At 38.2% G+C, this 144,179-nt stretch overlaps 1 long non-coding RNA gene across 1 annotated transcript; it reads left to right on the forward strand.

Moving 5' to 3' along the window:
• The first annotated feature begins 31,192 nt into the window (after positions 1–31,192).
• On the forward strand, positions 31,193–103,894 carry LOC123385486. Its single transcript, XR_006598105.1, has 3 exons — positions 31,193–31,262; positions 31,804–31,848; positions 103,742–103,894. It is a non-coding gene; the product is annotated as an uncharacterized LOC123385486 (long non-coding RNA).
• Positions 103,895–144,179: the final 40,285 nt, after the last annotated feature.

Genomic DNA, 144,179 nt, shown 5'->3' on the forward strand with positions numbered 1-144,179 from the left:
ATGTCTGGAGAGATTTTTGATGGTCCTATCTGAGGGGGTGTTACTGGCATCTAGTAGGCAGAGGCCAAATTTGCTGCTAAATAATCTACAATCCACAGGAGAGCCCCCACAACAATTATCCAGTGCAAAATGTCAATAGTAGCAAGGTTGAGAAACTCTGACCTAGTTCAGCTACCTGTCTTTGAAGTAGCTCATCATTACTGTGAAACGATAAGTTTCAATATTTAGAAAATTAACAAATCATAGTTATAGAAAACACCAGTGGATGTTTATCTCATTCTTGTCCTTTCTTAATACAGAAATAAAGTATTATGTATTTGTAAAGTAAGTTGGAAACGATTCCATATAAATATTCTTTTCGAGGTGACCTCTTTAGGAAGCCAAACACTTGTTCTAATGATGAAAATATCTCAAAACATTTCTAAAATGCCTTAAAACAATTTTAGGAAACACACAAAAATCAAATATATCCTATGTAAATATTTAAAAATGGTATCTACTTGACAACCTTGGTTGTCAAATCTCTAAATCAGATTTTCTTTCAAAGACCGAGATCTGCCATTATTGAGGAGAGGAAAGAATGTTCTAAATTGTTGCCCCAAAATATTTTGTGTGATGGCAAATCATTGTAGTAAGTGTGTCTTTCACAGACAACTTTGTAATGATAACTGAATGTTGCTTAAGTTCTGAATATGATTTGTGTTAAAAAAGACTAATTCTGTCCTTTTTCGTATGGTCAAATGTTTTTTATACAAACACATAAGGCTAGGTATATTTATGCTTATATTCTATTTTATGCTAACAAATTTAGTGTTGTTTTAAACCTATAATTCATCAGTATGTTATTTAAAAAAATTACAAACTATGTATGAACCTAACATATGTATTGATTTTTGAAATAAAAGTTTAATTGTCAGGGTTTCAAAGAATCTCACAGTCTTATGATAGAACTTTTTTCACGGTGGTAATCTTACTTTTTTTTTAATAATCTTTTGAGTTGCATGTATTCTAGTCCTTAAATAGTATATTAAGAAATATATAAAAAAAACTAATTTCTTATGGGATACTTGAGAAATATAGATGAAAGTAACAAATATTGGTTCTTAAATGAATATGACTTATGTCCTTATTGGTAACATGAATAGTATGTTTCTTAAATATACAATTGTTTTAAAATTTTATTATTTTCTAAAATTATCAAGTAATGATTGTCTATGGTTGGTGTTTAAGTATCCAAGGAAGGAAATAAAAAATTCTGAATCTAATACCTTATAAACCAGGATATAAATTTTTGAGTTGGGAATGAGTATAAGGAGTATTCAAATTCTCACATAATGGTCAATGTCTTTTGCTATCTGAATGCGACCAAAATTTCCACTTCTCATTAGTAAGCTCTAGCCTTGAATGACAGCTACTGACAATGTCTTAGAAGAAAAAAATTTCTACTATGGTATTGGTTGGGAATTGAATCATTTCAAATAACATACGATCAGTGTCTGAATATATTGTATGCATGCATGTTGGTCCTAAATACTAATGTTAGCGTCTTATTATCATCCTCTTGGTTTTACACCTAAAATTGAAAATACAGTAAAATGATTTTAAGTTTGTTTAGTATGCAGTAATATGTGTCTAGGATTATCTAAATATATAGCGTTTAGATGGTAGCACATCTATTTATTATGAATTCTGAACAGAAATAATAAGTATGAAGAAGACATGAAATAAAAATTTATTTTTTTGTTTCCATAGAAATAAGTGCAATGAACATTTCATGAAGTTAGAATATGAATGTATATTTGCATTTATAACAACTTATAGAGATATGTAGAAATTATTGGAATTTCATAGCAGTTTGAAATAAAAATATGAGATATTATAATAAAAGTTTCATGAAAATTATCTTTGAGGTAAAAATATTGATGAATTGTTGAGTGGAAAATGAAGTCACTTATGATGTCAGAAAGCCAAACTAAGCAGATTTTTGATGCATTTTCTTAAAATTTCAGGTAGTTTTGACTCTTCCATGGAAATGTTAGATATAAAAAATGGCAATTTAGAATTAATTTAGCAGTTTTGACTTTGAGGAAAAAATTAAGAGGAAATTATTATAGAGAAAAAACTGACAACAGTTACAAATGAAATGTTAAAAACAAAATCCCCAAATCATTATGCACATGGAGAGAAAATTGCCGGAGCAGTTGCCTATATTCAAAGGCCAGGTAGAAACAGAATGAAATCTCTGGATGGTCAGTTGAATCATTGTCTTGTGGGCCAGTAACCTATCTGGGCTGAGTGGTTTATCCTTTCCCTGGCTGTAAACAATATGAAAGGTGAAAAACTCCATCATAATGATTTTCAAGCAACTGAGACCTTTGGGTGATCCAGGATAATCATACTTTTCACTTCATATCAGCATGCTTTTCTTCTAGTGTATGCAGATATATTCTTAATCTTGACTGTCCATCAAGACTTACTTTTTTTTTTTTTTTTTTGGTAAAACCTTGAATTTGGCAAATGTGAGAGGTATGTGTGGAATAAGGGAAACTGACATTATATGAACTATGCTGATGCTGGATAGTCAGAACAAAGCAATGTTTCCAAAATTCCTTCCAAATTTTAATTCCAAAATTAAAATGGTATATTGAAAGTTGACTTAAAGTGTTTGTAAGGAAACAATACGTTATCCAGGTCTCCCGTTCAAGCTCTATAGGTTCAATGATAGTCACTTCCCAAAACCAGTAGAGGAAGTAGCTTTCACTTACTCCTCGGCAATAGCAGACCATTTATCTCAGTCACTTATAAATCCATGTATGTCACTATCTGCAGGTCAGAGGTCTGCTCTCACAGTGTGTTAATGTATTTCTAACACCATTATAATATGCTATCATTGTGAAATAAGAAACTATCATATCTATTTTTCTCCAAATGGATACAATGAATATCAAATGCTTACCAGGGAAGACCATTTTAAGATTATCCCCTTTCCAGAAAAGAAATAAAAATTAGAAAATGGAGATAATTTTTGCATCTTCTAAAAATGAAAAATACCTAGGCTTTGAAAACCACAAAAATACACCACACCTCTTTATATCTTTAAACCTGTAAGAATCATAAGGCGACAGATTTACAGAGTTTTAAGGGACCTGATCCAACCCCCATCTGGTACTTACATGCCCACCACGACCCTACAATTAGGGGGTTGTCTGGTCTTTGCTTGAACATTGCTTATGAAAGGAAATCATAAATTCCTGGTTCAGATCATTTTATTTTGGGATGCTTCTCACCTTATGATTTTTCCAACTAAATCAAATATTATAGAAATGTTAAGTATGCACTCTGAAGACACTGACATCTCTAGACAAAGGAGGTCCTGAGTAAGGGAACGTGATGTATGTTCATATATGCAAATAGCAGGCAATCAGACTGCTAGCTAGATTTACATTTCTAGGAGTTTCGTGAAGGATTTCTATCTAGACTGAGTTTATTTTTTGAACAAAATTGGAGAAACTGCATAAAGTTTCTGTGTACTCCCCTTTTCAGCTCTTACATGTAAGAGTTATCTCTGATAATTTAATAAAAAGATATGAACATTAATTTATGGAAAATTACATCATCTTGTTTTTTAATAATTTATATCATAAACACTGTATGATACATTTGCTCACTCATTGTATATTTAGATGTTTTAAACAAAATTCAAATTCACTGCACATTAGCCTGGTAATTTATGTGAGTCTATTGTATAATTTTTATGTTTATACATTTCAAAGTGAATATAGAGAATTTTGGAATACTATCATAAAACATTACTCTTCTGACCTTTATATCCTTGCCCCCAAAGAGTATTTTATTCTAATGTATGTCTACTTCCTTAATTGAAATTCATTTTCTGTGGTAAAAAGAATTCAGAAACTTGATCCCTGAGTTTTTAGATAAACTGGAGTAACTTGAAACACTATGTTATAGGTAAAACTGTATAGACGAAGCAATTACATCTGCTCGTACTGTTTACCAGTAGCATTGATTACTGTGCAGAAAAGGAATACGTACCTGGAGGACTATTTGCATGCACTAATGAATCTTTATGCAATGACTCTTATAGTGCTATGTAGCTGGAACTGCATTGTGGCATAAAAACGGCCTACGATGTGGAATGTTACGCTCCAGGTCTCTTCTCTCTCCTGCACATTTGTTGTATAAACTCCCTGGTTTTATGGTTTCACTTAATCCTAATTTTTAGGCTCTTTGTTGAAGAACATCTATTTGTGGATAATGTTGGTTTCTCTTAGAAAGACTGATCTCTGTTGAACTAGTAGTATACTTTAGTGTAAATGATGGCTTCATAGCAAAATGAAAACCAAAATATCAATACAAAAATTATTCGCATGACACAGAGATAGATGGTTACATCAAACTTGGGATTTATTACCAAACTCTATCAATGAATGTATGCATAGCAGTGTAATACCAGTGCAGCACAGGGAAGATGAAGGGTACAACATTTTCAACTTCACAATTTTTTCACCAGGCGTATCTAGTAGTTATCTAGAAAGCATGCATCAAATGTTCATGAATCTCCTCTATTTATCATTTGAGCAGATTTCTTGTAATCCTTGCCATTCCGTTTGAGTTAAAATTAGATGTCATAAAGAATAGAATATTTTTACTTTCCCAACTTTTTAGTTTGAAAACTTTCAAATATAAGGAATAGTTGATAGAATAGTAGAATGAATACCTATATTCACCTAAATTCAACAATTGTTAACATTTTGCTGCATTTGAGGACTCTATCTCCCTATCTTTATCTCTCTGTGTATATATGCATTTATACGTATATACAATGTAAATATCTCTGTATATATGTAATTTTTTCCTGAGCCATTAAAATTAAGTTAGTTGCAGATGTTAGGACACTTACATTTTCTCAGGATAAAGAAATTCTCCTGAATAATTTGAAAACCATTATCATATTTAAGAAATGAACAGTAAGTCCATAAAATAACTATTCCATATTTTCATTTTTTCCAATTAACTCCAATTTCTCTTTTATCTATTTCAATTTTGTCCTGATCCAAGATGCAATCAAGGCTCATGCTTTGCAATGAGAGATTTTTTTTTCCCTCGGTGACTTTCATTGGGAGGACTAAAATAATTTTATGATAAACTCTAAGTGAGGTGATATTTTGTTCTCAGATTTTGAACCAATTATACATTTGTATCTTGATTTTTATAATACTTTCTGACCTTTGACAATATACCAAGATTTTGCTATTTTTCATAATGTCTTTGGACTAAGCACAAAATTACCCAGCAGAAGGGTGACGCATATGGAGCCGATCACAGAACAGTGGCTTAATAGAGTTAGTCGTGTGACCTGCCAGAAGTTGACCTCATTTCAGAATTCCATTGGAGCACGATGCATCCAATTCCACGTAGAATTTGAAAAACATGCTAACATTAATGGTAGCTCTCATTTTGACTTCGGTTCAAAGAATGAGGTATAATGATTTTATGTTTTTCCAAATAATATTTCTACTTCCACTAATACATGCAGAAAAGAAACTGTTAAGCATAAAGCTGAAATTGCATTTATTTTGTAATTAATTTTGCCACAGTGTCTGGGTCTCATGCTTCCAGAGATACTATGAAAGGACTTGTATCACCTTTCACTTTCCTGGTTTTCTTAGTGTCCTTTGCACCCTACTTCCACATGTCTGCCCTCTATCATGATGGTCTTGGGGACACATTAGTGTAAGACTTTGAATTCCCTTCAAGAGAAAGCCATTTTCATTTTTCAAGTCCATTTTCACCTTTCAATGCCTGTCTTGAATGTTGCTTCTTTCATAACCATGGGTGTGGTATAATTTTACCTTCCTGTGAACATATATAGTGCTTGGTTTTTATTTCTGTTAGGGGCCCCATCACATCCTCTTCCCATTATGTACATAGACTTTATCATGCTGTTTTCTGCTCTTATCTCCCACATGGCCTAGTGAAATAATGAGTTCACTGGCCAACCACCTGCTCTAAGCTAGAGCTGTACTGGGGGTCTGGATGCATCACCTCATTTATTTATTTATTTTTCAATATATGAAATTATTGTCAAATTGGTTTCCATACAACACCCAGTGCTCATCCCAAAAGGTGCATCACCTCATTTAATTCTGACAACAGTCCTGCTTGATAGGTACTATTATCTCCATTTTACAGCTGAAGACACAGAGAGATAGAGAGGTGAAGTGATCTGTTGAAGATTGTATAGCTGATCAAAATGGTGCAGATACTTTGAACTCAGATCTGTTTGATATGACCAAATTTCACATTCTTTCAGTCACAAAAATTTGCCTAGACCAAGGCCTTACCTATAACTGGTGCTCAGAAAAATTGATGAGATTAACTGATGGATGAATTTCCCCTTGACTTTTTTTCTTACTATGATTAAAATGACCTGTGGCTGGTGAAGCAACTCTGTCCCAAATCTCAAGAGATGCAGTGGTGGAGACAGGCCTGGCAGGCACTTCCTGTGCTCTTCACCAGAAACCAGGACTTATTTCTAGGGCACTGATAGCAAGAGATGCAATGGTTTTTCTGCCTGCTCTATGTGTCAGGCCTCTGGCAGCCAAGAGACTCGTTATTCAGCAAAGATGGTTGTGGACACAGGCTTCTAATTCTCTGAACTAATAATTTAACCACGTACAGCCTAAATAATACCTTCTATTTGTATTTCTTTTATAGCTGGAAATGTACTTTTGTACATATTTTCTCTTTTAACCCTTGTGACAGCCCAATAGAGAGTCAAAATTTGTGGTTAACTAAGATGCTTTGTGTTTGTCAATTGATTGTGCCTGAGCTCACCAGATTGTCTGTCATTGTGAGATCATGATTGCTTTAGCTTTCAATGTTCATCGGGGAAAATTGATAACTTGAAATCATGTAGGACAAAGCACTTAAAACAACTAAAACCCACTTTTTGATGTTTTCTTCTCCCTAATAACCAGAAACCTGCTTTAGCTAATTATTGTTTTTTGGTTTTTTTCTTTTCATCTGCCAAAGACCCACCTTTCCTACACATCCAGACTACCACTCAGGCTCTGATTGTCTTCCAGCTGGACCAGTGCCTTAATCCAACAGCCTAATATCTTAAGAGTACCTTTGCTTCCCATTTCATCACCTCTATTCCTTCTTCGGACTGAGTTAAAACTTCTGCCCCAGAACCCATCAGTTTTTTAATATCTCCCTAATTGCCAAATCTGATAGTGTTTGCTCATTCTCTAGCCTGTTTTTCCCACGGTATTTGACATTTTTGGTCACACCTTGATTCTTAAAACTTTCGTTGGTTTCTAGAACACAACCATTCATTGTTTGTTTGTTGTTTCTTTTTCTTTTTTACTATTCTGATATTTCCCTTCCCCCCCTCCTTCCAAGTTCCTTCATTAGTTCCTTTTCTTCTCTCTGCTCCTGGGAATAAATGTTGATATTTTCTAGAGCTTTATCCTGACATTTATTCTCAAGTTAGACTCTTAAGAACTCTGACTCATTATTTCAATTAGCACTTATATATGCTGATGACCTTTAACTATATGTGTATATCTTTCCATCTATCTATGCATCAGATCCATCCACCCATCATTAGATCCATATCTATTTAGTTCAACTCTTCACATTTGAAAATTTTATTTATTTTGAGAGAAAGAGTGCATGTGTACACACATTGGGGAGGGACAGAGAGAGAAGGAGAGAATTCCAAGCAGGCTCCACACTGTCAGTGTGGAGCTTGGTGTGGGGCTCAAACCCATGAACTGTGAGATCATGACCTGAGCCAAGATCATGACCTGAACTGAAATCAAGAGTCGGATGCTCAAACGACCAAGCCAGCCAGGCAGCCCCAACATTTCACATTTTAAATTGCCTACTTGTTCACCATGCATTTACTTAATCAAGAGAACTTTGGTCACTGATAAAGCTTCTAGGATACACATGATTTTGTCTTTTACAGATCTTAGTGGGATTTTGTCTTTTACAGACAGTGTGGGATAGAGTCATAAAAAATGCTACAAACAAACATATAGGAAATATTTGCCAGTAATAAGTACTATAAACAAAATATAGCAGAGTGATATGGTAGTTACTGGTGGTTATCTTACTCAGAGTTAGAAAGGGTCTCTTTGAGGAGATGATATTTCAGTTGATATTTGAATTGTAAGAAGGATTTAGATGGATAAAGTTTGGAGGGAAGCATGTCCCAGTTTAGGGGACAATTAGTGCAAAACCTTTGAGGCAGAAATGACTTGACATATTTAAAGAGCAGAACAGAAGGCCACAATTGCTGGAGCAAAGATATGAGCTGAAAGGAGTTAGGAAGAGTGATGTTGTAGAGGTAGGCAAGGGCTAGATCAAGCTAAGAAGATGCAGTATTGGGCAGTTTTATAGAAATTTAACGTTGCTGTGGCATTTTTTTTATATTTTACAAGAGTATCCATCTATAATTGTGAAATTGTGGAAAAAACCCTGGTCTTTCCTTACACATATTTTACTTGAAGCTTTCATCAAGGCAAAAGGTTTAAAAAGTGTAGAAGCATGATTCCACATCAGCCTGATATGCCCAAAACCAGTGTTTAAATGTAGAGAGAGAAAGACCTATGTTGAAAAGGAATGAGAGTGTGGTTTTTGGCACATGGAGTTCCCTGGAATCAAACACATAGAAAACCCACAAAATTTTTGAGGTATTTGTATTGACAAAATTGTATCAACACTCTCTGGACTAAGATTGTCAGAAATAAGCCCCCAACATTCTACAAACAGGATGTTCAGCTGCCCCAAAGGACATATTGCTTAGTGTCCTCCTCGAATTTGCCAAGGGAAATATAGAAGAGGATGAATTTTTCTAAGGTCAGAATTGAGAGCCATGGAAAACAATGAACAAAGAAGGGTCAGAGCAGAGCCTACTCAAAGAACATTCTCAATCTTCAAGATAAATGAACCTGACAACATTTGCTGAGTGGGATTTCAGGATTTCTATTGTCCAGTGGTTGCTATGTGCTTTGTACTCCTCCTGTTTAAATTTTTTTTTTCAACGTTTATTTATTTTGGGGACAGAGAGAGACAGAGCATGAACGGGGGAGGGGCAGAGAGAGAGGGAGACACAGAATCGGAAACAGGCTCCAGGCTCTGAGCCATCAGCCCAGAGCCCGACGCGGGGCTCGAACTCACAGACCACGAGATCGTGACCTGGCTGAAGTCGGACGCTTAACCGACTGCACCACCCAGGCGCCCCAGTACTCCTCCTGTTTAAAAAGGGAATATTTATGGGGCATCTGGGTGGCTCAGTCAATTAAGTGTCTGACTTCAGCTCAGGTCATGATCTCATGGTTCGTGGGTTCGAGCCTTGTATTGGGCTCTGTGCTGACAACTCAGAGCCTGGAGTCTGCTTCAGATTCTGTGTCTCCCTCTCTCTGCCCCTCCCCTGCTTGCTCTCTCTCCCTCTCAAAAATAAATGAAAATAAATAAAAAATTAAAAAAAAAATAAAAAAGGGAGTATTTATGTAGATATGTTGTTTCTCTATTGCATGTGGAATATGTGAAAAAGAAAACTTGTCATTATAATTCATAGGTCTCCAGAGCAAGAGGAGCTGCAACTGAACATGAGTCAATCATGCAAATCTTGATTCTTGAGTCTGATGTCATAATTTGGCTAAAACTTTGGGGGTGTTGGATGTGAGAGAATATATTTTGTATGTGGAAGGGCATAGATTTTATGAAAAAGAGGGGACTGCAGTAGATTACTAATACAAGCATTAAAAAATGTCCATTTCATTTTTACCACTGCCATGGGAGAAGTGTACTTCCCCATCTCTTAACTTTGGGCTCAGCATGATTTGCTTTGGTCAATGAGATGTTAGTAGATGTGACACAAAATGCAGGTTTAAAAAATTTTTTTATTTTTATTTATTTTGAGAGAGAGATAGAGAGCAAGCAGGGGAGGGGCAGAGAGAGAGAGAGCGAGAGAGAGAGAGGGAGACAGAAAACCAAGCAGCCTCTGCACCATCAGCACAGGATCTGATGTGGGGCTCAAACTCACAAACATGAGATCATGACCTGAGCTGAAGTCAAGAGTTGGGTGCTTAACCTACTGAGCCACCCAGGTACCCCACAAAAAAGGATTTAAAATGCTCTCTTGTGTATCTGCTGTTGTGATGAGAAGAGCTTCCTTTGGGTGGTTAACCACTGCACCTTTATCCTAAGTCCCTGAATGAGTACATGTGGTGCAGACCAGAGCCCAAGTGGGAGAAATGACATTTCTACTCATACTGGGAGCTCTTTGTCAGCTTTATTATGATGTAAAAATTTGAATAAACTCCATAAGATTTTTATGATACAATCCATAAGAAAACCATAAAAATGTCTGTTTGAAATATGGATTTATATTTGCTAAAAGATGGATCTTGATCGAAGTGCAGAGTGTTCCTTAAGATCTTGCTAAATATATGTTTAATAGCTTTATTTGAGGTATAATTGGCGTAAAATTAACTGCACATACTAACTGTGCAGTTATTAAATTGTGACATGTGTATCACCTGTGAAATATCACCACAACCAAGCTTGTTAATAACATATCCATCACCCTAAAAAGTTTCCTAAACATGCCTTTTTGTTATACCTCCTTCCCATCTTTCCCCATCTAATCCCCATGCCCAGGCAACCACTGATTTACTTTTTGTCACAATAGATTAGTTTACATTTTCTAGAACTTATATAAATGGAATCATTCAATACTTTTTTTCCCTGATGTCTTTCAGTCAGCATAATTATATTGAGATTCATCCACATTGTTGCATGCATCAAGAGGTCATTCATTTTATTGCTGAGTATTATGTAGATTATCATAATTTATGCACTTGTTGATGGACATTTGAGTTGTTTACAGTTTTTGCCTACTACAGGTAAAGCTTCTGTGCATATTCATGGACAGGTCTTTGTACATGCTCCTTTTCTCTTAGAGTGAAATTTCTGGATTGTATGGTAGGTTGGTTAGCTTTTTAAGAAACTATTAATCTGATTTCCAAAGTGGTTATGTCATTTTACTTTCTTGCCAGCAGTGTATGAGAGTTTCTGCATTCTTGCCAACATTTTGCATGGTCTTTTTTTATGCCCCCATGTGAAAACTTTCTAATTTATATGTCCTGTAATTTCTTGTTGAAATTTATACATTTTAAATAATATAATGTTACAACTTTGGAAATCAAAATTTCCTACTTCCTCCTCACCTTGCCCCAAGGTTTGTCATTATTGCTGCTTGTTTAATGGTTTTTATGAACAAATTCTATAAAGTCTTTATTCTTTGTTATGTGTGGCTACTGAAATTTCTACTCAGTTTAGTGGTCAGCTAGTATTGGAATGGTGATTTTCTTAAATGTCTGGAACCAATAAATCTCCTGTCTTTCTTGAGGAATCCTGTGTGCATGTTGAGGCATGCCTTCAACACTCAGGCAATTTTCAATTTACCTTAGCCTTTACTCCTTGTGCAGAGTCTCAAAGTCTGCTAGAGATGAGAGTTTATAGACTCCTCAGGTCTTTCCTGAGCATGTACATGGCTCTGTGCATGGGAACACTTAACACATGCATGGTCTTCTAGATATCCTGGTATGTCAGAACTTTTCAAAGCCCCCTGTATAAGTTTGCTAGGGCTGCAATAACAAAACACCACAAATTGAGTTGCTTAAACAACAGAAGTTTATTTTTCTTACTTTTGGAGGTGAGAAGTACAAGAGCAAGTTATTGGCAACTTTGATTTCTCCTGAGGCATCCCTCCTTGTCTTGCAGATGGCTGCCTTCTCATTATATCCTCATATGGTATTTTTCTCTGTGTATGCACACCCCTCGTGTCTCTTCCTCTTATTATAAGGACACCAGTCATATTGGATTATGGTCCTAACGTTATGACCTCATTTAACCTTAATTACCTCTTTAAAGGCCCTATTTCCAAATACAATCACAGTGTAAGGTACTGGGGTTAGGACTTCAATGTATGAATTTTGGGGAGATAAAATTCAGTCCATAAAATCCCCTATGGACATCATTCCCCAGCTTCCCTTTTAAGCTTTTTGATTAGCAGACTTTTTGCCCAACTGTAATCTACTGGATCAGGCGGCCATGATGTCAAACAATTGCTGCCGACTTTTCTTGACAAATGCCCTGAGAGAAAAGACTGCAGTAGGTAAGCTCAGAGTCAAGTCAAATAAAGATAAATCTTGTGACTGGGTTCTTCCGGGGAACCACAAGACAGGTAAAATAATGATAATGTTCTTGGAGGGGAGCTTTGGAGGAGCCCCAGACCTATTCTGTCCTCACTAGTGACTTTCAGATGTAATTGTGGTCTGTTAAATTTATAAGGCTACTGCAGAACTGTGGAAAGTGGGGGTGGGTGGGAAATAGAGCAAGTTAAAATGTGACAAAGCTCACTGTTCTTACTGATATCCAGCCTTTTCTCTTGAATAAATGTTCTGCAGATTATGACAAGCCTTTGGTTATTTCCATAGCACTGAAATGTTGAATTAAAAAAATGTTTATTTATTTATTTTGAGAGAGGGAGCAGGTGAGCAGGGGGAGCAGGCAGAGAGAGAGAGGAGAGAGGGAGAACCCCAAGTAGGCTCTGTGCTATCAACTTGGAGGCCGATGCAGGGCTTGATCTCACGAACCATGAGATCATCACCTGAGCTGAAATTAAGAGTTGGAAGCTTAACTGACTGAGCCACCCAGGTGCCCCTGACATTTTGATTTTTGCCAATATTCTTGTTGCTTTTTCAGAGGAGAGGATTTTTGGAGGTTCATACTCATTTATTCCCACTGAATGTCCTATTTATTTCTTTTCAGTGAGCTTTTGTAGTTTTTTAAAAATTAACTTTTAATTTTAATTCCAGTAAAGCTAACATACAGTATTATATTAGTTTCAGATGTACAATATAGTGATTCAACAATTCCTTACATCACACAATGGTCCTTATAAAAGCCCTCCTTAATCCCCAGCACCTATTTTACCCATTCCCTCACCCACCTCCCTCAGTTTGTTCTCTATAGATAAGAGTCTGTTTCTTGGTTTTTCTCTCTTCTTTCTATTTTCCTTTGCTCGTTTGTTTTGTTTCTTAATTCCACATATGAGTGAAATCATATGGTATTTGTCTTTCTCTTGACTTATTTTGCTTAGCATTATACTCTCTAGCTCCATCTATGTCGTTACAAATGGCAAAATTTCATTTTTTAATTGTTGAGTAATATTTCATTATATATGTATATATACATATATATACCACTTCTTCTTCATTAATCTATCAATGGGCACTTGGGCTGATTCCCTAATTTGGCTATTGTAAATAATGCTGCTATAAACATAGGATTGCATGTATCCTTTTGAATTAGTGTTTTTGTATTCGTTGGTTAAATACCCCGTAGTGTGATATCTGGATCATAGGGGATGATGAGGTATGTTCCCTGTAAACCTACTTTGTTCCATGTTTTTATCATGAATGAATGTAGTATTTTGTCAAAAATTTTCTGTATCTATTGAAATGATTATATAGTTTTTATCCTTTCTCTTGTTGATATGATGTATCACATTGATGAATTTTTGAATACTGAACCACTGCTGCATCCTAGGAATAAATTCCATTTAATCATGGTGAATCATTTTTTAAATGTATTGTTGAATTCTGTTTGCCAATATTTTGTTAAGGAATTTTGCATATATGTTCATCAGAGATATCGGATTGTAGATCTCTTTTTTGTGGCCTCTTTATCTAGTTTTGGTAATCCTGGCCTGGTAGAATGAACTTGGAAGATTCCTTCCTCTTTTATTTTTTGGAAAAGTTTGAGAAGAAAAGGTATTAACTGTTCTTTAAATGTTTGGTACAATTATCCCATGAAGCCATCTGGTCCTGGGCTTTTGTTTGTTGGGAGATTTTTTTTTTTTTTTTAATTACTGATTTAGTTTCATTGTCTATAATTGGTCTGTTCAAATTTTCTATTTTTTCCTGCTTCATTTTTGGTAGGTTATATGTCTCTAGGAATGTAACCATTTCTTCTAGGTTTTCCAATTTGTTGGCAAATAAGTTTTCATAATATTCCTAACAATTGTTTGTATTTCTGTGGTGTTGGTTGTTATTTGTCCTCACAACTCATTTGTGATTTTGTTATTTGAGTCCTTTCTCTTTTTTTCTTGATGAGTCTGGCTAAAGGTTTATCAATTTTGTGGATTTTTTCAAAGAACCAGTTTCAGATTTCATTGATCTGTTCTATTTTTTTTTTTAGGTTCTATATCATTTATCTGCTCTAATTTTTATAATTTTCTTCCTTCTGCTTTGTTTGTTGTTCTTTTTCTAGCTCCTCAAGATGTAAGGTTAGGTTGTTTTTATTTGAGATTTTTCTTATTAAGGTAAGCCTATATTGCTATAAACTTCCTTCTTAGAACAGCTTTTGCTTATCCCAAAGATTCTGGACTGTTGTGTTTTCATTTTCGTTTGTTTCCATGTAATTTTTTACTTCTTCTTTGACTTCTTGGTTGACCCATGCGTTGTTTAGTAACATGTTTAAAAAAATTTTTTTTTAACGTTTATTTATTTTTGGAGAGAAGGAGAGACAGAGCATGAGCAGGGAAGGGGCAGAGAGAGAGGGAGACACAGAATCCAAAGCAGGCTCCAGGTTTTTAGCTGTCAGCACAGACCTCCATGCGGGGCTGGAAGCCTCGAACTGTGAGATCATGACCTGAGCCAGAGATAGTTGCTTAATCAACTGAGCCACCCAGGCGCCCCTAGGAGCATTTTTTTAAGCTCCATGTGTTTTTTCTCTTTCCATATTTTTTTCTTGTGGTTGATTTCTAGTTTCATAGCATTGTGGTCAGAAAAGATGCATGGTTTAACTTCACTTTTTTTGAGTTTGTTGAGACTTGTTTTGTGGCCTAATTTGTGATCTATTCTAGAGAAATGTTCCATGTGCACTTGAAAACAATGTGTACTCCACTGTTTTAGGATAGAATGTTCTAAATGTATCTGTTAAATCCATCTGGTCCAGTGTGTCATTCAAAGCCATTGTTTCCTTGTTGATTTTCTGTTAGATGATCTGTACATTGATGTAAGTGGGGTGTTAAAGTCCTCTACTATTATTGTATTATTATCAATTAGTTCCTTTATGTTTTTTGTTATTAACTGTCTTATGTATTTGGGTGCTCTCATGTTGGGTTTATAAATGAGCTTTTGTAGTTTTTGTCTTACAAGGAATAATATTCCCTTATTATTGTTTTAATATCCATAGAATTGGTAATGATTTCATTTCTCTCATTACTGCCTATTCTCTTTTTGTTATTAGTCTGGCTCAAGGTTTGTCAATTAAAAAATATTCTTAAAAAGTAGCCTTTGGCTTCATTGATTTTCACTGTTATAATTTAGTTTTATGTTTCACTGATTTCTGTACTAATTTTTATTATTTTCTTTTCACTTAATTTAGGTGTAATTTGCTCTTCTTCTAATTTCTTAAGGTAGAATATGAGATCTTACTTCTTTCTAATCTAGGTGATTATTGCTTTAAAAGTATTCCCAAAGTACCGGGCTACCAGCATCCACAAATTTAGATATGTTGTGCTTTCATTTATATTTAGTTTAAAATACTTTGTTATTTTAATTTTTTAAAATGTTTACTTATTTTTGAGAGAGAGAGAGTCCATGGGCATGGGGGAGGAACAGGGAGAGAGGGGACATAGGATCTGAAGCGGGCTCTGTATCGACAGCAGACAGCCCGATGTGGGCCTCAAACTCACAAACTGTGAGATCACGACCTGAGCAGAAGTTGGATGCTTAACTGAGTGAGACACCCAGGTGCCCCTAAAATACTTTAATTTTTTAAAATTTTTGATTAATCTCTACACCCAAAGTAGGGCTTGAATTTACATCCCTGAGATCAAAGTTGCAGGCTTCACCAACTAAGCCAGCCAGGTGCCTCATAATTTAAAGTATTTTCTAATTTCCCTTTGATTTATTGTGCCCCTTGGGTTCTTTAGAAGTGTGTCATTAGTTTATAAATGTTGGGGAATTTTTAGACATTTTCTTGTTATTGATTAGTAATTTAATTCCATTGTTGTTAGAGAACATACTTTATTTGATTTGAATCCTTTTCTGTTTTATAATATTTGTAATATTGCCCTGAATATGGTTTATCTTGGTAAAAGTTCTTAGTGTACTTGAAATGAATATGTACTCTGCTATTGTTGGGTGGAGGGTATCTCATGAATGTCAGTTAGGTCAAGTTGTTTGATAGTGCCATTCAAATCTTCTATACTTTTACTGATTTTTTTTTTTGTCTGTTTGTTCTATTAGTTACTGAGAAAAGTTTTGAAATCTCTGACAGTAAATCTGTTTCTTCTTACAGTTTTATTAGTTTTGCTTCATATATTTTGAAACTGTGGTGAGATGCATTTATATCTTTTTGACCAATTGGCCACTTTATCATGATGAAATGACCTTTTTTTCTTAATCTCTGGCAATATTTTTTGTCGTAAAATTTACTTTGTCTAATATTAAAATAGCCGTACTGTCTTTATTTTAGCTAGGGTTAGTGTATATCATATTCCATACTTTTACTGTTAACCTATTTGTTTCTTTATATTTGAAATATTTTTCTTGTAGGCAGCATATTTAAGTTTTATGTTTTTATGTAATTTGACAACCTCTGCTTTTAACTGGGGTTTAGGCTATTTACTTTAATGTGATTATTAATATGGTTAGATTTAAACCTATCTTTTGGTGTTTGTTTTCTATTTGTCCCATGTGTTCTTTATTCCCTCCCCCCCCCCCTTTTTTTTTGACTGTCTTCTTTTGGTTTAAATAAATATTTTTTGTGATTCAATTTTATCTTTGTTGGTTTATTAGCTATTGTTTTTTGTTTTGTTATTTTAGTGGCTGCTTTAGAGTTTATAATATACATTTTCTTTCAGCCTACTTTCAAGTGATATTATACATATAGTATAAGAACCTTACCATAGTATACTTCCATTTCTTCCTTCCCGATATTTGTGCTATTGTTGTCATACATTTTACTTCCACAAATCTTTTATGCCCTACACTACATTGTTATTGTTTTGTTTAAATCAATGATCTTTTCTGAGAAACTTAACAGAAGACCATGGGGGAGGGGAAGAAAAAAAAATGGTTAGAGAGGGAGGGAGCCAAAACATAAGAGACTCCTAAAAACTGAGAACAAACTGAGGGTTTATAGGGGGTGGGAGGGAGAGGTGGGTGGGTGATGGGTATTGAGGAGGGCACCTGTTGGGATGAGCACTGGATGTTGTATGGAAACCAATTTGACAATAAGTTTTATATTAAAAAAATAAATCAATTATCTTTTAAGAAGATTTTAATAATATGAAAAAAACATATATTTATCCACGTAGGTGCTATTTCTGCTGTTTTTCATTACTTTGTATAAGCCCCCGTTTCCATCTGATATCATTTTCATTCTTCCTAAAGAACTTACTTAACATTCCTTGTAATGTGGGTTTATTGCTGGTGAATTAAGTTTTAGAATGTCTCAAAAAGTCTGTTGAGGTGCGTGGGTGGCTCAGTCGGTTAAGTGTCTGACTCAGTTTCAGCTTAGGTCATGATCTCACGGTTGGTGAGTTCAAGCCCCACATCTGGCTGTGTGCTGATAGCACAGAGCCTGCTTGGGATCCTTTCTCTCTCCTTCTCTCCCTGCCCCTCCCCTGTTACGCTCTTTCTCTCAAAATAAATAAATAAAAATTTTAAAAACGTCTTTTTTTTCCCACTTCTTTTTTGAAAGATATTTTCACTGGTTATAGAATTCCAGGTTAACAGCTTTTCTCTTTCAGTTTTTCAAGATGCTATTCCACTATATTCTTGCCTATATTGTTTCTGATGAGAAATCTACTGTCATTCTGGTCCTCATTTCTATCTTCATAATGTGTCCTTTATCTCTGATTGCTTTTTTCCCCCTGATTATCTCTTTACTGCTGGTTTTGAGCAATTTGATTATGATGGAGTTTTCCTTGTTTCTTGTACTTGGAGTTTTTGACATTCTTGGATCTGTGGCCTTATTGTTTTCATTAAATTTGGAAAATTTTCTGCCATTAGTTCTTCAAATATTTTTTATGCCTTCCACTTTTATGCCTTCAGAGACTTAAAATACACATATGTTAGTTTTATTGTGATTTTCCCACAGCTTACTAATGTTCTGTTCATTGAAAAATTCTCTTTTGTATCTGTTTCGTTTTTCTTTTTTTTTTTTTTATTTTAGGGAGAGAGAGAGCATGAGTGAGGGAGAGGATCAGAGGGAAAGGGAGCGAGCAAGCAAGAGAGAGAGAGAGAGAGAGAAGAGAGAGAGATTCTTAAGCAGGCTCCATGCTGAGTGTGGAGCCTGACAAAGGGCTCAATCCAATGACCCTGGGATCATGACCTGAGCTGATATCAACAGTTAGATGCTCCACCAACTGAGCCACCCAGGAGCCTCTTATTTTTAATTGTTTTTATTGCTATTTCTTTAATTTCTCTAATCTTTTCTTTCATAATGTCTCATCTACTATTATTCCCATCCAATGTATTTTTAATCTCACACATTGTAGTTTGCATTTCTAGAAGTTCAATTTGGACCTTTGAAAATATCTTCCATGTCTCAAAATCTTTTTGAATATACAGAATCAGCGTAGGCTACATAATTTGGGAGGCCCAGTGCAAAATGAAAATGTGAAGCCCCTTGTTCAAAAATTATACAGATTCAAGATGGTGACAGAAGAGCATTAAACCAAGGGGGTGAAATCCTTCTAAAGATTGGGTTCTGTGTAACTGCATAGGTCTCATGCTCATGAAGCTTGCCTTGTATGCAATAAAGTCATAACAACTGATTTAATGTCCTTGTCTGCTAATGTCAATATCTCTGCCAATTTTGGGTTAGTTTTAATTAATTGATTTTTCTCTTCATTTGTATATATGGCAATTTTTAATTGAGTGCCAGACACCATAGCTTTTACCTTGTTATGCTGGACATTTTTGTATTCCCACAAATATCCCTGAGTTTTTGATGCATTTAATTTACTCGGAAATGTTTGATTTCTTTGCACCTTGCCTTTAAAGTTTGTTTGCCTTTAAGAATTGTTTGTCAATGGAGGAGTGGCAGCCGGAGTCAGGTGCTGTGAGGATACAAACATGAAGAAGACTTAGCTGCTGTTCTAATTAGAAGTATCATTAAAATAAAAAGCGGAATTATCAAATGGTACAAACGAAATATGGATGTCAAATGGTGCAAACAGAACACTTTGGTGGTATTAATAAAGAGGAGGTATTTGAAAATAACTCTGAAAGATGATCAGGATTTAGTCAGATATTGAGAAGGGTAAAGTGTTTCAGATGGAGGAAACATTACAAGCAGACACACTTTTGGGAAATACTACATTTTGGGAAAATAGTACATTTTTGGGAAACAGTACATAGTTTAATATGACTAGAGTCTGTATATTCATAAGTATCAGGGAATAAAGATTCTAATCTTTATCAGCCTATCTTTCAATGAGAGCTGAGGCTAGATTTCAGTACTATCCCTGTCTAGATCTTTATTAAGGGCTAATCTCTGGTTAAAGAAAAAGATCAAGTTATTATGTCATTATAGCTGAGAGTGAGAGTTATGGAGCTGGATGTCCTTGGGTGAATTCAAATCTTAGCTCCACACTCTTAGGCTGAATTCTGGTTAATTTGCCCTATCTAAGCCTCACTTTCCTTGCTTGCAAAATGAGCATCATGCATTAACACTTAGGAGTTTTGGAAGATGAAGTAAAATAATGTAATTAAAGAGCCTGGTACACAGTACGTAACTATGCAAGTAGACTTTCCACAAGCTTGCACCATAAATTCTCTGGGACAGCTGCATGTGAGCACAAATGACAGTTCTGCCTCAGATGCATGGTGTCAGCTACATGGTGTTGAGATCATGCTTTTCAAAATACCTGTGATAAGACTGTTGGGTCTGTTCCTGAGGCCCAGGGAATATGATAATAACTCATAGCAAAGTTTAGTTGTTGCTCCTGTGCTCTGCTGAGGTATTGCTGGAGATCAGTGGAAAGGGTCATAGGAGCATCTGTCATGTTTCTTTCATTTTTTTTTTTATTACCAAGTATTCGCTAGTGTAGAGATTCATTAACTGAGCTTATTTTTAACATATTAAATCCTACAGTTTAGAAGAGGGGTATTTAAGCCAGGTATGTAGAAGCTAATGTATTTGCTAATTTTCTTCGGATTATTTTACTTTTTACTTAATTAATCCTTTCTTATATTTTATTGTCATTATATTTCAAAATGGTCTCTCATATCAAATACAGTTATTAACTTGTTTCAAAGCTCTTAAAGACACACTCAGCCTTGTCTCCATCTTGGCCTGTGGATGGCGATGGAAAGAGACATTTGATTCTCTTCTTCTGGACCAAGGAGACAGGCCATCCCACTGGGTGGAGAGTGCAGTGCGTATGCCATGGCTTGGGTAGGTCAGGGCTGCAGGAGTGCTCAGCTTCTCTCAGGAGACGGCTGGGCTTCAGAGGGGCCAATCTCATTGTTGAGATTTAGCATCGTCACTATGTATTGACACATAGTAAAAAAACCTGAATCCCATCACCCTCAAACTACCATTGGTATTTTGGGGATATTTCTTTCTAATTTTTTTCCTATTCATATTTTACAAGAATTTGTTATTTTTTGATTTCAAAATCTGAGTTCATTGTAGCGAAGTTGGAAAATAAAAGCTCAAGTAACACGTAATACACATATGAAATATAATATAAATGAAGATCACTGTACATGCTAATTTATAGCAATCATTTTACTTCATGTTATGTCATTTCTTTACTGTGTCATATATATTTTATGAATTTAATGGAAATGAATGCAAATATATACTTCTGTATTTTGCTTTTTTCCATCAAACATTCCTGGGTTACCAACTTTCTAGGTTACTTCCTGCTCTTTATAAAACGTTAATGCAACAGAATGGTTGTACTATTATATACATAAAAATACTCCTGCTGTTTAATAGTTAGGTTCTTTATACTTTATTTAGAATATAGTGGGAATCTAATTTTATGTAAACAGCCTTTCCATATTTTAAATTATTTTAAGGTACATTTTTAGAAGTGGAATCACTATATCAAAGATAATATATCCTTGAAGTGTTTTTAAATATTATTAATCAATTTCCAAAAAAGTTGTACCTGCAGCAGTAGTGTATGAGATGGCTGGATATACCATATCCTCAAAAAATTTAAATAAAATTAATATTTTAGAAATAATATCTTCTGGTTTTCATCTGGAACTGACTGGTATGTTTTTAAGCAAGCTGTATATTTGCCTGTGTTAATTATCTCTCTGTGTCCTTTGTTCATTTTTTTCTATTGGATTTTTAATATTTTTATTATTAAATTGTATTAAGGTAAATATCTCAATGTTGTATTTGTTTTAAGAGTTTTCCTCTCAATCCCTGTCCCTTACGTATTTTCTTTTTTTTTCATTTCTATTAAAAGGAAAATGTATTACAAATAATTTCAATTAAAATACATAACAAAAACTTGATTTCTTATTGAGAACTGACAGGATTTTTTGGGGGGGTGGTGAGAAATGAAGCATAAAAGTTTAGATTATACCACAGTGACATTTATGCTTTTTATCTCTAGTTCCTTTTTCATATGAAAAATATGAGAACTTCATAGTTGGTTGCTAATCTGCATTTTAATAGACAGTTTTTATTTTTAAACAGAAAGTATATATGTCAAATGTTATGTTGACAAATTAATTGACCATAATTGTCAAAATTGCTGGTTATTAATTTATTTTCAGTTTTTGTGTGTGAGAATGTAAACCTGCACAAGTGCCATGGTCAATTACGGCACATTTGATGTGACCTAATTAGTATTGTGAGGAACCAACACATGGAAAAACAAATGGGACACATGCTAGGGACAAAATTGAATGTGACATGAATACTAATTTTGGCTTTATATTGTTTTATTCATTAAAATCCCTCCTCTGTAGAAGAAGAGAAAATAGACCTAGACAGTATTGATCCTTATGTGGTAGGGGCTGTGTAAGGTGCATTGATGGACATTTATTTAATTCTTAAGAGTCTGTGAAGGAGGAATATTATCCCCATTTTACAGATAAGGAAAAAGACTCAGTGAAGTGAATAAAATTCCCCCAAACTATATCCCGTATGAAGCAACTAAGATTTCAATCCATCCCTTTGACTCCAAGGTAACCTCACTAAATATTTTTTTTTAAACTTTAGTCTTAATTCCATCCCAAAATTTAAAAAAAAAAGAAGAGATTTTTATAGAAAACACTTTTTTTTTTTAAAAGAACCAGGTATTAGTGAATGAGATATTATCCCTGATCCCTAGATGGGATAGTTATTTGTGAGAATAAATCACAGCTCTTTGAGAAAAGCTTCACATTCATCAGAAAGTCTCCACTTTTTCTAAGTGACAAGTCCTAGTTTGATACCAACAGTAGGACCTGGGCAAGTGGGGTCCCTACCCTGGACCCTGGATCTTAGGAAGCCTGCCTTTCTGAAATGTTTTCTGGGTGTCCTTGCCCAGACTGGTATGTGGACCTGTCCCATTTTTCTCTTCATGACAGTCTCTAACCCTCTACTCCCTCTCCTCCTACCATCCATGTATGAAGTTGGCTAGGTGTCCAGAGAAGCTCTAGGACTTGAGTCTACTGGCTGTATTTTTGGGCCTTTGTCCCAGCAGGAGGGCTAGTTAGCAGAAATTAATTTCCCTTTTCCCTGCTGGTTGGCCTGGTATTTCTTTCACAGAATAGTGCCATGTGGACACAGGAGGAGTTCAAGACTCTGGACTACTGATAGCCCACTGCCAACCTTTAGGCATGTATGGGTGCATGTGTCAGCCTCCATCTGTGTTCTGGTTGTGGGGGCCTTCTGGCTGCATCACCTGAAGGTGAGAGGCTGGGTCGTGGCAGTGCATCCTATATCCTATCTATTCCCTGAACTTGGCACCTAGGTTGTGACCCTATCTCCTCTGCAGGCTTTATGCTACATGTCAGGCAGTCCCTCCAGAGTGACCTCTCCCGTGTCTTTTCAAAATTGTAACTCGCAATTTTAACAGGTCCTTCAATCAACATCCTCTCTTGCTTATAAGATTGATTTCAAGGTGTGGCTCTCCCTAGTTTACTATAAGGCATGCCAAATGATGGACACATTTCTTTGAGCAAATGGAGCCATTCTTTATGCTTTTTCCAAGTGTCCTTTGCCTATCTTCTTGGCAGGTGGCATGTATGGAAGGCAGGAGTACAGTTTGAAAGGGATCATGCTCTAAGAATGCAGTGATCATGGCCTAAAGAGTTCTGAGAAGATTGGATTGGAAGATACTATTTTACATTTATCCTGTAAAATCCTGAAGAGCGAATTTTTCATGGCCAGAAGGTGAATTTTCTTGTGTGTTCTGAGTAGGACTTGCATTTGTCAATAAGGCGTAGTGACAAACTTTGAGAGTCTTTGGAAGCTGGCATTCACAGGTGTCAGGGTAAACGAAGCAGCGTCATGGGTAAAGGTGTAACCATCATTGGTTAATGGTATTAGGAAACTGCAGGGACAAGATCTGTATTGTTTCAGTGCAAATATGTTCTGAAGAGCCATGTCATTGTGAGTAATAACAACACTGCTAACTTTTTCTCATTGGGAGATATAAAATTGACCAGCAATGGTGCATTTGACAATAAAGAACGGAGAGATGGTTCCTGGACCTGAATAAGAAAAGATGTTGACTAGACATTATGAAGACTACATGTACTAAATCTATTCTAAATATGTATTCTAAGTCTTCATTCATAAATGACCATGCTTCACATGGCCCATGAATTTAGTTATACTTTTATTTTATTTTATTTTATTTTATTTTATTTTATTTTATTTTATTTTTAAAATTTATTTTGAGAGAGAGAGAGGGAGAGAGGGGGAGATAGAGAGAGAGAAAGAGTGTGTGCATAGACATGTGTGCACAAAAACAGGGGGAGGGGCAGAGAGAGAGAGAGGAGAGAGTCCCAAGCAGGCTCTGTACTGTAAGCTTGGAGCCTGATGCGGGGCTTGATCTCATAAACCATGAGATTATGATCTGAGACAAAGTCAAGAGTCAGACACTTAACCAATTGAGTCATCTGGGTGCCCTAGTTATACTTCTAAAAATCACAATGATTATATATATAGGGGATTGTAAAAAATATTTGGGTAGGTACAACCTAGAGGCAGTCCTGTAAGATATGGACATTTAGTTTGAACTATAAAAATTATTCTTCATGGAGGGGGGGTGCCTGGGTGGCTCAGTTTCTAAGACATTTACAAAGGTTTCAAAACATAAAAGATAACATGTATTATAATGAAAATCAGTCAGTATCTCCTAGTACTGTCCAGATTTTAGATGTGCTCTCTCAAAAATACTGAAAAGGTAAATAAAGTGAGCAGAGATTTGGTTTCAGCTCCAAGTTCCCATCTCCCTTCTCTCTCTCTCACCTAATTACCCTCAATGCCCTAACAATTCCTTACTGGAATCTGTATGACTCGAGCCACACCCAATCCTTACCTTTCCTCCTGCTTTCCCTGTGGCTTGGCAGGCAGTCACTATTAGGAGGCAGGGAGGGAAGACAGTAGGACAAAGGAAGCATATGGAGGAGGGACACAGGAGGAGGTACTATAACTCAGGTTATAGTAGAGAAGCTGTCCCCAGCTTGTCGCATGTATGGACTACTACTTAGTGCCAAAAGGTAAATGTCTTAGAAGATACAGAACAAAGCAATTAAAAGCATGGAATTAGTAGCCAGACTCCCAGGGTTCAAATACTGGCGGGGCCAGGGCACCTGGGTGGCTTAGTCAGTAAAGTGTCCAACTTCTGCTCAGGTCATGATCTCTCAGTTAATGAGTTTCAGCCCCACATTGGGCTCTGTGCTGACCGCTCAGAGCCTGGAGCCTGCTTCAGATTCTGTGTTTCCCTCTTTCTCTGCCTCACCCCTGCTTGTGCTCTGTCTTTCTCTCCCTCTCTCTCTGCTTCCCCTGCTCTCTCTCTCTTTCAAAAATAAACATTAAAAAAATATTCTTCATGAAACTCTTCCTTGAAGTGGAGATTTCTTCACAGCATGTCCATTGTTGAGAACAAAGAGGAAGTTGTCTTTATCTTCAGATTTTAAGTGTCCAGCACAGTTATTCACCATACATTTGTTGTACTGAACTGAACATGCTCTCTGTTGGCTCTTTCCCATCATGGAACTAAATGCTGCCCTTGTTGAAAGCAAATCTCAGCCATGTCCAGTGTTGTTCAGCTGGTATAAAAGTGTGTTTGTCAGTCTTCATGTTTTTGCATTTCACTGTATGATCCTGAGAATCCCAACTCAAGTGCTTCTTCATGGAGGGAAAACACCACCGAGAAGGCCCAAGCCTCCTGGTATGAACTTGACAGAGCCAGACAAATTTTTTTTTGGCAGATTTGATTGTTTCTGGTGGATTGCTGGGCCTCCTGGGTAAACTTGTCTGTCTAGATCCCACCCAGAATCACCTCATTAATACAAAAGATGCTACTAATGCTCTTATCACTTAGGAATTTACAAAGGTCTTAGGAGCCCTGTAGTAAGGAAGGGGTCAAAGACAAATCTTAAAAACAAGCTATAATTAATAGTCTCAGAGAGATGATACTTCATAACTGAAACAAGAATAAGAGGCAATTAAATACAATAGGAAGATTAGGGGAATAAGAGTTCCTGCCAGTTGAAAATATTATATAAAAATTAAAATTTCACTAGGCAGGGATGAAGTTGAATATGTCTCCCAGTTAGGGGAATAAAGATGAAAGGATGGAAAATAAGGAAAAACTAGTAATGGTTGGGAATGTGTATAGGCAGATGGTCCAGAGGACCTCAAATACAGTCCCTCAAATACCAGTGTGGGTGAAAAGCAGCTAAGTGTGTTAGCATTTCCCCCCGTAACCCCAAAGGGTGATGTGTGAGTCAATGCCCCCTAGTGGGCAGCCATGGGGTTGGAAAAAGTAGGATGAAGGCTATGTGGACTGATGGCTGAAGTTAATGTCAGGGTTGAGGACGTTAGCAAAGATACAACAACAAAGATACTGTGCCCCAAATCAAATTAGGACACTGAGTGGAGGCCAGATAAAACAGAGGCTGGCATACAACCAGATCCCCCTCTCCCAAGCCCTATATGGTGGTGCCAAGGAAGTCACTCCACAGCCCAGATGCCGACAAGGAGACAAGAAGGAGCAGAAGCCAGGGGCTGAGTGGGACTGGCAAGAACTTATGAGACCAAGTTTATTTTTTATTTTTATTTACTTATTTCAAGGTTATTTGTTTTGAAAGAGAGAGCGAGAGTATGTGTGTGCACAAGCTGGGGCCTGGGGCAGGGGCAGAGATAGAGGGAGAGAGGCTATCAGCCTCTCTGTCTGTCTGTCAGCATGGAGCCTGATGTGAGGCTCTATCCCATAAACTGAACCATGAGAACATGACCCGGGCCAAAATCAAGAGTCAGATGCTAAACCAACTGAGTCACCCAGGCACCCCGAGAGGCCTAGTTTAAATGGAAGAGATTGGGTTACTTTGGTCAGTGTATGTTTTTCTCTTATGAGGTAGAAATGGAGGCTTGAAAACTGTTAATTTAGTTATGGTGATATAAAGAAAATTACTTTTTCTCTACCCAACTTTGGTGCCTGAAAATCATACCAATGACATAGTTAATAAGGATAAACAAATGAATACACATGACTATCATACATATGTAATTAATAGAGGATTTTTTTCTAATAGCAAATAAACATTATTTTTTTCCTAATCAGTATTCTACTTGAATATTGACCAGTCCAGAAAATTATTGTACTTCTTAAAAAATGTATTTATTTATTTTTAATGTTTATTTATTTTTGAGAGACAGAAAGAGACAGAGCATGAGCAGAGGAGGGGCAGAGACAGAGGGAGATACAGAATCCGAGGCAGGCTCCCGGCTCTGAGCTGTCAGCACAGAGCCCGTTGTGGGACTCAAACCCATGAAACATGAGATCATGACCTGAGCTGAAGTTGGACACTTAACCAACTGAGCCACCCAGGCGCCCCATGTACTTTTTTTATTTTTTAAGTAGGCTCCACTCCCAGCGTGGACCCCATGTGGGGCCTGAACTCACGATTCTGAGATCAAGACCTGAGCTGAGATCAAGAGTTGGATGCTCAACTGACTGAGCCACCCAGGCACTCCAGACTATTATTTTAATATTCAAAGCACATAAATGTACATACATTGTGTATCACATATTGCTGGTGGTGCTGCTCTTATTGAGTAGTTATTATGATGTGCATGTTACCATGTAGTTACTGGACAATGAAATTAAATGATCCTTGGTTTCAAGAGGCTTATAACCAAGAAGATAGGCAGTAAATAAATGTTAAACATGAGCTGCACATGATAGAAACTTACAGGATGGATGGCACAAAAACAGACACATAGACCAATGGAATAGAATAGAAACCCCAGAACTAGACCTGCAAACGTATGGCCAACTAATCTTTGACAAAGCAGGAAAGAATATCCAATGGAAAAAAGACAGTCTCTTTAACAAATGGTGCTGGGAGAACTGGACAGCAACATGCAGAAGGATGAAACTAGACCACTTTCTCACACCATTCACAAAAATAAACTCAAAATGGATAAAGGACCTGAATGTGAGACAGGAAACCATCAAAACCCTAGAGGAGAAAGCAGGAAAAAACCTCTCTGACCTTAGCCATAGCAATTTCTTACTTGACACATCCCCAAAGGCAAGGGAATTAAAAGCAAAAATGAACTACTGGGACCTTATGAAGATAAAAAGCTTCTGCACAGCAAAGGAAACAACCAACAAAACTAAAAGGCAACCAACGGAATGGGAAAAGATATTTGCAAATGACATATCAGACAAAGGGCTAGTATCCAAAATCTATAAAGAGCTCACCAAACTCCACACTCGAAAAACAAGTAATCCAGTGAAGAAATGGGCAGAAAACATGAATAGACACTTCTCTGAAGAAGACATCCAGATGGCCAACAGGCACATGAAAAGATGCTCAACATTGCTCCTCATCAGGGAAATACAAATCAAAACCACACTCAGATATCACCTCACACCAGTCAGAGCGGCCAAAATGAACGAATCAGGAGACTATAGATGCTGGCGAGGATGTGGAGAAACGGGAACCCTCTTGCACTGTTGGTGGGAATGCAAATTGGTGCAGCCGCTCTGGAAAACAGTGTAGAGGTTCCTCAAAAAATTAAAAATAGACCTACCCTATGACCCAGCAAAGCACTGCTAGGAATTTACCCAAGGGATACAGGAGTACTGATGCATAGGGGCACTTGTACCTCAATGTTTATAGCAGCACTTTCAACAATAGCCAAAATATGGAAAGAACCTAAATGTCCATCAACTGATGAATGGATAAAGAAATTGTGGTTTATATACACAATGGAGTACTACTTGGCAATGAGAAAGAATGAAATATGGCCCTTTGTAGCAACATGGATGGAACTGGAGAGTGTTATGCTAAGTGAAATAAGTGATACAGAGAAAGACAGATACCATATGGTTTCACTCTTATGTGGATCCTGAGAAACTTAACAGAAACCCATGGGGGAGGAGAAGGAAAAAAAAAGAGGTTAGAGTTGAAGAGAGCCAAAGCATAAGAGAGTCTTAAAAAACTGAGAACAAACTGAGGGTTGATGGGGGGTGGGAGGGAGGGGAAAGTGGGTGATGGGTATTGAGGAGGGCACCTTTTGGGATGAGCACTGGGTGTTGTATGGAAACCAATTTGACAATAAGCTTCATATATTGAAAAAAAATAAAATAGAAAAAAAGAAACTTACAGGATGGAGAGAATTTCATGGGCTTGGGTATTCTGAGAACCTAATTAGAAGACAGCAGACTTGACCTAGATATGGAAGACTAGGGAAGATCCAACAAGGAAAGACAAATTGGCTTCAACCAGAATGGCAGCCTGGAATTCTTTGTTGAGACACATTTTGGGATGAGTCTAATTTCAGTGAGGGAAAGGCAGTGGATAACTAGTTGTTTCTTCTGTGGGTGGGAGAAGGAATAGGGACATATAGGGCATATTGTCCTATTAAGGGCATCTGTTCTTTTTTTTTTTAAATATTAAATTTATTGTCAAATTGGTTTCCATACAACACCCAGTGCTCATCCTAACAGGTGCCCTCCTCAATACCCATCACCCACCCTCCTCTCCCTCCCACCCCCCATCAACCCTCAGTTTGTTCTCAGTTTTTTAAGACTCTCTTATGTTTTGGCTTCCTCCCTCTCTAACCTTTTTTTTTTCCCCTTCCCCTCCCCCATGGGTTTCTAAGTTTCTCAGGATCCACATAAGAGTGAAACCATATGGTATCTGTCTTTCTCTGTATCACTTATTTCACTTAGCATAACACTCTCCAGTTCCATCCACATTGCTACAAAGGGCCATATTTCATTCTTTCTCATTGCCAAGTAGTATTCCATTGTGTATATAAACAACAATATCTTTATCCATTCATCAGTTGATGGACATTTAGGCTCTTTCCACAATTTGCCTATTGTTGAAAGTGCTGCTATAAACATTGAGGTACAAGTGCCCCTATGCATCAGTACTCCTGTATCCCTTGGGTAAATTCCTAGCAGTGCTTTGCTGGGTCATAGGGTAGGTCTATTTTTAATTTTTTGAGGAACCTCTACACTGTTTTCCAGAGCGGCTGCACCAATTTGCATTCCCACCAACAGTGCAAGAGGGTTCCCGTTTCTCCACATCCTCGCCAGCATCTATAGTCTCCTGATTCGTTCATTTTGGCCGCTCTGACTGGCGTGAGGTGATATCTGAGTGTGGTTTTGATTTGTATTTCCCTGATGAGGAGCAATGTTGAGCATCTTTTCATGTGCCTGTTGGCCATCTGGATGTCTTCTTCAGAGAAGTGTCTATTCATGTTTTCTGCCCATTTCTTCACTGGATTACTTGTTTTTCGAGTGTGGAGTTTGGTGAGCTCTTTATAGATTTTGGATACTAGCCCTTTGTCTGATATGTCATTTGCAAATATCTTTTCCCATTCCGTTGGTTGCCTTTTAGTTTTGTTGGTTGTTTCCTTTGCAGTGCAGAAGCTTTTTATCTTTATGAGGTCCCAGTAGTTCATTTTTGCTTTTAATTCCCTTGCCTTTGGGAATGTGTCAAATAAGAAATTGCTGCGTCTGAGGTCAGAGAGGTTTTTTCCTGCTTTCTCCTCTAGGGTTTTGATCGTTTCCTGTCTCACATTCAGGTCCTTTATCCATTGTGAGTTTGTTTTTGTGAATGGTGTAAGAAAGTGGTCTAGTTTCATCCTTCTGCATGTTGCTGTCCAGTTCTCCCAGCACCATTTGTTAAAGAGACTGTCTTTTTTCCATTGTATATTCTTTCCTCCTTTGTCAAAGATTAGTTGGCCATACTTTTGTGGGTCAAATTCTGGGGTTTCTATTCTATTCCATTGGTCTATGTGTCTGTTTTTGTGCCAATACCATGCTGTCTTGATGATGACAGCTTTGTAGTAGAGGCTAAAGTCTGGGATTGTGATGCCTCCCACTTTGGTCTTCTTCTTCAAAATTACTTTTGCTATTCGGGGTCTTTTGTGGTTCCATACAAATTTTAGGATTGCTTGTTCTAGCTTCGAGAAGAATGCTGGTGCCATTTTGATTGGGATTGCATTGAATGTGTAGATAGCTTTGGGTAGTATTTGGGTAGTTTTAACAATATTTATTCTTCCAACCCATGAGCATGGAATGTTTTTGCATTTCTTTATATCTTCTTCAATTTCCTTCATAAGCTTTCTATAGTTTTCAGCATATAGATCTTTTACATCTTTGGTTCGGTTTATTAGGCAGAGAGGCAGAGAGGTGAGAGGCAACATTCTATGTAGATGATATTCGAATAGCAAATGCTCAGACTAAATATGTATCCTGGATCCCACAGAGGATTTCACTGGGTGGAGTAGCTGATGATAATAATGGTGATAATCAGGACCAGATGGAAGGAATGTTTGAAAACAAAGTTAAGAACTTAATCTATTATCTATAGGTGATGCAGAGCTATTGAGATTTTTTTTTTTTTTACATAGAAAAATGACACGATCAAAATGGGAGCAAGCAAGATGAATGGAGTTTCAAGATCTGAAAAGACCTTGAGGTAATAAAAGCAGTTAACTTGGAGACCAAATAACTGATAAATTGGATTTTTTCTTGTATGTCTTTTGACTTGTTTAAAGTTCTTTAACAACAATTTTCTAAAAGTTCAACTTCTGCCTCTTAAGTATTTGGAAACAAAATTCTGCCCCTCACTAGTTGTGGGAACTTACAAAAATTGATTAATGTCTCTGGGGTTTAGGTTTCTCATCTGTATAATGAGCTGGTAAAATACATTATTTCTTTTTTTTAAGTTTATTTATTTATTTTGAGAGAGACAGAGCGAGCGAGCAGGAGAGGGGCGGGGGGGGGGGGGGAGGCAGAATCCCAAGCAGGCTCCCTCCTGTCAGCACAGAACCCGACGTAGGGCTTGAACTCATGAACTGTGAGATCAGGATCTGAGCCAAAAGCAAGAGTCAGACACTTAACCGACTGATCCACCCAGGCACCCCAAAATATATTATTTCTAAAGCTTCTCCCAGTGTTAATATTTTATACAGTAACACTGATAACTAGTGACTTCATTTTCTTCATCTCTTTTTCAGAATTAGTTCTCTTAAGAATAATGTACTCATTATGACCAAAAGGAGGTAAGTTGTTTACTTGTATGTGCTCATCTCAATTAGCATTTGTGATGTTTATTAATTGAATCCTTAGTGGGGATCCAAATCAAAAATGTTAGTAAGCATGTTTGGTCATAATGCTCTACACATGTGTATATTATTAATTTCATAATTTCCAAGCATATTTGAATCCATGTTCAATGATCAAACAGTTTCATTTCCTGGCACACTTAATGGAGACTACATTGTTTCCCCTGCCTTATGTACCTCCTTTTTATACCTCTATAACTACAAAAGCGGAACCATTTATTTTGCAAAAGGTTTATCAGAGAACTAATTATAACATCAAGTGGGGTGGTGTTCAGAACAGTCTGAATGAAAAGTAATGAGAAAAAAATCCAATAATTATTTAAAGTAGTGGGTGTTAGCTTCCACTGTGATCTGATGATGGTGGTAGCTGGGAAAAGCTTCAAAGTAACAATACACATCCAGCCATTGATGATATTTTGTTCTTCTATTCATAGTTTATTTCATGACAAAAGTCCGGTGGATTTGGTCTATTTTTCCATTACCCTGGCCACTTACTTGCGGGTATTGTGTGTGGTTGCTCCACGTGTGCTGTGGGCCCTCTACACTATTATCCTGGTCAACAAAAGGCAATTATTAAATTCTAAAAAAGCTTTAGATGAAACTGCCATGACAATAGGCATAGGTAATCAGAGGCATAATCATGTTCTGCTGGAAATCTGTGCCCATAGAATGAACAGGAACACAGTGTAGTCTTTGAAGTCCATTTTCACGTAAACAGCAAATGATGCTGTCGGGTTTTTCGACACAAGTTTGAAGCATAAATGTGCATCATCGTCTTAGGGTCAAGAAATGACTTATGGGCCTCAGTGTTCGTGTAAATGTATTTGCAAAATGCACGATTTTCCAGTTTAGGACCAAATCTATTAGGGATATTGGTGTTATGCCTTTTCGGGTTGTAGAATAGAAGCACATCATAATATCCCTTGAAAAACAGATGGGTTTAGTGTGAATTGAATCACGTGCTCAGGAAAATAACAACTCAGACAAATAGCCTGATAATAGGCTAGAGCAAGAGGCTGGTGTTGGTCCTGTGTTCAAACGAGTTGCTACAAAAGGGTTTGTATCAGTATGTTTCTGAGGAAAAGCATTTTTAGAAACAGCTGTACTGTGGTATTGTTAATGTCTGGATTGACTCCTGCATTCAGGTAGCCGGTGGGACCATGAGGTATGCTCAGGTAACTCAAAGGCTACCTTTTCATACTAAAAAAGCAACAATGGCAGATTCTGACCTGTGCCATTATTGAAAGGAGTTACACTAGTCCCAGTTAAGTGTTAATTGAAGAATTCCATGAACCTCAACAGCCTTAAAATATTTCCTTTTGCCTGCTTGACACAGTCATATCTCCACAGGGCGAGTTATTCCTTTAAGCCCTGGTTCCTCAGCCTTGTCACTATAGACAGCCTGGGCCAGGTCCTTTGTTGTGGGGGCTGTGCTGCACATCTTAGAGTGTTTGACAGCATTCTTGGCCTCTATTGATGTGCCAGTAACATCTTGCCATCTTCCAGTTGCTAACAACCAAATCTCCAGACATTGTTAAATGTTCCCTGTGAGCTAAGTCACCCTGGTTGAGAAACACAGCTTTAAGAGCCTCTCAGGCACTCTATCCCTGTTAAAATTCGGGCCCCCTGGGTGGCTCAGCCGGTTAAGCAGCCAGTCTTGATTTCAGCTCAGGTCATGATCTCAGAGCCTGCTTGGGATTCTCTCTCTCCCTCTCTCTCTACCCCTCCCCCACACGCATGTGCGCTCTCTCTCTCTCTCTTAAAATAAATAAACTTAAAAAAATGCAAGTGTTACCTGGTAGGAAAATCCACTACTCCAGCCAAGAACACCTTAGCATTCATTAGCTGCCTGATTTTCTAGCATGAGAGCAGGGCTCAGAATGGGAGATAAGTCAAGCTGACGAATGGAAGCAGGAGAGTCCTGGATGGAGAAATGGTGAAGGTGAGGAAAGTATGCTGGGGGAATACCGCTTCAGGGATCCCTGTGCAGCCTAGAAATTTCATGAGATGCCACAGTGAGAGAAGTGTGATGGCAAAAGTGGGGAGAATGGCTTGAAAAGAAGTAAGGCATTCCACGTGCCAAGGGGCACTCATGTGCTGTAAGACCTTTACAGAGGCAGGCATGTTGATCACTTTGTAAAATTATTTCTTGTTGTAATCCATCAGGCATGTTTACGATGCTATCGGTCAAAGACGGCTGAGTAGATGCAGCAGGCTGCAATTCTGAGTGGGGGCTAGGAGGCACTCTGAGTCCTACAGGTGCCAGAGAAAGAGCATGTGCTGTCAAGGACATTTTTTTACCTCTGGAGAATGTAGGAGCCTGGGGTCCAGGTGAGCTTGGGTAGCAGCCTTTCACACAAACACTTCCCTCCATCTGCTGTGAGTCAGCTGAGCCCTCAGTGAACACCCTGGGGGCAGATCCAGCCTTTTGAGTATGCCGATTCAAACCACGGTATTTGAAAGTTTTCCAGGGACGCACACAAACTCAGCAAAAGATGGGAACCACAGGAATAGGGCTCCAAAGCGAACGTTGACTATTTCAAAACATGGCCCCGTTAGATGTGCATGGGAAATAGACGGGCTTAGAATTTAAATGAAAACAGCTGAAAAATTCTGGATTCCCCCTTCATTTCTCTTCCTTCTAACCCCTATTCTAGTTTTTTTTCCTCTATTTTTAATGTTTCTCCTTTCACCAACTTCATGATTTGGATTATTTTAGAAAATGTAGAAACAAAAAATTAACAATCTGTATTGTGTTCTGACTTACTCTTCTCTTATTCTTATCTCTACTTCCTTTTTTTATTTGGTTTTCCTCTCTGCCCCCAGTTCCTCTATGTTGTTCAATTTTTCATATTTTTCTGCAGTCCTCGTTTTCTCTGCTATTCCAAAACTTGAAATCATCTCGCTCCATATGTATGGTAACCTGGTGGCTTTTGGAACAATATCGAGTTCAAACACCATATTATTCCCATGAGTGCCTTTGTACCTGTCACTCATGAGCCACAAATTTTGTTTCAAATGTATTGTCACCGTATCCATATGAAATGTGAAATATAGGGGAAGGGGGTTGACTGTACAGTGTCATAAGGAAACTCTTTAGCAATGATGGAAACGTTCTATAGCCTGACTGTGGTGTTGGTTATACAACTACACACAGCTGCTAAAACTCATCAAATGTACATTTAAAATAATGAATTTTATTTCATGTCAATTACACTTCAAAAGTAGTCACTATAAAAGTAAAACTAAGCACATGTTTTTGACCATGGCCATTTTCCCACTAAAGTTGCTGTGTGGCATGATTGTGCTTTACACTTTCTCATCCTTCCAGACTTTCCATTTCTTTTGAGAACCAGTGTGTGACCTGTGGTGTCTTCACTTCCCAGCCCCCACCTCCAACCCCATGAGAGGGGGGCCTTTAGAGAGCAGGCCCTAGCACATCTGCATGTTCCTGCTCTCAAAAGAAACCATAGCATATGCATCGAAGTGGCAAAGGATAAAACACAAATGCCACAAATGCAGTGGGCTTTCTAACTAAGGCCTGGTAAGTAATAACATGTCTTTTAAAAAAGTATCAACCAAAATGATAAAAATAGCCTCAGTAATCTTGATCTTTGCAATTCAGCAGCTGTCCAGAGTCAGGTTTTGCAGTCTGAAGGTGCTAGGGTCCCCTCTAGTGCCAACAATGGCCCTAGCAACTCAGGTCACGGAGCCTTCTTTCTTTCCACTTAGAAGAAAATGTTGAGCATCTTCTCCTGACACGTACAAATCCATTCATACATTGTGAGGGACAAGTGGACCACACTAAAGGGGAAAGGAAGGAGGGATTACTTAACATCTTTCCATTAGAGAACCTGGAGCTACAGCAAAGAATGCTTCTTTTCTTTCTTCTTAAAAATTATTTTTCCAGCTTCATAGAGATTGACACATAACATTGTGTAAGTTTAACATGCATAACATGATGGCTTGATATATGTGTATATTGCAATAAGGTTAGTGAACACATGGGTCACCTCACATAGTTATCATTTTGTGTGTGTGTGTGTGTGTGTGTGTGTGTGTGTGTGTGTGTTGAGAACTTTTATGATCTACCATCTTAACAGCTTTCAAGTATATAATACAGTATTGTTAACTAGAGTCGCATTGACTAGATCTCCAGAACTTATTTATCTTGTGTAACTGAAACTGAGGGGTGATGGGGAAATGTTGACGCTTGAATTTTTAGAGTGCCATGAAACAAACAGATCCCAGGGCAGGATTTTAAGGAAGAAGGTCATTGTCTATATCATTCATTCTTTTTATATTTATTTACTGTTAATGAGGTACAGTTCTAACAAGAATGCCAATTATATTCTAAATAAAATTTTTCCTTTGATTAGCAAAGCAAATCAGTCTTTTTGCAGAGAATTTGGACTTTAAAAAAGGTACAAATAAAATGATGAAAACCACCTGTAATCTCACCATGCAGACACAATCAATATCAACATGTTGATATATTTCCAGGTTTTTATTCTGTGTGTGAGTGCAATTTTTATAAAAATTAGGCAAGGGGCGCCTGGGTGGCGCAGTCGGTTAAGCGTCCGACTTCAGCCAGGTCACGGTCTCGCGGTCCGTGAGTTCGAGCCCTGCGTCAGGCTCTGGGCTGATGGCTCGGAGCCTGGAGCCTGTTTCCGATTCTGTGTCTCCCTCTCTCTCTGCCCCTCCCCCGTTCATGCTCTGTCTCTCTCTGTCCCAAAAATAAATAAAAAACGTTGAAAAAAAATTAAAAAAAATTAGGCAAAATTAATTTTATTGTATGTTTTTCCCTGAGCATTTCCCTGTGTCATTAAACAAATCTTCAAATATATAAATTTTAGTGGATTCATATTATTCTGTTGTATGAATGTATTGTAATTTATTTTACCAATTTTATATTTTTATGTTTAAATTGTTTCCTTTAAAATACATAATATATGAATAGTTTTTGGTGATTTGTTTTCTTTTTATTCATGTACCTTTGATAGGTATTTATTTTTCTAGATACTTTATTTTAATGTGTACTTGGATAGTTGACCTTCATAAATTATTTAAAAAGTCAACTTGATGTCAATTTTGATTTTAAATACATACAGTTTGTTCTTTTCAACATACAAATTGAGATTAGTACAAGGAACAAAAAGTGGTACCATTAAACAAAGATTGTATGATTTAATATTAGAGCGCCACCTGCTGGTGGATTTTAAAATGGCATTGAACAGACGATTAGAATCTTATTTATGAAATTACTGTATTTAAACTCTGACTGTTGCTTATATTCTTTTAGTGAACACTAAGGCAATTGATAACAAGAAAAATCTCATAATTTTAGCTTTTATTTTTAAATTCTTTATGTCAATAAAAATAATATTTTCAGTATTCGAACAGTCTAAAAAATGGTAAACCTCATTGTTTGATATAAATTAATTAAGTGAATAGATGAGTAGGCCAGGAATAAATTGAAAATAAATTGAAAAGTTGGTAAAACATATATGGTGAATGAAGCCAACAGGCCCAGATAATTTTATGAGTAAATTCTAACAACTTTGTAAGGAATACAGAATTCTATGCTATTTTAACTATTTTATAGCATAGACGCTGGAAATTACTATTTTGATTTTATGAGTCTAATAGACCATAATATCAAACTAAAGGAGAATATATGACAACAAGGAAACCCCTGGGCCAATCTCATTTAGGAACATAATCCCAAAATATTAAATAAAATATTGACATATAGAATGCAGTAGTATTTAAATACTACTAATAATAATTATATCATTAATCTAACATTTCACTTATACCATACCACACAAATTTTAGAGTCTTAAATCAATAATCACTTATAAGCTGGTGATTCTATGGGTTGGCAATTTGTGTCAGGATCAACTGGACAGTTCTCTTGCTAGTCTGGCTATAGACATTTCTGTGGCTGCCGGCTTCCGGTGGCTCACCTGAGACTAGGAGGCCTAGGATGTTCTCCCTCACATATTTGGCAGTTGATGCTGGCTCTTGTCGGGTTTCTCTCTCCATGTGGTTTCTCATCCTTAAGGGAAGAAAGAGAGTAAAAGCAAAAACTTCAAGACCTTTGGAGGTCTAGATTTGGAGTCACACGATGTCCTGCGGCATTTGGTCGGTCAAAGTAAGTCACAAGGTGACCTAGTTTCAAAGGATAGAGAAAGAGACTACCTCTTTTTCTTAAATTCTCTTTTAAAAAATTTTTAAATACAAGTCAGTTAACATATAGTGTAGTATTAGCTTCAAGAATAGAATTTAGTGATCCATCACTTACATATAACACCCAGTATTCATCCCCAAAAGTGCCACCTCCTTAATGCCCATCACTCATTTAGCCCATCCCCCACCCACCACCCCTCCAGCAACTCTGTTTGTTCTCTGTATTTAAGCGTCTCTTATGGTTTGCCTCCCTCTCTGTCTATTACTTTATTTTTCCTTTCCTTCCCCTATGTTCATCTGTTTTGTTGAAACAGACTATTCTTAGTAGAGAGGATGACAACATCACTTTATAAAGGGATATACATACAGGGATGGGAGGAATTGTTGCAGCCATCTTTGAAAGCAACCTACTGCAATCACTAGATGAGTGAATCTTTGTAAAACACTGGCACATAGTGTTATATAAGAATTTGTCAAACAAATAGATAACCAATCCAGTTAATTCCAAGAATGCACAGAGAGTTTACCATTAAAATGATCCACTGGGCGAAAACCCAAAACTACCTCTCAGAAAGGAGGCTAATACTGGTAATACAGATAGGCAGCTTTCATTAAGGAATTCCAAAGAGACAAGGAAATCAATTACTTTCCCAAGTTTTTGAGTTTGAAAAATTATGGAAGCTTCCAATTTTAGGATGGGATATTGCATAATCCCCTCCACTCTATTCCACAGACAGAAATACTTAAAAATGTACTTTAAAAAATTATGAAGTACATATACAAGCTTAAGAACAAGAGGAGGCTCAGGGGATGAAGAATGGACAGTGATGAGCGGGGGCAAACCGTGCAGCCCTCTGATGTTGGCACTGGACAAGGGCTGTGACACCCAGAGCTTCCAAGCCTGACCAAGAACACATCCAAACCCTCTCAGGCTAACATTGCTGGCAAGTTGGAGCTGAAATAATTATGCTATATAACCTGGCTTGCAGCTAGAAGTGGACTCCTGCCTGTAGCTCCAGTAGATAAGAGAGACATGTGAGTCCAAATAGGAAGGATGCCTGGGCTGCTTGTGGACGGAGCCCTTGAGATCGCTTTGTCTATAGTGGGCAGCAGCCCCAACCCTCTAATTTGATCTGTGCCCGGGCACAGTGGGCAGGCTGAGGCAACCTCATAATCCACGAGAAAGACGTGGATGAGCTAAAAAATCCCATGCAAAACAATAGCATGAAGCAAAATTTTGAAGCACATGAAAAAATTCATGGTTATGAGACATTATCGAAGCAGTATTTTTTTTCTTCGGGATAAATTTCTTTCAGATGATATCCTAAGATTATTAATTTACTTACTCAACACATAGTATTGAGTATCTACTATGTACCAAGTACTGGACTAGTGACTGGGAATAAACAGTGAACAAAACACACAACAATCCCTCTCTTCATGGAGTTTGTATTCCAGTAGGAGGTCGTAAGGAAAGGAATATTTCCGGAGTAATCTGGATAGGAAGGTAGAAAGTCATAGAGGGACAGACACATGGCTGAGAGAGATTCATGAGTCCCTAAATCCCTGAATCCTGTCCTGCTGCAGCTGCCCCTTCACTTGAAAGACTAAATATCAATCATTTAATTGTTTTTTTTTTTTTTTTTTTTTTTTTTTTTTTTTTTTACTGAACCACACAAATACAGTGAAAATGAAATTAAATGTAAGGAAAAAAATGTGTTTTTATCTTCATCTTTGTTAAAAAGAACAAACTGGCAGGACTAAAGCCAGGAAAAGATATGGTTCAATTTTATGTAAAGATGATTAGGGACTTCCAGTGTGGATCAGAGAAGGAAAAAAATTAACAATTATTCAAGCTGTTTAAAGGTTGGGTAGAATTGGGGGTCAGCTAGTGCCACATAGCTTCTTTTGTAGCATCTGGAAAGTTTTCTAGTTTAAAAAATTTTTAAAATATAATGTCAGGCTCTTTATTTTTAAAGGCAACCCAACCTGTGTTCGTGCGTTTTTCATTTTGTTCAAATTCAGGCCAGGTGTGTACTGGGCAATCACATTTTCCTTTTCTAATTATATCTGAACTCGAAGCAGAGTCAAAAGAAAGTGGTCACAATGGTAAGAAGCTTCTGTGCTTCTTTTCTTGTCCCTTGTTATCATCTTGCTCTAAAGTGTTTCTGTTGGAGGAGTCACAATTATCACAGTGGAGGAGTTTAATTATCTCCTAAAATTATTTTTTGAGGGAAAAAGTTGAACTTCATTGACCACTGTGACACTTACTACTCTCTCCTTATTCTCCTCCTATGACTCAATCTTCTTAAATAAACAGCTCTTGATTTTTTGTCAGGTCAGATATCCTATTTTGACAATTTGATTATATCTATGATTTCACAAACATATATATATATATATATATATATATGCATATATATATATATGCATGTAGTTTTATTGTAATTGCCTAATAAAATACATCTTTGGGAGCTAAGGGCATGAACCTCTGTCTTAGATAGTTTCTCTTCCTTGGTTTACATCTTTTTATGTTGAGGTTCTCAGGGAGTTGTCATTGACTATTTATTTTATTTTTTAAAATCTTATTTATTTTTGAGAGAGACATAGAGCATGAGAAGGGAAGGGGCAGAGAGAGAGGGAGACACAGAATCTGAAGAAGGCTCCAGGCTCTGAGCTATCAGCACAGAGCCTGACACGGGTCTTGAACCCACAAACTGTGAGATCATGACCTGAGCTGATGTTGGACACTCAACCTACTGAGCCACCCAGGCGCCCTGACTATTTATTTTTATTCTAGGCCCCTACTTTTGTGTCTTTACTTCCAATGCATTTGGCTCTCTCCCATAATGTGGACTTCCAGATTTACGTTTCCAGTCCTTCTGTCATCTACCCACTGCCAAATGAATATTCCCACCTGGTTATTCCGGTGTGAAGTCAAATGAAATATATGCTGGTTTTTCTCAACTTGTCAGGTGCTACCACCAACCGATCTGCAGCAACCCAAGCTGGAAACATGGACATTATCACTAGAACGTGGACATTATCACTGGAAATGTGCACATTATCATTGAATCTCTTCTCTAGCCCTCAATATCCAACCAATCACCAAATCATTTTGATTCTAACCCCTAAAGCTCTCTCCATCTACTCCCTCTCTTCTATCCTTGCTTTAGTTCAGGTCCTCACCTCTCTCCTGAATTGTTGCATTCAGCCTCCTGCTGCCCTTCTGACTCTAGTCTGGCCTTGCCTCCAGTTCTCTCTCCACAATGCTGCTGACAAACTGTCTCTAAAATGCAACTCCAGGGGCGCCTGGGTGGCGCAGTCGGTTAAGCGTCCGACTTCAGCCAGGTCACGATCTCGCGGTCCGTGAGTTCAAGCCCCGCGTCAGGCTACGGGCTGATGGCTCGGAGCCTGGAGCCTGTTTCCGATTCTGTGTCTCCCTCTCTCTCTGCCCCTCCCCCGTTCATGCTCTGTCTCTCTCTGTCCCAAAAATAAATAAAAAACGTTGGAAAAAAAATTAAAAAAAAATGCAACTCCAGTCATGTTACTCCTCTGCAGACAATTATTAATGGTGCCCTATGACTTTTTGAGGAAGGCAGTCAAGGCCTTTCATGATTTGGCTCCTCCTGCCCTCTTCAAGCCCACATATCCTTTTGTTCTTTTCTCACCCCTGTCTCTCCTGGCAGTCCCCCTTCTTAGTTTCATCAGTGTTGAATATATGTAGACTCCTGCCCAGCCTGAGCTCTTCCACACCCTTGGGCTCTTATATACCTGGACCCTGTGCCCTGAATTCCAGCAGCCTGCTACCAAACACACTTACCCATTTAATAATTCCCCCCCCCCCCCAATTTCAAGGCTCAACTTAATTTCCTCTGAGATGCATCCCCTCTCTCAGGTGGAGTCATATACCTCTCATCTCTGCTGACTTCAATCTTGCACACAATTTTCTAATTTTGTGTGTAGTGCATTATAATTATTTCCTTATTCAATATGTACATTACAAGACTGACAACCTCTTGAGGACAGTCACTGTGTCCACCCAAGCTTTCTATTCCCCAGGACCTGGCACAGGGCTTAGTATTAAGTAGGTATGGAGGAAATATGAAATTGAATTGCACATCCAGCCCTGTAAGATGAAAGTTGGATGTTGGGAGTTACGCTTACTCCCCCAGTCAACCTCCATAAGAGCAAAACCAGTTTCTCCAGCACCATCACTGTTGGAATAAGAACAAGTAGCGAAATAACAGACTAATCCATATACTCCAATCAACCACACTGTGTGTTGCAGACGGGACAACCTGCCCCTTCTTGTTTCATTTTATGGGTGTTGTCATAGCTAAATATTATGCAGCTGAGGAGAAATCATTTCAAATAGAGGGAGAGATGAGGCTTGATAATTGTAGTGAAGGATTTGTTACTTGAACTATACAAAACTACTGTGAAATGTTAGCAAATAACTAGGCCTCAGGGAGCAATAATTACTTTCATTCTGCAATTGCAGATGATGTAAAAGAAAAACAACAGAAACTGAAGTTTTAGATACTAATAGAACGTAAATAGGAAACAGGGCTAGAGAAAACCAGCCAAACAATTTTCTGTCCTCAAAAAGCTAACAGGGGGTGATCCAGTATTTTGAACTGTGAGCCAATGACTTTTGGCACAACTGCTTGATGAAATTCCCCAGTAGAGCGCACCACTGGAGTTTACTGACCTTTTAATCTATCCCTGTAATCCATTTCTGAAGAGGTTTTTTAAAAACATTTTATGACCAATTGGATATAAAATGTTACTGTCTCATTTGAATTGCCCCGTTTTACCACCCGCCTCACTTGTTATGTCTGTTTGTACTAAATATCCTGGAGGTGGAATGGAGTCCTTTTATAATAGTTCGAAGATACAATATCTTTTTGGATTTAATAATGAGTTTTTCCTCCCATGGCACACTAGTAGTAAATGAAAGCAGTACCAGGCTAAATGTGGGTGGAAAGGCCTCTTCATCAATGTCTGACAGAGGGCTGACACTATTTCCTTTGGAAGACATTTTTTTTTTTTTTTTAATGAAATGACAAAGGCAGGGAGGAAAGCTAAATATTTTATATTCTTAGGAGTTGGTCACAGAGGTGCTATGAGCTCTTGATAATTTCTACCCACACATAAAAGGATTCTATTCAGGGAGTCCATGAAGGCATTATTGAATTGTTGATATGCTGCAAGAGTCCTCTCTTCTGGAGTCTGGAAGTTTCTATATTCGTAAGAGGAAAATTGTAACGAGAATGGAGCATCTGTTCTGTCCTGACTCCTGCACAGGAGTATCATATTAACTCCTTTTTCGAAGGCTCTTCTTCTCAATTAGCTGCTGAAAGTCTCTGTCTGGAACAGGAGCCCTGAGCTCCCTCCCCTGGAGATTCTCAGTAAAACCAAGAGAAAGGGGGAGAACAAAGAAACAATTGTACACTGGCTGAGGGGACTGTGTAAACAACACTGGTAGAGACCATGCTCCTGATTTTAACTTCCTGTCACTCAGATAAGTCAGTTTTCCCAACAAGTTCACAGATATTTATTCTCTATTTCTTTTCCTTCTCTTCCAGTTCATTATCAATCAGTTAATTACTGAACTACCGCTGTCGTTTCCTAAATACCACCCAGGGAATTTCATGGTTCATCCTGAGAAGGTTGTTAGTCTTTCTCTTCTTCTTGGGCACAGCTGGATCTGTATCTATATCTATATCTATATCTATATCTATATCTATATCTATATCTATATCTATCTATATATATTCATATATATATGTTATATATATGTTATATATATATAACATATATATATATAATATATATATGATATATATATAACATATATATAACATATATATATATACATATATATATATTAATGTTTATTTTTGAGAGACAGAGAGAGACAGCATGAGTGGGAAAGGGCAGAGAGAGAGAGAAGGAGACCCAGAATCGGAGGCAGGCCAGGCTCTGAGCTGTCAGCACAGAGCCCGACTCGGGGCTTGAACCCACGAGCCGTGAGATCATGACCTGAGCCAAAGTCGCACGCTCAACCGACTGAGCCACCCAGGCACCCCTCACAGCTGGATCTTCTTATTCCCTCCTCTCCTGTTATGTCAGGTCACAACTCCCAAGAAAAAAGAGTTTGGTCCTGATGAGTTGCCTTTGCCTCAAATGTGATCTCTGATAATTTTGTGGGTAATTTGATAATTCTGGGTAATTTTCTGAATATTTTCTGCGTAATTTTCCTTCAGGACCTACTGTCATCCCTTCATCATCATTTTATTAGGTCTGAGTGATTTTGCTTACACGTTGGCAATTTTGATTGCCTGATTCACCTGGACATTGTGAAATTTTGTGTTTTTGGGTGCTTAAGATTTTGCATCATTTTAAATATTTTTGGGTTTTGTTCTTAGATGCAATTAAGTTACTCAGAAACAATCGGATCCTTTAGAAGCTGGCATTAAAGTTTGTTAGGCTGGTCTAGACCAGTCTTTAGTCAGGGCTAATTTGGCCTCATTACTGAGGAATACTTATTGAAGGACTCCACTTGATGCCTGTGTATTAGGGGGTCTTTCCACCCCAACACTCTGCAGCACATTGTCTATTTCTGGTCTTATGTGACCTTTAGGAATTGTTCTGCTTCCTCCCTAGAGTGATTGTTTCCTGGCTTCTGGGAGTTTCATCATGCACATGCTCTGATCAGTACTCAGCCAAAGAGGGGGATCCCCTGCAGATCTCTGAGCTCTCTCCTCTTTGCTACCTTACTGTGTGAATTCTAGCCATCGTCAAGTCCCTGAACTCTCAACTCTGTCTCCTCAGCGCAGGGAGACTGTTGGGCTCCTTTGGGTGTCTCATCCCTGAGCTGCAGTTTGGATGTTTTCCCCCAGGCTGTGAGCTGTGGTAATTGTTTGGCTTACCTCACATGTTTTCCTTCTTACTGGGATCACTGCTTTGTGCTGCCTATTGTCCAGTGCCTGAAAACCGTTGCTTCCCCTATGTTGTCTGTTTTCATAGTGGTTTAGGGTGTGAAGGTAAATCCAGTTCCAATTACTCACTAATCATGGCCTACAGTGGAACTTATCCAAGTGGAAAATTTTGGATTTAGGAGTTCTGGTTGGCAGAGCATAGGGTCGTGGTCAAGAATACCAGACCTGTCATCAGGCTGCCTGCATCCAAATCCTGATGCTTGTGAGTGACCTACGGCGATACATAATCTCTCTCTGTTTTCAGTTCCCTCATCTGAAAAGGGAGGTAATGAATGTGCCACAAGCCGTAAAAGTGATAGTAATGACAAGAAATTGAAAATATTTTCAGTCATGGCAGCTTTACTGGAATAAGATCTTTGAAAGCTGATGATTATTTAGCTACATAAATTCTGGAAAGCTTGTTAATAAATCATTTATATTATTTTGTAAGTCAAATCTCTTGTATTTGTTGAGAAAACAGGACTTTAGAGACAAGCTATTTTCTCACTTCTGGAAGGCCACAAAACCAGTCATTGTGAACTATAGTAATTGGATAAAGATCATTAATTCTTTGCTTAAAAAAATTTCAGTGAGATAATCCACCATTATGGAACCTGCCACATTGGATAGTGACTTATAGGAACATGAGAATTATAACAGTTTTTGCTATGTAACTATCAACTTTGATCTCAGCAGCTTACAACAATAAATCTTTGTTTCCATTGATCATGGGTCTGCAACTTGGTTATGGGTTGACTGATCGAGGCTGGGCCAACGTGGACTCTAGACTTTCAGTCGGGTTCAGGTCTGTTCCCTGTGTGTTGCTTCTGAGGAGGCCCTGCACACGGTCACCAGATTCGTCCTTGAAAACCAAGAGCTTGCTCCTGTCTCCCTCGGCCTGTTTTGTGCTCACCTTTGGAATAAATGCATCACTGGTGTGAGGGCTTCATCATGTCTTTATGTATTTGGAGTAACTGTTGCCGTCTAAATGTCTGTTCCAATTCTTAAGAACTGAAGCTGAGTCTTGGGGGAGGTGCTTAAGAGGCAGCTTTAGTCCCTCAGAGTTGAACACGTGTCCTGAATGGTGGGCTTATGGTGTCAGGGAGGTGAAGACATCCTGCTTGTTTTTTTTTTTTTTTTTCTTTTTTTTAGTCCTAGACCTTTGAGCCAAAAATAAACACAATAATTTCATATAGTGAATTCAAAAGTATAGTTAATATTATAAGTGAATAGCATCATTTAAATAAAAAAAATTCCCACTTACAATTGGTATCGTTCTCATCCATTTCCTGTTTTGTTCATGAGGCTTTCTCAATCTTTGTTTTCCTTCTACCCAGAGACTCTGATTCTTTCGTCTCATTGGCTGACTCAGAGATAGTCACCCGGACTTACCTATGGCTTTGTTATCCAACTGTGTGCACAAGGCTGCTGTATGACAAACGGGAATCTCCACTGTTCTGTCTGTTTCCGCAGCACCTCAGATTCCCTAATGCAAGTTCCCATCTCTCAGGGAGGACGTGCCAAGTTCCAAGTGCCACGGAAGTGCCACGGCTGTGGCTGTGACTGCATGGTTCCATTCTTTACCTCTGGTCATGTTCCACCCCCGCTGTCTCCCCACGCAGCCACACTGCAACATCCTGGCAATCCGACTTTCACTATTATGAAAATAATTCCAGATTAAGGATTTGGGTAATTAAGAACAACAATAGATTAGTTAAATTTCTCAGTGTAGTTCTTGTTCTAAGGTTCTAATCTGACCCATTTTTAGAATTCTCACTTAATCAACTTATCACTTTACCTTCTTGGCCATTCAGATTTTCTGCAGAAGCTCAAATTCCTTCCAGATCATAGTACTGCCTTTGCGTGACCTCTACTATTTACTAGCTGTCTGAGCTTTCTGAGACAGCTGCATTTAACCTCTTCAACAATTTATGCTGAATTCCTTCTTCACTGCAAGTGTAGCTTCTCTTCTTTCCCTTCATATTCTATTTTTTACATTACCACCTATCTGTTGATAGAGACTTTAAAAATATTGTTTTTAATTTTTAATTTTTCCAGCTTTACTGAGGTATAATTGATAAATGAAAATTGTATATATTTAAAGTATACATTGTGACATTTTGATATTTGTATACATGTGAAATGATTACCAAAATCAAGCTAATTAACATCTGTCACCTCATAGTTACATAGTTTGTATGTGGTGAGAACATTTAAGATCTATTCTCTTAGCAAATTCTAAGTATACAATGTGGTATTGTATGGTATACATTAGATGTCTAGTACTTGTTTATCCTGTATAACTGAAACTTTGTACCCTTTGTATTTCTGTGATGGCTCATTTGCAGTCAGGGTCCCTGGAAAACTGGGTGCAAAGAGATGGGCTTGGCCCTGAGTCTGTGGGGGCTGGGCTGGTGCCGAAGTACGCTGGGGTTAGCCTGGTGTCTAGGTCTACAGGGTCAGGATTGGTGCCTGGGCCCGTGAGGGCATGCCTAGAACCTATATATGGTGGGGTGAGGGGGGTGGTCATAGGTTTACTGGGCTGGGCCTGGAGCCTGGGTCCACTGGAACCCGAGGCCAGGAAGGCTGGCCTGCTGCTTTAGGGCAGCCGTGGAGTCTGGGTCCATGGGGGATAGCTTAGAGCTGGGGTGGGCCTGGATTCTGGGGCCCCAGAGATTGGCCTCAAGCCTGGGGCTCAGGCGCTGGCCTGGCACTGGGATTCACTGGGAAGGGCCTGGAGCTAGGGTCTGCAGCAAAGTCAGGTACTCACTTCACTCCCCTTTGCCACATAGAGGGTATCTCTCCCTGTGCTGCTCTGTGCAGGCTTGGAGGAGAGGTGATGTGGGTAATGTGAAACTGACCTTCCCACCATCTTGAGTGTGTCTTATTTTCACTGTAATCTCTCACCTGGATTCCTTCCTTCCTCTTGTGAAGGTATTTTGAGTGTGGGTAGTTGTTTAAATTGATGTTTTTGTGAGGGAAAGAGTACTGGAAACTCTTCTTCTGCCATCTTGCTCATGTCATTCTAAAGAAGCTGTCTCTGAAGGAGTCTTTATCCAGTGTGTAATCAATGATAAAATACTTGCCATCCCTGAAGGAACCTGGGATTGGCAAATTTCTACCTCTTTGCGTAATGACTTGCAAAGACAAAGAAATGCTTTTCTGGATCTTTATCTGCAATACAGTTTCTTTCTTGCTCAGTTACTCTAAGGTACGCCTTAGCAGGTGCTAGGAGCCAAGTGCACATATAAAAAAGGATAATATTTCTCCTGTGACTTTCCTCTTTGGGACTTACTTATTTCTCTGGCAGTAGTTACAGAGATTCACAATGTCCAATAGCTTGTTGTGAAAGTAATATTTGCTTGAAACCAAACAGAATGAACTTCTGGCATCCAAAAGATAATTCTGGAATTTTATAATAAATATACTTACTGTTAAAATTTTATTATTAAAATTTTTAGTAATGAAAATGAAAATCTTTGACATTAACAAGCAGTGGAAATTGCTCCTGCATATGTCTTTCTTTGTAATACTAAATAAGACTCTCACATCTGAGTAAGGCAGGTAGAAGAGAAGAATAGTTGTGTAATCTTATTTTTCTCTCTCTTTCCTTTCTTTCCTTTTTTTCCCTTCATGCCCTTTATATTCTTTATGATGTCTGGACCAAAGGTGATTTGTTATGGACATTGTCATATATGATTTTGCTAGTTTTCCTTTTCATGAAAATTTGAGGTAACAAAGTTGTGTTCATTCTTCGTTGTTGTCACAAGATATAAAGAATTCTAAAAAGCACTTTTTATTAAAAAACTCAGGACCTGAATGACATTTTTAGAAGTTTAAATCAAATATCTTTCTAACATTCATGTTTCATGTTATTCCTGCTTATATACCAAACAATTAGATTATATCTTATATCTACTCTTCAGTCATTCATTATTATTTAAGGTTTTGAACATTTGTTGGCTCAAAAAAAGATAATATTCTTACTAAATTATTTAGTTAACACTCTTCTAATATTTACATTAACTATAAATCAATTTCCTTATCAATTTTGATACTGGAATATCCTTTATTATTTTGATATGTAATATTATAGCCTATTCAATTATCAATAATTACTGTAGAATTTTATCTTTGCAATTACATACATTTTTGGGTCAACTAGATAGAATTTCAACATAAAAGCATATAAAGAGATTTTCACTTTAATTTATATCTAAAAGCTTTATGTATATTTGGAAGTAACAACTCAGATAATAATGATAAATCAGAATGACATGCCTTGTAGCTATTACTGATGTTGTCATGCTGGCTAGATATTTTAACCTATGTCATCTTGTGATAATTGCCCAGGCACAAATTCAGGGAAACTGAACTGATGCTCAAGTGGGCATTTGGCTCTTCAAACTTCCAAAGTCTGAGGCCAAAAAAACAGAGTTTTGGCCAAATATCAAAGATGATTGGTGCATCGCTACATAGATTATAAATCATATATCTGAATCAGGTAGTATGGCATGAGATACTCTGATAGTATTTGTTAAATAATCCAGAAATAATTTTCTCTTGCTTTAGAATAAAAAGATAAAACAATCTACTGCCCCAGAGGAAACCCTAGCAGTAGTTTTTGGGAGAGGAATTATATGAATTTAAATCTGGGGCATCTGGGTGACTTGGTTTTGGCTTAGGTTATGATCCCATGGTTCATGGGTTTGAGTTGTGCTTATAGCAGGAGGCTGCTTGGGATTCTCTCCCTCTCTCTCTGCCCCTCCTCTGCTCATGCTTGCTTGTGTGCTCTATCAAAAGAAATAAATTTCAACGTTTTTTTTTTTTTTTAATTTATTTTTGGGACAGAGAGAGACAGAGCATGAACGGGGGAGGGGCAGAGAGAGAGGGAGACACAGAATCAGAAACAGGCCCCAGGCTCTGAGCCATCCGCCCAGAGCCTGATGTGGGGCTCGAACTCACGGACCGCGAGATCGTGACCTGGCTGAAGTCGGACGCTTAACCGACTGTGCCACTCAGGCGCCCCTCAAAAGAAATAAATTAAAAAAAATCACTGTGTATTTAATTATGCATAATTGTCAAAAAATGAGGAAAGGGCACCTAATCTTCAAACTGTGTTTTTTTAAAGTTTATTTATTTTTGAGAGAGAGAGAGAGCGAGCGAGTGAGTGGGAGAGGGGCACAGAGAGGTGGGGGGGGGGAGAGAGAGAGACAGAGAGAGAGAGAGAGAGAGAGAGAGAGAGAGAATCCCAAGCAGGCTCTATGCTGTCAACGTGGAGCCAGAAGTGGTTCTCGATCTCACAAACCATGAGATTATGACTTGAGCAGAAAGCAAGAGACAGTTAACCAACTGAACTACCCAGGCACCACAAATACACAGTGATTTTTAAGAACTAATATTATATCTTCCACAATGTATAACTTAAAAACAACTTTTAGTCAGAAAACTTAATGTGACTTTAAAAGTAGACTTACCACAGTTAGATATATGGTCTCCTTGTTGTTCAGAAAATTGCCTTTAGGAATACGAATACTTTCCTTAACAAAAAGTACCACTATTACAGAGTCTTAAAATTATTTATGGGAGTGTGATATAATTAAGATTCTTCTACTGTCATTACAATCAGCATATGGGTATATATGACAGAAAGAACAATGATAAGTAAAAGTGACCTGATTTTTTTTTTCTTTTTAAGTGTGGTATTTAGACAGTGCTACAGCGGTATTATGTAATACATAATAAAAAGAAGTTAAAAGTAAACATGTATCTTGTGACAGGTCTCAGGTATCCAGGTCTTCTTTACCACATATCAAATTGATAAATCTGACTAGGATCAGTAGGTCAGATGGTCTTTGAAACTGCTGTTTCATTATCTAAAGGTCTACAAAATGGCAACTCCCTTTACCATTTACTAGTTGATAATAAAACGTTTACTTAAGGGCAACATCTGGATTATTAAGTGAGAATTAACCTCATGGAAAACAAATTATGATTGAAGTTATTAAGTCATGAAATAAAATAATTAAGGGAATTGTTCAAATTTGTAACAGTTGCCGTGATAAGATCATAAATGCATATGATAAGTATGCATTTGACCAGTTCTTGCCAATACAATATGATTGAAACTGATGTGTGTTACTTCTGGGCCAAGACTATGAAAGGGATATGACTTCACACTCTGTTTTTCTCCATCTGTTGGCTGGATGCAGAAGACTTTAAGACATCTGATCCAAGAGACAATCTATAGCTGGTCAACAACCTCTATTTTGACTTGGTGGAAAAGGTCTATCAGATTCTTACTCTTTGGAATCTAAAGGGAAAATACAGAATCAGTCATGGACATTCAAAGATGAAGTTTCTAGAAATAAGTGATTATTAGTACTCGGGGTTTGGTACTCTGTCAGTACTCTATTAGTACTCTGAGTCTCTGAGTCTAAGATTGGGGTCTATCTAAGTTAGCTGTGTAAGGTACCAGACCTACATGCAGCCTTGGAAAAAGAGCTGGCTAAAACTGGAGATAGGCGTGAGGGCTGTGTTCTAAAAGGACATGGTTCAAGGTCAGGGAGAACAATCCACCACAATAGAAGGTCATCCAAGACAAGTGGTCACACACAATGGAGTTTGTATGTGGAGCAGGTGCCATCCAATAAGCAAAAGGTATCCAGAGATGGTATAGTATAGCAATAAAGTAGACTTTAGAGCCTAACTGCCTGGCTCTACAACTTGCTAGCAGTGTGATCTCAGTTTATTCAATCTCTAAGTTTCCTTATCTGAGCAAGCAGTGGCCAGATCATACAGAACTTGGTGGGCATGGTGAAGAGTTTGTATTTTTTCTTAGAAGTAATGCAAAACCTGTGGAAGCTTAGGCAGGGACCAAAGGGATCTCATTTATGCTTCAGAAAAGTTGTTAGGGCTTCTGTGTAGTGAATGGAAAGTAAGGGGAAGCCTGCAGTTAGGAAGACCAGTTAGGACAGAGATCCAGATGGCAGAGAATGATGGTTTGGATTTATGTTGTGGCAAGGGAGTTGGTGGGATGTGGTTGGAGTTGGGCTTTTGGGGAGTTATAGCTGACAAGTGTAGGAAATGTATGAGAGGAAGAGAAATCAAGGATGCATCCTTGTTTTTGGGCTAATAAACTAGATGGATATTTACTAGATGGCCATTTACTAGAGTGTAAGCTTTCCTTATTTTGTACCTCAAGTACTTATAACATGTCTGGAAGATGATAGGTGTTTTATAAATATTTGTTTAATATATGAATGGGGAAGGGTTGGTGGTGGAAATGTGTAAATAGATATAGCTTTATCTATGTCTATTTCTCTACTTACATCTCTGTATCTTCATCTGTATTTGAATCTAGATCTAGTTTTATATTTTTATGTGGGAGAATCAACTTTTCAGTTTTATCCGTAGTAAGTTTTAGGTACCTATTAGTCATCCAAAGTGATATGATTAGTAGGTAGCTAAATATATGTCTGGAGGTCAAGAGAGATAGCTGGGGAGGGTGACATAAATTTGAGGATCATTAGCATATAAATGATATCTGAACCCATAAAACCAAATGGGGAAGTATATCTAGAGAAGCATCCTGAGATCTGAGCCTGGGGGCTTCCCATCATTTACAGGTCCAGGAGTAGAGAAAAGGAAATGAGAAAGAGTGGGTAATGAATGGGAAGAATATCAGATCAATGAGGTATCAGAGAAGCCTAGAGAGGGAGCATGTAATTCTGTTAACTCTTACTGAAAAGTCAGGTCAGTTGACTACTTGGAATTCAACATTGATTTTGACAAGATGAGATCATCAGGGTAGTTCTTAATTGAAACCATCTCATTGGGTTGATGATGTCAAAAACTATTTCCTGATGGGAGTGGATTGAGGAAACAATGGGAGGTTTAGAAGGTAGAGAAATTTTGTTTTGAATAGACTATGGAAATGAGATGGTAGCTGGAGGAGTACATGGGACCAAGTGAAATGTTTTTAAATTTATTTATATATTTATTTTTATTCTAAAAAGAGAGACATCACACCAATGTGAATGATCCAAAGAGAGAAACTGATGATACAGGAAAGAGAGGGAATAATTGAGGCAGCACTGTCTTAGAGAAAGCTGGAGGGGGTGGGATTGTGTGCTTATATGGGGGTTGGATTTAGGAGCAGGGACACTTCTACTGTAATAGAAGGGAGCATCAGTGCATGGGATCAGCTACAGAAAGACTGGTAGAATTGGTGAGAATGATTACAAGGTGTGGTTAAAGGAGTTTTGGCAATTTAAAAGAAGATGAGGATTGATATAAAGATCTTAGAAAGCAGGAGAGTAAATTACCAGGAAAACAAAGTAGAATTTTCTGACAATTGTAAGCCTGTTTGAGATTTGTGGTCAGAAATCTGAAGTGAGTCCATTCAGCATAATTGTGTGCATCACCAACAGAGATCTGGCCACTCAGGTTTAAGTAAATCACAGACTCACCAAACTCCGATCACCAGTCAGGAGGGAGCTCCCAGTGCACTGCTAGGCTGGTTACCATTGGCTTAGGATCTGGCTGGGGTTACCTTGATGTCTGATGATGGCTGGTCAGATAGGACCATTGCTAAGTTGATGACCACTTAACACGGAAGTCACCAAACCCCATAATGGAGCAATGATGTGATTGGATTAAGATAATAGGGAGTTTGGGTTAAGACAATAGGGAGTAGATGGTGTATTGCAAGCTAGAGAGTCCATGATCTCTCTAAGGACTAGCTGCTATTTAGCTGAGCCCATCATTGCCATGTGAGTTTGTGGGGCCAGCAGATAAGGTCTTATTAAGAGAAGCTGAAAATATGGATTTTTATTTAAATGTTCTTTTTTATTAATTTAATTTTTTAATTTTAATTTTATATATAGACACACACACGTGTGAGGGGGGAGAGGGGCACAGGTTGGGTTGGGGAGAGACAGACAGACAGACAGACAGAGAAGCTTAAGCAGGCTTTATGCTCAGTGAGGAGCCCAATGTGGGGCTTGATCCATGACCCTGGGATCATGACCTGAGCCGAAATCAAGAGTCAGATGCTCAACCAACTGAGCCACCTAGGCTCCCTGAAATGTTCTTATTTTGAAAACCATCTGCATGCCAAAAATAAAAAAGTCAGTGGGCCATCAATTTGCAAGCTCTGTCATGTGTAACTTTTAAGTCTTCCATAGATTAATTGTATATTTATATTACATCTTATAAAAGTGCTATAAAGTACTTTCATATATATTGCTTTCTTTAACACTTAAGAAAAGCTTAAGAAAATCGGGAAGTCTTATTTCTCTTTACAACACCCTATAGCATCCTTACAAGTTACTACACAAAATATATACTCAATAATATTTGTTGAATTAAATTGTCCACATATTCTCAATGACAGAATAGAAGTTGTATATTTATTGTGCAGTCCACAATGTGAATAATGCCTTATGTGTAGTAAACTTCCTGAGTCAGCATACTAGGGAGCACATTTCCATCCACAGAAGAGGGAAGGGCTCAGCCTGTGAGCTAGAGGACAGCTGGAGTGGATCCTCAGAACTAGTATAAATCAGCATGAGATGAGGGTTAGACCATATCTCATTCACCAAGAGCTGGCCAGCAATTACCACCAACAGACTTTGCTATGGCTTAGTTCCTTTCTTCAAAAGTAAATCAAGATTTCAAAGAGTTTATTTCACAATCTCTTAGAGTATACCTTATGTCACAAAGAGGCCCCAGCTGATGGAGCATTTTATTTAAGCTCTTGAGAAGGTAAAGAAAGAGGTACAATGCAGTTAGACATTTTCTTGCCACTAGTGAGTCAGAAAAAAGAAGCCACGGTCTCTCTAACAGTGAGATGAAAGCAGGTTCATCTATCATCTGGGGCTAAGTATGGTACAGTATTCATTTCCATCAACTCTGATTGAGAATGAGCACGGAGAATGTTCAGAGTTGCACTTCCTACTTGCTGCTTTCTTTTCGTTTCAAACTGCTTCTATTCATTTCTGTATGGCTGAATATGAAATGCTTTAGGCATGCTAATGTAATGCTTTTTTTCTCAGTCTATTTGATGTCTGCAAAGAACTAAAGATGTATTTTGCATTAATGTTATTAACTAGAACCAGTCAGGAATTAATGAAGAAAGCTGAAAAAAGGCAGTATTTTTGTTTTAAATAAATTCATGTTAATGTATGTGCTTCTGATTAGGTTAAAAGTCCTTAGTACATGTATGATTAAAATAAAAATTCATGAATCCAACAGAATTTAGACAGATGGATGAAGGGATGGGAGAGGTGGTGGGAAAGTTGCAGATGTGGATTATAATCAGTTTAATATCCTGGGCTGAGAAATAGTTTCTGAACAAGTCAATTATTATTAATTAGCTTGTCAAGATTTATCTTTTGATCCTTAGCTGTCTTCTGCTCAGCATCTCAGTGGGAACAAGGACATTCCTGGGAAAATAAAGGGCTCCCCAGCTCTCTGCTTAATTGGTAGCAATAGCTGGCTTTGGAATTAGCTTCCAATCATACACTTAAAAATTGAATATACTTAATGTAGCCAAACTTTTGGGAAAGTGATAAATTACAGGAGCCAGACATAAGAAAATCAGTAGGACATCTGATATTTATTTATTTATTTATTTATTTATTTATTTATTTATTTATTTAATGTTTATTTATTTTTGAGAGACACAGAGCGTGAGTGGGGGAGGGGCAAAGAAAGAGGGGGACACAGAAAAGCAGGCTCCAGGCTCCTGAGCTGTTAGCACAGAGCCGGATGTGGGGCTCAAACCCACAAACTGTGAGATCATGATCTAAGCCGAAGTCGGACGCCTAACTGACCGAGCCACCCAGGCGGCACAGACATCTAATAATTTCTTAAATACAATTTAAAAAATTCCGATACAGTTAATGTACAGTGTAATATTAGTTTCAGGTGTACAATGTAGTGATTCAACACTTCTATACAACACTTGGTGCTCATCACAATTGTGCTCCTTCATCTCCATTACCTATTTCGCCCATCCTTCCACCTACCTCCCTTGAGTAACCATCAGTTTATTCTCCATAGTTAAGAGTCTCTTTCTTGGTTGTCTTGTTCTCTCTTTTTTTCCTTTTGCTCCATTTCCAAGTACAGTCACAGTGTAAGGTACTAGGGTTACAACTTCAATGTATGAATTTTGGGCAGATACAATTAATTCAGTCCATAAAATCCCCTATGGACATTATTCCCCAGCTTTCATTTTCAGCTTTTTGATTAGCAGACTTTTTGCCCAACTATAATCTACTGGATCAGGCAGCCACGATGTCAAACAATTGCTGCTGACAAATGCCCTGGGAGAAAAAACTGCGGTAGGTAAGCTCTGAATCAGGTCAAATAAAGATAAACCTTGTGAGTGGGGTCTTCCAAGGAACCACAAGACAGGTAAAATAATGATAATGTTCTTGGGGGGGGGCTTTGGAGGAACTCCAGACTTATTCTGTCCTCGCTAGTGACTTTCAGATGTCATTGTGCTCTGTTAAGTTTATAAGGCTACTGCAGAACTGTGGAAAGTGGGGGTGGGTGGGAAATAGAGCAAGTTAAAATAGAGCAAGTTAAAAGTTCACTGTTCTTACTGATATTCAGCCTTTTATCTTGATTAAATGTTCTGCAGATTATGACAAGCCTTTGGTTATTTGCATACCACCATATTGTTGATTTTTGCCAATAGTCTTGTTGCTTTTTCAGAGGAAAGGATTTTTGGAGATTCATACTCATCCGTTCCCATTGATGTCCTATTTATTTCTTTTGAGTGAGCTTTTGTAGTTTTTTTAAATTAAGTTTTTATTTTAATTCCGGTAGAGTTACCATTCAGTGTAATATTAGTTTCAGGTATACAATATACTGATTCAACAATTTCATACATCACCCAGTGCTCATCACAAGTGCACTCCTTAATCTCCATCACCTATTTCACCCATCTCCCCAACCACCTCTGTCTGGTAACTATCAGTTTGTCCTCTATAGTTAAGAGTCTTTCTTGGTTTGGCTCTCTCTTGTTTCCTTTGCTCATTTGTTTTGTTTCTTAAATTCCACAAATGAGTGAAACCATACAGTATTTGTCTTTCTCTAATTTTGCTTAGCATTATACTCTTCAGCTCCATCCATGTTGTTGCAAATGGTAAGGTTTCATTCTTTTTTATGGCTGAGTAACATTTCCATATATAATAATTTATCCACTCATCTATTGATGAACACTTGGGCTGCTTCCATAATTTGGGTATTGTAAATAATGCTGCTATAAACCTAGGGGTGCATGCATCCTTTTGGATTAGTATTTTTTATTCTTTGATTAAATATCCAGTAATGCAATTACTGGATCATAGGATAGTTCTATTTTCAATTTTTTGAGGACGCTCCATATTGTTTTCCAGAGTGGCTGCACCAGTTTCCCACCAACAGTGCAAGAGGGTCCTCTCTCTCCACATCCTTGCCAACACCTATTGTTTCTTATGTTGTTGATTTTAGCCATTCTGACAGGTGTGGGGATATCTCATTGTAGTTTTGATTTGCATTTCCCTGATGATGAGTGATGTTGAGCATCTTTTCATGTGTCTATTGGCCATCTGGATGTCTTCTTTAGAAAAATGTCGGTTCATGTCTTCTGTCCATTTTTAAATTGGATTATTTGTTTTTTGGGTGTTGAGTTGTATCAGTTCTTTATGTACTTTGGATACTAAACCTTTATTGAATATGTCATTTGCAGATATCTTCTCTGTCATTTTAGTTTTTTTATTGTTTCCTTTGCTGTGCAGAATCTTTTTATTTTGATATAGTCCCTATAGTTTATTTTTGCTTTTGTTTTCCTTGCCTCAGGAGGCATATTTAGAAAAATGTTGCTGTGACTAATGTCAGAGACCTTACTGCCTATGCTCTCTTCTAGGATTTTTATGGTTTCAGGTCTTATTTAGGTCTTTAATAAATTTTGAACTTTTGTGTATGGTGTAAGAAAGTGGTCCAGTTTCATTCTTTTACATGTACCTGACCAGTTTCTCCAACAACATTTATTTGAAGAGACCGTATTTTTCCCATTATATATTCCTTCCTGCTTTGTCAAAGATTAGTTGATCATGTAATTGTGGGCTTACTTCTAAGTTTTCTATTCTGTTCTATTTATCTGTGTGTCTATTTTTGTGTCAGTACCATACTGTTTTGATTCCTACAGCTTTGTAATATAGCTTAAAGTCTGGAATTGTGATGCCTCCAGCTTTGGTTTTCTTTTCCAAAATTGCTTTAGCTATTCAGGGTCTTTTGTGGTTCCATAGAAATTTTAGGATATTTTGTTCTAGTTCTGTGAAAAATGTTGTTGGTATTTTGATAAAGAGTACATTAAATCTTTATTGCTTTGGGTAGTATGGGCATTTTGACAATTTTTGTTCTTCCAATCCATGAGCATGAAATGCCTTTCCATTTCTTTATGTTGTCTTCAATTTCTTTCATCAATGTTTCACAGTTTTTGGAGTACAGCTCTTTCATCTCTTTGGTTACAAGTTTATTCCTATGTATCTTATTATCGTTTGTGTAATTGTAAGGGGGATTGTTTCTTAATTTCTCTTTCTGCTACTTCATTATTAGTGTAAGGAAATGCACAAATTTCTTCTATACATTGATTTTGTATCCTGCAACTTTACTGAATTCATTTATCAGTTCTTGTAGTTTTTGGTAGAGTCTTTAGGTTTTATATATAGTATCATGTCATCTGCAAATAGTGAAACTTTTCGTTCTTTCTTACCAATTTGGATGTGTTTTATTTCCTTTTGTTGTCTGATTGCCATGGCTGGGACTTCCAGTACTATGTTGAATAAAAGTGGTGAGTGGGTTTTTCATATAAGGCCTTTATGATGTTGAGGTATGTTCCCTGTAAACCTACTTTGTTGAAGGCTTTTATCATAAGTGGATGTTTTACTTTGTCCAGTGTTTTTCTGCATCTATTGAAATAATCTTGTGGTTTTAATCCTTTCTCTTATTGATGTGATGTATCACATTGATTGGTTTGTGAATATTGAACCACACTTGCATACCGGGAATAAGTCCTACTTGATTATGGTGAATGAGTTTTTTAAATGTATTGTTGAATTCAATTTGCTAGTATTTTGTTGAGGAGTTTTGCATCTATGTTCATCAAAGATATTGGCCTGTAGTTTCTTTTCTTTTCCTTACTTTTCTTTTCTTTTTCTTTTTTCTTTCCTTTCCTTTCTTTTTTCCTTCCTCTTTCTCTTTCTTTCTTTCTTTCTTTCTTTCTTTCTTTCTTTCTTTCTTTCTTTCTTTCTTTCTTGTGCAATTGTAAATGGGATTGTTTTCTTAATTTCTCTTTCTGCTACTTCATTATTATGTATAGAAATGCACAGATTTCTGTGCATTGATTTTGTATCCTGCGATGAATCTGGATGAATTCATTTATCAGTTCTAGTAGTTTCTGGTGGAGTCTTTATCTGGTTTTTGTATCAGAGTATTGCTGGCCTCATAGAATGCATTTTGAAGTTTTCCTTCCTTTTCTTCTTTTGGAAAAGTTTGAGAATAGGTATTAACTCCTCTTTAAATGTTTGGTAGGGGCACCCGTGGCTCAGTCGGTTGAGCGTCTGACTTCAGTTCAGGTCATGATCTCACAGTTCGTGGGTTCGAGCCCCGCATCAGGCTCTATGCTGCTGCTTGCTCAGAGCCTGGAGCCTGTTTCAGATTCTGTGTCTCTCTCTCTCTCTGCCCCTCTCCTGCTCATGCTTTGTCTCACTGTGTTTCTCAAAAATAAATGTAATAAAAAAATTTAAAAAAAAGTGTTTGGTAAAATTTGCCTGTGAAGTCATCTGGTCCCAGGCTTTTGTTTGTTGGGAGTTTTATGATTAGCAATCCATCTCCTTGGTAATCAGTCTATTAAATTTTTCTATTTCTTCCTGCTTCAGCTTTGGTAGGTTGTATGTTTCTAGGAATTTATCCATTTCTTTTAGTTTGTCTGATTTGTTCACATACAATTTTTCATTTTCATAGTATTCTCTTATAATTGTATTTCTGTGGTATAGGTTGTTATTCCTCTTCTTTCAATTGTAGTTTTATTTATTTGAGTTCTTTCTCTTTGTTTTTTGATAAATATGGCTAGAGGTTTATGAATTTTGTTGATTTTTTTAAAGAACAAGCTCTTGGTTTCATTTTTCTGTTCTACTATATATTTTTTGTTTTTTTTTTTTTAGTTTCTATATCATTTATTTCTGCTCTAAGCTTTATTATTTCTTTCCTCTGTTGGTTTTGGGTTTTGTTTGTTGTTCTTTCTCTAGTTCCTCTTTATTTTTTATTTAAAAAAAAATTTTTTTTTCAACGTTTATTTATTTTTTTTGGGACAGAGAGAGACAGAGCATGAACGGGCGAGGGGCAGAGAGAGAGGGAGACACAGAATCGGAAACAGGCTCCAGGCTCTGAGCCATCAGCCCAGAGCCCGACGCGGGGCTCGAACTCACGGACCGCGAGATCGTGACCTGGCTGAAGTCGGACGCTTAACCGACTGCGCCACCCAGGCGCCCCTCTCTAGTTCCTCTTTAGATGTAAGGTTAGGTAGTTTATTTGAGATTTTTCTTGCTCCTTGATAGAACCACTTTTGCTCTATTCCAAAGGTTTTGGAATGTTGTGTTTGCATTTTGATTTGTTTGGGTTTCTTCTTTGATTTCTTGGTTAACCCATTCATTGTTTAGTAGCATGTTGTTTAACCTCCATGTATTTGTGGTCTTTCCAGATTTTTTTTTTTGTGTGTGTGTGTGTGGTTGTTTTCTGATTTCACTGCATTGTGATCTGAAAAGATGCATTGTATGACTTTGATTCTTTTGAATTTGTTGAGACTTTTTTGTGGCCTAATATGTGATCTATTTTGGAGAATCTTCCATGTGCAGCTGAAAAGAATGTGTATTCTGCTATTTTAGGATGGAATGCTCTAAATATATCTGTTAAATCCACTTGGTTCAATGTGTCATTCAAAGCCATTGTTTCCTTGTTGTTTTTCTGATTGGATGATCTGTCCACTGATGTAAGTGGTGTGTTAAAGTCCCCTACTACTATTTTTTTTTAAATCAATTAGTTCCTTTATATTTGTTATTAACTCTTTTATGTATTTGGGGGCTTTCATGTTGGGTACATAAATATTTAGCATTGTTATATATTCTTGTTGGATTGTCCCCTTTATTATTGTATAGTGTCCTTTTTCTCTTGTTAGAGTCTTTGTTTAAAATCTATTTTGTCTGATATAAATATTGCTACTCCAGCTTTCTTTTGATACCCATTTGCATGATAAATGACTCTCCATCCCCTCACTTTCAATCTGCAGGTGTCTTTAGGTCTGAAATGAATATCCTGTAGACAGCATATAGATGGGTCTTGTTTTTTTTTTTTTTTAATACATTCTGTCACCCTATGTCTTTTGATTGGAGTGTTGAGTCCATTTACATTCAACGTAATTATTTTTTTAATGTTTATGTACTTTTGAGAAAGAGAGACAGAGTACGAGTGGGTAAGGGGCAGAGAGAGGGAGATACAGAATCTGAAGCAGGCTCCAGGCTCTGGGCTATCAGTACAGAGCCTGATGTGCAGCCAGAACCCATAAAATGTGAGATCATGACTTGAGCTGAAGTCGGATGCTCAACCAACTGAGCCACCCAGGCGTCCCTCAAAGTAATTATTGGTAGGCATGTGCTTTTTGCCATTTTATTAATTATTTTATTTCTGATCCTTTTATCTCTTTCTCTCTTTCATGCTTTGCTGATTCTATTTAGTGATATATTTATATTCTCTTTATTCTTTGCATACTTGTTAGTGGTTTTTGATCTGTGTTTACCATTAGGTTTGTATATAACATCTGCATATAGCGGTCTATATTAAGTTGATGGTTGTTTAAGTTTGAACCCATTATTTACTCCTCTCCTCTCCACGTTTTAGGTATATGGTGTCATAATTTACATCCTTTTATGAGTTCTCTGACTGATTTTTTTAATAGAAATATTTATTTTTACTGCTTTTGTGTTTCCTCCTTTCATACTGTCACTTTTGGTCTTTTTTTTTCCACTCAAAGAGTCCTATTTACTATTTCTTGTAGGGCTGGTGTAGTGCTCATGATTTTTGTTTGTCTGGGAAACTATCTCTCCTTCTATTCTGAATGATAGCCTTGCTGGTTAGAGTATTCTTGGCTGCAGATTTTTTCCATTCAGCATTTTGAATATATCATGCCACTTCCTTCTGGCTTGCAGAGTTCCTGCTGAAAAATCTGCTGATAGTATATGGGGTTTCCCTTGTAAGTAACTGTTTTCTGTTGTCTTGATGCTTTAATTTTTTTTTCTTTATTGCTGTATCTTGCCAGTTTAATTATTGTATGATTTTTTGGTATGGATCTGCTTTTGTTGATTTTGTTGGAGGTCTTTGTGTCTCCTGGATGTGGATATCTGTTTCCACAGATTAGGAAGTTTTCAGCGATTATTTCTCCAAATAAATTTTTTGCCCCCTTTTCTTTCTCTTATTCTTTTGAGATTCCTATAATATGAATGTTATTATGTTTGATAGAGTCACTGACTTCCCTAAGTCTATTCTCATTTTTTAAACTTTTTACTTATTTATTTTGAGAAAGAGAGAGAAAGAGAGAGGGAACATGAATGGGAGAAGGGCAGAGAGAGGGAGGGAGGGAGAGAGAGAGAGAGATAGAGAGAGAGAGAATCCCAAGCAGGTCAGCATGGGGCCTAATACAGGGCTCAATCTCACGAACTGTGAGATCATGATCTGAGCCAAAATCAATTGGACACTTAACTGACTGAACTGCCCTGGCTCTCCAAGTCTATTCTCATTTTGCATAATTCTTTCTTCTCTCTTTTGTTTGGCTTTATTACTTTCCATAACCCTGTCTTCTAGGTCATTAAATCATTTCTCTGCTTATTCCAGCCTGCTGTTCCTTACATCAAGCGTGTTTCTCATTTCATTTATTGAACACTTTGTCTCTGCTATGTCATTTCTTATCTCTGTGTTAAGACTCCCTCTGATGCCTTCCCCTCTTTTCTCAAGTCCAGTGGGTGTCTTTATAATAATTACTTTAAATTCTCTATCAGACCTGTTACTTGTATCTGTTTCACTTAGAACTCTGGCCATGGCCTGGACATCTAATAAATTTGGATTGGTGGATATTCACTAAACAACTTAATAAAGAAAATGGTCTATTTCATTTAACTAAATGTTTGCATTTATTCACCACAATTATTTTACAAAAATTGCTCTTTCCCTCTTCTTCCAAAAGTAATGCATGTAATTACATGTGGGGACTTGTGAGGCTGATAGACTGGCATTGGGATCCCTCGCTGTCTTCACCAGCTAAAGAGTCAGGGCACATTGCTAGTCCAAGTTTTCATTTTTTCCCCAAGTAAAATGGTACTACTAAGACTTCAGAGGTCTCAGTAGTAGATGAGACCTGGTACACAGAAAAGATAGAAGAGTAAAAATTAACATAATCCCTTAATATTAGTATATTTTCTTCTGGTCTTTTTTCTATACCTATTTGCAAAAAAAAAAAAAAAAAAGATGAGATTGTGTTGTACCTGTTGCTTTCTTCTCTCACTTAATAATACTGGCAATATATTTGATAACATTATATATTAGAAGACATCTTTTAAAAAAGATTTTATTCATTATAAGTTTTTGTGAGGTGAGTTTGAGATGACATGCCAGGGTTTTAGAACTTCCATCCTCTTGGGTGACAAAAACTTTTACCTGTAGGACTAACCAGGTGGGAGCTACCACTACGGCTGCAGCCCTACCAACAGCATCCATTTCTTTCATCAACAAACATTTATAAAAAACCAGGGGAGGGGTGATTCTTGAGAACCAAGAACATTTTTTTTCAGTAGCCTGGAAGTCAATTCTTATAAATAACCAAATCCTAATGAAAATGTAAGTTATTGGGTTCTCCTTAACCCCAGACACAAGGTTAAATGGAAAAGTCTAAGGCAATGTTAAAAATGAAAACAGTGTTTCATAGAAATCCAATCCTAGGATAGCTCTTCTATTTATGATAAGACAGTATCTCCTCTTCCTTTGATTCCCTTCCTTGAGCTGTCTTTTTAAAATTGTTTTTTTAAGTTTATTTATTTATTTGAGAGCGAGAGAGAGAGAGAGAGAGAGAGAGAGAGAATGCAATAAGAAAGGAGCAGAGAGAGAGAGGGAGAGAGAGAGAATCTCAAGCAGGCCCCACACCACTAGCGCAGAGCCTGATGTGGGCTTGAACTCACGAACCATGAGATCACAACCTGAACCAAAAGCTCAACCTACTGAGCTACCCAGGCACCCCTTGAGCTGTTTTCATGTAGGTTGATGCACATGATTTGGTGCAATAATCCAACTGTATTGGAAACTTTCTCCCAGCAGGAAATATAAGGTTAAGCATACTGGAATCCTTTAAAAATATGGGACAAGGCTGGGGTGGTACACTGTCATTGGCCTTTAACCCCACTCTTCCTATACTTTGTGATGCTGGGGTTCAGTCCCTGCAAACTTCTCCTTTTCCAGCTGGATCTCTTTTACTGTCTGTCTAAAGGAGCCACTAAACGAGACTGGAAGTCGGGACTTGCTTCTTCCTGTTCCTGTCAGTGTTCCCACAGCAATGGTTCACCTTGGCAGTGACCATTGATTCCAGCATTAAGAATTCTTTCAGAACCAGCCTCAGTGCACCCTCTTGGAGAAGACAGTTCAGCCAGGCAGCACCCCCTCCTCAGAGATCTGGATGCCAGCTCTGTGGGGTCCCTCCTTCAAGCTTCTGGGTTTTAATACTTTTCTGAACTCTTCCTTTTGTTGCCCTTGCCCTAGTGGTGGAAGTTGTTCCTTGCAGTCACATCTCTGTGTTACCTCAGGGTGGACCCTGTTGCACTTCCAGTTCTCCGATACCTGGTTAGCTATTCCTTTCGTCAAATTCTCCTTGCTAAAATGTCTGCTGTATTTCTCTTTCATGACTAGACCCTGGCAAATACAGGACCAGGCTGACTTTATTCCATTCACACTTATGTTCCATGTGGCTGTTAGTTTCTCCAGTGCTTCTCAGCTGGTGGTGGGTGGCCACTGGTGGGCTGCTAGATTAGCATAACATTTGCTAAGAATTTAAAATATAATATACTCTCAACAATACTCCAGCAATTTGTATTTCTGTGGGCTTTTTCTATATATGTATACTTGTGTATTATATATAATAATCCAATCACCGTACAAGAGTGCCATAGGAATAGCAGGCTTTTGTTTCTTTTCCAGTATAACTCCATATAATACAGAAAGTCACTTTCTAAGAAACATGGTTTGATTCGTGTTTTATTTATTTTATGTCTACAAAAACAATGTAAAGAATTGCTTGCTGCATTTTCATATGGAAAACAATAAACTAGCCTAAAACAAAAAGTTATATTTTTTCATGTGATTTAAATAGAACATCTTGTCAAATTGGCTTCTTTGATCTAAACTTGTCTAAAAATGTTAAATTGGCTTCTTCAAAGTGATCAATTTATTTCACCTGGGAAACAGCTCTCCTTGAGTACAGAGAGGAGACAAAGTTCTACTCCTGAAAGAATCTCTGAAGAGCTAAGATCAACAAATTGGAAGAGAATGCTTCCTCTTCTTCTGTCTGCCATAGGAAAAATGAAAACAGTTTTCTCCTCTTTTCCCCAATATGCTCTCTGAGTCTTTCTCTGAGTCCTTCCCTCCCTCTCTCTCCTCACTGCCTGGTTCTAGAGCAGACATTTAAAAGGAAGCCATGAACAAAAAAGACTGGATTAAATCAGTCTAGGATTATTGAATATAAATAAGAGAAGAAACACTAGGACAATGAAGATGCACGTGTAATCTAGAGCACTAATTTAGATATTTTTTCCTTAGTAACAGTTAAGAGAAATAAACTTTTGAAGATCTTTCTAATTGGAGCTGATTATAGAATTTTCTAGTTTCTTTTTTTCCTTTTCTGTTTTTTTCTAGAAGTTTTGGACTAGGTCATTATTGCTTCTAAAGCAGAGTTCAAATCTCTAAATGTAGGCATCCCATTAACTGAGGCTGTTTCATGCAAAAAAATAAATAAATAAATAAAAAGAGTTCAGACGTAAAAAAAAAAAAAATAAAATAAAAAAAAAATAAAAGGAAGCCATGGACTGAGAACAAAGCAAGTTTGACTTTCATTCAGAACCAGTTCTGTTGGTAAATGTGGGCTAGGACTGCAATAGCTTGAAATGATTCCTGTGCCCCTTTCTCATCTTCTCCAGGGATTTCTGAAGTGTGCTATCTTTCAGTTGCCGTGTAAACTGGGTTGGTTTTTTCCTGACAGCTGGGTTGGGGCTGGAGGTATTATGGACTATCAGAGAGCACGAACAATTGTCCTGGGATGGACATTTCAGGGAGAGGAGGAGAGACCTATGCTAGGTATGAAGATAAGGCAGAGAAGTAAGGGACAAAAGTGAGAGTTTCCAATTTATCTTTTGGCTATTTTGAACCATTTCTTCTTCCAGCAAATATTGACAGGCTATGCCCAACTTGAGGGAAATATGTGTAATTCAGAGGCTGACCCTGGGACACTACTATTTGCAGAGAGGCAAGGCTTTCAGATGAGGTGACCCTTTATTTAAGGCTTTAAGACATCAGGTTAAAAAGAATTGTGCCTTTGAGCACTTTCCATAGCTTGAGCATATTAATATTGTCCTCTGTAAGGTGAAGTTGGTAGCACTGAATGTTGTCATCAGATTGGTGTCTTTATTTAGTGGAAGGACCCTACATCGTCTCTGCCATTTTGTTTCCATTTATTTGTTTCTGATAGTTTCCTTTTTATTCAGATTCAAAGTCGAGGCTATTTTTTAATAATGTTTCTTACAATTCCACATATAACATATATATTCACTAAGGCTCTTCTCTTTCCTGTCATCTCTCCCTTGTATAATTTTAAATGTTTATTTTGGATATAATGGGGGTGGTGAGGCAAGAGTTCACAGTTTGAATTGAATGGGATTCAGCTATGTCCATGTAAATCCAGCAGGGGTTGGGGGTGGATAAATCATACCAGATGTCTATTTACAGGAGAACTGAAGTTCTTCCTGGGTAAGAACTCATTCTAAGGAGACCTAATAAGAAAGCTTGGGTTGTCAAAAGCTTCGGCTTGATCACAGCTTGGGCATTATTTCAAGCCACTCTGTGGAGCAACGGGGTCTGGCAGGGATAGACACATTGCGAGCACATGTGAGCCACTACTTGGCAACTCTATGAATAACAAAGGGAAACTTTTTCCAGGGAGGAGATCTTATTTGAGCAGGTAGGGAAACCAGTGGAGATATTACTCTTTGTGTGATCTTGGTATGATCTATAGGCTGTAAAGCCTGAAAAACTCAGGCTGTGTTTTGTCTTTCCACCAACATGGTAAATTTCCTCAAAAACAGGGGACAGTATGTTCCCTCCTTTCTATCCCACTGATGGGGCTCTAATTCTGGCTTTCACCGTTTCTCATCTGGATTATCACAGGAGCCACTGTTTCTCACCTCCAGTCTTATATTCCAGCCACTCATTCTCACTGCTGCCAGAGTTCTCTCTCAATGAGAATCAGCTATGCCCAAATCAGCAGGTGAAATCTGCACTTAGCCCTTCTCCCCCAACAGTTAGCTTTGAAACAACAGAAGAAATATACAATTAAATTAACCACAGTGATGGTCACAGGAAGAGAAGAAATGTCAGAAGAGAAGAAAATACTGAGGAATTTCTGGGACATAAAAGACAATCCATTCATAACTGAGATATTCATGATACAACACAAGCAAAGGAAGGGATCCCTGGAAAACTGTAAGAATTTCCAGAAAAAGATTATTATTTTTTTTTAGAATAAGAATTAAAAGATAAACAGAATTTACTTGAAAAAATGAATTACAGATAATTTTGTGCTGGTCATCATAACCTGATCACATAAAATATTTTGATTCCTAGAATTATTTTAACTTTGCCTTCTTAAGGAAAATAAAGCAATTGAGCTAAAAATATTAATCAAGCCCCTGTTTTTTTGGAGTGTGTCTTAGGAGTCAAGGTACCAAAAAAAGTTAGCTTCCATTCTGACATGGAACTTGGAGAGATGAGCCTGTGGGGGGTGAGGGTGGGGGGTTGGCCCTGCTCTGGTGGGCTGTGGGGAAGGCATATGGAATCTTAGAAAAGGATTGAGTTCTCTTACTGGGTACTGCTTGGGGGTACTTGGGGGGGTACTTGTGGGGTACTGCTGTGGCTGCTGGTTCCTTGGGGTTCAGCCCAGCCCCTCATCCTTTTCCTAGCTGAGGAAAGAGATGTCTGGGATCTGAGGGTGTCCTATCCTGGGGACCAAAGATTGGAAGTGAGAGGGAAGAGGTGCCATTTAATTTCCAATCTTCCACACTTCATGAAGAGCCCCCTTTAACTTTTTTTTTACAATGATGAATATTTGGGAGATAAATGGAAACATTTAAAATTAAGTGAATCGATGGGGCACCTGGGTGGCTCAGTTGGTTAAGCGTCTGGCTCTTGATTTCTGCTCAGGTCATGATCTCATGGTTGTGAGATGGAGCCAGGCGATTCTGGGTCTGTGCTGGGAGTAGAGTCCGCTTAAGATTGTCTCTCTCCCTCTCCCTCTGGCCCTCCCCTGCTTGCACTTTTGCATGCACGTTCTCTCTCTCTTTCAAAAACAAAACAAACAAACAAAAACTTAAAATTTAGTGAATTGAGCCTAGTACAAAAAGTAGAATTTCAAGATATATAATCTTATGAGATAGCTGGGATTATGACTGTAAATACATTATTGGATTGTGCTTTCTTTAAAAAAATTTTTACTGTTTATTTTTGAGAAAGAGAGAGAGAGAGAGAGAGAGAGAGAGAGAGAGTGAGCATGAGTGGGGGAGGGGCAGAGAGAGGGAGACACAGAATCTGAAGCAGGCTGAAGGCTGTGAGCTGCCAGCACAGGGCCCGACATGGGACTGGAACCCACAAACTGTGAGATCATGACCTCAGCCAAAGTATGACGCCTAGCTGACAGCCACCCAGGTGCCCCTGGATTATGCTTTCTTTATCTAACATTTGCTTATATGCTTTGTACAAAAGTACAAAATACATATATAAGACCTTTGTCATATATCACTGCATTTCACAAATTTTCTAAAATAACATAAAGTACTTTCTATGGGTAAAAACTTTTTAAAAAACACTAATTTTTGATGTCTCACTCCTTTACTATAGAGTTCTTATTTCCACTTTTAGTTTTCATTTTTTAGCTTTTGGTAATAGTTGAAAATTTTTATTATGTATCTATGTTTTTTTTGAAAATAAAAAAACATTGCCCTTCACCTGAACCGATACAAGTGCATCACATGTAATTATATGTATATATGGAGGTATTAGCCAACTTTTAATTTTAGAAGAGTATTAAAGTAAGAGAAAAATTGCAAAGTTAGGACACAAAGTTCTCACATACCTCATTCGCAGTTTCCCTAAATTATTAACATGTTCTATTCATATATTTGTCACAATTAATGACAGTTTTCAACCTTGGCTGCACATTAAAATCACCCCAGCCACACTGAACACCAATTAGGTCAGTATCTCTGGAGGTAGGAACCAGGAATCAGTATTGTTTTTTACAGTTCTCCAGGTGATGCCAATGTATAAAGTTGATGACTGTTGTTCTGAGGGAAATAGGAGAAGCATTTTTACCTGACTTTAAAATGAGATTTTTGAAAGCTGAAAAGGGAGAAGCCTATGCCTCCCAGAGAAGCAAGGAATTTGTCTGTGCTTCTGGCCACACCCCAGAGAAGGATGGCTGTGTGCTGCCCCCTTTGGGGATAGAAGGCCAGATGGGCCTTGGAAGGTTTCCAGCCTCACAGATGATTCCTATATCCCACATTTGGTTTAGAAGGAACAGAGAAGGATCCAGTAAGGTACATCTTGGTAGGTTGGCCAAAGAAATTGGCCAGTGACCAGAGACACACCCTTCCCATCTATGCCTTCTCTTCTTTTGAAATTGGATAAGCCCTGGAGTCTTTATAGGATCCTGGATTTGAGGGTGGAGGAATCTCTACATATTACTGAATTTCCCCACAACCTGATTAGATGGGTCCCCAAAATGATATTAGGCTGATTTATAGAGAACAAACAGATGTTATATTTCTGAAAACACCTGCAGGTCTTAATATTTATAGAATGAACAAATTAAAACACCATTTTCACACACTTGAAGACAATACAAGGACAAAACATTAAATCTTGTCTCTGATACTAAGAAAGCGCATCTTTATTTTTCTGTCATTCAGTTGCAGAAATGTAGTTCCTGGATGCTTTCATACCAAAGACAGTAATGAGCTAATGCTAACAATGGTGGGAATTCAATGTGAGCCATAAAAATTGAGAACACAACTATTACAGAATGTAGCCAGACCCCGAATGATTGCTGAATTAGCAAAGGGCTCCTCCTGCGGCTGGTTTATGTGCACAAAAGCTGGGCAGGGGTTCACACTGGTTGTCTTTCAGGCAACATTCTTTAGGTATAGGTTTGCAGCTGTCCCTGTGCTGTCCTCAGGGAATATCATGGAGGGCTCAAGTGGTTCGCTGGAGAGTGGGGGCAGTCGGGTGACGGGAAGAGGTCTGTGAGTCAGGAGGAGTATTTCTGTCTTGCTCTGTGCAAAGTGTCCTAGGATTCCAACATGTAAAGCCTCTTTTCAGGAGGCTTATCATAAGGAAAATGGGATGCATCATCTGGCCTTTCAATGTCCAGTGAGAATCTCTTCTTCTGGGTGAGTCTAATTTGCTGAAAGAACAAGTTTTTTTCTTTCAAATATTTTTATACGTGTTCACTGATTCTTTTTCACTCCAGGTTAGGAAACTATCATACGATGATCATTTGTGATGTAATTAGCTCATTGGCCAATCTTAAAAAAATTTTCTCAGAAATGGTTTTCAATGAGAAAAACGGGGATATCTTGAGATAAGTAAAATGACCAGATTGAAATTAGCCTGTGTGATCTTATTGGAAATTGATATGTTATTGATGTTAGACCTTTTGAATATTGGAAATAGCCTGTGCATCCCTATATCTTCACTACTGCTTCTGTGAGATTTTGGGAAATGAAGATTGCAGCTTGCTTGGGGTGCATTAATAGATGTAGGAAAAAGGAACTGAGACCTAGTCACGTTTGTATGGTGCTGGGGCTGACACAAGTCACCCTGATTCTTCAGGGCCCAGGCAATATGGTGCCAGGATGAGATGGGGCCAGGGACTGCCTCTGTTCAGGTCGTTCTCTGCATTGAGCTACATTATACAATTTATTAGAGGATAGCAGAGAATAATCAAATCCCTCATTACACATGACCCTGGTCTCCTTCATTAGCACAGGTATATATAGATTAATATTTGAATTTGACATTTAAGGAGGATAATTACTATGGTATTTTGTTTTGCTGGAAGTCTTGCCACATTTTGGTCTCTTCTACTTTCTGCCTTTTGGTTAAGTCTCAGTCAGTGGTGTATTGATATCCTCCTGTCTCTCTGGGAACCAAACCCCCACAAATTCCCTGCTTTGCAGTGTTTGCCAATTTCCATTGTGCAAATACTTCCATCACAGCTGATTACAAGCTACCAACCTGACATCACTGAATAAGGAGTTGGGAGGAGATATAAAAGACTCGCTCTTGTGAGCCAGATAGGGCCAGCTCCAGCACACCACTGGACTATACCAGCCAATTGCATCCTCGAAGTGTGACAGGCATTGGGTCTGAGCAGGGTATTGCTTAGCCTATGGCTGGGATGAAGAGGCCTCCATGACCTCAGTGCATGTGTCTGCAGCCACGGAGAGGCAGAGCCCTAAAAAGCAGGTTTAGAAACAGTCTAGCCATAAGCAACTTACATTTGTTTTTGAAAAATGGTCTTTTCTTTTGCTTCTTTACCATACTTTCTACTCTATTCTGCCTTCTGGTTTTTTTTTTTTTTTTTTTTTTTTTCCTGGCAGGTAGTGTAGCATAAAGAAGGCATACTAGAGGTCAAGACACATGTAGTTCTAATTTTCAGGTCTGCCATGTGAAGCTGGGTGATCTTGGGCAGTCCACTTAATCTTTCTGAGCCCCAATTTTCTGACCTTTAAAATGGAGAAAAGATTTACACCAGAGTGTTGTTGGAAGTATTGATTAGGATACACACAAAATATTGAGCATGCAGGAGGGACTAAATAAATGGAGCTCTTTTTATCAATAATTCTAATTTGTCCCTGTTTACTCCTAGCCTGATCATCTTTCCATTATTCCCTTTACTTGGTGTGCCTCCTGGTTGGTTTCCATGATTTTTGTGTGAGCTTCTTTATTCTACCTTATGGAACAGGATTTAGAGCATCATTTGCTAAAGTGTTTCCATAGCACTTTAGCCCTAAGAGATGCCGCGTGACAGAAAGGTCACAATCTTAATAAACAAGGTTGATTATATTCTATTGTGGAGTTTCATAGGATACATTAGCATATTAAAATCCCTGAGAAGCCTGCAGGAAAATAATTCATTTAACTATTTGATCTGACATTTCTTGGAATTATTTGACTATACTCTTTTGTATGTATTTTTATGGGTGTATGTAAGATACCTGTTAATATCCTGAAGCACCAGAGTTCTGTGGAATGCACATCAAGGAACGCTCTTCTGCATGATTCAGATGGTAGGGTGAGTGTCTTCTCCACAGTTAGGAAGTACAGTGAGATACAATGTTTCTCATTGAGAAAACTTCTATTCCTGAGAGGGGCTGCAGAAGTATTAGAAGGATGCATGACTTGGGGAGAAACATCAGTATGCCTTTATTAGAACCAAGAGAAGCATTTTTATTACATTATCTAACTGAACCAATATATACTACAATATGTGTCATACCAAGGGAACTTATTTTTAATTTGTAGCTGTCTCATTGGAGTTCCAAACACCAGAGTCATGACTTGATTAAGGAATCTAAATGCCATTGAATAATTATCTTCCTAGAGAGCCTCCAAACACATCAGCTAAGACCTATAGATGCAAGAAGTCACTTAATACAGTTTCTTAAATTTGTGGGTAACTGCCTCAACTTTAGTTTTTCTCAATTGTGAGTTGTCCGTTTTGAATTTCATTGATCATAGTGCAGTCTGATGGTTCCTGTCCAAGTTCCTTTTTACTAGGCACAATTCCAGTGCACCTGTGAAGGAGTTTTATTTCCATAAATCAAAAAGTAATTAAAAATTGGAAAGCTATAAAATTGGAGTTTGAAGAAGTGGCCTATACTTGGAGTGCTGTTGCTAGGAAGTGAACATTCCACGAGAGGAACAATTTGGGAAGGAGTTGATTACCATATTCTTTAAGGTACGAAAAAATACTAAGCAGGTGATTTTTTTTTTCTTAGAAAAGGCATTGGATAATACCATTCTCATGTATGAAATTTGAAAATACTTGCTAATAAGCTTTTTGATTTCTGACTCAATGCACTTTGAAAAAAAATAATGTCTACATTCTCCTTCATGGTTCTGTGTTTCATTAATGTAAAATAATTAGTGTGACATTTCTTGCTTGGAGGATCCATCAGTGCTATTCAATGTAAGATCAAAGGTCAAAGTTCAGCTGGAAATTGGGCTAAGCAATTTGGAACAATTTTAAAGAAGTGAATAAGCCTTATTTTAATGTGTAATTAGTGGATTTATCACAGTCCAGATTCTAATCTAGTGTCGAAAGTAAATAAATTATTCATTATATGCAAATCGTTGTATTTTGCCACTTTTTTCCCCCTACTGTGTCCTGGTGAGGGAGAGGAGGCATTAATTTTTATTTCAGTTACTTATGAATATTTCCAAAATGTCAGCCTCTGAGTGATGCCTGCTGGCGGCATGCTTAGAATTAACACGAAGCTGTGACAGTCTCCACAGCCGACAGTTTCAATCTTGACTGAGAAACGTGCAGACATGGGCCATAGAAGAGGGCCTTCTGGCGGTAGATGACAAGGTGGAACCAGAGCTTGGAGCCATGTGAGTTCCTCAGAGCAAAGCAAGTCAAAAAGGGAGGGGATTATGGTTGGGACAGGGAGTCAGTAAGATATGATATCCGCAGCAAACAAAGGCAGTACAAGGCAGGGTGTCGGGATGTGGGTGGGGGGGTTGGCAGAAGGGGCACTTGGGTGGGGGCCTAGGAATCAAGAATCCTGGATTGGATGGGTCACTTACCTGTGTGCTGTTGAATCTGTCTCTGCTTTGCTCCAACTCTGCTCTGTGTCACAGGGCCTGCCCTCTCCTCACTGCATTTCTCAGACTTCCTTACTCGTGGGCTTCCAGTTAGGCTTGGCCAATGGGAGGTCGTGGTGGGAGGTTGGAGGAAGGGAGGAGAAAGAAAGCCACTGGTTGTGTCTCCTTGCAGTTTTAGCTTCTGCTGGTGTCCCCTCTTTGCAGATCTAGCTCCCATGCCCAGGCTCTGGGGTTCTAATAACACCTTCTTCCTTTGCTCTCAGCCGAGAGGTGGTAGCAGTTTCCTGTAGTTTTTAATTCCTGGGTTGCCTCTCCACCCCATGTTTCAATACTCCCTACCGCTTACATCTGGCTTGCTTCAATCATATTTATTATCTACCTGGACTTCAAAGGCATTTGAGTTCGAGATTCCTGGTCCAAGTTCGTACAGATGTCTGAAGGGCCTGTGTATGTCTTATTTATTTTTTTAAATTTCCTTCCTTAGCAGTGCCTGGTACACACATGAGTTCCCAAATGTTTGATCAGTGAGCAAATGGATGAGGTGGAGTGTGGGTGGAGGAGCTCCAGCAACCTCTGACCGTCAGATCAGGCCTGGGGTTTGGGAATGCTCAGGATCAGAATAAGGGCGTGCTGAGAAGTGGGCTTCAGTAGTTTTGGAAGGCTATTTGGATTGATGCTGGAGCCCTGCCTACTCAGCAACTGCATTGCCTTTTCCTCTGAGGCACCTCAGGAGAACCTCTGGGGCGTCATGAAACGGGATTTCAAGTGACAGGTATAGAGGCTACCTTGTCACGAACCACACATGCTACACATACTACTTTTTTTTTTTATTTTTTTTTTAACGTTTATTTATTTTTGAGACAGAGAGAGACAGAGCATGAATGGGGGAGGGTCAGAGACAGGGAGACACAGAATCTGAAACAGGCTCCAGGCTCTGAGCTGTCAGCACAGAGCCCGATGCGGGACTCGAACTCACGGACCGTGAGATCATGACCTGAGCCGAAGTCGGCCGCTTAACCGACTGAGCCACCCAGGCGCCCCTACACATACTACTTTGGATTGCCATGCAAAACATTGGTGATGCTGCCCGTCGATTAGAGCTCTTTTTAAAATGTATGCAAAGCGCTTGAGGCGGGTTAGGTGTTTAATAAGTGGGGTTATTATTTGTTATGCTCTTTCAAAATAAATTGGAGGCATCAACATGAATGAGTGGCTTGTTACAAAGGTAAATTCTGAGAGAAGGCATCTGTTTCATGGAATAATTTCAGTATTTTTATTTCTGCTATTACCAGAGAGGACAATATTATTCTAAAATATTCAGATACACACATGTACATGAACTTGAATACCTATACATGGAACTTCATTTGGTTAGAAACATTCCAGATTGCTATCTAATGCATTCATTTTAACAACTAGACATGAGATTAGTTGAAAATGCACCTTCTTAAAAACAAACATGGTAATCTCATTTCAAATTTTGAATTATTTTTTATCTTGTTATTTTTGATACTGTTTATTTCAATATTATATTTCTTTTACAGAAAATCAAAGTGGTTTACAACTAGCATCTAATTTTAGTTAGTCTTATATGCTATCTAGTCTGTATAATGAGGCTATTTCTGTATTGTAGCTACAATGATGATTTGCTTATATGAGTATAGGACTAAAAAGTTTCCTCACCAAAATTTGTATGAGAGATGAACATACAAATTCTCATCATTTTAGGAATCTATTCATTTAGCAAAATGCTTTTGTCATGAATATTTTCATATATGTGCATATATGTGCATGTATATGTAATTTTTATGTATTTATATAGTGTCATGTGCATATATATTTTAAATAACATATATATACATATACATATATATACATATACATATATACATATACATATATATGCTATATATACATATATATGTATATATGTATATATATATGTATATAGTTAGCACTATGGTATGTTTTATCTGAATGCCATGACAGTAAGTTTTTGTTTCAAGGAGATTTGAAAGAAACACTTGGTTATGTGAATGGTAGGAGGTCTCTCCTTCCTTTTATAACTTATTTTCTATTTCTCCATACCCCCAAAAGGAGGCGCTAATCTGACCAGATTTCAGGACTCTGATTAGCTTCATTTACTGGGGCTGAGGGAGGCATGCAGTATTGAAAGGGAATGCCTCCCCGTTCATCCCTTCCTTTTTCCTATTGCCTCCAGGTCTGAGGATACACAAGAAGAACCATGGACTCCTTTGGGTTTAGCAATTGCAATTTTTTTCTTCTCACAAAAGCACGTAAGTGCTTGGGAATTCTGGTTGTTTCAGGCTGTGGTTGATGATAATACTGACATTTAATAGGGATGGTGAGGTCCTGCTTTGGCTCAAGGCCTAAGAGAGACTGTAGCCCAAATTTGCCACAGATCCCTGTGCTGGAAGCCCTGCACACCCAGCTACCAAGATGGTGGCAATTCGGTTTTCTACGAGTTGTGACATTAGGTGGTAGCTCTCTCAGGAACCTGGGTGAGAAGGAGTGACCCGGCCAAGGCAGGATTTGGCTCTTACCCTTGCTGTATAATTCTGTAGAAGTCTCACTTGTGCTTTCAGATGAGCAAATTAATTTTGTTAATCTGTTAAAATGAAATTTTAAGTGTCAGTTTTGGTGAAAATTTTGATTGGTTTCCTTTTTATGGATTATCATTGCAACTTAAATACCTCAAATAGATATTGAGTATCAACTGATATAAACTTAAGTACTAGGGTAGATGTGCTCAGATTCATCCATTGGCATTGGACAATTATTTTTTCAATCTTGATGTGTTGCAAGTATCTGGGATAATGTGCTACAGAGATGCACTGACTTAGATGCTGTTCATAGCATTGTTTCCTATGAGTTTATTATCGATAATAAGTGGATAGATATTTTTAAAAAGTGAAATAACTTCTAATTCTGACAATACAATGAAACAGCCTGTAAAACTCTTTAACTATAGAATACTGTAAACAGCGAATAAAATATGAAAAATGTAACTTGAATGCATGGCTGAGATAGTAAAGAATTAAGAGAAATTCTTAGAGTAAAAGCTTGAATCCAAAGAGGTATATGACTGCTGAATCCTGGTGTTCCTGAATGACCAGAGGCTTTGGGTTTTAGCTGTAGTGAGAGTTGAAGCCCAGAAGTCAGTCAGGAAGGTGGGTTATGCAGGCCAGGTGCCCAGTCTTGCTTTTTTCAACATTCTCTTCCCCATCTGTCCTTTTCATAGGCAAGGTCATTATACACTGATTCGAGATTATTAGCCCTCAAAGGCTCTTTGAGATTATTTATTCTTAGTCTTCTGTTACATAGGAGGGGATATTGAGGCTCAGAGAGTTTCAATGACCTCATTAGTAGAAGAACCAGGACAAGAATGAGTTTTCTCCTCTTTCAGAGTCCATTCTATCCTGTTACCTTGTTTCTCTCTATTACTCCTTTCATTCAAAAATGAAATGATGAGTGTGCGTGTGTGTGTATGTGTGTGTGTGTGTACAGATAGTCTTTTTGGATAGAAAGCTTGAATAGATAACATACTACACATTTAGTATATTTTGGGCAGAAAGTTGGTGTGGAGGAAGGAGACCTTAGAGGTGGGTGTTAGACTCTTCCTAGGCTGCTGAAGCTAGTTCTCCCAGTTCTACCATGTCTATGGAAGATGCTTTTTGGAAGATGCTCTATGGAAGATGTCTCCTGGAGGTACAGATTAGAAGAGTTGGTGATACTAATTTATCAATGTGCTTTGGAGTGCAGTGGAGTTCTGGGCCTCTATTCTTACTTTATAAACTACCATGAGATCATAAGGCCCAATATTGAGCTGTGGTCACCTTTCATCAGGACCATCCCTTTTGGAGGGGTCTGTGTTAAGTATGGCAAGATGCCTAGTAGCGCACTCCAACCTTCAGGGGAACGGAAGGATTCCTCAATCTTATTCCATTTCTGAAGGGCAGGTGTTAGGATATGGGTCAAGCAGGGCTAGACAGAGACGTTTGAATCTTCTGTGCAGACTAGTAATTTGATGTCCCTTCCAACTTAAATCTAAAGAGGTCATTCAATTTTTAAGAAATTGAATTTAAGAAAAAAGCAGACTTTCTATATAAAAATATATCAGTAGCAGACTCAGTCACTAAGTTACTTCCACTGACTAAAGCAGAGTCAACATTATTAAAATATTTGGCCAAAAAAAAAAAATTTGGCCAAATGTTTAGTTTTTGTGCTCTGTTGCAGTTTTCTGAATGGGACAACCTTTTGGGAAGCATATTAAAGGGATCCCAGTTTAGACCAAGTAAGTTGTGGGGCGCCTGGGTGGCACAGTCGGTTAAGCGTCCGACTTCAGCCAGGTCACGATCTCGCGGTCCGTGAGTTCGAGCCCCGCGTCAGGCTCTGAGCCATCAGCCCATCTGGAGCCTGTTTCCGATTCTGTGTCTCCCTCTCTCTCTGCCCCTCCCCCGTTCATGCTCTGTCTCTCTCTGTCCCAAAAATAAATAAATGTTGAAAAAAAAAATTTAGACCAAGTAAGTTGCTTGTTTTTGGTAAGTAGCACTATAATGTGCAATATTTAACTTGGGACTTTTACCTGCATATTGACTTTTAATAAAGTATGACTCTTTGTACTACAAAATTACCCAACAGTAGTTTGAGTCAGCATGGTCCCCTTTTATTTTTAGTTTTAAATAGGCCTTTTAATTATTTTCTCATGTTTGTTGGTGTTGCCTGTTCTCTGTGGTAACTAATATAGGGCAGCAGTAGAAGAAAATGAGGCAAAGAAAAAAGGGGCTTTAAAAGTATCCATAGGTGGTATTCAAGGCGTGAAGGATCTAAGACAAGTTCAAAGGGCCCATCCAGGTGGGTTTCATCAGGGTGGAGCCTGAGGTATGAGGGGATTCCAGAAACCAGGGGAGATCTATCTGGAAGAAAGGATACCATGATAGATCACATATTTCTTCTAGACACAAACTTTTTCCTGGTAGTAAACTTTAAAAGAAATGGTTTCTTTTATAAGGACAGTGAAGTTAATGTTTTTAAAATACGGTGAACACACAAGGATTTTTTAATAATGATATTAGAGAAAAATCAGAAAGGTATTTTACATGGCCATTTCTTGTATTACTTAGACAAAAGCTGATAGCATAACATTAAAATGTAATTTGTTGAAGATGTTTTCTTGTGGGAGCAATTTAGAAATTCCCATGTGTAGAGCTTAACAGTAGTCTATCTGGTAGGAATATAAGTTTAGAGAAGTGGCTGGATAGTCCTTTATATTCTTGTCCTTAAATATTGATGTCTTTGAACAGGAGCTGGTATTTATAAAGGTTCATCTTTCTGGTGTGATCTTGGAGCACTAGTGTTTTGAAGTAGACCTGATGAAGAAGACCCATTTATGTTGTAGACCAAAAGATCAGATACAGAGAGCGTATTCCACTGAGAAATCTTAATTCTTATCTGGATGAATCTATCTCTGCAACACAAGGTCCACAAGGACCTTTGAGTTTAGTTGGAGGAACACTTGATTTGTCCAATGCCAATGGATATAATCTACATATTTTAGCGATAAAACTACAGGATGTTAACTCTAAAAAATACTCTTGTAGGACACTTATTTAATTTTGCACTTCCCACATTCCCAAAGTTACGTGTGACATATAAATATTTAAGAGGTTACCAGTATGGAATTTGGGATAGTTTGGACAAGGACAGGGCAAACTGTCATCTAGAATTGTATAATCTCATGGTATTAAATGTGGTAGGCATATTTTAAGTATTAAGAGAATAAATTGTCAATTACCTTTGAGGCTTATATACCTACATTTTATACCAATAATTGACATACCTCTCCCTTACCTCCTTCTTGGAAGTAAACTATGTAAAACCAGAAATTATACATTTACCTTATCTTTTTATTAAACATGTTCTCAACAGATATTTAATAGGCAATTTTTTTTTGAGAGAGAGAGCATGCACACATGTATGTGCGTGGGGGAGGAGCAGAGGAAGAGGAGAGGGAGAGGCTAGGCCTAGCCCAACTCAGGGCCATGAGATCATGACCTGAGAGAAAATCAAGAGTCAGATGCTTAACTGACTGAGCCACTCAGGTACCTCTGGCAGTATTTTGGAGTCAAGTATTTTCTTAAACTAACAGATGACTGTTAATACTTTGAACTACAATATTGGTGTTTAAAAAGATACAATTCAGAGTTTTTATTTTTTCATGTATTTTTTTTTTCTTAATTAAAATTTCCCCTTACCAGTGCTTTAGTTTTGCCCTAGAAAACTCATTGTCTGGGGGTGCCTGGGTGGCTCAGTTGGTTAAGCATGGGACTTTGGCTCTGGTCGTGTGATCTCATGGTTCATGAGTTCAAGCCCCTCATCAGGTGAGTTCGAGCCCCTGATTTGGGTGAGCCTGTGCTTCTCTCTCTCTCTCTCTCTCTCTCTCTCTCTCTCTCTCCTTCTCTCTCCCTCTCCTTCTCTGCCCCTCATGGGATTTTGTCTCTCTGCCCCTCACTCACTTGCAACCTCTGTCTCAAAAAAAAAAAAGGAAAGTTTATTGTCTAAATTTTTACATTTGCTTCCCAATGAATCTCTCTGACTACACTATCCCAATTTAATCCTTTGCAATATTACTTGCAGATTATTACTCACGGATTTTCCTTGTCTTATGGCTCTATTGAAAAGTAATTGAAGTACAAAATACTATACATGTTTAAAGTGTGCAAATTGATGAGTTTTGACATATGTGTACATAAGTCAGGCCATCATTACAATCAAGATCATTAACATATTCATCACCCCTAAAGATTCCTCATGCCTTTGTAATCACTCTTTCCTGCTTTCCCCAATCCTCACCCTCCTTACATTTGTCCCCACCAGCCAGGCAGCCATTGATTTGCTCTTTGTCTTCTGTAATTATAGATTAGTTTTTATTTTTCATATTTTATAAAAATAGAATCATATAGTATATACTTCTTTTGATCTGAATTCGTTCACTCAGCCTAATTGTTTTGAGATTCATTCATAGTGTTGCTTGTATCAATAGATTGTTCCTTTTTCAAGGCTGGTTAGTGTTGTATTGTATGGATACACTATCGTTTGTCCACTCAGTCACCCCTTGCAAATCATTTGAGTTGTTTCTAATTTTGGCTATTACAAATAAAGCTGGTGTCAGCATTTGTGTACAAAATCTTTGATAGACATATGCTCTCTTTCTTTCCTCTATTTTGTTTGCACTCCACTTCTAAACAAAATGGTTACATTTAAAAGAATTTCTTCACTAGTAATTTATTCTATTGCTGGAATTAGCTAATTGGTGGGAATGTACTGTTTAAATCTTACCAAATAGACTTATAGGGATAAAAAGACTAAGCTGCCAAGCTCCAACTGCCTACCTTGTGAAATCTGTGAATGCAGCTCCTGGCAGAGAAGATTTTTTACTCTCTTGCACAGAATTTACCTATATTTTTTCGTTTATGAACCTTTTTCATGATTAGTATCTAAATTACCTCTCATCAGGAAAGCGTTTTACATGAAAAGTTATTATTATTTTTTTAATTTTAAAGAAATATGTTTGCATTTTTATTTTTATTTTTTGTTTTATTTATTTTGAGAGAGAGAGAGAGAGTGAGCGAGCACATAAGCAGGGGAGGGGCAGAAAGAAGGAGAGACAGAATCCCAGGCAAGCTTCGTACCATCAACACAGAGCCCGACTCAGGGCCTGATCCTATGAACTGTGAGATCATGACCTGAGCTGAGATCAAGTCAGATGCTTAACTGACTGAACCACTCAGGCACCCCTATTTGGGTTTTTAAATGCCATAATCCCTCTGACGAAATGTTAGGTATATGGTTTTTACATATATGTGAATCTGTGTTTTTTCTTTTTCATAGCAAAGACCTACAGAATTTCTAACATTGATTTTGCTAATGCATTATTTAATAAATATCTTCAATCCCTTAAGTAACATTAAATCTCAGCCTTTGGTATATTTCACAAGGGAATGATACTTTGATGTGCTATGCCAACTTAACAAATGGCTGCCAAAATAGTGAAGCACATGGTTTTTAACCAAAAGCAATTGCATTTGGAGATTTTAAGATAGCATTTGAATTTAAGTGACATTAATTAAATTAATTAAAAAACCCACAACATTTATGTGTGCAATGGATTTATTTGTAAATTACACTTGTGATTCTGCAAACCTTGAGTTGCCAAGAGGAAAAGATCAAGCCAACTGGCACAATATTGGATTTCAATGTATTTTTTAAGTGCAATATTTTAAATACTGTGCAAATATAAGTGAAAATAGAAAGGAGATAGACATGAATTCAGTCGATACATCTATTCTGCATATTTAAATGCTCTTAAAATAGAATTAGGAAAGATGATCCAAAATTTAGAGAAGGAACTAGGAAAACTTCTCCCTATCCCCTCCCAACATAGAGGGATCCTGGAAACCAATAAATTATTGAAAAGGGTCCTTGAAAGCTACAGGGAGGGAGTCAATAATAATAAGAATTGGAGACTTGGAAACTTTGATATTAGAAGGCTGGGAAAGTCACCATAGAATACTTAAGCCATAAATCAGGGAGTTTTATGGTATTGTGGTTAGTATAGGTGCAGGGGGCAGATTTGGCTCATTCTAGGAGGAAACATGTTTGGGAAATTTATGGCATAGGATTTTTAGAAAATAAGACGATGAGTTATATTTAATGGTAGTCAGATAGCATTCTGATACACTGAGTTCAAGCATGGATTTGGGGTGGGACTGATGGATGGTTTACTTCTACGTGAGAATTATCCTTTTTAAAGAAGGGAAGGTGGATAAAATTTGTTCTGTCAGATGGGCAAACCATTCATCTCATATCACTTCCTATAAAGAACTGAACAAGAGACATTAGGAAAGAAAACATTCTGGATCAGAAAGCCAAGATCACAGAGAAGGAAGGAAGAAAGGTATTCTTGTCCAACAAACAATGATAGATCTGCATAAACCAAGAAAAATTGTCAACAGATGATTTTAAAATATTTAAAATCCTGCTAAATGTGCTTAAAAGGACTCTGAGAGATGTGGCAGAAAGCAATTAAAATGTAGCCATTGAAAGGTAGTGAGGTGTTCTGGGCTCTGAATATTGGAAAATGATAGGAAGTCCTCCTCAACTTACTGGGCCTTAGAAACCCAGGCTATGATAGTCACATTGTTGGTAAGAAATATGTTGGCTGCCATAATTGTTTCATATGGCTGCCGTAACAAATTATCACAAACTATGTGGCTTAAAACAATGGAAAGTTATTCTCACAGTTCTGGAGGTCAGAACTTAATTATATCTGCAAAGACCCTATTTCCAAATAAGGTAACATCACAGTTCCCAGGGATTAGGAAGTGGACATGTTCTTTTGGAGGGACCCTATTTAACCTACTATAGGCATAAGGAAGTCTCATGCTTCTTGAATCTATGTTGTGGGCTCTGTCTTGTTGTTAGTGCCTTCTCTACTGTGGTAGGCACATCTGATCAGGCTCTGTTTTCCCGTGGTTAAAATCTGCTATCTTCCACACTCGTTGTTGTTGTTTTTCCCCAGATTTTTATTTAAATTCTAGTTAGTCAACATACAGTATACTATTGTTTTCAGGAGTAGAATTTAGTGAGTCATCACTTACATATAATTCCCAGTGCTCAATACGACACATGCCCTTCTTAATGCCCATCGCCCATTTAGCCCATCCCCCACTCACCTCCCCCCATCAACTCTCAGTTTGCTTTTATTTTTGTATTCTGGAGTCTTCATGGGGGGTGACAAGTCAGGTCAGCTTTTGTACCACCAAACTGACCATCTTAAAATTGGAAGGAGGCAGTTGGTAGCCTCTGCTAGGAGACAACTCTACAGGGCTCTCTTATGTGTCTGCATCTCTTACAAAAAGATGCACGGACTATATTATCATGGATATTTGCATAGTGAAAAGCCTTGGAAGATTGAGATAGAGTCTTCCTCTGGAGCAGGGGAAAGGTTTATTTATTCTCTAGCATAATAAAAATTGTCTCTCTTGGGGCAAATTTCAAGCAGGTTTACTTGCCATCCATTAGGAAAGATTGAGGTCCCCTAACCTTGAGTTTCCTCAGCTGTGATGCAACCCAATGTGTGAACAGCATCCACCTGGGCTGCTTCGTGTTGTCCTGTGGGACTTGGACAAGGGTAACTGACATGACCACGAGGCTCATGCTGTTTGCTAAGTAGGAAATCTTACCTCTTTTGCCTCTGACATAGACTCTTGTATATTCTGCCAGCATCCGTGATAACTGTAACAGGTTAGCTTATTAGCTTGCAGGTTGGGTAAAATACCAGGGTCACAGTTATTGACCATCTCCTTGAGGCCTCCTGGCTTAAGATGAATATATTTACTTGAGTCTTATCAGAGAGACAGGCACTGAGTGCTTATCCAACTATTCCGATAGATTCTGGTTCCTATTCTGCTATCATTCCTACTTGTGTGCTTTTCCTATAGAACTCCAGGGGAATAAGGGGTTAGTGGTAGAGTTTTGGGTAGTGACATCTGCTGTAGCAGTGTGGTTGGAGCTAGGAGAGTGGGCAGAAGATTAATCATAGCAAGTTTAAGGCTGAACAGGGATTTTATGCAACATAAATAAAAGAATGAATATGTGAAGACAGATGTATGAGTGAGTTTATTGCAATATGGTTACAACAGTGGAAATCTGGAAGCAACCTGTATGTCCATCAGGGGGTTTGAATAAAATATAGTACATCCATGGTATGAAATATTATGCAGCTATTAAAAAGAAAGAAGTACATCTATCTGTTTGGTCTCAAAAGGTAGTCTCAACACATTATTAATTAACAAATAAAAGTACAATATGATAAGAATAGTCTATTCATTAAAAACACACACAACTCTGTGTGTTTTTATACTTGTATAAATCAAATAAAGACTTTGGGAACATACACACCAAATTGTTATAGTTAGCATTTATTCCTTTTATAATCACATTATGAAATAAAAGTATATGCAAAAGAGTTAATAGGTTTTAAGTGAGTGGAGGCTGTTACTAGGAGAGCTTAGTTATACAGAGAAATAAAGAAATAGGGCAGTATTTGAAGTTTGGGGATGTTGGTGATTTTATATTTTTAAAAATGGGAGAGAGAATGTATTTATGGAAAAGGAACCACAGGAAGAGGAAACCCATTCTTCTGTCTGTTTTCTTACTGACAACTCATTTATCTTTCATCCTCTCCACTTCTGCATTCATCCTTCCTCCCTTCCCAGAATGTGAAAAAAGCAAAGGGAGCCTGAGTGGCTCTTCTGGTTGAGCATCTGACTCCCGATTTCAGCTTAGGTCGTGATCTCACGGTTCGTGATCCAGAGCCCTAGATCTAGCTCTGCACTGACAGCACAGAGCCTGCTTGGGTTTCTCTCTCTCTCCCTCTCTTTCTGCCCCTCCCCTGCTTGTGCTCTCTCTCTCTCTCTCTCAAAATAAATTAAAAAAAAAAAAAAAGAAAAAGGTGCAAGTGACACAGGGATGGAGATGCTAAGTGTCTGCTTTTGGAACTACATTCCAGGGGCGCCTGGGTGGCGCAGTCGGTTAAGCGTCCGACTTCAGCCAGGTCACGATCTCGCGGTCCGGGAGTTCGAGCCCCGAGTCGGGCTCTGGGCTGATGGCTTGGAGCCTGGAGCCTGGTTTCGATTCTGTGTCTCCCTCTCTCTCTGCCCCTCCCCCGTTCATGCTCTGTCTCTCTCTGTCCCCAAAATAAATAAAAAACGTTGGAAAAAAAAAAAAAAGGAACTACATTCCAGTTGGGGAGACATAAAACAGACGAGTTACCAAATAAAGGATACAATTATAGGTAGTAACAAGGGTTGTGAAGAGACAAGAAACAGACTGAGGGGGTTAGTTTATGACAAGAAGGGTAGGGTGGAGTATTTTAGGTGCCTTTCACCTTTGATGCCATGATATACAAAATATGACGGAAGAGGTTCCAGGTGGACAGTCAAGCAATAGACAAAGGTATAAGGACCTGGACAGGAGAATAAGCTTATCACAGACAATGGTGGCAGAGAGGTGTGCAGAGGTTGGTGACTGCCCCAGGGATGGGGGATCCAGGTTGTGGTATGGAGCTGTTCTCCTTGGTATGGAGTGAGGTAAGGAGGGAAAACTGTGCCTCAACAGGGTGTAGTCAACACTGCTTACTCATTCCATGGGAATCTTTTGTTAACAGGTGATAAAGTTCTGGAAATGCGTAGAAAGTACACCCTGTTTCCATAGCATATTTTCTCTAAGTGATAAAGGTAAACTTTCTATCTTGGCGGCTCTTTTTTCTTTTGCTTTATGAGTGTTGGAAGCAAACTGTATAAATAATAGCGTGTCAATTTTATTTTGGTCATCTCGTCAGGATTGTCTTTTTTCCCCCCTAGAGTAATTGATATGAAAAGCATGAACTATAATTTAAATGCAAATATCTCCTTGGGTCCTGATGCATTTTCAAAGTTTGAAGGTGGAAATTGCTTCCCAAACAAAGCCAAAAGTGTATTTAGGATTAATGTGCACATGTGGAGCTCATACAACTGTAACAGCATCATTGCTTTGAGCTTCATTAAAAATGGATTAATCTTCCAGGGTGTTTGAGATTAGTTTCTACTGAAGGTCTGCATGGTTCATGGTGCTATGCACTCACCTTTGAAAAATCTGATTTTCTTTTTTATTGACACTTTAAAAAATAGCATTTTCCAAGTGGTCATCACTAGAACAGTGCCTTATAAATGGTAGTCTTCCACAAGGAGTTTTTAAGCAAAGAGGTTCTTATTGGAAGTTAGGACACATAAAAGTGGGTCCAGTGCCAGGAATGATACGCAGCAAGGCCACAGGCTTGGACAGCCTTCACATCGAACACAGAGACTAGAAAGTATCAACTTATCCGGGGATGCTTGTGGAATGTTATGGACCCTCCAAATGCCTGGCTGTTGGGGTTTTTCTTTTTGGCTTGAGGGGCTGGTGCCATCCATAGATGACTTTAAGGAGTATTTACTATTATCTATAGTATTTTCTCAAGTATTCTTATTTCCAGCACTCTTATAACAAAATGGTAGACTTGTGATGAGAAGTCACTTTAAGAGGAGCTCCGGTTTTTTATGTATTACCTTTCCAAGTAAGCAATCCCAAGTGCCTTCTCAGTATAATGCCGTTTAGTCTTGTAACATTCCAGATGTTTCCACTGGAGATAACATTTGCAATTGTCTTGCTTTCTGAGCAAGACCAATACTAGGCAACATGCTTATGCATTTTCTTTTCTTTCTTCATATGCAATCATGCTCTGTGGTGCTACTACCTGACTGACACCATATGCTTTATGACTCTTGGTGGGAAGAGCTAAATTCCATGTGAAGACAACCTGCACACCCTCACATTGTTATGCAAAAGCCTCAGATGCACAGCAGCCTGTAGGTAGGGTCTCTCTCATACCCCTGGGACTGCTCTAGGTAGGTAGAGGTTTACTAGAGCAACACAGAAGTTTCACAGTGTGGAGAGAACCCAGCCAAAAAGCTACCCTTTCCTTCCCAAACCCCAGTGTTTTATGGAACTTCCACTGAAACACAATGAAGACCAGGGAACTCACAAAATAGTGCACGGAGTCTAGTATAGCACACCCAGAGGCATCGTCCTGGAGTGATAGAAGGTTCAGCAAACATTTATAGATTCTTGCAGTAGAAAATAGGAACTATTGAGCCCCTCTGAACTTAAAGATGAACTTGGAACAAATGCAGGTGGAAATTCATACTCTTATATATGAATTCTTAATGAGGTATACTGTACAAATATATACACTTATAGTGTATAAATTCTTATTCACAATAATTGCTGAAATATCTGTATATGATGAAGTACCCATTGCCTTGCAAACCAGAGCAGGCTATGGCATGCTTTCAAACACAGAAGAAGGGGCGCCTGGGTGGCTCAGTCTGTTAAGCGGCCGACTTCGGCTCAGGTCATGATCTCGCGGTCCGTGAGTTCAAGTCCCTCTTCCGGCTCTGTGCTGACAGTTCAGAGCCTGGAGCCTGTTTCAGATTCTGTGTCTCCCTCTCTCTGACCCTCCCCCGTTCACACTCTGTCTCTCTCTGTCTCAAAAATAAATAAATGTTAAAAAAAAAATTCAAACACAGAAGAAAATGCAGAGTTAGAATGGCAGAGGAAGTGAAAATCTGGACAAGACCAGAGTAAAAACACTTCCCTCAGTTATTTGGGTAATAGTTTACAAATCCCTGTTGTATGGTTTGTTTTATGTATAATTGTGCCAAAGTTAACTTTTTAGTACACTACTGTATTGAATTCTTCCATGGTGTGCATATTTTTAGAGACCCTTGTGTTGTCTTTATACAGTGTCAAGTTAAAGCACCATTTTTAAGTTTGTTAAAGAATCTGAATTAGGTGAATTTTTAGCTTCAGGTGTGCAGAGTGGGCCTACATTTCTAGGTTAATTAGCTGAAGGCAAGTCCATTGAAACTAATTTGCCAAAAATTAGATTTTCAAAAGACATTTCACCAAATGATTAATTGGCAGGGAAAGAATGCCAAAGATTGTATAAAAGATAGGATAGTTTTGTTTCAATTTGTTTTTAATTCAGACCACTGTCTTCAATATGTGTCATAATTCACAGATTTGTCAGATGCCTTTTTTTAAGTCCATTGATTTTTTTTTGAGAGAGACAGAGAGAGCACAAGTGGGGGAAGGGCAGAGAGAGAGAGAGAGAGAGAGAGAGAGAGAGAGAGAGGGAGAATCCCAAGCAGACTCCTCACCTTCAGCACGCAGAGCCCAACTCGGGGCTCAAAGTCATGAAACTCCTGAGCCAAAATCAAGAGTCAGAGGCTTAACCGAATGAGCCACCCACGCACCCCTCAAGTGTCTTAATCAAATGAATTTAACCAAATGAATGTTTTGCATATGTTTCAGCTTTTTGAAAGTATTCACTGTTTGAAGTGTCAGTCATGCACCCAATTGCCATTCTATCGGCATCCACAAGTCTGGGATTGGGTGACAAGGTGGAGGTGCCATAACGGGAGGGAGGCTGAGCAGAGGTTGGTGGGCGAGACTAGGGAGTTGGGTTCACGGTGTAATGAGTTAGGGTTTGTAACAGGGAAGCTTGTTTTGTGCTATTACTGTGTCAGGCCTTTTAATTTTATTTTGTGCTAAGGAAATGCAAAAAACATAATTTTCAAAATCCTGTGTAATTTGGTGTTTTCTGTACAGAGGAGAAAGAAATTACATTTTCCTCTTTTTGGAAATTTTGGAATTTGCCATTTGTATTTTCACTTTCTTTTTTCTCATAGAAAGAGCTGTAAATCTTAAGGAGTAAACCCAAATGTATATAACATTGCATTGGATCTACCAGATTTTGCCTGAAATATTGGAGTATATATTGTCATTCCTTTCTCTTTGTACTTGTGTGGAAGTGCTTAGTAAACTGTAAAATGCTGTGTAAATATGATCTATAATCATCTTAAATGTTACCAGATTTAACAGTTACCAGTCAGTCAGGTAATAACAAGTGTTTGCTGAATGCTGTCCAAGTGCAGAGCATCATATTATGTAGTTGGGGGTTCTGAGGAAGAGACCCAGCACAAGATCTCAAAGAGCCCTTAGAATCGATGAGAGTAGACAAACTTGTAATCAACATAAATTATTCTGTGCCTACTGAGAGCTGAGATAATTTAAGTCTTTGTTATGGCCACCAGGTAAGACATTTACACGGAACTCAGTAGAGTTCTGGGAGCACTCTCTCTCCTTTTAACATTCAGAGCCAAATGTGCAGCTGCAAAACAGCAGCTGGAAGCTGACTGAACTTAGTTACCTATGGGACCGTATGGCTGGATTGGAATTAAAATTTTGCTAGACTCCAAAGATGATCATGGCAGACCCCCTTAGGCATTTGACTGAAGCTGCAATACAGGCACTAAGCTTTAAATCCCATTTGCAGACAAATTTTTGCTCAGAGCCATCAGATACCTGTGTTGGAATGACAGATCACACATCTACTGGTAAAAATAGATAAAGACTCTGAAAATCATCTTAAATTTGGCATCTGTCTAGCTGGTCAATGCAAAGCCTCTCAAATGAGATGACATTATGATAAACAGGCCACTGTGCCTTTATGAAGAATCACATACTGTGCTATGAAGATCACTCAGAAGGACCTCTGGCAGACCTCAGACAAATGTTTTCCAGTAAAAAGTTTTTATTTATTTGAGTTGAGCATCTATTATGTGCTGGTGAGTGGGCCTCTAAAGATGAATATGATGTATTCTTGCTGTCTGGAAGTCGGTCTTGTGGGCAGCCAGTAATAAAAATAAGCACAAAACATGCTGAGCATTGCTGCCCCTCAGACACAGGACTGCAACAGCAGGGAGGCTGGAAAGACTGCTTGGGACATTTGGGAAGTCTGTGAGGAGACAATATTAAAAGCACAAAATTCTAATGATTTACTGAACTGTTTTCCTCTGTTGCCTCATGGATTGTTTCTGAGGTGTCATGTAATAAAGAAATATTTCACTAAATGTGTTTATACATAGCTTTTTAATGTACTTTGGATTATTATTATTATTATTATTATTTTTAGAAAATATCCCCAGAAGCAAAATTATCAGATTAAAGGGGAATGAAAAAAAAATCAAGTTTTTTTTATATGAAATATAATTTATTGTCAAATTGGTTTCCATACAACACCCAGTGCTCATCCCCACAGGTGTCCTCCTCAATGCCTGTCACCCACTTTCCCCTCTCCCTCACCGCCCATCAACCCTCAGTTTGTATTTAAGAGTCTCTTACGGTTTGCCTCCTTCCCTCTCTGTAACTTGTTTTTTCCTCCTTCCCCTCTCCCATGGTCTTCTGTTAAGCTTCTCAGGATCCACATAAGAGTGAAAACATATGGTATCTGTCTTTCTCTGCCTGACTTATTTCACTTAGCATAATACCCTCTAGTTCCATCCATGTTGCTACAAATGGCCAGATTTCATTAAAAACTCAAGTTTCTTGAAAGACATGTACAAATTACTTTAAAAAAGGGTCCTGGGGTGCCTGGGTGGCTCAGTCAGTTAAGTGTCCAATTCTTGATTTTGGCTTAGGTCATGATTTCATAGTTGGTGAGTTTGAGCCCCACATTCGGCTCTGTGCTGACAGTGTGGAGCCTGCTTGGGATTCTCTCTCTCTCTCTCTCTCTCTCTCTCTCTCTCTCTCTCTCTCAATCAATAAAATAACCTTAAAAAATAAATAAAATAAAGTAAAATAAAAGAGTCCTGCCAGTGATTACTCCCATGCAGTCATGTAGGAAAATACACATTTCAATGAATTCTTAACCAACATTGGATTGTCTAAATTTTAAGTTCTGATAATTTCGTAAGTGAAACTTTTAGTTTAATATATTTTAAAAAATGTTTCTTTTAAGTTTAGGTGCAGGGGTATTTTTATTTTATTAAAGTCTAATTTTTACATTAAAAACTCACCAATTTTAAATGTACAGCGTGATGAATTTTTTTTTTTATTTTTTTTCAACGTTTATTTATTTTTGGGACAGAGAGAGACAGAGCATGAACGGGGGAGGGGCAGAGAGAGAGGGAGACACAGAATGGGAAACAGGCTCCAGGCTCCGAGCCATCAGCCCAGAGCCTGACGCGGGGCTCGAACTCCCGGACCGTGAGATCGTGACCTGGTTGAAGTCGGACGCTTAACCGACTGCGCCACCCAGGCGCCCCAAGCGTGATGAATTTTGAAAAATGTATACAGTCATATAGCCACCCCAACACAGACTTAAAACATTTCTGTTACCCTCAGCAAGGTGTCTTGTGTCCCTCAGACAGCCTGGCCCCTACTCCTGGTCCCAGGCAGCCTTTGCTCTCTTTTCTGTCACTTGTTTTGCCACTTCTAACGTTTCATGTAAATTGACTCAGATTGTATGTAGCCTCATGCACCTGTTTCTTTCACTTCGTGTGATGTTTTTGAGCCAATACTGTTTTATTATGTATTTCTTTAATTATTTTGGAGTTACTTCTTCATCATGTACTTTTAAATCTGTTGTTTAGGAGGTGATAATACTTTTACCAGAGTATTAAAACAATCCGGAAATTCTTAAATGAAAATTGGGGGAGAGAATTCAAGGTGATGGAAACTGTATTCTCCAAAAACAAATCTCATAAAAGACTTGACATAACAAGGGAATGGTGGGAATTTCAGTATCCAGGAGTCTAGAGGGTGCTTATTGAGAGAGTTGGAACAGGAGGCTACCATGGATGGGAATGGATTGTGAAGGGTCTTAAGATGAGGCTGTTTTGGGGGAACCTGGGTGGCTTAGTTGGTAGAGCATGTGGTTGTTGATTTTAGGGTTGTGAGTTCCAGCCCCATGTTGAGTGTAGACATTATTCAAAGATATCTTAAAAAAAAAAAGATGATGCTGTTTCTTTTGTTTTGTTTCGTTTTCCTGTAGGCCATTGTGATTTCACAAAGCACTTAAGGAGGGCACTGACATTTCCTCTTGGTTTGAGGAAGATCGTTCTAGGACAATGGAGGTAGAAATGAATAGGGAAAAACTTGAGTCATGCAGAACAAATTGGAGGCTGTGTAGAAGAGGCCTTATTTGGGGGAACATTTAGGAAATTGAATCTGCATGATTTGGAAATGAAGTGAATACGCAAATCCAACATGGGGCTTGAACTCACAGCCCTGAAATCAAGAGTCACATGCTCTTACTGACTGAACCAACCAGGCACCCCTTGCAAATCAAATGAATGTATGAGAAGAAGAGAGAAAAATTAAGAATGATACCGAGTTATCTAGCTTGGTAGTCTGGCTACATAGTTAACTTATTAGTGTGATAAAGAATATTGGATGTAGACCACATTTAGGAGAAAAGATAACTAGTTCCATTTATATGTCAAGTTTGTAGAATCTATAAAAGTTGGCAGTTTGAATTTTGAGTCTAAAGCTAGGGCTATAATTGTGGGCTGTAGATATAAATTTGAGAGTCATTGGTAAATAGGTAGCAGGGAAATATGTAAAATCATACAATCTGAATAGTGAAAATAGAAAGCAGCAGGATAGAATCTTGGGCAACTCCATTGCTGAAGAGCCTTAACAAGTTAGTGTAATCTTTTTCCTTGCTGGGAGATCCTGATTTTGTGTTCCAGGGCAGTCTCCCTCCTATGACCCAAGAGTAAATCTGAGAGAATCTAGGCTTAGCATGGTAGTCTCATTCCCTGTCCCAGTGACTACTTTTGGGTAGAGCCAATGACATATGAAAGGTATTGGATGGAAACTTCTGGAAAATGTTTTCTCATTCTTATAAATAAACATAAGGAAAGGATACATCTTTGCTAGATATTGCTTTTTGTGAATAGAGTGACTAGAACAGTAGCACCCATCTTGTGATCATAAGGAGAGACAGCAGAGACACAGCTGACATATAGATGATGTAAAAAAGAAAGATAAAAAGAATTTGGGTGTTTATGACATTACTTGCATCAACCAATTCTAAATCTATCCAACCTCGGGACTTGTCATGTGAGATAGTTGATTTTCCTATTTCTTTAAGCCAGTTGAGTTGGTATTTCTATCATATGAAATTGAAAACATTCCAAATGATAGATTATTCTAGGCAATTACATATTTGTTATGTTTGTAAAAAGCTATACCACTAATGCATGGTGATAAGAATATACATAAACGTCTTGCAAGTAAGATAATACTGTGAAACATCAGGACCAGGGATAAATCAAGGCATACTACTTGACAACTTTACTTCTTTAAAATTACGTACATAAATTTATTTTTCAATTGCATTTTTACTTTAAATTAACGACATTATCTACATGTAAAAATTAATTGCATTTCTTAATAGAAGAGGTCATTTCTGGGAGTGCATTTGCATTATTAAGGGAAAGGAACTAATGTATCATTATAATTCTTGTGTTCCTCTGATGAGGTAGTCTCAAGACTGCGAGTGGGTGGTGGAGTGTGTGGTATCATTGCTTGAGTTAAAAGTACCACACTATAGGTTTCATTTCTGTTAGGTAGAATCAGAGTTTTTTGGGTGAATAGGTAGTACCAATCTTGTTGTGGAGGACTCTAGAGTGTATACCCGGGGCCTTCCCAAAGAAGCTTCCTAGCTGATATGAAACAAAGAATGGGGTGGAATAGGACATGGGGATACAGTGGACAGCACAGGGAATATAGTTAATAATATTGCAACAAGTTTGTATGATGACATATTGTAGCTAGATTTATCACGGTGATCACTTCGAAATGTATACAAGTGTTGAATCACTCCCCTGTATACCTGAAACCAACATAATATCGTATGCCAGCCACACTTCAATAATAATAAAAAATATTGGGGTTTAGAAGATTCTATCAACAGCAGCTGTGATCTAATGTGAAGTCTCTAAAACGGTTCTTGGACATCTTTGCTGAACAGTGTCAAGGAGTTTGACTTGATGATTCTGTAAATATGGCTGCAGCCAAGACTGAGATTTCTTCAGTAAGCACAAAAGTTCTGAAGCTATGAGCATCTCTCAATAACATCTATGGTCATGTACTTTTTACTAGAAATGTTCCCACTTTGTAGAAATTGAATCGGAGAGACATTAGGACATCAAAGCAGTTCACCACTCCAGATGGTTGATAAAGTCTGAATGCAGTCTTTTTCACCCTGTAGTGCCATTTTCTGAAACTAGCCCTAACTTAACAGCTGTACATGATCAAAGCAACAGAAGGGAATACTTGACATATTTATAAACAGAAAGAAAATATTTCTGAATGCCCAGGGGCACAAATGAGCATCAGAGAATGAGTGTAATATCGGATATCAGGATAAGAGCTAATGCCAGGCATTTTGTTTGGCATGCTTAACTTATATACATAGTGTATTTTATAACGACACAGTAATTTTAATCAGTGGTATGCTCCAAAGGTAATGAGTTCACTTAGATTACATCAGAGGTCAGATGCCCATTTTGATTGTGTATCACTCTCTGGATGGATCTTACTGGTCGTGGTATAATTGGTCAGAGGCCACCACTTTCTCTTATCTCCCTCAGTAGTGTTCAGACTAATTAAGCTATTATTTACCAAATAGGGCGTTCTGAAAAAAAGTCCTTTTTTGTAGATTTCTGTACAGAGGTGGCCAGGGAAATTGTACTTAAATGCAGGAAATAATTTCAATGTATCACAAATGATAAGGATTATTAGCTCGGACTTGAATTGATTTTTGGGGTAGATGAGAAGAAATACTCAGGAGGGAACTAGGACATAAAAGATTTGGAGCAGGTGGAGAAAAGCAAATCAGGCCCAGAGAAACGTGACAAAGAGAGGGTGGTCATGGGCAGAGCACGGAGAGGAAAGAGTAGGAACCATGGACCTGTTGCTAAAATCTTGGTATCAGCACTCCCATGCCTGACTACCTTTTTCTATCTTTCCAGCTCATCTGACTCTAACCATTAATATATATATATATATATATATATATATATATATATATAATTATATACTATATAATATATATAAACTATATATATATTATAAGGTATTTTATATATATATAAATATATATAAATATAAATATATATATATGTATAATAGTTTCTCCCATCTATTGATTCTGTGGTATTCTGGTAAATATTTAACAACTGGGTTTCTAATAAAAATAAAAGTACCTACATTTGTATCATTTTCCAATTTCTGTCCTGTAAATACTTCCTCCATGGCCAATTTCAACTACCAACCTGAAGTCACTGAAGACAACCTTGGGAAGAGATGTGGCTCTTGAGCTGATATGAGTTGGTTCCAGCACATTACTGCAAATGACCCGGCCCCCTGGACCTCACTGCCTTCATTACCTGAGTTAAATTTGGAGGGCCATCAATATCATAATTCCTTTGCATGCTTCCACTTCCATGGCACTTTGCATATCCCTCTTTCTTGAACAAAGCTTATTGGGTTTTGGTTGTTTATGTACCTATTTTCCCATTAGACAATACATTTTGAAGAATGTGTCTTTTAATCTTTGATATCTCATTGCTTGTTACATGGCCAAGCATATAGTAATGGCTGAATATATTTTTTTTTATGGAATAAACAAATGACTGAAGTATGAAGGTAGCCCAAGAGGGAAATGCAATGCTCCAAAAATGAAAACCTGGCAGTAAGATGCAAAAAAATATTTTAATTAGAAGAATGAGACAATATGTATATGGGCAAAGGGGGAGGATGGGAGGAGAGGGAGTCCAACTGCCTAAGAGATGGAAGGATGCTCACAAAACTAATTGAAAACATGTTGATAACTTGTAGGAGCATTAAGAACCTGGAAAAAAAAAAGGGAAGGAAAATTTACATTGTTTGAGGTGGAAAGCGTAGTGTTAAAAATGATAAAAAAAAATGAGAGGGAAATTTTGATTTTTAATCTGCCCTCATATTACCTCTTGGTAATTCACAATTTTAAAAGGACTTTGTTGACAGTGTTATCATGATGATTAAGTTTGCAGATGATGTGAAGAGAGAATGGATTGAAAGACAGAATTAAAAATCATTTTAGCATGTTTGCAGAGTGGGCTGATCCAAATAGTAAGAAATTTAACATGACCTCTGTAAAGTCTTAGACTTAGGCCTAAATAGCAAACCACACAAGGATAGGAGGACTTAAATAGCAGCTTATGTTTAAAAAAAAAAAAGAAAAAAAAAAAAGAAGGATGAGTTAGCTCTTCAATATAAGCCAATAGTATGATCTGGCAGCCTAAAGTCAATGCAATCTGGAATTATATTTGTAGGTGTTAGTCATTTCTGTTCAGCTAATTCTAGCTTTTGTACTTCATTCTGGCTGTCACATTTCAAGGGACATCACCACTTCATTCTCTTCCATACTGGAAGTTCCCTTATCTCAGAGGCAACCACTAGGAGTAGGTTGGAAAAACCTTTTGACTTTTTTTGTTGCCATTATAAATAAGATCTTTAAAACATTTTCTAATTAGATATTGTTGTATGGGAAAGTTATTGGTTATACAAATTTAAATGTTCTGAAATCTAGCCGTCTTATTGAACTCTTACTATTTCTAATAGTTTCAATTGATTACATTGGATTTTTAAAACATAGAATCATATCATTTGCAAATCATGACAGTTTTGCTCAATCCTTTCAGTATTTATAAAAATGATTTTAAATTTTTTTAATGTTTATTTATTTTTGACAGAGAGAGAGACAGAGCATGAGCAGGGGAGGGGCAAAGAGAGAGGGAGACACAGAATCCGAAGCAGGCTCCAGGCTCTGAGCTGTCAGCACAGAGCCCAATGCGGGGCTCGAACTCACAGACTGTGAGATCATGACCTGAGCCGAATTCAGATGTTCAACTGACTGAGACACCCAGGCGCCCCAAAAATGATTTTTAAATATGTCATTATATTGGTTAGAATCTTCCAAATAGTGTTGAATGGTGATAGCAGGCATCTTTTAGCCTCTTGATATATTTCTAACATTTCGTCATTAAGTATGAATTGTGCAGTACATGTGTGTGACTTAAACATTCCCCTCAATATTTAAGTTGTTTCCAACTTTTTAATTTTTATTTTATTTTAAGTTTTTAAAATTATTTTTAACATGTATTCATTTTTGAGAGACAGAGACAGCGCGTGTGTGGGAGAGGGGCAGAGAGAGAGAGAGAGAGAGAGAGAGAGAGAGAGAGAGAGAGACAGACAGAATAAGAAGCAGGGTCCAGGTTCTGAGCTGTCAGCACAGAGCTTGACGCAGGGCTTGAACTCAGGAGCTGTGAGATCATGATCTGAGCCAAAGTTGGATGCTTAACTAACTGAGTCACCCAGATACCCCACCAACTTTGTAATATTAAAGACAATAAAGAATAAATATTTGTGCTCATATCTTAATACACATGTGCAAGCCTTTTTATAAAACAGATTCCAAGTTTCTGTGTCTAAGAGTATGCAAATTTCAAAAGCACTGTCACGTTGCTGTGGGGGTTATAACCAATGTAATAAAATTTGAAACATTAAAAAAATTGTATCAGTCATCTGTTGCTGCATAATCAACTATCTCCAAATTTCATGGCCTAAAATGATAATTTATGCTTTCCCACAATTGTATCAGTTGTATGGACAGTCTTTCTATTGGTTTTGGGCAGACAGGTGGCTCTATATCAGAACTTACAGGTAGGACAGGGTGGGTCAGGATGTCTCAGTGTTTGTAGGGTGCTTCTTCACGAGGAGAGAGCATCCACTTCCCTATACTTGGGAAGAGAGGTGGGTTGCCTGAGGGATGAAATACTTTGTATGTATATTTTTTGAGCCTTTAGTAACATACTTTCTTTTTTCATAAACTACCATTCTAGGATGTGCCACACAAAATTCATCACTGATGCAGTCTGTGACCCAAATTATGATCCCAAAGAGACTGGAGATAAAACCTCAAGAAGTGGCTGATAGTGTTTTACAAAATGCAAACTGAGCACGGGTGGAATGATTTGACATGTTCTGACTTGTTACTAGCACAAGGGGAAAAGCTGTAATGATCAGCAAAGATTCATCACCCCTTCCTCCCAAACTCTGCAGCTGTTGGTCATTATGTCTTGGTTGGGTCCTGTGACAGTAAAACTTGAACATTTTTCTCCAGATGGCATCTGTAAGTTTGGGTTGAAGAAAGCTACCTCTTTAAATTCTGCTCAAAGTCAGTGCAATAGTGAAGGGATGCCCAAACCCTCTTGTTACTGTTCGAAATCCTATTGTCCTTCAGATTTCCACCTGGAAATCAGCTGTTCTCTATTAATTCATTAACTTTTGTAATTAACATGTATTTATCAATCGTTTACTTTATACCAGGCAAGGGTGTTAAATATGGGGACTATGATGTCAGCAAAAACAAATTTAATCCCTAGTTTATACTTCCGTGGAGGAGATAATTAGCCACTCAAATACATTTTACTTAAGAAAATTATGAAGAGGGGCCAAGGAAGTCTTTTTTAAGGAAGCAACCCTCTGTTGAGCTCTAAAGGAAGCTTACGAGTTAACTAGGTACAGAGAAGAGTGAAGAGGGTCTCAGGCCTGCCAGCAAAGTTCATGGTTGGGGGATGGCAGTGCAAATGTTGAACCCATTTAAGGCTGAAATTAAGTCAGGGTAGCCTTGGTATGGAATGAAGCTGGAGAGGCACTGAGGCCTGGGTATGGGAGGCCTTATTGGCTAGGGTAAGTGGTATTGCTTTTATTCTAAAAATAACTGAAAGCTATTCTTAGGCAAGATTAGATGCTTTTGATCTTGCATTGTAATTTTCTTTTAATCATCGTTCTGCTTTTTCTAGAATGTAGGCTCCATCAGGGCAGGTTGTATGCTTTGTTTCATATTGTAACTCAGACACCTGGAACACTGCTAGGCACAAGGGAATTGTTCAACAATTTTGCTGAATCAATGAGTTATTAGCAAGACCTTCTTAGTGAGTGATCTGAAACAGGAAAGATGAGTAAGGCTGCTGAATGTGACTGTCAAAGCAGCTCAGGGATTGGACACCTCTAAGTAAACCAGAAGGCATGATAAAAAGGCTGGGGGTCAACTAAGGGGTTGGGCCGTACAAGGAGATTCAAGTAACACTTTGGGTAGCTCTGACTCTTGGATAAACGAGAGGGTTATTCTGGGAACTTCCTCCAAACTCTATAAAGTTGTAGAAAAGGAGTTTTATCTTTCACCTAGACAAGAATGTACTCTGCCACCTTGTATACTGGGGTTGGGCATCTACCTAAGGCTTGACAGGCCAGGTGGATGGTTAAATCACCACTCCAGGGTAAGAGGCAATCTCCCCCATGTTTTTGACCAGTTTTGAAGTTACTTAGCTTTGGTTTTGATATGACTGAGGGATATCATTTCAAAACCTTTGTGTGCTCTGCATTGTTTGGCTCTTATTCATCATCTGCACAGGTAATCGTGGGCTCTGTGCATTATGCTTATAAACACAGACATCCTAGCTGTGAGTTCCCCTTGACCAGTTGGACAGTGAATCTTACCAGGTGTCTTCAGTTCAGAAATTGCAGGTAAAGAACTTTTGAAGGTGTGGCTATCATTCTTTCAGAGAGCCAGGAAAGTTGTGTCCAGACAGAGAACAACAGGCTGGAGTCAGTCTGTGGGAATCTGTGGACTTAACTACGCCTCTTGTCCAGAAAGTTAGAAATGGCGCAGTGTAAGGTGGGATGTGTACAAGCTTCCTGACACTGGGAGAAGCCTGCAGATAAGCTTTCCCAGACTGTAGTCACCCCTGGTGCAGTTCTTGGTAGGGGCCCACCTGACAGGGAGGCCACCCAGAGCCACACTCAGGAGAAATGTATACTAGGCAGGATGCTTTGCCCAAATGTAATAGAAACCCTAAAGCAAAGTGAAGATTAAATATTAAGGACTTTTTTTTTTTTTTAATCTTTCTTATCATGACATTCAGAAGCAGGCTCCATCTACTGACTGATCAGGCCTCTGACTGCATTTCCTGGTGGTTTTCTTTGCTCTTTCTCCTCTGCATTTGTTCTTAGGGCGACTTTCCTCTTGATTATAAGATATCTGTTAATAGTGAGCCTTTCCAGTTCACACAGCAGGAAAGAGAGGACAATTGGCACCCAATGGAGTAAAAATTCTTCTATTAGTCACATTGAGCCAGCTCAATTTAAAGGCCCATCCAGGACTTTTAATGATTTCCAGGAGAATGTTATGGGCTTTTTTTTTTTTAAATACAAAGATTATTTTATTTGTATTTTAGAGAGAGAGTGTGTGAGAGAGGGTAGAGGGGCAGAAGGAGAGAGAGAGAGAGAGAGAGAGAGAGAGAGAGAGAGAGAGAGAGAGAGAATCTCAAACAGGCTCCATGCTTAGCAGGGAGCCTGACTTGGGGCTTGATCCCACAGCCCTGGGATCACCACCATTGCCAAAATCAAGGCTGCTCAAACGACTCTCCATGGGCTTTTAGAAATAAATTTGGATTCTTGAATCAGTAATTAGCAAAAGGAATAGCATTATCATGATTGGATTCGACTGATCCAGGTTCATCCTTGGAGCTGGTTCTTCTCTAAGAATAGGTTCTACAGCCCCTGAATTACATGGTTGGCATGGGGAAGAGTGTATATTTGAACAAAACACGGTTCTTTTAGGGAAGAGCAAGAGGCGAACGAATGCTGAAGGAGCAACTGTGGTAAACACCTGCCATTCATGCTGTCTGAAATCGTTTGCATACACTACCCATTTGGGTTGTTCTCTACTTTGTGAAATTCCTGCTTAGCCAGGGAGAATTGACCTAGCATCCCGTGCTCTGCGGTAAACACTTAGAGCTTCCGCCAAGCTAATGCGCCTGTGCGAGATTTGAAAAAAGGTCAAGTCTGTGCGAGATGTGAAAGAGTGGCTGAGTAGTTGCTTTTCTGTAAGGTCAGGGTTGGTTTAGAACCTGGGGAGTTTCAGGATGGAACCTGAAACTGGCCGCCTTGCACGGAGGGCGGGGAGAAGAAAGAGGCGGAGCACTCCAGATTGGTAGGTGACAGTAATAAGCTTCTTACGTAATAAGCAAGGGCACTTATGTAGGAAGCTTATCCCCAGTGCAAGAGGAGTAGGTCTCCGCACCTACTTGCCAGACTCTTAAACGTTTACATAGAGGCCTTAACAACGTTCAGTTGCATTATACCATCTAGGTGATCGCAACAACACATTGCTCTCTCAAGGCCAGGTCCTTGAAAATGATTCCCACTATGAAAACGGGGGGTAGAACATATACTCTCCATGGAGAAGAAAGGGGGTGGTGAGTAGCTTCTATTACTCTAGTACCACTTGCAGGTCAACTGGCGGTCATGTCCTCTCTATGGCCTCCTCCAACAGACCGTGTAGAGCCTTTAGTGACTTGTAGAAGCTTTAGAGGAGGTATCTGATCTAAGCTTCATGGGTAACTCAAGGCAAGTGTTGGGAGCAGTGGGGTCTCCCCTGTGGTGGTTGCATATGTGATTGAGAATGATCACATTGCTTCTGGATATTGGACATCAAATCGAATTCCCTGAACCACTTAGAAATTCTGCCAGCACACCAATCATTGTAGTAGATCTCTTGAATGTGAAAACAAACTAGATTCTATGGTCTGTGTTCAACCCATCATGCAACTGTGTGCACAACACCAAAAGGGACTTGTTTCTTTCTTAGCAGTCCTTGTACATTTAGACAGACACCCCCAAATCAGAGTTTGTCACAACTCTTTCCATAATTAGTTATTAATCAAAACCCCACTCTCTGTGGAAGGAGGCAGTTTCAGAGCTCAGATTGGGGTTTCCAATGGGAAGGAACTTCTTGACCACTTGAAACTTTAGGTGATGAAGTATGTTAGAAATATCTTTGTCTAGGGGCGCCTGGGTGGCTCAGTCGGTTAAGCGGCCGACTTCAGCTCAGGTCATGATCTCACGGTCCGTGAGTTCGAGCCCCGCGTCGGGCTCTGTGCTGCCAGCTCAGAGCCTGGAGCCTGTTTCAGATTCTGTGTCTCCCTTTCTCTGACCCTCCCCCATTCATGCTCTGTCTCTCTCTGTCTCAAAAATAAATAAACGTTAAAAAAGAAATATCTTTGTCTAAAAATAATTAAAATGGAAGCAAAATTGTTAATACAATTCATGACGTACCTGGTGCACTGGGCACAAAATGGGACATTATTTATTTAGCTCTCTCTAATATACCTAAATGTTGATTACATTTCTAGCAAAGAGAAAAACCAACTCAAAAGTTATGCATATGCTTTTCCTAAGTGTATTTGATATATTAAACAAGGCATGAAATTAAACATATATATAAATTGAATGAAACATTTTAATGTTTAATGAAATGTTAGGGTCTCCAGTTTAAGATGGCAGAGAAACTTTCCTGCCAGCAAACCCAGCAGTTGAAATAATATGTTAGATGCATCAACAGACCAACCAAGCAAACACACCAAAGGTGAAGCTAGCAAATCACTCCAACAGCTAAGATTTTTAGACTTAGCCAACAAAAATATAGTATGTCCAAGTAAATTTGAGTGTCAGGTAAATGATAATTTTTCTTAGTATAATTATTTCCCAAATATGGCATGGTATCCTGTATTTTTCTGGCAACCCTACCAAAAGCAGTCAAAAGGAGACACAGGCTGGTGGCTGTGAAAAAGGGGGACCAAGGTTTCTGGGAATTAGCAAGTTTCAATGCAGCATCCAACTCCTCTTTGTCAGAACCATCATAGGGAAAAAGACGAACAAAATTTGAGATAATCTCACTAATAATCCTCAGCTTGACAAATGGCAGAAGGGACGGTATAGGCAGCTTGGAAATGAAACAAAATTTCACAGAGGTAGAATCCCTTTCTGACTATCTCCATGACCCCCTACAGACATGCTAATCACTGGAGTTCACTACCCTGGAACTACTGCTGGCTGGAGAGAAGAATGCCTGGCGCTCCACCAGTGAGTAATAACTTAGCCAAAGAATGAAATAGTCGGAGGCCTTGGATTAACCTATTGTCTTGCTGTGAGGGGTGGGGGTAAGTGGGTGGTAGGTGGAGACATAGATGAAACAAGGGCAGCCATGCATTTGCTAGTAATAGTTGAAGTTGGGTGATGGGTATATGGAGCTCATTATACTAGTCTCTGTTTTTATATGTATCTTAAAATTTCCATTGTAAAATTTAAAACCTTAGCCAAATATAGGACAACAAACACCCACTGGGAAAAAGATGGATGAAGTATAAGTAAGGTAATTTCCTGGTGTTAGCTGAATTCAGTACATCTTGCCTACACAAAAATGTTAGACATTTTACTTAAAGTTGCCAAGGTATTCTTGAAAAGAAAGAACATGATAATTGATCAGGAGATAGAAATGGTGAGAAAAAGTAGGAAGAAGAATAATATGGGGGGGAGTTGATAGATACTGTATGATAGTGTAAAATAAGAAGTAGAGGTCTAAGTGTAAAACTGAAAAAGACAAACTATAAACAAACTATAAACTTAAGAAGAAAATAAAAAAATACAACTTTAATGATCATAACTTTGCTGAATGAGAGTAGATGACAGCCTGATCACCCTTCAGTCAAGTTCCCCATCTACTTTTTTTCCCATGGTAAAAGGAAGATTTTCTAATTCTATCATTCCTTCCTCTTTTATTAGATGGCACTCTTCCGTAAAGAAGAATGTCCTTCATCACATAGAGCTCCATTTACGTTGAAGTGCAGTTCATTCAGGAAAGGCAGGATATGTATTTAATTCTTTCCTTTAGTTGCCAATTTCAGAGTAAGGAGTTTGTGGCTTAGTTACTTTAATGTTGTTTGATAAGAAATCGTTGGTTCCTTCCCTCCTTCTCTCATTGTCTTCTTCCCTCCTTCCGTGTCTCCATCCCTTCCCTTCTTCTTTCTAGTAGGCAGACTTTCTCTTTTTTCTTTAGATGCCTATGGACTCATGGATTTTAAACATATTTAATTGGATTGAATCCTTTTTGTGATTCTAATTAGAACCAACCAATTGGAACCAATTAGAACCAACACTTTTTTAGACCATCAGGGAAATCTGTGGGTTGGGCATTAGAAAATAACAAAGAATTATTAATAATTTTGTTAGGTGTGATAGTGATATTATGTTTATGAAAAAAGTCACATTTTAAGAGACATTTATACTGAAGTTTGAATACATATGTGATAGTTGATATTTACCTTAATTACTTCAGCAAGGTTTAAAGGGGAGATAGAGAAGACAATGTGGAAAAATTTCCACAATTTTTAAATATGAGGGAAGGTTATATGGGAACTTTTTGTACCATTCTCTCTTGTGTATACTTGGAAGGTTTCATAATACAATTTTTTAGAAGCTTAGATTAAAAAAAAGCATGCCCTCAATCCATGTTATTAACAAAGATCGCCATGATATGTTAAGGGGTTCATAAATCAGTGTACATTAAAAAAAGGGTATAAGTGTTTCTTCATGTTTGGGGTGTGGCCAACAAGAAATGAGCTGCTTTAAGTAAAATAAGATAGAGAAGGAAAAATACCACGTGATTTTACTTATATGTGGAGTCTAAAAACAAAACAAATGAAAAAACAAACAGAAAAACAAATAGACTCTTAAATACAGAGAACAAATTGGTGGGGAGGATGGGAAAAATAGATGAAGGGAGTTAAGAGGTACAAAAGTCTGGGTAGGAAAAACATAAGTCAGGGAGATAAAAAGTATACAACAGGGAATAGAGTCAATAGTATTGTAATAACATTGTGTAATGACAGATGGTGACTACACTTCTCAAGGTTAGCACTGAGTAATGTATAGAATTGTTGAATCAATATGCTGTACACCTGAAACTAACATACCATCGTATGTCAATTATACTTCAATAATAGTAATTGAAAAAAAAAAAAAAAGGAAACTAGCTGCTTAAAACACCTCTGAGTTGTGGCCATTAGCCTGAAGTTCAGGTATCCAGCAGATGGCGCGCTGTGCCCATTTTTTTGTGGTGAAGGATGTGCTGGAGAATTTCTGCTTCCCCTAAGTAGATGCAGACAGACCCTGAGCGTTTTGCAGTGTCAAATATCAACACTGTTTTCAAAATGAGCATCTGCCTTGGAAATGACCCAACTGTCCTTTGGATTTAGACTTTGTCTTTCATTTGTGGCTCAGGTTTTGGGGTCTAATTCTGTAACACGCTTCACCTGAAATTGAGCACAAGTGTGATACAGTGGCAAGAACACTGTGCTGAGCCTCTGCAGCTCTGTACTTGGGTGACTTTTTTGGCAAGTTATTTCAGCTCTTAGAGCCTCAGGTTCCTTGTCTGTAGACTAAGGTGGTTGGACCAGTTGATCACTAAGATGCATTTATTTCCTCACATTCTGTGATTCTGTAGTTCTGCTTCCAATTTTCAGCCTTCTCTGGGAGAGGGTATAAAGGGCACCAAAAAATGTCTTTAATAAAGCCAAGTTGGAAAGAGGATAGTGAGCCAGATGACTTAATAGTAGAGAGAAGGAATAATTAAGAGAGTGGCAGGGGAAGCAACAGAAGGTGGTGCAAACCCTAGAAGTTAGTCTCTGAACTTTAAGCAAATGAAGAGCCAGCTAATGGCTTTATTTAGTGACTGGCAGAGGAGAGATTCAAGACCATTTCTGTGTCTCGGGCTTGTGGCTTTTCCCTACAGCACAAAGCCTCCCGCTACCCCCCCCCCCCCCCCCCCCCCCGGGAATGCAGGTTTTGTAAACTGAACTAAGGCAGAAGGGACCATGGGACAACACAACTATTGTTTCTACTGCCAGCATCTCTACTCTCTGTAACTCAGAGTCTAGCTTCAACTTTTCTGAGTCTGTATTCTACTACCAACCCCTCATCCAACCTCTGGGCCCCTCTCCTTCACAGAGTAGCTTAGGTTTAGTTCTCAAGTCCTTTGGTTGAATTTTGTTCCTCCCTTGACTCCCTTTTCTTCTCCTCTCATTGTTGATATGGAATGCCATAACAGGTTAAGCTGGTGTGCGCCAGTTCAGGGAGAGGAGGTTTAGAGGGATTCTTGTGAAACATCGGTAGAGTGTCATGATGACGGTGCGCCCGTGTATGGCGGTGTCTGGTGTCTAGGAACAAGCCAGGTAGCGTCTCAAAAAATTTGAACACTTGTCTACTTATGTTTCACTGATCAGATCAGATCCCACTTTCTCAACTTCTATGATGTTTATTATCTGAAAAAACCCTTGGTAATTATTTAAAGTATTGTTTATGATCTTTTCATGTTCATGTCTCATGCCCTCTGCTATTCTGCGTATGCCTTGGGGATGGAAGCTGTCTTGTTTATACCTACCACATCGCAGCAGGGAATTTCACTTCCAGGCATAAAAACAAGCATACTCAGATTTACTCACCTCTAAATCCCTTTCAGTGTACTTTTCCGCTTGGGAGAGTCACTTCAAATTCCTGATGACTCCAGGGCTGATTTCGGTTTGACTCTTAAGTCCTTCTTTTTCTCCCCAATTTTCATTGTTTGACTTTGAAGCATTTTGCAGCTTTCCCCAATTTTCCTCATGTGATGATGTTGGGTATAAAAGGAGATGAGACCCACTCATTTCTATTTTGCTACCTGTACCTAGTAGAGTTTGTAGGGTTGAAGTAGAGGGGAAGGTTGGAGAAAGAGGTGGCAGCTGGTGAAAATGAAGTTCCTGAAATCTTTGGGTTTGTCATTTATTTGTCATTCATTTCATTGTTATTCTTTTATGTGCCAGATGAATAAATTAGGATTTAAAAACTGGAGGTAGCACTTTATGATTCTGTGTTTTCTCATTAAATGTGAGGCATATCTACCATTCCTTCATTGTCATTCTTCACTGAAAGAAGAGGCCATCCCCTGAGCCATATTCCAGAGAGAGTGAGAGAGTGAGCGCTCAGCACATTAGTGGGTGGTAGATGGGCAGGGTGATTTGCACTGTTCAGAATGGGTCACAAGGCTGGGCAGAAAAGGAGGTAATTGGCTAGAAGTAGTCTGGGTGGTATTAGATTGTAGTTTCCATGTTTTGATTCTGTGCAGCAAGTTATCTTGAAGAGGAAAGAATGTTGGGGCCATTACTTTTCAGCCTGTTTTCTCTTCCACTCATCAAATATTTGCATAATGATGAAATCCAAGAGTCACTCCTGCTAGCACCTTGGGAAGAGGATGTCTCATATTCATTCCTGAGCCAGTTCTTTAAACTTGAAAATACTGCCGACTTAAGGTTGTATCTGGAGCTGACTTTACTGGTGGTTTTCAAGTCACAGAGGTGGTCACAGAACAGAACAGGATGTCAGAGCACACAGCCACAAAGAAGTTAATTTTGAAATAGAATGCTAAATACACTGTCCTTTACTCACTTGTTTTCCCTTGGTACCCTTCCTTCACAGACCCCCTACCTGCTACCATACTGTTCTTCCCCCATCTCTCTCCTCTTTTCTTTGGATCCTTCTATCTCTGGGTCATGACCTGGAACTTCAAAATACTTTTCATTTTGCAAAGCAATTTTATTCTTCTTGTTTCCAGCTTTTAGAAGCTCATCTTCCTGTGGGCAAATGGAGAAGTTAATAAAATGCCGTCTCCCTCAGAGAAAAATCTGAGGGGATAGAAATAGTTGCTGTTTAGCATGGATGTGTCTGTGTGTGTGTGCATGTGTGGGGGTTCCCACTCTGCCAAACTTGCTGTGTATAAGGTCTTAAGATAGATATTTTAGAATAACATTTCCTAAACTTTTTTGAGAGACATGTGGAAACTACAGTAAAGGACATATTTCACTTCACAACTCATGAAGTAAATTTATGAATATATGTGTGCATATATTTACATATATATGCATATATGTGTACGTGTATTTTATGTGAAATAATGCCTTTGTTGGAAGGGCTATGTTCTAATATTTTATATTCTATTTTATCTATTAAAAAATGTAGTCCTGACCCTCTCACTTGATTTCGGGACACTTAATGGGTCATTGTCTAAAGTTTGGAAAACATTGCCTTGAGATACACTAAGGTCTGTAAAACTGGGATTTCTGCTCTCAGAGTCTCCACAACAACTACATTATACATTTCCAGCTTCCATGCTATAATTTGGCAGGAATAAACTTCCATATTCTGCTTTAGGCAACTAATCCTAAAAAAGTTGGTACAGCCCTAACCTTAAGTCATGCTACCTGGACTGTCCTCATGAATAACATAAGTCAGCATTTGAAAACTTGAGTGGGAGCTTTTATTCTGAAATTTCTCAAACCAATGCTTAAAAGAATATATGGTTTAGTATAACATGACAGAAAATGTGTAAAGTAGAGGCAATAATGATCTCTCATCATATACTTACTTTGTTAACATTTTGTAGTATTTCACTATAGCCTTTCTGCTTTGCATATCCAAAACAACTTGTTACTGTGGACTTGTTTTTTTTTTTTTTTTAAAAAAAAGAACTCTGGAAAACTTGTTATTTTTCCTTACACCTCAGGCAAGAATAAGAATCCACACATAGGGACCCCCCCTGTATGCAGAGGAACACACGTGCACTAACACACGCTCACACTCACATACACACACACTCTCACAAAAAGGGGGAGAAAAAAGATTTCGTCGCTTGGCTTTAATATTAAATCTCACTTTTCTCACATTTCTTATGTTTTCACACCTATAGTCTGGCTAAGCTGTTTTCTAGACAGTTCTCAGCAGAAAAAATTGTGAAGGTGATAGCTGGATTGTAATGTGTGAAAACGCTCTTAGCACAGATTCGAATATATTTGGGAGGGGTAAGATCATCCTGGATTGTCAGAAAATAAAGACACGTGTTGTAAATATGACTTTCACATACCAGCCTTTGAGAGTATCTTCTATAACTATTACAATGGCTCAGCTATTAAATGGGGGGAAATATTAATGTTATTTCTGAGGATGGTGTAAATCAGAATTAGGTGAAATTTCAAGGCTCTAAAAATTGAGGTCTGAACTGGAGTTTCTCTAGTATTATGTTACAGTCATGTGCCTAGTATTTCTTGTTCTAATGAATAGAACAACTAATGAATGACCTACACTACTATTTTATAGAATATTTGTCACTTTTCATTTAGTTGATATGTGTGTTCTTCGTAATTTGAAGCATTTGTCTTGGTGATCTTTTATACTAGATATGGAGAGGGATTTTATTTCTGGGGAGTGATGCTCACTGCTTGGAACTGTTGAAGAACAGAAAAGGGGATCGTGATTTTAAGATGCATACCTATGAGTTAAGATTGAAGATGGTAATCACAAGCTGATATAAAAGGAATAATGTTTTTGAAAATGTAAAATGATAAAATTTCCCACTTAAATTATCTTTTTCTTGCTCCCTTCCATTTTTAGTCTAAGCCATGAGGCTTACCCTTTGTGACAGGAGAGGATGGTGCAATACACAAGAAAGCTAGATATTGGCTGATTGAGAGAGCCCTTTGAGGGGCCAGGTCGGAGAGAGAGAGAGAGAGAGAGAGAGAGAGAGAGAGAGAGAGGGAAAGAGAATAGAAAGTAGGTTTTCTTTCTTTCTTTCTTTCTTTCTTTCTTTCTTTCTTTCTTTCTTTCAATCAACCACCAGGGTTAGAGAACTTGCACATAGAATTTTAGAACAGTGGTGTAAGAGTAAACAGGAACATAAGGTGGGAAATCCTCCTCTCTCTTGGACCCAAGGGACAATGAGAAAGAGACAGAGAAAGCAGACAAGAGAAGGAAGACAACTCTCTGCTCCAAGCTTTCAGCCAGAGTACATATGATGCTTTTAAAAATTTTGAGAGAATACCAAAGTCAGAGGTGATATGCAGAGCTTCTTATTTTGGACCCCATGAAGGGTGCCTGCTACTGATTTGTGACTAACAGAACAGTGTGGCCAGACAGAAAATCTAGTTGAGCTCTTGTCTCCCTCAATTCCCATGTGGTGCAAATGTTAGGTTGAAACTCAAAAAAACCTGTCTTGGCCAACGCACACCCCTGAGGGGTCAAGGTAACCTCACAGTAGAAGCTGAAGGTAGAATACCCAAGCTTGGGGGACATGGAGGGTATACCAGAGACTTAAAATTGTCTCTAGCCATTGAAAGCCAAGAGGAAGGAAGCTAGTATTTTAAAATGTAGTATATTGGGGTGCCTGGGTGGTTCAGTCGGTTAAGCGTCCAACTTCGGCTCAGGTCATGATCTCGCGGTCCGTGAGTTCGAGCCCCGCATCGGGCTCTGTGTTGACGGCTCAGAGCCTGGAGCCTGTTTCAGATTCTGTGTCTCCCTCTCTCTCTGACCCTTCCCCGTTCATGCTCTGTCTCTCTCTGTCTCAAAAATAAATAAACGTTAAAAAAAAATTTAAAATGTAGTATATTAATACGAAGTTTGAGGTATAGTAAGGCCAACAAATTAGGACAGGAGAGCCATTGAAAAGATAGTTTGTTACAGTTTTCAAGAGGAGAGAGCATGCCATGCGATTGGGGGCCACACAGGAAAGCAATGAGGTTGGTCAGGAGGCAGAGGGGAAGAGAACTATGGGCAAGAACATTTATTGTGCTTTATGTGGGAAGGGACAGGCTAAACAGGCTTAGGATTGGCTAGTTTGAGTAATTTCAGCAGGCTCTGGGACATTGGGGCTGTCCCTTGTTGCCTGGGACCTGCCCGTGGGATGATTAGGTCAGGTGTATAGTGGTCCAGAGTGTGAGAACACAATAAAGGAGAAGGTTGCAGGTGTGGACTCTGGGTTTTGTTGTTTATTTTTGAATACCCCCATCCCCAAGCAGAGGATTCCTCTTTAGGAGGAGGGGTTGTGTGGGCAACAAGGTAGTCAGAAGGTCAAGGCAAGGTAGCTCAGGCTTATAGTTGGGTGTTCTAGAACAAGGTATTTTGGCATATGCGTATAAGGTAGATGTTAAAACATCAAGTTTACAGAAGCTATAAATGTGATAGGCTAATATACTGAGCCAGCAGTAATATTCCACCAGACCCTAGTGAAGTCAAGAAACAAAGGCCACAAATTTACAGCTGTAAATACCTACAGTGGATACCGGGAGAATGCTAGAGGATGGTCCAGGTCAACCGTGACCCATATGTATGCCAGACCAGCCATTCCACAGTGGGTCCTGAAAGGGTTTGGAGTTTACTGTGAGGATATGAGGTCCCCTTCACTCTGCCTGCATGAGGTTATTCATCCACTCATTAACTCAACAACTACTTGTGAACCTAGATGTCAACTTGGAGTGGAGTGGTGAATGTAAATAAGAGAAAAGGCAGGGTTAAAATAGACTGAGCGCTTTTACCCAAAATGTGAATGATACCTAATAAAAGATTGTTTTATTTATTAGATTGGATGACACATTAACTGAGATAGATGATACCCCAGTATACTGGGGCTTATGAGAGAGATCATGTCCACTCAAAGCAATATATACTGTGTTTTTGCTGACTAGTGGAGGCTATTGTGAGTGGATTTTCAGTCCCATTGCAATAATTTCAGTCCCATTCTTTCTCCTAACCCCTTTTGTATGAAAGTGGTTTATCATGCTGGGAGAGAGTTGGAACCAGAAAAAAAATTGAAATTTGGGACTAGAAAAAGAGGTCTTCTTCTTATTCATAAAGGATCATTTTAGAGCTAGGCAGATGATATTCATACCTCGCTCTCATTGTGTTATGGGGCTAATGGTACCAATGAACTCCTCTAGAGTTCTGTGAGCTTGACTAATACTTGGCCTTCTTTTAAGTAACTTCATGACCCCAAAGGTCCTATATACTGAAAAGAGGCTTGGGGCACTCTCTAAATTTTTAACTAATTCTCATTAGATTATTAACTCCATTCCAGTTTTCAGGAATCATTAACTACTTTATTTTTTGGGTTGGCGATATTTTGCACAGATACTGAGATTAAAACATGTTACCTCCTTTCTTAATTACCTGCAACAAATAGTGAGTGAGGGCTAGGCGTTGCATTAGGCACTGAAGATACAAGGGCAAAGAAGGCTTGAACATGTCCTTGAGGAATATAGTGAAGACTAGAGAAAAGGCAATTATCAAAACGGTGACAGAGATAACTACTGGATTCTACAGGGTGCATTTTTTGAAACTTGGGAATGACTTTCTGGAGGAAATGCTGTTGAAGCTGAGTCATTGAGGGCCCGAAGGAATTAGCCAGGTGAAGAGTGAACAGAAGAATGTGAAAAGATCTAAGGAGAAAGCATTTAGTTCCTTGGGGGAAGTAAAGGGAGTACCATTAAAACTTGTATTACTGCACTAGTACTGGTATAACCCGGCTTCCATGGGCTATCATATTGCCAAAAATATTTCCCAAATCTTGTGTGTGACTCACCCAGCTGTCTGTAATTTGGCCACTAATAGACCTAGACACATACTTTAGGTTTGAGACATTAAAGAATTTATTTAATATCTCTGAGCTTCTGTTTCTTAAGCTGTAAAGTGAGGCTAATAACTTCTTTGAAGAATTAGGAAGATTGAGATAACTGTGGATATCATGCATATTTCTCCTCTTTCTGTACTTCAGACAGTTGATGGAGTTCCTCGGCTTTCATGACATTTTTCCTAATTAGGAGATACAACTAGATTTTATCCCACTTTTTAACCTTATAACATTTAATGGGAGATTTTTTTTTTCTTTTCCTCTATGAACACCAAAGTAAACTTCAAGAGTAGGGACCAAAGGAATGATGATTTATTTTTTTTTTCACCAGTGATTCTTAGCAGCTAAGACAAGAGAGTGTTATCTCTGAGGGTTAAGTCATCCAAGGACAGAAGAGCTCCTCTGGAAAAAGACCAGAAATGGCATAACGGGTAGAGCTCTGATTTATCACATTGCTAGCATTTCATGACCAAGGGAGACAGTGACAGTTATGACCCTCACCCTCCAAGCTGAGATGAGCCTTCAGAATCCTTCTCAACACTACGTTTTCCAGAGAGAAACTAAGGAAGGAAGGATTTCCTTGGCAGTGGGGAGAAAGAGATTTCGTTTTCCACCCAGAGGTGTCATCTTCATATTGGAGTCGGTTTCTGTGGAGCACCAGTTAAGGGGCCTTATGGGTTGAGTCGCCGTTGGGTTGAGTTCCCACCCTGATCACATCAATACTTGGAGCATTTAAGATGATCATACAGCATGGAATGGGAATTTTTTGCTGTAGTTGTTATTTGTTTATTTTAATTCTGAAGGCTAATTTTTCTGCTGCCTTCTAAATCAAAACCTAATTTACAAGTAAAGCTTCAAATAAATGTCAGGAAATTATGACAAGTTATAATGTTGGTACCACATTTCAAATTGTACTTTATTAGAAGAAAATTTCATAAACCAAGATTCCATTTTTCTTTCCTATTAAACTAAATATTCATTAAAGTACCAATATTATGATTGCATTTTTTATTCTTCCATGAGTGATTAGAACAGATGGCAAAGTCTTCACAGCCTGACACAGATTTATAACCTCTAGTTTCAAATGGATGTGGGTCAAAATAATTTAATGATTATTACTCTACTTTTCCTCACCAGGCAACTATCAAGAAATTCTATGAAAGTAATAGAAAATCTTGCTGTTTATAGTCTTCATTTTTAAGTCTTTACGATCACCCTAAGTTATTATTCCCAAGTTTATATATTGGGAAATGTTCATATGAAGAAATCACGAGCCTGGGTCACTCGGAGGAAGTGCTGATATTTTTTCTGTTCTTGGTGGAATTCATTATGATTTAATAATATTTTCATGTATTGGGGACAAGTGTAACATACCCTATAGCATTCTAATGATATGCCTTGTACGTTATCATGCTCCCAGAAGTCATGATTTGCTTGATTCTCAGTTTGCCAGGTCTGGGATGTGGCAGAATGCTTTGTAACAGGTGGCCATTAGAACACACACGCTCTGAATGTTGGTCTTATCTGTTCAGTGTCATGGTCAGACTAGGAAACTTGCTGTGGAAGAAATAGTTTCTAGACTAAACATTCATATTAAATAAGATATGTAACTTACCTGGCAAAGCTGAAAATGGGGAAAGCTAGGTTTTGTTTTTGAAGAATGTTGGAGCATTTACAAAGTCAACCTCATTAATTTCACCCATCAGTTACAAAGATGTTGATGTACAACGGAGGAATATCTCTGTGTATTTATAGTTAGCATTTATGCTTTCTACTGCACATTAATTATATTCTAATTAGCTTATAACTATTTCAGAATAGAAATATTGATATTATTCGATTTTTGCTGATTTTTTTTCCTGAAAGTTACCCTCCCTGTTGTTATAGTATCTTTTTTTTCCTTGTTTACCTATAATTGTGAGAATATTTGGATATTTGGCACTTCCTCTTTCTTTCTTTTCTTTTTCTCTTTCAACAGAGATTTATTTAGATAAGTGCCTCTACGTGGGGCTGCAAAGATGAGTAAGTTCATGGTCACGGACAGATGTAAGGTAAGCCATAAAGTGAAGACTCCTTTTAAAGGGTTAATCTAATGTGCTTCTGGGATTTTCAGTATGGCAGGGCTGTTCTAAGATAAACTCCAAACAAGTGTGGCAGATTATTGTCCCAGGGCCAGATATGTTGCCCTGAGAGTTAGGTGACACTTTCTCCAATTTAATCATGCTTCAGAAGTACGGCTGATAAACTAGCTGCTTGAGTCCTGGTGTGTGCAGAGCAATGGTGGGTAGGTGTCCTCCCACAGAGGGGCAGCAGGCTGCTGCTGGTGAGGGCAGGGCTGCTTGGGAAAGCCCAGCTACAACCATACTGCGATGAAGCAGATCATGCACTAAGGGAGGGGGGCAGGATGCCAGAGCATTGCTCAATCTCTCCGACCCTTATTTTCTTCATCTCTCAGCAAGATATACTTTTCCTTCATATCACTTATCACAGCTATACACTTAACTGTGTGATATTTAATACTGTTGGTCACTTTCACAAATAAGCTCCAGATGTACGGGGATTGTGAGTGTTTTATTCACCTTATGCAACACAGTTCCTAGCACAGAGCCTTACACAGAGTAGGTGGTCAATAAATATTTACTGAAAGTACAAAAAAATAAACAGTGGAAAGTTAATAACCCAAAAGTTTTTTTAAATGAGGATTAAGAAGTAATAACTATTAAAAAATTGTTTTTAGTGTTTATTTATTTCTGAGAGAGAGAGAGAGAGAGAGAGAGAGAGCGAGCGAGAGCGAGCACGGGTGGGGGAGGGGCAGAGAGCGAGAGGGATGCACAGAATCAGAAGCAGGATCCAGGTTCTGAGCTGTCAGCCCAGAGCCCGGTGTGGGGCTCGAACCCACAAACTGTGAGATCATGACCTGAGCTGAAGTCAGACGCTTATCCAACTGAGCCATCCAGGCGCCCCAGGAGTAATAACTATTTTTAAGTGAATGCATGGATGAATATAAAATGCCTAGGTGCTCCCTGACTCAGAGTGGATACTTAATAAATGGTTATGAGTTTCAGGTTAAATCATGCATGAGTTATTTAAGGGTAAATATATAAATTAAAGACTTTTAAAACTTCTGATTACTTTTTGTCTCATATCATTCAGTGACATATCAATGTCAGATAGGTCAACATTTTTACATGTATTATCGTTAGAACAGTGTTTATCCTAAAATACTAGGGAGACTTTTTAGGGATACTTGGTCTTTGGCAGGTGCAGAAATTATCTGGTATTAGAAGTAGAAATGCTTCTCTTATGAAGACATAGATTGAGGTCAGATATTCTGGAAGTGAATCATTTTACACTTCTAGTTAAACAACTTAAAGCAACGAAAGCCCTGATTCCTATTGTATGACTTAGCAGCAACTGGAAAATCTGTGTTCTAATGCAAATTTGGGGCATCAGCTTCTACTCACCAAATCCCATGCAGTTAGACTAAAAAGTAAATTCATAGACAGAACCATCACATAGGACACTGAAGCATTCTCTAACTGGTCTAGCAATTTTCAGTAATAATGATTGCAGAGAAAATTCCACAGAGGGCTGTCGGCTGAGGATTTTCAGCTGTCAGGACTCTCAGCAGCTGGGGAATAAGCCCTTCAATCCATCAGCGGAGTCACTATAGAAGAGTAGGATGGCAAGACCGAGGGTGGCTGACTGGTGTGCCTGGTGGGTGGGTGGTGACTGGCAGTGGCTGGTGGCTGATGATGGGAGGGGCAGACTCAGCTACTAAGTCTCTGCTCAAGCACTCTGTAAGAGAAATTAGAGTATGTATGATTTGGAAAGATGTAGACTCAGGCATCAAGTCTCGAAATAGCTGTCTTCATCTGTACTCACCTTCTTATGAATGTTATCACGTCTCTTTCAGTGAGTGGGCCAGGATGGAGATTGGCCTAAGTCTACACACCCTTTGACCTATCCTTTTCTCTCTAAGTCTCTCTCACAGTTGGTTTCCTTTGTTGTGGCTTCTTTTTCCTCTTGAGTTATAAAGGATTCCGAAGTGATGTTTTCTCTGGTGATTCTGTTTTTCACTCTCCAATTTGGGGCGCAGGTATTATTTATTCAGCGACTCTTGATTCTGTCAGAGTCCCAAGAGAAAACCAAAGGCATACTCCAATTAGGATAATTCTGGGAGAGTTTACTTATGAAAGAACTTATTATAAAGGTGTGAGTGAAGTCTAGGGGGACTTCAAGGGGTGGTGGAGGAATATGGGGCTAGTAGAAGTGCCCCTGTAATCTCTCAAGTCTGAGGAAACAGAGGCGGGAGAGGTTACTGGAATCCAGAAAGAGAGAAGGGAATAGATAGAGTAGTGGTGACCTTCTGGGAAGGGCATGGCCAGTCTGAGGCATCCTCACAGGGAAGGAACTCAGGGAATATACACTCTGACATCACTTTCTTACCCCCTCTAGTCTCCTGCCAACAGAACCCAAGGTGAAGCCAAAGGGTACCATGATCCTTGGTCATCTGCACATGTTGGGCTCCTAGAACAGATGGCAAGGTGAAAAAAGGTGGAGGGTAGATTTGGAGGGGAAAATAAGGTATCTGAAAAAATTCCCACATCTATAGTTCTAGCCCAACCCCTTCACTAAAGTTGAAACCCAGGACACTCAAAATACCCTCCTCCAAAAATGAGTCCTGTTTAAAGTCTTCTTGTTTCCATTAATAAAGTTAATTTCTGTAGTTCCTTAGGTTTATAACACCAAAGACTTCTTTGAGGTCAACTCATCTCTTTCATTTAATGCTAAATCTGAGGTCACAAGTTGTGCTATACATGCCTTTGTATCTTCCATAGTAGGGAAAATGTTTGCAAATAGTGTCTTAAGACATATTTGTTGAATTTTCCTGACTTAACTGGCTCAGGGTTTATTGCTAAGTAGAGTAACTGTAACCCTGGAGGCTTTTTATGTTTCACTTTATTGTTGCAAGGTTGCAAAACTGGCAGTTGCAAAAAAAAAAAAAAAAAGGCGGCCACCGGGTAATAGTATCAGGGATAGCACAGAGGACTCCCACTGAATCAGGATGGAGAGAGGAGAGGAGAAAGTGAACAGGCCTCAGGTACTCAGTAAGTAGCTGGCAAACGAGTTTCTTCTGGCCAGTTACACAAGAGAGAGACTATTTGCTCTTTCAGAATGATTTTTCGTATATTATCTTATACGAATAATTATATAATTATTATAATTAATAATTATTAATTATTTTAATACATTTAAAAATAGAGAACTTTCATGTCTGTGGCCCCAGGACAGTTTTGAGATGTTTAGCTGTCTACTTTTCTTGTGTCTCATCTCTCTTCCTGATGTTCACATTCCCTCAGAACATTCACGCTCCCATCCCCCAGCCAAACCCTCTTTGGTTCAGTATACTGTGCCATAAATTGCTTTCTTCACTGATACAGAGGCATAAATTCAGTGACCAGTTCCAATGGAAGCTTTAGCACACAGATGGGAAAGTTATTTCATGCAGAATTGAATAAAGCCTTAAAAGAACCTTTTAAAAAATTAGTAAGTGTTAATAATTTTAAAAACAGCTTTAGGGGCGTCAGGGTGGCTCAGTCAGTTGGGCAACTGACTTCAGCTCAGGTCATGATCTCACTGTTTGTGAGTTTGAGCCACGTGGGGCTCTGTGCTGACAGCTCAGAGCCTGGAGCCTGCTTTGGATTCTGTGTCTCCCCCTCTCTCTCAAAAATAAGTAAACATCAAAAGATTTTTTTTCTTATTGTTGAATCGTGTTTTATTGTATTGTTGTACCACAGTTTGTTTATACATGCACCTATTGAAAGACATGCTTGGTGCCTTCCAATCTGTTGTGATTATGAATAATGCTACTATAAAGATTTGTGTGTGCAGGTTTTTATTTGGACGTAAGTTTTCAGCTCAGTTGAGTAAACACTTAGGAGTAGTGCTGAATTGTATAATAAAATTATGTTTAGCTTTGTAAAAAATTGCCAACTGTCTTTCAAAATGGCTGTACCACTTCACATTCCCACCAGCAATGATTAAGAGTTCCCCTTGTCCTATAGCCTCACCAGCATTTGATATTTGTGACATTTTTGGATTTTAGCTATTCTAATAGGTGTAGTATATTATTATAGTATATCATGTAGTAACGTATGGTTCTTTTAATTTGCAATTCCCTAATAACATGTGAGGTTGAGCACCTTTCAATATACTTATTTGCTATCTATTTATTTCTTTGGGACTTGTCTCTTCAGGTTTTGTCTGTTTTAAGGTTAAGGTCGTTTGTCTTCTTATTACTGAGCTTTTATGAGTTTTTAGTGTATTTTAGATACAAGGCATTTATTTATAATTTTTTTTGGCGCAGGTTCTTTACGAGGTATGTTTTGTAAATATTGTCTTTCAGTTATGGCTTGAATTTTACTCTTTTAATAGTGTCTTTCACAGAGCAGAAGTTTTTAATTTTAATCAAGTTCAATTCATTACCATTTTTTTAAATAAATCATGCTTCTGGTGCTGTGCCCAAAAGCTCATTGCCAAACCCAACATCAACCCAAACCCAACCTAGATTGTCTCCTATGTTATCTTCAAGAAGTTTTATAATTTGCATTTTACATTTAGACCTGTGATCACTTTTGAGTTATTTTTTTTTGTGAAAGGTGTAACATCTGTGTCTAGATTTGTCTTTCTACATATGGGAGTATAATTGTTGTAGCATCATTTGTTGAAAGACTGTTCTTTCTTTTTTGAACTGAATTTCCTTCTTTGTCAGATACTAGTTGACTGTATGTGTCTATTTCTGGATTCTCTATTTTGTTCCATTAGTCTGTTTGTCTGTTGTTTTGCCAGTCCCATGTTGGCTTGATTATGGCAGCTGGATAGTAAGTTTTGAAGTTGGGTAGTACCTCCAACATAGTTCTTTTTCTTAAGTATGTGTTGGTGCTTTTGAGTCTTTTACTTTCCATATAAACTTTAGAATCAGTTTGTTCACATCCACAACATAACTTGCTGGGATTTTGACTGGAATTACATGAATCTATGGATCAAATTGGGAAGAATCGGCATCTTAATATTCACGGAGACTTCCAATCAGCAAACATGGAATATCTCTCCTCATCTTTTATTTATTTCATCAGAATGTTTTAGCTTTCCTCATACAGATCCCACACATATTTTTGTTAGATTTATATTTAAGTTTTTCATTTCTTTTTTTGGTGCTAATGTAAATGGTGTTCTGTTTTCAATTTTAAGTTAGAATTGTTCAGTGCTGGTGTATAGGAAAGCAGTTGACTTTTGTATATTAACCTTGTATCCTGCAAACTTGCTATAATGGCTCACTAGTTCTAGGAGACTTTCTTTTTGAGTTTATGGGCTATCCTACATAGACCATCATGTCATCTGTGTACAAAGGTAATTTTAGTTTTTCTTTCCCAATCTGTGTACCTTTTGTTTTCTTTTCCTGTCTTAATGCATTAGCTAGAACTTCAAGTACTGTTGAATTATCCTTCCTTTGGAGAATTTCATCCCTATTGATAAATGTGGGCTTTGGGATATGAGGACAAATTTATTTCTTGAAAAGTAGGGTAAAGTATTTTGGTTATATTTTTCTGTTTTGAAATAATACTTCTAACAGTTTTTAATTCAAAATCATACAAAATTTATTAAAAAATCAGAAGTGTCTAGTTTGAGTTTTCTTGAGCAAGGTAGTATTGTACGCTTAAACACCAATGTGTGCATGGCATTTGACTAGATTCCGAACTTTGAATTATTTGTATTTCCCATTGGAACATACTGTTTCTCTATGTCTTTCACTCTGTATTCCAGATTTGCAGATTGGCTATAGAGCAAAGGCTTCAACAATAAAGGAATCATTTAATAAGCCATTTTTCTACTGAAGTACATTAACTCATTTATTATCCTTCTTCACTTTTTAGTCCTATGGTACTCCCTGTACCCAAACAAAATCCTCGATGTATGTTTTTTATAAGGAAAAAGGTAGTCAGATGATGATCATTCAGGCTCATGATTAGAACAGTTAGCATTTAGCAAATGTCACTACCACAGTGCAGCCTAGGGATGATGATGCCTAAACTGAGGCAATGGGAGAGGATGAAGGGGAGTGGATCTGGGTGGCAGGCTCAGGAAGATCAACCCCGAGTGATATGAGGAATAAGCAAGGAGGAAAGATTAGGAACTCTTGGTTTCCAGACTCCATGAGGAGAGAGCTTTGTCTGTCCTGTTCTCTGATGTCTATGTATGTCTAGCATCTACCTGGATAAAAAATTTCTCAGTTTCCGACTGCAATTATCTTAGCTTCAGGTGCAAGAAAATAAAACAAGTGCCAAACGGTTTTGTGCTACAGTAATGAAGCAATTAATCCCAAGACCTGGCAACAAGAATGTTTTAGTTTTCAGTATTACTAAGCTGTTGTATTTTTTTTAGTGTCACTAAGCTTTGTCTTTTAGTTTTAATTTTTAGTATTTATGTTACAATTAAATGTTTTAAATTTTAATATTAGTAGTTTTTGTTTGCTAACAATGTAAGACAGTTGAGACAATAGTCTTCTGCTTTTAAAATGATTTTTTTAATTTATTTTATTTTAGAGAGAGAGTGGGGGACAGAGGGAGAGGGACAGAGTCTTAAGCAGACTCCCCACTCAGTGCAGAGCCTGATGCGGGGCTTGATCCCATGACCCTGGGATCATGACCTGAGCCAAAATCAAGAGTCGGATGCTCAACTGACTGAGCCACCCAGGCGCCCCTTCTGCTTTCAATAAGCAGATATTAGGGAAAAAAATACAATGAAAAAATAATCTCTCTTCTTTGCTGTAACAGTCTAGAAGAGGTAGACTAATGGGGAGAGATTGTGCTTCTGAGAAATACCAGGGGGGAGGTGTCTCACAAGGATAGACCCCTAAGCCATGAGGTAGCACTGTGGTGTTGGGTATACCCTTTTTGCTTGAGTGATGCTAGAAGACCTAAATGGGTCTTCCATACCTTTGATGTTCCCTTGGATCCTGGGTTGGGTGAGGGGAGAAAGGAAGCAAGGTTTTAGAGGAGTGACTAATACCATATCCTTGACCAGCTGTCCATTTCCTGGGTGGGGTAAAAAAAGGGAGGCACACATGTTAGTGTGATCTTATTCTTTATTCACTGCAAATACGAAGGTCTCTATCCTTCTCTCTTTTTTTTTTTTTAATTTTTTTTTCAACTTTTTTTTAAATTTTATTTTTGGGACAGAGAGAGACAGAGCATGAACGGGGAGGGGCAGAGAGAGAGGGAGACACAGAATGGGAAACAGGCTCCAGGCTCTGAGCCATCAGCCCAGAGCCTGACGCGGGGCTCGAACTCACGGACTCCGAGATCGTGACCTGGCTGAAGTCGGACGCTCAACCGACTGCGCCACCCAGGCGCCCCTATCCTCCTCTTTTTTAAAGGTTGGTGCTGTGTTCAGTTTAATCAGGCCATGTGGATAAGACAGGGAGAGTGGGGATAGCTGTTTCTCCATCTTTCCATTTTGTTAGTTAGCTCACAGGCATCTAGAACATTCCTCTTAGCTTGCTGAGTGAGTGAATGAATAAGGGGTAAGAAATAAAAAAAGGAAGTTGAAGAATCTAGTTTTAAGCAGTTGTGGGAAAATAAGAGAATCACTTTGGGTACAATGAGTTTCATACCCTAATTTTAATTTTTTAACTTGAAAAATGATTTAAGAGTATCATCCGTTCAATACCAACTTATCAGTTGTAGTCTTAGCACTGGGCTACACACAGCAGTTGGTGGGAGGAATGAAATAAAAGTGCAGTTGGCTGAGATTTCATTTTAGGGAAGTGCCACTTAAAGTGAAAAGTTCTATTAAGACAAATTACATTGCATGTGAACTGTACAAAGTCTGGATACTTTCTCATTATTATTGCCCCATGAACATTACATCCACTATAAGTATATTACATGAATAATAGAACAACAAAATATTTGTGTGATAATTCTTAACCTTAAAAATGTTGGCACTAGGGCGCCTGGGTGGCGCAGTCGGTTGAGCGTCCGACTTCAGCCAGGTCACGATCTCGCGGTCTGTGAGTTCGAGCCCCGCGTCAGGCTCTGGGCTGATGGCTCGGAGCCTGGAGCCTGTTTCCGATTCTGTGTCTCCCTCTCTCTCTGCCCCTCCCCCATTCATGCTCTGTCTCTCTCTGTCCCAAAAATAAATAAACGTTGAAAAAAAATTAAAAAAAAAATGTTGGCACTGAACTTTATGGATTTGAGAGAATATACTAGGCAAAGTCAAAACAACCTATTGTCAAATCAGAGTGAACTTGACAGAAGGGATGTGTGGGGTAGAGGAACCATTAATATCACTGGTTCTTAACAGGGGTTGCACTTTAGAATCACCTGGGGGAGCTTTGAAAATAGTGATGCCTTGCTTGGCTCACTTCTAGAGATCTTGTCTTAGTTGGTCCTGGCATGGGCCCCAACAGCAGGATCTGCATACAGCTCCATCAACTTCACATCCACAGCCAGGAGGCTAACTGCTGAAAGAAGGAGAGCAGCTGCTGTTTATGGAACATTTAAAGGTTTTCCCTTCTCTCTGTCCTGTCTTGGGATAGTAAAGAAATAAAGTGTCTCTTTTTAAAAGATGATTATATAAGAATCACATGGTGATATTCCAAAGTTGAAGCCAAAGTGTCTTTTTGACTTATCAATGATTGTGAATATGATAGTTCATAACTGAATGTGGCATGACAGCAAGTAACATCAGTGAGAAATTACACATGAAGGACTGATTTATAATACAGATGTCCTGTGCAGGGTACAGTTACTGCCTTCCATTGTTTATCATCCTGCTGGAAAAGAATTGAAATTAAAATAAACTCTTTCTAGGTTTTCTGAAAGTAAAACTAGATACAATGAAAGATGAAATTTAAAGAAATTATTTTATTAGTGGCCCTTCTTTGTTGTCCTACGTACAGGTCTGATCTACCTGTGTGGTAGCCCAGTGCTGGGCCTACTCTAATGGCCTCCAAGGAGGACTGTGTATCATTTAACTGCTACATTTGAGTTCTTGGAGGGCTGAGACTATGTCTTGTTCGTTTTTGAATGCCCCACGATACCTATCAATACTTATTAACTAAATGTATGTGCACAGAAACATTAATTCTGAGTAATTTGCTTCTGAGTTTAAAGTAAAAATCTCCGTCTTTCAGTACCTAAAAGGGACTTCCAGAACCATTTTGAACCAGTCACTGTTGTATTGCTTTGCAGTGCTAATATTCTAGGGATGAGGCCATAGTCTTAATGATACAACTGTGACTTATCCTCCACTATGGATAAATTTCTTTTAGGAGATGATGGATGGGTGTTTGCTGTCGGAGAGAGGGGAAGAATTGGGAGGGGTGTCAGAGCGGAATATATTTATTAAGATAAATAAACATCAAATTGTATAGGTTCTCAAAACACGCTTTCTGAAAAGGACCTTGCTAGCATTGTTTCTCCATTCATTTTCAGCTTCTTTACTTTAATTTATTGAAAGTTTTGTTAGCCAAAATCTGCTTCTACCAGCTGGAAAAACATTGGCTTTATAATGAAGAAAATTTATTGCTAACTGTGCCCTTTGAATTTTATGCATGCTGTTCATTTTGATGGGTAGCATTAGAATTGGTTTTTAGCTTTTATTTGAGTTTGTACTGTTGTATAATTTCTCTTTGTAAAAAAAATTATAATTTTGTCTTCCTTACGAAGCAGCTTTCCTCCCACTAGTGCGTTGTAAGTATTTTGAGGTGAGTCTAGGTTTTGTAAATAACTTGTCTGAATAAAAATGTATATTATTAGTTCTGCTTCCTCCTATGTGTAAGTAGTCATTTGTATTCTATACTATCTGTGTACTTTTAACCTAATGTCGAAGAGCAGTGGTTCACAAAAACCAGACTATAACAAAGTTTTCATTGGCTTTCAGTAAAATTTAGCAATGATAGATAATATTGCTTCTTCCCCATAAGGCTAAATTTAGTCAGTTTAAAGGAATATCCCTCATTATTTGATTCTGATTGAGTATCCTTTCTTTCACAAAATAGAGTGACAGGCAAATGGCAGTCATTTTAAAAGTTATTCTTATTTAACAAAATAAAAAGTTGGAAACCCTATGGAAGGTGTGATTTTGTTTGTGTTCTAGGCCATGAGAATCCATGGAAATCACTGTAATAAAAGTGGCAAAGACTATTTCTGATCTCCATATTAACAGTTGCAATGTAAAAATTGATTATTTTTTGAAAGAAATGTTTCAACCAAGAATATTAACCTTGGACAAGCTGAAAGAGCTGGTGACAGCTCAGTTCTTCCTATGTTCCAGAAATCTCTGCAAAGACTGAGAATTAGACCCTTAAGACCTAAGTCCTGACCTGGGCTGATGGAAAGCCCAGATCCAGCTGGAAACATGCTCAAAATTATCTGGTGCTAGGGAAGCAGAAAAATGGGCTTATATGTGCAACACAGGATCCCTTACTGGGGAAAGATGAGAACCTCCTTGGGGCTGGGGGGTAAAGCAAGTTATTGGTGGTAGAGTGATATCAGAAAAGACAAACTACAACTTTGTGAGCTGAGTCTAGTTTCACATTGGCCCGGGTCTTGGGCTAATGAATTCCTCCATGTGACACTTCTATGGGCAGTCCACTGGCCTTAACAGTAAACAGAACAGTGGTAGGCCCTGACCTGCATTATCCATGGAGAACAATCTCCTGTAGCCCATTCATTTTCCACCATAATTTAATTCCTCCTGGGGGCTGATGGTTAAGTAGGTGAGTAGAAGTATAGAAACATGTCATCAATAAGAAATCATCCAAGCTTTTAAAATTTGCTTTCTGATAAGGACTTTGTTAGCGTTGTTCACTTATTAATTTTCTTGCTTTGTCTAGATTTTTGGCTAACTCTTAGCACAAAGCTTACGCCCACAGAAGGAGCAGACATCTTTCCAAGCATGTGCCAAGACTTTCACCCTTATCAGGCACTCACACAAGCCCACTGTCCCCTGACAACAGTAGTGAGGAGAAGTCAAAGGGCAGGCAACCCCTGAGAAAAAGCCCACCAGTTAACTTCTGGTTGGTGTCATTCTGGGGTGGGGATGGCAGGGGACATGAATATATTTGGTGTTACTTGTGGTTCCTCCATTCACTTCTCAAATGTTCCCCCTGTGGATACATGTTCCCCCTGTCCCAGTGGACTATGGTTGTCTAGGAAGCCTTTTATGTCATAAGTACATTTCCCTTTGCCTCCACTTCTAGTGTTCTCTAAGTCAGTTACCCATTTATGATACAGACTAATGCATTGATATAAGCATAGTTTCCTTCCTGTCTTAAGAAGTTGGACACCCATTTACTTGTGTTAATTCTTGGTAAAGTGAACTCCAGCTGATTGTGTTGAGAACAAAATTCGGCCATGAAGCCCTGTGAGGATCTGACTTTGAACTTTTCTATATTGTAGGGAAAATGCCTTTCCCCACCACACCCATCCCTGCCATAACAGTCAACAGAAGGGTAGCCACTTACACTCCATTGCCAAAAGGAGCTTCCACTACTGCTTCCTCACCTATCTGAGGCAGAGTGAGTGACTTATCTCACTTATCTCACTTAGGTGAGCCTAAGGCAAGAAATGGAAATCACTTCCTTCAAACCTCCTGAGCTCTCTCAAAACTACTGACCTGCATAGAGGGTATATTTGGGCTTTTCCTAGGAATGTGGAAAGTTTACTAGGCAGGTTTTGCTTTTAAAGGGATGGTCTATGGTTGGAAACCAGCTAATGGTGGAGCAGGAAGAATATTTCTGAAGTTGATTCAAGATACCCATGAAGACCACTGACTTAAAGCCCTATTCTGCAATCAGCTTTACCAAAAGTAACACTGATGTGTTAATCTCCATATATCTGTCTCTTGGCTCTTATTTCTCAGTCAGTTCCAGACTTGACAAAGAAGTGTTATTTTACTTGGCCTTTAAATCCCAACATAGAATTACTGGGACCTTATGAAGATAAAAAGCTTCTGCACAGCAAAGGAAACAACCAACAAAACTAAAAGGCAACCAATGGAATGGGAAAAGATATTTGCAAATGACATATCAGACAAAGGGCTAGTATCCAAAATCTATAAAGAGCTCACCAAACTCCACACCCGAAAAACAAATAACCCAGTGAAGAAATGGGCAGAAAACATGAATAGACACTTCTCTAAAGAAGACATCCAGATGGCCAACAGGCACATGAAAAGATGCTCAACGTCGCTCCTTATCAGGGAAATACAAATCCAAACCACACTCAGATATCACCTCACGCCAGTCAGAGTGGCCAAAATGAACAAATCAGGAGACTATAGATGCTGGAGAGGATGTGGAGAAATGGGAACCTTCTTGCACTGTTGGTGGGAATGCAAACTGGTGCAGCCACTCTGGAAAACAGTGTGGAGGTTCCTCAGAAAATTAAAAATAGACCTACCCTATGACCCAGCAATAGCACTGCTAGGAATTTACCCAGGGATACAGGAGTACTGATGCATAGGGGCACTTGTACCCCAATGTTTATAGCAGCACTCTCAACAATAGCCAAATTATGGAAAGAGCCTAAGTGTCCATCAACTGATAAATGGATAAAGAACTTGTGGTTTATATACACAATGGAGTACTACATGGCAATGAGAAAGAACGAAATATGGCCCTTTGTAGCAACGTGGATGGAACTGGAGAGTGTGATGCTAAGTGAAATAAGCCATACAGAGAAAGACAGATACCATATGTTTTCACTCTTATGTGGATCCTGAGAAACTTAACAGAAGACCATAGGGGAGGGAAAGGAAAAAAAAAAGAGGTTAGAGTGGGAGAGAGCCAAAGCATAAGAGATATTTAAAAACTGAGAACAAACTGAGGGTTGACGGGGGGTGGGAGGGAGGGGAGGGTGGGTGATGGGTATTGAGGAGGGCACCTTTTGGGATGAGCACTGGGTATTGTATGGAAACCAATTTGACAATAAATTGCATATATTGAAAAAAAATAAATAAAAATTTTGTTTATCATTTCAAAAAAAAAAATAAATCCCAACATATACTCCCAAGCAATTTAGCTAGTGACAGGTGCAGAAACCATTGTTATTCATATGGTTCAATTTCCATGTCATCCACATCCTAGAAACCTTATTTAAAAGCTTCTGAACATATATCCTTACCTTTAATGATCCTATGGGGGTCCTGGGTCTGATTTCTGCAGCTGAGCTACTATGTGACCTAGATCAGTATAAATTAATATTGACACCTTTAACCTGAAGACCTAAAGCTGTTTTTAGGGGACCTGGTCCAGGGGACCACAGCTGACCTAGCAGCTCCATTTCTCTGTGAAATCTTCAGACTTTTATGGCCTCCCAGATGAGGTAATATTGGAGTCCAGAGGTCATGGGGTCAGTTTCTGGAGATCTCTCTTCCAAATCTCTACTTATAAATGCATCTGACCTTTGCTTGCCACCTTAATTTCAGCAGAAAAAACCAGAGTACCCTAAATGTGAGTATCTTTGTGAGACTATGCTAAAGTCTGCCCCTATTTCTAATATTCCATCTGACAATAAAGATTTTTGTCTTTGAGACTTTTCCTCTCCAATTCCATTCCTATCTACCATACCCTAGCAGAACTCCATACCAGCCTCAATTCAGGCTACCCTCTACCAAGCAAAGACCCTTAATTGGCCTGTCTCTGATGGATTTATTAATTAGGGTGTATTTGGAAACCTAATGTTTTAAGAAATAAGAATTTATTTGTGTTGTATGATAAAATGTTTGGAGATAGTTGGCTCTGCCCATTTTGTACCTTTCTCTGCCCTTCTTTGTACCTTGGTAAGGCTGATCTCTGAGGACTGTGTCACCTAGTGTGATGAGAAAACAGCTATAGTGAGTTGCTGCCTAGGCATTTTACAGCATTACAACTGTGCTTACACCCAGAGTTTGGACGTTTAGATAAGGACCTGAGCTTATCCTTCCAATCCCAAGTTCCTGCTTTGCTTTACCTGGGATGCCTTTTAAAATAACCACTTAGAGTTGAGCCCCCTCAAAATTTAGTGACCTTTGTCCCAACCTCCTTGTAAGTAATAAGTACCTGCCACCCTGCTCTCTGTTTCCTGCTAGGATGGAGAACTGCTCTCCCCATGCTTGTTATGCCCCCACCCTCCCCTGCCCTGTTTCCGGAACTTGCAAGTAATAAATCTTGTGACTTTACCTCCTTTGTGTGAGTGTATTTGGATGCCGAGGAAGCTACCTGCCAACCCTGTGTAAGTGGCTTGTGCCCACTCATTCAGCAGGTCATAATTTGCATATTCTTAATTAATACACCAGATCTGACTTCTCAAGACATCTGCGTTCTTTCGCCCTTGGACTTCAGGTTGAGTTTGGCTGATGGATGGCAACAGTTGGAAATATCAAGCAAGCAGGACAGAGAAGTTGGGATATTTCTTTCCCTCCCTGTTGAGCCAAGTTGGATTGAAGCTTGGATCTTTTATGTAATAACACAGCTCCTGTGCGCCAGCGCCTCTCCTCTCCTGGTTCAGGCCTGCTTTGATAACACCTTTTTCTGTTTCCCCTTCAAGCCTTGGATTGTGATGACTTTTCAGTGTTGCTGGGTCCTGGGCTCTCATTATTCCTTTTGGATCTCTTAGTCCTGTCCACACCATTTTAAGAAGCTCCTTTATTAAACTCTGCTTAGCTACTTTCTGAGTGTGCCACCTGTTTCCTACTGGCACTCTGATACAGCATCCAGTGCCACTGATTCAGCAGAATGGAGATATGGGGTTGGCACCATTTTTGTAATTTTTTTGGCCTTTCTTTCGTGTTTGCAATGTAGATGCCACTCCACCTGTCTGTGTGTGAAGGCAAAAAGAAGTGAGGAATGGTGCCAGATGACTGCTGTCCCTTTTAGCAAGAAAAGCAAAAGTCTTTTCCTTTGGCATTATGGTGTCATATCATCAAGGACCCCCTTTAAGATGCCTTTAGGATTTTCTAGGGAGATAAGAAAAGTGGGGAATCAACATTCATAGGGCACCGACTGTGGATTGGGCATTGTGTTAGGTGCTTGACATGTCTCACTGCATCCAGGAGAGGCAGTTAAAGGAAAGTGAAGGGAATAGCTCAAGTTCACTCATTCAGAAACTGGCAGATACAGGATTTCAACATTAGCCCTTACAGCAGCAATCCAGCCCTTTATTCAAATGCAGTCTTACATGGAATGAAAACAAAAAAGATAACAGTTGAGCTCTGCTTATAAGTCAGGGAAGGGATCCGAAATGTTGATTTGCATTTTACCTGATCATTAGTGACAATAAACATCTTTTCTTACATATGTTGGTCATCTGTATGTTTTCTCTAGAGACATGTCTGTTCAACTTCTTAGTCCATTTAAGAAACTGGGTTATTACCATCTATATGCTGCCTATAAGAGACTCATTTTCGACCTAAAGACACATGCAAATTGAAAGTGAAAGGATGGAAAAGCACTTATGCAAATGGAATGAAAAGAAATCTGGGAAAATGATACTCATAGCAGACAAAAAAGTCAAGACTGAAAGAAGACAAACAAGGACACTATATAATCATAAAAGGAACAATCCAACAAGAAGATATAACAATTATAAATATTTACACACCCAACGTGAGAGCACCTAAATTACATAAAGCAACTATTAACAGACATAAAGAAAAAATTTATGGTAATACAATAATTGTAGGGGACTCTAATACCCCATTTACACCAACGGATAGATTGTCCATAAAGAGAATCAACACAGAAACAGTGGCTTTGAGTGACATATTGGATCAGATGAATCTAACAGATATATTCAGAACATTCCATCCAAAAGCAGTGGAATACACATTTCTTTTTCAAGTGCACATGAAACATTCTCCAGAATATATCACATATTGGCCCACAAATCAAGTCTCAACACATTCATAAAGATTGATATCATATCATGCAGTTTTTTTCTGACAACAACTATATGAAACTAGATATGATTCACAAGAAAAAATCTGGAAAGAAAACAAATATGTGGAGGTTAAATAACATATTACTAAACATTTAATGGGTCAACCAAGAAATCAAGAGGCAATCAAAAAATACATAAAGACAAATAAAAATGATAACACAATGGTCCAAAATCTTTGGGATGAAGCAAAAGCTGTTCTATGAAGGAATTATACAGCAAGAAAAATCTCAAACAACCTAACTTTGTATCTAATAAAGCAAGAAAAAGAAGAACAAGCAAAACCCCAAACCAGTAGAATAAATGAAATAGAAAAAAACAATAAAAGAGATCAATGAAACCAGGAGCTGGTTATTTGAAAAGATCAGAAAAATTGATAAGCCTCTAGCCAGAACCATAAGAAAGAGAAAAAGAGAGAAAGGGGGGGGGGGGGAGAGAGAGAGAGAGAGAGAGAGAGAGAGAGAGAGAGAGAGAGGAAGAAAACTCAGATAAACAAAATCAGAAACAAAAGAGGAGAAATAACAACCAGTACTATAGAAATACAAAGGATTATAAGAGATTATAGAAAACTATATACTAACAAATTGGACAAACTAGATGAAATGAATAAATTCCTAAAAACATATAACCTTCCAAAACTTAATCAGGAAGAAATAAAAAATTTGAACATAATGATTCCCAGCAGTGAAACTGAATCAGTAGTAAAAAAAACTCCCAACAAACAAAAGTCCAGGAACAGAAGGCTTCACAGGTGGATTCTAGTAAACATTTAGAAAGTGTTAATACCGATTCTTTCCAACTATTCAAAAAAATAAAAGAGGAAATAAAGCTTCCAAATTCATTCTATGAGGCCAGCATTACCCTGATACCAAAACCAGGTTAAAACACTACAAACAAACAAACAAACCAAACCAACCAACCAAACAAACAAAAACCCCAGAACTATAGACCAATATCTCTGAGGAACATAGATGCAAAAATAGTCAACAAAATATTAGCAAACTGAATCCAACAATATATTGAAAAAACCATTTACCATGACCAAGTGGGATTATTCCTGGGATGCAGGGTGGTTCAATATTTGCAAATCAATCAATCAACATGATACATCACAACAAGAGTAATGTTAAATCATTTCAATAGATGCAAGAAAGAAAAGCATTTGGCAAAGTACAACATCAATTAATGATAAAAACCTCAATAAAGTAGGTTCAGAGGGAGCATCCTTCAACATAATAAAGGTCACATATAAAAAAACCATGGCTAATATACCCAATCATGAAAAACTGAGAACTTTTCCCCTAAGATCAGAAACAAGGCAAGGATGTCCACTTTCACCACTTTTATTCAACACAGTACTGGAAGTCCTACTCACAGCAATCAGACAAGAAGAAGAAATAAAAGACATACAAACTGAAAAGAAGCAGAATGTTCACTATTTTTCATTTCACTAGCAGATACATGATCTATTTAGAAAACCCTGAAGACTCCATTCAAAAAATTACTAGAACTGATAAATGAATTCAGTAAGTTTTCAGGATAAAAAAAATAAATATGCATTTCTAGAAATTAATAATGAAGTAGCTAGAAAGAGAAATTCAGGTGACAATCACATTTACAACTGCACCAAAAGTAATCAAATGTCTAGCAATAAACTTAACCGAGGAGGTGAAAGATCTGTACTCTGAAAACTATAAAACACTGATGAAAGAAAGTGAAGATGACACAAACAAATGGAAAGATATTTCATACTCATGGATTGGGAGAACAAATATTGTTAAAATGTCTATACTACCCAAAGCAATCTACAGATTTAATGCAATCCCTATCAAAATACCAACACCATTTTTCACAGAACTAGAACAAACAACCCTAAAATTTGTATGGAACCACAAGAGACCCTGAATAGCCAAAGCAATCTTGGAAAAAGAAGAACACTGGATGTATCACAATCCCAGATTTCAAGATATACTACAGAGCTGTAGTAATCAAAACAGTATGGTACTGGCACAAAAGTAGATGCATAGATCAATGGAACAGAATAGAGGGCCCAGAAATAAACCCATGATTATAAATATGGTCAATTAATCTTTGACAATAGAGGCAAGAATATGCAATGGGAAAAATGCATTCTCTTCAACAAACTGGAAAGCTATATGTAAAAGAATGAAACAGAACCACTTTCTCACACCATGCACAAAAATAAACTCAAAATGGATTAAGGACCTAAATGTGAGACCCCAAACCATAAAAATCCTATAAGAGAACACAGGAAGTAATTTCTCTGACACTGGCTATAGCAACATTTTCCTAGACATATCTTCTAAGGTAAGGGAAACAAAAGCAAAAATACACTATTGGGACAAAATCAAAATAAGAAGCTTCTGCGTAGCAAAGGAAACTCAACAAAACAAAAAGACAACCTCCTGAATGGGAGAAGATATTTGCAAGTGACATATCTGATAAAAGGTAGTATCCAAAATATATAAAGAATTTATAGAGCTGGACACCAAAAAATAATTCAATTTAAAAATGGGCAGAACACATGAACAGACATTTTTCCAAAGAAGACATGCAGATGGTCAACAGACACATGAAAAGATGCTCAACATCATCATTAGCACAGAAATGCAAATCAAAACCACAATGAGCTATCACCTCACACCTGTCAGAATGGCTAAAACCAAAAACAGAAGCAAGTGTTGGTGAGGATGTGGAGGAAAAAACCCTTATGCACTCTTGGTAGGAGTGCAAGCTTGTGCAGCCACTGAGGAAAACAGTATGGATGTTCCTCACAAAATTAAAAATAGAGTTACTATATGACCCAGTAATTCCACTGCTGGGTATTTACCCAAAGAATGCAAAAAATACTAATTTGAAAAGATATATGCATCCCTATGTTTATTGCAGCATTATTTACAATAACCAAAATATGGAAATAACCCAAGTGTCCATGAATAGATGAATGGATAAAGAAGATTCCACATAGTGGGATATTACGCAGTCATAAGAAAGAATGAAATCTTGCCATTTGCAGCAACATGGATGGATCTAGAGGGTATAATGCTAAGTGAAATAAGTAAGAGAAAGACAAATACCATATGGTTTCACTCATATGTGGAATTTAGGAAGCAAAATAAACAATGAAAAAAGAGACAAAAAAATAGACTCTTAACTATAGAGAACTAAGAGATGGTTACCAGAAGGGAGGTGGGTTGGGGTGTGTGGCTGAAATAGGTGAAGAGGTTTACCATGGGGTCCTGGGTAAGTCAGTTGATTAAACCTCCAACTCTTGATTTTGGCTCTGGTCATGATCTCATGGTTAGTGAGATCGAGCCCTGCCATTGGGCTCAGTGTTGATAATGTGGAGCCAGCTTGGGATTCTCTCTCCCTCTCTCTCTGCCCCAACCCCCACTCGCTGTCTCTCTCTAGAAAGAAAAAACAAAAGAGAATACACTTACCATGTTGAGCACTGAGTAATGTATAGAACTGGTGAGTTATTACACACACACACACACACACACACACACATATTTAGGTGAATCACTATTTGTACACCTAAAACGAAAACTAACACTGTATTTTAATTATACTGGAATTAAAAAATAAATAAAAGAGCGGGGAGAGTGGTCATCTTTGCCTTGTTCCTGATCTGAGAAAAATGAAAAGCTCTCACATTTTCACCATTGAGTAAGATGTTAGTTGCAGGCTTGTCAAATATGGCCTTTATTATGTTGAGATAATTTGCTTGTGTTTCTAGTTTGTTGAGAGTTTTTAATCATGAAAGAGTGTTAAATTTATCAATTGCTTTTTCTGAATCCATGGAGATGATCATGTGATTTTACCTTTATTCTGTTAATGTGGAATTTTATGCCAGTTGATTTTCATAGTTGATTAATCTTTGCATCCCAGGGATAAATCCCACTTGGTCGTTGTGTATGATCCTTTTAATGTGCTTTTGAGTTTGTCTCATTACTACTTGTTGAGGACTTTTGCATCTATCCTCATCATGGTTACTGACCTGTAGTTTTTGTATTGTGTCTATGTGGCTTTGGTATCAGGTTAATGCTGACCTCATGAAATGAGTTTGGAAGTATTTTATCCTCTTCAATTTTTTGGAAGAGTTTGAGAGGGATTGGTATTAATTCTGTAAGTGCTTTGTAGAATTTACCAGTGAAGCCAACTGATTCTGGGATTTACTTTGTTGGGCTTCTTTTTTTCTTTTTCTTTTTCTTTCTTTCTTTCTTTCTTTCTTTCTTTCTTTCTTTCTTTCTTTCTTTCTTTCTTTCTTTCTTTCTTTTTCTTTTCTTTTTTTTTTGACTGATTCAATCTCCTTACTAGTAATTGGTCTGTTCAGACTTTCTATTTCTTCATGACTCAGTCTTGGGAGATTTTATGTTTCTAGGAATTCATGCTTTTCTTCTAGGTTATTTGGTTGGTATATAATTGTTCATAGTAGTCTCATCATCCTTTTTTCTCTTGTGATATCAGTTGTAATGTCTCCCCTGTCATTTTTTATTTTATTTGAGTCTTCTCTATTTTTTTCTTAGTCAATTTTGTTGATATTTGCACAAAAACAACTCTTGGATTCATTGATTTTTTTCTATTTTCTATTCTTTATTTAATTTGTTTCTGTTGTAATTTTATTAACTTCTTTCTTCTGCTATCTTTGAAATTATATCTTTTTTCTAGTTCCTTGAGGTATGAAGTTAGGTCATTTATTTGAGGTCTTTCTTTTTTTTAAATTAGGGCATATGTCACAATGAACTTCCCTCTTAGTACTTCTCTTGTTACATTTCATTAATTTGGTATGCTGTGTTTTTGTTTTCATTTGTATCAAGATATTTTCTTCTTTTTTTTAAAGTAAAGCTGTGGAATATTGAGTATAAAGTAAGACATTTTTAAAAAGTTTATTTATTTTGAGAGACAGTGTGAGGAAGGGACAGAGAGAATCCAAAGTGGTCTCTGTGCTGGCAGCTCAGAGCCTGATGCGGGCTCAAACCCATGAACCATGAGATCATAACCTGAGCTGAAATCAAGAGTCAGAGACAACTGATTGAGCCATCCAGGAGTCCAAATATATTTTCTGGTTTTAAAAATGTTTATTTATTTTAAGAGAGAAAGAGTGAGCTGGGGAGGGGCTGAGAGAGAGGGAGAGAGAGAATCCCAAGCAGGCTCTCTGCTGTTAGCATGGAACTCATGAATTGCAAGATTATGACCTGGGCTGAAATCGAGAATTGGATGCTTAACTGACTGAGCCACCCAGGTGCCCCTGCATCAAGATATTTTCCATTTTCCCTTTTGGTTTTTTTCTTTGACCTATTAGGTTGACCAAAAGCATGTTGCTTAATTCTCATGTATTGGTGAATTTTTCATTTTTTTCTGTTATTGATGCCCTCTTCAATGCCCATCACCTCCCCTCCCCTCCCTCCCACAGTCTGTTCTCAGTTCCCAACAAACATTTTAAATATTTCACTTCACTCTCTTCTTACTTGCATATTTTTTGACAAGAAGTCCTGTGTAATTCTTATCCTGGTTTCTATAAAGTTAAGGTGTTTTTCTCCTATGGGTTCTTTTGAGATTTTCTCTTTGCTTTTGATTATGTGCAGTTTGAATATTGTATGCCTAGGCATCGATTTTATGGATATCTATCTTGTATGGTAATCTCTGGGCTTCCTGGATCTGTGATTTGGTATCTGCTTTTAATTTTGGAAAATTCTTAGCCATTGTTACTTCAATATTTCTTCTGCTTCTTCTTCTGTTTCTACTGTTTCTGGTGTTCCCATTATGCATATGTTATACTTTCCTGTAGTTGTCCCACAATTCTTGGATATTCAGTTTCCCCCTTTTCCATCCCTTTTGTCCTTGCATTTCAGTTTGGGAGGTTTCTATTGACATAGATTCAAGATCACTGATTCTTTCCTTGTCTGTGTCTGTACCAATGAGTCCAGCAAAGGCATCTTTTATTTCTGTTACGGTGGATTTCTAGCTTTTCCTTTGATTTGTTCTTAGAGTTTCTAGCTCTCTGCTTAAAATAGCTGTGTGTTCTTGTGTTATACCATTATATCTCTTGGCATTTTATTTTTTTATTTTGAGAGTGAGAGAGTGAGCAAGAGGGAGACAGAGAGAGAATCTTAAGTAGGGCCCACACCCTGCCATGAGATCGTGACCTGAGCTGAAATCAAGAGTGGGACGCTCAATTGACTGAGCCACTCAGGCACACCAATCATAGTTGTTTTAAACTGCTGGTCTGATAATGCCAAAATCTCTGACATATCTGAGTCTGGTTTCGATGTTTGCCTCTTCAGATTATGTTTTTTTCTTGTATTTTCAAACATGCCTTACAATATTTTTTTGCATTTTACCATGACTTGCATTTTTTGTGTGTGTCATTGAAAACTGGACATGATATATTGGATGATAGGAGCTGAGAGAGGCCTTTAGTGAAAGGCCTTTAGTGTCTATCTGGCTAGAAGTTAGGCCATGTTTATTGTTTGCTTTAGCTGTAAGTAATAGAAGCTTTCGTTTCCTCTAGTGTCCTAGTTTTTGTCTCTTTCTTCTCTTTGGTTTTCCTTAGAGAATCCTTCTTAAATACTGAGCCTTTGCATTTCCTTCTGCTATTACCCATGGTTATTATAAAGAAGCTTGGTGTGCCTGGGTGGCTCAGTTGGTTGAGGAACCAACTCTTGATTTTGCCCTAGTTATGATCTCACGCCCCCCCGCCTCCCTCCCCAATATGGGGCTCTGCTCTGACAATGCAGAGCCTGCTTGGGATTCTCTGCTCCCTCTCTCTCTGCCCCTCCCTTGCTCCACTTGTGCTTTCTCTCTCTCAAGATAAATAAAACGTTTAAAACAAAAAAGAAGACTGATTGATGTGGTGGTAAGATGTAGGAGGAGGGGAAGCATTCTATAGTTCGTTTATTTTTATTTTTATTTTTATTTTTTTGAGAGAGAGAGAGAGAGAGAGAGAGAGAGAGAGAGCGTGCGCACATGAGCATGGGGGAGGGGCAGAGAGAGAAATAAAACCAAGCAAGCTCCACACTTAGTGTGGAGCCCAGTGTGGGGCTCAGTCTCATGACCATGAGATCATTACCTAAGCTGAAATCAAGAGTTGGATGCTCAGCTGACTGAGTCACCCAGGTGCCCCAGCATTCTGTATTTCTATGATTAGGTCTCAGGTTTTTAGTGGGCCTGTGCCTCTGGGATATGACTAACATGGTATTTTTCACCTTCCTCTACCTTCCTCTGCCTTAGATGATGAGACAGAAAGCCTAGAGGGGGCTAGAGTTGGGTAATTTCCCTTATCCAACTCTGATAAAGCTCTGATGAAATCTTTTCTCTGCAAGGTAGGCCTTTGTTGTGAAGAATGCTCTGGGTTTATTTCAGAATGCTTACTTTTCCACTCCTGGCCAAACACAGGATTTTTCTTTGCTCTTCACCATGGAAACCTGGTGAAACTTGTGGAGGTAAAACCTATGGAAGTGTGACTCCTTCCAACATTGGGTCCCTAATAATTTAAAACTCTCAAGCTAGTCTTCTTTTAGCTCCCAGAAATTCATTAAAGTTACCATTTAAGTGTTCAAATGGCTCCTGGCACCACTGGCTCCTGCCTTCAGTAAGCTAATCTGTATTTTCTGTATTCACTTCTCTGTCCAGTTTTGGGAGTGGTAGTTTATTTTGTGACTTCGATTCTCTGATCTAAGAAAAGTAATTGATTTTTAAGATTTCAGCTTTTTCCTTGTTGTAAGGGTGGGAGTGATGACTTCTAAGCTCTTTACACATCATCATTGAAAATAGAAATTACAGAATGCCTGGTACTATTATTTTCCATGTGTTCAAGTACATCTGGTAATCCATTCATTATTATTTATTTATTTATTTTTCTAGAGACCTCCTTCCTGGACTCTTCCATTATCCAGACTGAAATAGTCTAAAGCCTACTTCAGTATCATTGTCCAGGTACTGTCTTTACCACTGTCTGGAGATTTCCTTTGCCTTTCTCCTTCATTGAGTGTTTTTTCCTTTTGGCTCCTATATCTTATTTTTTCTTGATTTACCTTGTCAATTTTGGTAAAGTAGATTCTCCAGAATCTTCCTGGGAAATGAGGAATACAAAATACCAAAATGATTTCTCATCTTTTTTTCTCTCCAGTTTGGAATCTGTTGGGATTTTTTCTTGATCTCTGACACAGTGAAAATTCAAGATGATGTGTCTGGTGTAGGTCTTTATTCATGTATTGTACTGGGCGTTTGCAGGCCCTTTCAGTTGGGAAACTCATGTACTTCAGTTTTGAGAAACGTTTGGTAACTCTTGATATTTACTTCCCCTTTTTTTATTGGATCTCCTAGATTGATCCTTGGACTCTTATTTTTTTCCATTTTCCATTAAAAATCTCTTTCTTAGAGATTTTTGACTTTTTTCATTCAACAACTCTTTTGAATTTTAGCTGGAACATCATTATTTTAACTTCTAAGAGATATTTCTTATTTGCTGGTATGTTTTTATTTTAATGGTCTATTCTTGTGTAAAAGATGTAATATTTTCACTTTTATCTGAGGATAGTATTTGTAAGTATTTAAAAAGTTGTTTTCTTTTCCTTGTATCGTCTATATTTCCTTTTGGTCACCCCTTTTTTCTGTTTATTCACATTGTCTTTGTTTTCCATGTTGGAAGATATTCTTGGACATTGTTTTAAAGTGTACCTATGATTTTGTTTTTATTAAGGTATGGTGAGTTCTAACAGAGCAGGAGATGATTACCATTGAAAACATAGTTGATCACTCATAATTTCCAAGAGGAGGGGGCATGCCATGGCATGTAAGGCCACATGAAGAAACACTAGTGTCATCCAGGAGGCATAATGAGTGAGAGGAAAGTGTGGGCAGAAATCTTTATTGTGGCCCTTGGCCACAATGATCTGGATGTTTAGACACAATAGAGGGAAAGACAACTTGGTATGCTTCAGACTGATGAGTAAGAAATACACTATATATATATTTTTAATGTTTATTTATTTTTGAGAGAGAGACACACAGAGTGCGAGTGACCCCAGAGACAGAGGGAGACACAGAATCTGAAGCAGGCTCCAGGCTCTGAGCTGTCAGCACAGAGCCCGATGCGGGGCTCAAATTCACAAATGGTGATATCAGACCTGAGCCGAACACTTGTCCTGAGTCAGACACTTCTCTGACTGAGCCACCCCAGGCACCCCATAAGACATACACTATTTAAAGCATTCATTAATTATTGCAGCAAGGCCTACCCTTTCCTGACTAATATGGACCCAATATCTCCAGAAAATAATTGTCTAATTTCCTAAGAAAAATGTACCTGATTGTCAGCATTTGACTGCAAGAGTGAGTAGGAATGGGTGAGAGATCTTCTTTTGCTGCAAAGGTGACAAAGAGGGTAGAGAAATATGTAATTATTTAGTAGAAAGATGTGCATTCCCTCTTTTATTCAGTTTCATGCTTCACCCCACTATCCTCAGTACTTGGACTTTCCCGTGTTTTGTTGGGTTTGCTTCTTTTAGTCATCTCTCTCTGTAAGCACTTAGGTTCTCTCTTTGATTCTCTTTGCCCTTGTGGATTCTACTTTCTCCCCCTTTTACTGACTTTTTGATGCAAGTGCAGAGGAGAGAGACTATAAAAATGCATGCTGCATTAACCACATTTTTCTGGAAGTTTGCTTTCATTTTCAATACTTAGGTTACCATTTTTGGTTTCAGATGGGACTTCTTGCTCTAGATATCATATTTCTGGTGATCTTTGTGGCTATTACTGACCGTCATGAAATCTTTCAAGTCTTGGACAAATGCTTGAATGTACATTTCTGTTGCCAATCAGATGTGTTTGTGGGACAGGCTATCTTGTTGAGGGTGATGGCCTACTCAATGAGCCTTATATCACCCAACATCTTCCTGTTAGTCCAGCACCAGTCTTGAGTTCCCTCTACCCCTCGTGGCCCACAAGCCCCTGCTGGTCCATATTATAGTAAATCTGACATAAAATACTTTCTAAAAATTCCATGTGCATGAATTGCCCTCTGCCTGACATGCCTTGCCCTATTTTATGTGAGCTTTTACTTGCTATCAAGATGAACCCAAGTGGTCCCAGTTGTTTTCAGTTTTTGCTAATGACTTTTCTGCTCTCACCCTTAGATAGAGGTAGAATTCATCTTCTGTGCCCCAAATCACCTTGCATTTATTTCCAATATGGTAGCCACTGATTGATTAATGTTTACTGGTCTATTTTTGAGGGCAGTGACTTATTTATCTTTGGATCCTAGTGCTTATAACTGTCCTTGTCACACAATAAGTGCTCAAGACATATTTGTTGAATGTACTCAGGACACATTTTTTTCCATTCTTCGGCTATTTTGGGTAGAGACAAGCCTGAAACATTCAGAACCCAGCTCTTGGTATTTCTCTTGGAGAGTTCTGGAAAAGGAGAAATTGTGACTCTCAATAGAAGCCATTTAGTCTCAGCTGGCAAATTTTCCCTAATTAACTAAAATCTCTCAAGCTGAAAGGGAATATATATTCTAACCCCAATATATTCTTCCTAGAGCACATTTCCCCTCCTCCTCCTTCTTTTTTTCTTTTCTTTTTGTTATTCTTTTCTGAATCCTATATAAAATAGTATTGTTAAGGTGAGTAAAAAAAAAGTGAGCCTGATCCTCTCTCTTGTTGGAGAAATGGCTGTGTGTAACACTGGGGTCAATCCTCTGAGCTTTATGTAAGGTAAGGGATTACCTAGTTTCTCCACTAGCATAGAGAATAGTAGATGGCACTTTTTCCCAGAGTAAATACTCCAAATGAGTGCAGAGGGGACGTTGTCTCAGCAGGATGCTAACTGCTTCAGCATACCTGCTATGTCATCTTTGCTTCAGAGAACAATGTCTCATAGTTCAAGCCAGAGGGATTTAATATTGCAGAGATAAACTCAGCTCGCTCTAACCCTGAGTCAAGGTGAAATCAGAATCCTGTGCCTGTCAGCTTGCTTCTTCGGTGTTTAAGAGAATGTCAATGAATACATTAGAGAGGGCCACTCTTAAAAAAAAAAACAAAATAAATCAAAACAAAGCAAAAAAAAAAAACCTCCTTTAATACTAAATATATTGCAAAAAGAGAAGACTCTATTTTACCTATTATACTTAATCTTTTTTATCCCTAATTTTTAAATAGCATAAAATGTAAAACACACATGTAAACCTTACTGCTCCTATTCTAAGAGCATATGATGAGAAATTTATTATAACCATATATACAAAATGCCCTTGAAACTTGAATGGATAACTTTGAGTTTAAAACCTTAAATGAGAAAGTAGATCAGAATAATAGACTTTCTATTAATAATAATACCTAAAAATGGGTCTTAAAATCATGTAAAAAATCTTCCCAGTGTTTTTTTAAAATTTATTTTTTAAATTGAAGTGCAGTTGGCACACAATGTCACATTATTTTCAGGAGTACAACATAGCGATTGGACAACTTTATACATTATGCTATGCTTACTGCAAGTGTAGCTACCATCCGTCACCATTCAATGCTATTACAATACCATTGACTATATTCCCTATGCTGAACCTTTCATTCCCGTGATTTACTCATTCCATATCTGGAAACGTATACCTCCCACTTCATTTCACCCATTTTGTCCATCTTCCTGCCCCTTTCCCTGGCAACCATCAGTTTGTTCTCTGTATTTATGGGTCTGTTTCCATTTATTTGCTTTGTGTTTCAGATTCTATATATAAGTGAAATCATATGGTATTTGTCTTTCTCTGTCTAACCTTTTCACTTATCATAGCACTCTCTAGGCCCATGTTGTTCCAAATGATAGGATCTCATTCTTTTTTTATGAGTGAGTAATATTCCTGTGTGTGTGTGTGTGTGTGTGTGTGTGTGTGTGTGTATCTCACACCTTCTTAATCCATTCATCTGTTGATGGACACTTAGTGTGTTTCCATATTTTCACTATTGTAAATAATACTGCAGTAAATATAGGGGAGCATATATCTTTTTGAATTAGTGGTTTTGGAGTTTTGGCTAAATACTCACAAGTGGCATTACTGGATTGTATAGTTTTTTAAAAATATAATTTATTGTCAAGTTCGCTAACGTACAGTGTATACAGTGTGCTCTTGGTTTTGGGGGTAGATTCCCATGATTCATCACTTACATATGGCACCCAGTGCTCATCCCAACAAGTGCCCTCCTCAATGCCCATCATCCATTTTCCCCTCTCCCTGACCCCCCATCAACCCTCAGTTTGTTCTCTGTATTTAAGAGTTTTTTTTAATGTTTTGCCTCCCTATCTCTCTGTTTGTAACTATTTTTTCCCCTTCCCTTCCCCCATGGTCTTCTGTTAAGTTTCTCATGTTCCACATCTGAATGAAAACATATGATATCTGTCTTTCTCTGACTTATTTCATTTAGCATAATACCCTCCAGTTCCATGCATGTTGCTGCAAATGGCAAGATTTCATTCTTTCTCACTGCCAAGTAACATTCCATTGTATATATAAACCACATCTTCTTTATCCATTCATCAGTTGATGGACATTTTGGCTCTTTCCATAATTTGGCTATTGTTGAAAGTGCTGCTATAAACATTGGGGTACATGTGCCCCTATGTATAACATTTAAAAAAATGTTTTATTTATTTTTGAGAGAGCGCAAGTGGGAGAGGGGCAGAGAGAGAGGGACAGAAGATCTGAAATGGGTTCTGTGTTGACAGAATACGAGCTCAGTGTGGGGCTTGAACTTACGAACCGTGAGATGACCTGAGCTGAAATCGCATGCTCAACTGACTGAGCCACCCAGGCGTCCCAAGGATTGTATTGTATTTTATTTTTATGTTTAATTTTTTTAAGAAACTTTCATACTGTTTTCCATAGTGATTGCACCAGTGTACATCCCCACCAACAGTGCGTGAAGATTCCCTTTTCTTCATTTTCTCACCAACATGTATTAT

Source organism: Felis catus, chromosome B2 (assembly GCF_018350175.1).
Source record: "Felis catus isolate Fca126 chromosome B2, F.catus_Fca126_mat1.0, whole genome shotgun sequence".
NCBI lineage: Eukaryota > Metazoa > Chordata > Mammalia > Carnivora > Felidae > Felis > Felis catus.